The 144179-nt window shown below is 38.9% G+C and overlaps 5 protein-coding genes across 7 annotated transcripts; 2 read left to right on the forward strand and 3 right to left on the reverse strand.

Moving 5' to 3' along the window:
- Positions 1-6790: 6790 nt before the first annotated feature.
- C11H6orf141 (chromosome 11 C6orf141 homolog) lies at positions 6791-10031 on the reverse strand. Its single transcript, XM_052649531.1, has 2 exons — positions 9179-10031; positions 6791-6808 (listed from the first exon to the last, which is right to left on the reverse strand). The coding sequence occupies exon 1, from the start codon at positions 10021-10023 to the stop codon at positions 9460-9462; it is 564 nt and encodes a 187-aa protein (XP_052505491.1). The 5' UTR covers positions 10024-10031; the 3' UTR covers positions 6791-6808; positions 9179-9459.
- A 17920-nt stretch (positions 10032-27951) lies between these two features.
- On the reverse strand, positions 27952-43681 carry GLYATL3 (glycine-N-acyltransferase like 3). Its single transcript, XM_052649630.1, has 5 exons — positions 43604-43681; positions 39685-39792; positions 39146-39272; positions 35462-35585; positions 27952-28378 (listed from the first exon to the last, which is right to left on the reverse strand). The coding sequence occupies exons 1-5, from the start codon at positions 43679-43681 to the stop codon at positions 27952-27954; spliced, it is 864 nt and encodes a 287-aa protein (XP_052505590.1).
- Positions 43682-58240: 14559 nt separating this feature from the next.
- CENPQ (centromere protein Q) lies at positions 58241-72959 on the reverse strand. The gene is made up of 8 exons (XM_052649600.1): positions 72858-72959; positions 72018-72072; positions 70856-70982; positions 67470-67538; positions 62680-62809; positions 59667-59786; positions 59430-59504; positions 58241-58372 (listed from the first exon to the last, which is right to left on the reverse strand). The coding sequence occupies exons 1-8, from the start codon at positions 72957-72959 to the stop codon at positions 58241-58243; spliced, it is 810 nt and encodes a 269-aa protein (XP_052505560.1).
- A 4936-nt stretch (positions 72960-77895) lies between these two features.
- MMUT (methylmalonyl-CoA mutase) lies at positions 77896-119865 on the forward strand. Of its 3 annotated transcripts, none has more exons than XM_052648531.1 (13): positions 77896-78015; positions 85022-85446; positions 86287-86654; positions 89704-89861; positions 90337-90508; positions 92528-92776; positions 104366-104477; positions 105147-105262; positions 107589-107704; positions 109307-109438; positions 110817-110964; positions 113486-113653; positions 119435-119865. In XM_052648531.1, exons 2-13 carry the CDS (start codon positions 85062-85064, stop codon positions 119561-119563), a joined length of 2253 nt encoding a protein of 750 aa, XP_052504491.1. In that variant the 5' UTR covers positions 77896-78015; positions 85022-85061; the 3' UTR covers positions 119564-119865. The 3 variants fall into 3 exon arrangements, with proteins under 3 accessions (XP_052504491.1, XP_052504493.1, XP_052504492.1); XM_052648532.1 differs by having other exon boundaries at positions 77912-77991; XM_052648533.1 differs by lacking the exon at positions 113486-113653.
- On the forward strand, positions 94704-95243 carry LOC128055939 (glycine cleavage system H protein, mitochondrial). Its single transcript, XM_052648534.1, has one exon. The coding sequence runs from the start codon at positions 94704-94706 to the stop codon at positions 95223-95225; it is 522 nt and encodes a 173-aa protein (XP_052504494.1). The 3' UTR covers positions 95226-95243.
- Positions 119866-144179: the final 24314 nt, after the last annotated feature.

A 144179-nucleotide genomic window follows, 5' to 3' on the forward strand; every position in this document is an offset into this window, starting at 1 on the left:
AAAACTCTTGAGAGTCCCTTGGACTGAAAGATCACACCAGTTAATCCTAAAGGAAATCAGTCCTGAATATTCATGGAAGAACTGATGCTGAAGCTGAAGTTCCAATAATTTGGCCACCTGATGCGAAGAGCTGACTCATTGGAAAAGATCCTGATGCTGAGAAAGATTGAAGGCAGGAGGAGAAGGGCACGACAGAAGATGAGATGGCTGGATGGCATCACCAATTCAATGAGCTTGAGTTTGAGCAAGCTCCAGGAGTTGGTGATGGACAGAGAAGCCTGACATGATGCAATCCATGAGGTCGCAAAGAGTCAGATACAGCTGAGGGACTGAACTAAACTGTGAGCTAGTGGAGAAGTCCTGGAGTGCAGAGTGTGGTCAATGTGTCCTGCACACTGAATTATTCTTTCATTTGCAAATATTTTTCTCTGATTCTAGATCTGTGTTTGCTCATTTTTACCAACCGGAATTAGGCTCCTACTTGCCCTCAGAGCCCGGGTGATAGGGACACTAAGTTCCTTAAAGGTTATATTTCTACAGGATGTCTCCCATGTCCTTGAGACATCCCTGTATTGTAAAACTGGCAAGAGATTTTGAAAAACATTTACATCTTAAAGGGGCAGAGAAATAATTCATAATTAAAAATGTTCTCAAGTAAATTCTCTAAGGAAAAGGGAGGTCAAGGTCTAGAGTCAGAAACTAGCCTGCTTAAGGTTAATCAAGTAGAGAAAAGTACTAAGGCCTTGGTCATCCGCAATCCAGCATTCTCCACAAACCTTTTTTAGAATGAGTCAGATGGAGGGCTTCCCTGGTGGTTCAGTAGCTAAGAATCCACCTGCCAATGCAGGGGACACAGGTTTGATCCCTGGTCCGGGAAGATCTCACGTGCTGCACGGCAGCTAAGCCCGTGCACCACAACTACTGAGCCGTGTCCTAGGGCCCCTGTGCTCAGCCAAGAGAGAAGCCACCACAGTGAGAGGTCCACACACCATAACTAGACAGCAGCCTCCACTCACCGCAACTGGAGAAGGCCTGTGTGCAGCAACAAAGACCCAGAACAGCCAAAAATAAAATAAATAATAATTTAAAAAGAAAGAATGAGTCAGACTGGGGAATACTCAGGTACCTTGGCTTTCCAGGGGAACTAAATGATTAAAAAAAAAAAAATGGGGCTTGCTAATTGTAATTTGTTTAAGCATATTCAAGAGACAGCTGCATTTTCTGAATTCCCCATAATGCATAATTGGTGTTCAACAATATATAGTTAATTCTAAATCTAAAGTCAAAATTAATTCATGGACTGCTTTCTTTTACAGAGATCAACAGAAATAGCTTTGATTTAAAATCAGGAATTTGAGTTCTAATTCCAGTCCTTTCAGTTCCCCATTTTTATGACTTTATGACTACATATTGGCAGTGGGATACTTAATAAATGTGACACCAGAAGATTTTTAACATTAATATGAAAAATAATATTCAATAGTAATCATACAGTAAAGAATTTTGATCCTTTGGTGAGTCTGATATAATTATTATATATGAACAATGTCAAGCAGCTAATACACTTTAGTAAAACTGTCTAGTTTTTATATTTAGTAGAAATGTCTACAAAAGAAACAGAAACTACTAAATTATACCATTCAAGGAATGTTTTTCTTTATTCTTTAAAAAATCAATAAATAATTTCATGTTAATTATCCAAATTTAATAAAACCATCATGAGTGAACTAAATTTGCACTTATTGAGCAAAAAATATTACATATCACTGTTTCCTTATCCAAAGTTTTATACATAAGTCACAGATAATATCAGAACTGATTCTTAATCACTACAACTCCTGTGTTGCAAACTTATACTGACTCTACTGTTGAAATACTGGAGAAGGCAATGGCACCCCACTCCAATACCCTTGCCTGGAAAATCCCTGGTAGGCTGTAGTCCATGGAGTTGCTAAGAGTCAGACAAGACTGAGGGACTTCACTTTCACTTTTCACTTTCATGCATTGGAGAAGGAAATGGCAACCCACTCCAGTGTTCTTGCCTGGAGAATCCCAGAGATGGGGGAGCCTGGTGGGCTGCCGTCTATGGGGTCGCACAGAATCGGACACAACTGAAGCGACGTAACAGCAGCACAGGGGTTGGAGACACAAAGTGCATTCCAAGTGAGTAAGATTCTGAAGTCTTGGGAACTTACTGTCTAAATGAATGCATGTAGCTGATTCTGTGTGTGTGTGTGTGTGAGAGTATGTGTGTATATGTATATGTGTGGTTGAGAGAGGGAGGGAGAAAGAGGTTGATTAGGGGGACAACACTGAGAGTTCTTATATTATCTTCCACACAGAAAAAAACAATAAAGGAAAATAAAAATATGCTCACTGGAGGCTTACCTCTGAATTGTTAAACTCCAAACAGTAATCACAGGAATTATTTACAATTTAGATGAACAATAGGTTTCTTCAGAGACAAATATTTTATTACTAAGCCCATAGTGATACTAAAAAAGCCGATAGGCTTTTAGTCCAGCGTTGTCATTATTTTTAAATCTCTGAAGATGATGTACTGCTTACTTTTCACTCCTGGGGCAAACCCCGCTCATTGCCTGAAGATCTCTGTCACTGAATACAGGTCACAGAACCTCCTTCCTTCTACTCCTATATTTTAAGATTACTTTACTTGCTAAGTTTGTACATTTTCCCATCCAGCTGGGATGTTGGGATGGAAAGATTGTAAAGCCTGAGCCTATATAACCTCTGGAATCTTAGTCAATGTTGAGGCTGGCTTGGGAAGTCCATAGGCTGGCAGATGGCTTCTTTCTGAAATGTGGACATCAGTGGTCAGGGAATCCTTTTATACATGGTGGCTGTGTTCACAAGTCTTTCCTTAAAGTCTTTTGATTTAAAAATCATCTTGTGCCCTGTATACCTCCTTGTCTCTCTCCCAAGTAAGCTGAATTCAGGGTATTCATTTGTACCTACTTTTTCATGGACGCAGCAGGCTTTCAAAATAAACTCAAAGTCACAAAATTTTTTAGAAGTGAGACATGTGCCTAAAGATTATCCAACAGGCACGCAAATCAGCTTTAACACTCAGGGTTCTGAGCCTGGGGCAGATTTGTCCAACAAATCAGCCTTAGGATTAGGCTTGTTGTGCACTTAATAGCCTCAGTGATCAATGGATTGTGCCCTCTGCCTACATGGACACTGTGCAGTTCTTACTTTACTCTCAGTAAGGTGGCACTAATCCATCCTACAGCATTTTGGGTGTCAACAGTCAGGGCTGAACTATGCCAGAGTATAGTTCACTCCATAAAGAAACTCCTCGCAATGCTGCATTCTAAGAATTATAATGTGATTTTCTCCAAAAAAAGAATTCTGTGACTGGACCTTCCAGAATTCTGTAACTGGATCTTCTAGTTTCTGTCTTCAAGATGAGCGATGAACAGTATAAATAGACAATAGTCAGATCACATGTGATAATTAAAAAAAAAAGAAAGAAAAACAGTCTTAGTAAACACCACTGGTTTGAGAGACTGTCCTCAAGTCTTCTGAAACAAAAAGTGAGTTTTTAAGCGCTGAGGTTAGTTGGGCTCTGAAGTTATGAAGCTGGGTCCTGACTCCCTTGCAGAAACTAGGAGTTGGGGACCTCATCTTTCTAGATTATATTTCAAAGGAATTGCTTCTGGTCCTTGAGACAGACAGTCCTGTTCCTGGGTTGTAAAACTGGCAAGAGGTTAGGAGATTTATATCCCAAACGGGCAGAGAAAGAAATTTACAATTGCAAGTTTTCTCAAGTAATGCTGAAATGCAGCAAGATCCTATGGTCTTCCCGCCGACATCCTCCACCTGCCTTTTGTCTATGGAAAAACTTTAACCAAAGAACAAGTTTAATCAGAGAACTGAGAAAACACAGAAGCAAAGAAAAGCAGGACAAAACAATAATAGTTTAGCTATTAATACTAAGCAAAGTTAAGGACCTTTAGTTGCTTTCTGAGGTTATAGATAATATTCTGAGCCATATCCTGTGAGCGATGTTGCAGATACTGAAATCCCCACCAGGCAGAAGCTAACTACATGATGACTGGACTGTAGCCATGACTTAAGCTGCCACAGTTCTAAGTACTGGCCTCAAGGAAACCAAATGACTCTGGAACTGAAGATTAACTGTACTTAATCACAATGACACGAGTCAGACCACCGATGACCAATTTCAAGATGACTGTTAGAGCTGATGGTGCTGTTTCTACATGTAGCCACCACCCTCTGTCTATAAAAGCTCTAGCCCGCTGGAGTTGTCAGTGGGCCAGCATCTAAAATAAGGCAAACTGTCCTTTCCACCAACCTTGCTTCGGAATTGGCATTTGAGTGGCCAGCAGCCTGATCCCACTTTCTGTTACAATGATCTAAGGAAAAGGCGCTCAGAAGCTATAGTCAGGAAAAAAACTGAAGTTTAGCTTGAGCTGAGAATAAAATTAACATAATCTTGGTCACTATAATAGTTTCCCTCTACCATGCCTGCCTTTGCTCCCCTGTCTAGTACAGGTGGTATTAGCTGACTCCCTTTCTATAACCAAGCTCTGAATGAACAGCCTCTGTTTGTCGTATTTTTTAAGGCTGCAGCCAGCCTCCTGAAAGTACTCATTGGATCTTAGAAATCTAAGTTTGAATTTAAATTAATTCCTTGTTTTGAAACTAACTGAGTCTTATGTTTTGTTAACTATTACCTACATTGTGCCTAGTAACTGATTAAAATTCCTTACTCTTTCCAAAGTAAACTGGATTGTTTCTTTCCTTATCTTCATCTACAGAAACAAAGTTATAAAGATTTGCCCTCCCTAATTAAAGAGCAAAGTACTGACCACAGTTATAAGAATGTCAGGGTGTTCAAGAGTCACACTCTTTGTTTTCTTATCTGAATCAGTTGATTCAAATTCAGGCTCCACCTTCCCCCCACCCCCTCCCAATTCATTACTAGTGGCTGGCAAGTCCTGACTCAGCCTGTAAGTGTTGTAATTGGGCTTTCTTTAAAGACTTCCTGCCCACTTCCCTTCGGGAGATTTTTAAGTATTGTTTCACATTATTAGACAATAAAAGAATCACATTTCTGAAATAGTTTGACCTTCAATAACCAATCAGTCTTTCATTAGGAAAACTTTAGACTAATAAGGCTTAAAAAAAAAAAGACAAAACTTATTAGAGATCGCTTTGCCAATTCACACAGCAATACATATTTCACTCTTTTGTAATCTCTAAATGTTTTCATAATTCTACAGTGTTATTTCCACAACACTGTTAACAATTACTGAGGAATATATAAAAAATAATTTTTTTTCAGTTTTTGTAAGTGACAGAGTAGGATACAGCAGTAAATATAGCATATATGTCAATACCTGTCAAGCTTCAATGTGAATCACACAGGGATCTTGACAAAATGAGAAATCTTATTCAACGGACTTAAGAGCGGGGCCTAGAATTCTGCATTTCTTAAAAACCCATCCTTCATGATGCCCAAGTTGCTGGTTCACAGACCATACTTTGAATAGCATCCTAGTATGCATTAGTTTATATGAAGACAATACTCAGATTTTATATATTGTTTATGCTCAGAGAGTGAAAGTGAACCCACTCCAGTGTTCTTGCCTGGAGAATCTCAGGAACAGGAAGCCTAGTGGGCTGCCGTCTATGGGGTCGCACAGAGTTGGACACGACTGAAGTGACTTAGCAGCAGTAGCAGTATGCTCAGAAAAGTTGTATATTTATATGCACATATATACATACATTAAAAAACCAAATAAATAAAACCAGACTGGAAACATACCAGTTAAAAGAGATCTGGGGTCATGGGTGAGTTTTTGTTTTTCTTTTTCCTCACAAACTAACATTTCCTTAATTTTTTTTTTTGCAATGAATGTAACTTTTTCTGTTGATGGAGAGCTTTTTCTCTTTATCCTTTCTCTTTTTTTTTTAAGCAAAAAGGCACATCAAGTGCTAGTGATGACCAACAAGAATAAGATCAGCAAGTGGAATGTAATGACACTCAAAGTTGACGCAGACTGTGGACAAAGGTTAAAAGAGGCTGACACTTGCTTGATCCCTGGTGGTTATGTGGCTGTCCTATGTCTTTGGCCACTTGAGTGGTCAGCTGGCTTCCAAAGTCGTTGCTGTGATTCATCCACATAAGACAACTGTAGATGATCCATTTTTGGTGAGGTGGAAGTAAGACCAAAGATCCAAGACCCAGTCATTCTCAGAGACTTGGCTTTAAGTCAAGTTGGCATTGAGGATGCCCAAGCTTCCGTTTGGTTCACTCCCAGGACACCGTTAACTGGAAGATTCCTCAGCTTCTGTTCACGACAGGGTTCTGCTCAGGGATCAGGAACACCTGTGAAGCAAACCCAACAGGACTTCAACTTATGACTTTCTACATCAGGGAGACAGCTTTTAAAAGAAAATCTATAAGCATATTGTAGGCAGTTGGCAGGGAGGTTGATAAGTGCTTTAAAAATAATTTTGACTTAAAGGAAAGAAAATTAAACCAAACATTTGGATTAAAGGAATTTGGCTGACTAGAATAAATACATTTTTGAAAGACAGGAGATGAAATGAAAATTCTCTTATTCTGCTTTTCTGAGATGACAAGGGTGCCAGATTTCAAATCCCAGAGGGCAGATAGACTAACCTGACAGGTCCTAAAGAAAGTACTGCAAGCTCGTAGCTGCCAGAGAATCAAGCAGTCTGTGAATCTTCTTCAAAGGCTGTGAAGCGCAGCACAACTTAGGCCTCTTAGACTTAGGATCAATCTTATCACAAGCTGGGGAGAAGGGGGGCTATTACTAAGGAATTTAAGGAATGTATTTACTGATCTATTAAACATTGGGAAAAGCTAGAAATAAACCTCTTTGTCCAAGAATGTAGAAAAAGTCCATAAAAACCACTCATTTAGGATCTATAAGTTTTTTTGTGTTGTGTGCCTTCTGACGCTTTTTATTAAATAAGAGCCTAAAGTGAACTAAACGATAAAAACAATACTAATCGTTAACCTTGAGCATTTACTATATGTCAAGCACTGTTCAAAATATTTTTCATCTAACTTAATCCTAGGAAAAAACCCTGTAAGGTTGATACTATTTATTATTCTTATTTAACAATTAAGGACCCAGAGGCACAGAGATGGGAAGCACTTCCCCCAGTGCACACAGTTACTTAGAGGTGGAGTGGTTTCAAACCCAAGTAGTCCAGCTCCTCAGTTTGCTCCATAGAGAAGGCAAGGGAAAGACACTACTGTTTTGGGTCAACTTTAAAGAGGCTTTTCGAAAATTCCCTGGAGATCCAGTGGTTAGGACTCAGCGTTTTCACTGCTGAGGGCACAGGTTTGATTCCAGATTGGAGAACTAAGATCATGACAAAAAAAAACAAAAAAGCAACTTTTCTTGTCTATATTCAAAGCTCAACCATGTAGGGCACATGTTGACTCTCAACAACTTATTAAGTCAGATCTGAAATTTGTCTGCTAAGTTAAACCTCACATTGGAGCCAGGCAGGGTTGTTACGTAAAAAGATAATTCATTTCATTGAGTCTATATTACCTTTTTGACCTACCAAGCAATTTTGAGCACAGATGAGCTCTCGAGATACTTAGTTCCACTCAAGTGAGAGTCACACTGGCCTGAGAACTGCTAGTGGTGAGTCTCCAGGCTATAGGCCTGGCCAGACTCAGGAACACCAAGGTGATTTTAATGTTTTTCTAATCTAACACTTAGAAATCTTAGTGTGAGATTTCTCATAAACATGAGTCAGAAAACCCAGGCTGCCCTCACTTATCTCTGACTCCCTAGAACTAAGTCCTAAAGGCCATCCCCAAACTTTTACAAGAGAGATGGCCAGATCATATTATCTACTTAGTAAGCATATGCAATAACTAGCTGTGTGACCACTTGACCTCCAGGTTTAGGTTGACTCATCTGTGAAACAGGGATGTATCTTACCTGTCTTGTCTGGCAAGAGGTGGATCAGACCACATCTGAGAGTCTGTCAAGCTCTAAACTGAAAATAAGGGGAAAAGGAGGAGTCTGGGAGGGGGCCATGTTCAATAGTTTACTCCTTAAGAGTCAGAGTCCTCACTTGTTTCATTAACTCCTGCAGTAACCGGATACTCCTTCAGTTCATCAGATCATCTCTAGAGGGAGTGCTTTGCTCTCACACACCTTCAAACCAGGCCCCACTACTAGATAGTTAATAAAGATGGTGTTTAACAAAAAATTTTAAAAAATAATAATAATAATGAGTTGTTTCAATAGCATCAAAAGAAATTGTTTTCCCCAACACCATCAAGAGAGATGTATTTTTGATTTGGTCTTGACTACAAATCTTAATAAGAAACTCTGAATAAGATATAGTCATTTTATGGCAAATTATACATTTCTATCTACCTTTATCTGCAGTATTTCAAACATAAAAATAACTAAAATTTCATATTAATGGCATTTTTACTGAACTAAATTAGATACTTTGGGGTTAAGTCCTTTTAAACGGCATTTCACTTTCAAAGTTCTGCCTTGCGTTTTCCCCTTCTTTTCCTAGCGCCTTTTTTTTTCTCAACACTTGAGTTTGTCGCTCAGTCGTGTTTGACTGTTTGCGACCCCATGGACTGTAGCCCGCCAGGCTCCTCTTTCCTGGGATTCTCCAGGCAAGAATACTAGAGTGGGTTGCCATTTCCTTCTCCAAGGGATCGTCCGGACCCAGGGATCGACCTCTGGTCTCCTGCATAGAAGAAGCCCTAACAGTTAAATGTGAAAAAAAGAAAAGAAGAAAGATGTGCACATCAGAAGAGTAACAAAGAGAGATTTTGTTTACTGACTGATTGTTTTACATTTTATTTTCCCATTTCTTTTAACTTTCTATTTCAGTTTTAAAACAAGCCTCTCTCCCCAGGTATTCCTACCTCCACCCCCTTGGCAGAGAGCCAACTTCCCTTCAGCTTTCAGGTCTCGCAGAGAAAGGGGGCGGAGGCAGAAAAGTGACCAACTGAGAGGAATTGCAAAATAAGAATTAACAATAGATTTTCTTATTTCAAAATTCCCGCGTTCCACAAATTTGAAAATACATATATTTCCCTCTTCTAAGGTCCGCAGACCGTCACAGTATTTAAGCCACAGTATTTAAGGAGGTATTTGTTGCTTACAGTTCAGTCTTCATTGGGTGCCCTGTTCCCTCCTGGAGAGCACGGCCAGACTCTTAAAAGGTTCTTGTTGTTTTGTTAATCACAGGTTGGAGTTTCCGGAAGCGCATTTTCTTGATAAGCGCTGCTTCACCGTCCCCGAACATTCCTCGGGCTCCTCTAGCCCACTAAATCTTGTCCGGTTATCAGGTCCGTGACACGATCCTCTCTGCGTGGACACGGGTGTTTCTCTTTGTGCCGAAAGCGCGGGATTCTCCAGGGATCCTGGCGCTCCGCAACGCGTCTCACTCCCTGTTGGCGCGGAAAGTGACCGCGGTCATGGAGCGCTCCTCTGTCAGCGTGGTCATGCTGCCCTTCGCCCATGCGACCTCCAGGACTTCTTGTGTCACCTCATAATCCAAGACCCGCACGAGCAGGGGTTTGGGAGCTCGAGAGGGAGCGTCTACACGGCTGCCAGAAATTCGAATTTTCCGTGGAAAGAGAGAAGAGCAGTTGGGTTCCCGGTCTTGTCCTTGAGCTTTGAAAAGGTCCTCCTCATCGGCCACCTCTTCCCGCTCGGCGTCCCCCTGAGTCCCCAACCACCTCTCCGGGTGCAAAAGAAAGAGCACTTTATCTCGGACCCAGGAATCACAGTCCGCGTTCTCCCCCGCCCCGCGGTCCTCGTGGGTGCCGCCCTGCCTGCGGCTCCATTTCGCCGCCGAGGGGTTCGGGGCACCTGGGGCCGAGGGAGCCCCGCGCCCCTCCTCGCGCGCAAACAACCGGGAGCGTTGCTCGCTGCGGGGCGAGTCCGCGAGATCTGGAGCCCCGCGGGGACCAGGGGTCCCCATCCCAGTATGAGGGCCATTCATCCGGTGGTTCTTCCACGGAATTTTGCAGCGAACACCAAGCAGAGCTCCGGAAAGCGCGGTACAGACGGCCGTGGGCGTGGCCTCGCGCGCCCCGCCTCCCGGTCTCGGACTGGCCACGCCCGCTACGGTATGGCGCCCACGCTCTCCGGTATTCCGGACCTTTAAAGGCGAAAAGCCGCCCCTCCCAAACACCACCCCCGCGCCATCCCGCCCCTTCCACACCCAACACAGCCTCCCCTCCCCCGCCTCGGATCGCACTTCGTCTTCTTACCTGTCATCCTACCCCTGCAGCTGTGGTCTCAGTCTCTCCGCTTTTTTTTTGTCCGCTCTATACTTGCAGCCCATCTCCATTTGTCTCCAGATACGGTACACACTGCACACACACGCCCACTTCCTGATCGAAATGCCAAGCACAAAGTATGCCTTCTTTCCAAGGACTCTCCTTGGAGTGAAGGAACAAGGAAGTAAAAAAAAAAAAAAACTAATTTAATCAAGTTTTTCTGATAAAAGTTTCCGTGACTCCGAACCCACCCCACCAGGTTGCCAAGCTTATCGAACGTAGCCAGAAATGTGGACCCCTTTGAGGAATGGCTTTTGGCCATATTTGTTGTTCTTCCATTGGAATGCGGGAATCAGTAGGACAGTGGTCACACTGGTCTTCATTTTGGTTATGATCTTGCTTGTTCCAGGAAAGGGCATTAGTGCCTTTGATCAAATGGAAATAAATAAAACCAAACCGCTAAAAGAACTTCAGGATTTAAAATTTTGTGTTCATTTTTAAAGTTTCACATTTCACTACTCCCCTACCTCCTCCGCACCCCTCCACCCGCCCCGCGACACACACACACTTCTCTTTAACCTCCCAAATTAAAATACATGTATATGAATCTCTGGGTAGACTTTCAGAATCTAATTAGTAACAGGCCCTCTGAATCGTGACGCTGGAGAAGACTCTTGGCAGTCCCTTGGACAGCAAAGAGATCAAACCAGACAATCCTGAAGGAAATCAAGCCTGAATGTTCATTAGAAGGATGCTGAATCGCCAATACTTGCCACCTGATGTAAAGAGTGGACTCAACTGGAAAATACCCTGATGCTGGGAATGATTGAAGGCAAGAGCAGGGGCGGCAGAGAATGAGATGGTTAGATACCCTCACTGATTCAATGGACATGAATCTGAGCAAACTCTGAGAGATAGTGAGGGACAGGGGAACCTGGCTTGGTGAAGTCCATGGGGTCGCAAAGAGTCTGACATGACTTAGCCACTGAACAACCACAAGGTCCTCTGACACGGTTAACTTTGCTAATGGGAAAAGCTAGCTTTCATGCATTGGAAAAGGAAATGGCAACCCACTCCAGTGTTCTTGCCTGGAGAATCCCAGGGACCGGGGAGCCTAATGGGCTGCCGGCTATGGGGTCACACAGAGTCAGATAGGACTGAAGCGACTTAGCAGCAGCAGCACCAGCAGCAGCAGCTAACAGAAAAACAACAACAACAACAACAACAACAACTTAGTTTCTGATTTCCAGTTCGAACTTTGTTTCCAGGTCCTTTATTAGAAAGTGCTAACTGTTTTCCTGTCTGCTTTAGAAAAATGACTGCAATGGTGGAAATTCCTATCTGTATTTGAAGGACCAAGTAGTATGGTGAAAGAGATATTTTGGAAAGAGAGGACCTTCTGAGATCTGCCAAGTCATTAAAAAAAAAATGTATAAGGAGTAAGAAAACCTGGGTCATACCTGGCTGATTTGATGCCTGACCTGGGGCCAGTTACTGCTAAATTACAATTAACTAAAGTTTTTGAGTGTTTTAGACACTCTATATATTTAAACTCATTTATTCTTCACAACAAACTAAGGAAGTCGCACTATTCCCATAGTTTCCTTGAGCACTTTGAAGAATAAAGAGGTTAAAAATCAAGCACCAGTAAACAGTAGAGTCAGGATTCTCACAAGTTTAAAGGCTTGATCCCATTTTATTAATAAATTACTTTCCTGTTTTAAGCCTGTGACTTCATGTTCTTTTCCATTCATTTGCTTAATCAGCAGTCACTGAGCTTATACTACATGTCAGCCACTGTTCTAGGTGATGGGGACATGGAGGAAACAATTGCTTGCCCTCTTGGAGTTTTTATTCTTTACATGAGTTACGTACATCGAATCCTCTGTCCAAAAATAGGAAATATTTATTAAGTTAACTTTAATGTACATTAAAATCCACTGCAGGTTAATGCCTTCCCTACTCTCAAGGATTCTGTTTGGGGAAGGACTTAGAATGTGTACTCTTACCAAGACGCTCAGCAAGCCTCATGCTAGCGGTCCATGAACAACATTATAAGAAACCTTACCAAAGATAATACTCTAGACCAGAGATAAACTCTAGGACTTTTATTAATTTTCTGCTTTCAAGTGGCAATAAGAACACTGTGTTTTCCTTCCTCACAGGAGTATTGGGAGAATTCGAAGAAGGTGTCTGTATTCTGAGGGAAGTATAATGTAAACCACAAGATTTATAGATTTTAAATTTTCTTGCCAATGCGGATTGGATGAGGGATTACACTGGGGATGGGGAACAGGGAAAATCTATTTGCTGAGGAGTGAAGCTGACTCACCCAACACATAATACCTGAATTTCTAGATGTCAAGAAGTTGTATATTAACGCATTCAGTTCAGTTCAGTCACTCAGTTGTGTGCGACTCTTTGCGACCCCATGAATCGCAGCATGCCAGTTCATCACCAACTCCTGTTCATCACGAGCTCCTGGAGTTCACTCAGACTCGCGTCCATCGAGTCCATGATGCCATCCAGCCATCTCATCCTCGGTCGTCCCCTTCTCCTCCTGCTCCCAATCCCTGCTAGCATCAGAGTCTTCTCCAATGAGTCAACTCTTCTTCGCATGAGGTGGCCAAAGTACTGGAGTTTCAGCTTTAGCATCATTCCTTCCAAAGAAATCCCAGGGCTGATCTCCTTCAGAATGGACTGGTTGGATCTCCTTGCAGACCAAGGGACTCTCAAGAGTCTTCTCCAACACCACAGTTCAAAAGCATCAATTCTTCGGCGCTCAGCTTTCTTCACAGTCCAACTCTCACATCCATACATGACCACTGGAAAAACCATAGCCTTGACTAGACGGACCTTAGTCGGTGAAGTAACATCTCTGCTTTTGTATATACTATCTAGGTTGGTCATAACTTTTCTTCCAAGGAGTAAGCGTCTTTTAATTTCATGGCTGCAATCACCATCTGCAGTGATTTTGGAGCCCCCAAAAATAAAGTCTGACACTGTTTCCACTGTTTCTCCATCTATTTCCCAGGGAGTGATGGGACTAGATGCCATGATCTTTGTTTTCTGAATGTTGAGCTTTAAGCCAACCTTTTCACTCTCCTCTTTTACTTTCATCAAGAGGCTTTTTTAGTTCCTCTCCACTTTCTGCCATAAGGGTGATGTCATCTGCATATCTGAGGTTACTGATATTTTTCCCAGCAATCTTGATTCCAGCTTGTGTTTCTTCCAGTTCAGTGTTTCTCATGATGTACTATGCATATAACTTAAATAAGCAGGGTGATAATATACAGCCTTGACATACTCCTTTTCCTATTTGGAACCAGTCTGTTGTTCCATGTCCAGTTCTAACTGTTGCTTCCTGACCTGCATACAGATTTCTCAAGAGGCAGGTCAGGTGGTCTGGTATTCCCATCTCCTTCAGAATTTTCCACAGTTTATTGTGATCCACACAGTCAAAGGCTTTGGCATAGTCAATAAAGCAGAAATAGATGTTTTTCTGGAACTCTCTTGCTTTTTCCATGATCCAGCGGATATTGGCAATTTGATCTCCGGTACCTCTGCTTTTTTGAAAACCAACTTGAACATCAGGAAGTTCACGGTTCACGTATTGCTGAAGCCTGGTTTGGAGAATTTTGAGCATTACTTTACTAGCGTGTGAGATGAGTGCAATTGTGTGGTTTGAGCATTCTTTGGCATTGCCTTTCTTTGGGATTGGAATGAAAAACTGACCTTTCCCAGTCCTGTGGCCACTGCTGAGTTTTCCAAATTTGCTGGCATATTGAGTGCAGCACTTTCACAGCATCGAAGAATATTAAGAGGAAATGTCAAATAAATTAAACCTCAGTGAGAGAATGTCTAAAAAGATTGTAAAACAAAGAAATAGGCTGCTTGCCTTCAGGAGAGTGTGTCTGCTGTGTTTAGTATCTTAAAGTGCATATAAGCCTGATAAGGGGTGCTGACAAACTGAACCCATTTACTTCCCTTCTGAAGAGCCACCAGATGCAAAGGGCCAACTCATTCGAAAAGCCCCTGGTGCTAGGAAAGATTGAGTGCCGGGAGAGAAGGGGGCGACAGAGGATGAGATGGTCAGATGGCGTCGTTGACACTATGAACATGAGTTTGGGCAAACTCGTGGAGATACTGAAGGACTGGGAAGCCTGATGTGCCACAGTCCTAGGGGTCACAAACAGTCAGACATGACTTAGTGACTAAACAACAAACTCTAAGGAAAATAGACTTTGTCCTAAAGATATTAGGAGCTGACAGATTTGTTGGGAAAGTGAGGATACTAGACTTTAAAATGGGTAGAGATCAAAACTGTTGCCGGGGGAATAAGGAGTTGGTACAATAGGAACAGATTTCTTTGCTGGACTGCATGAACTCCAGCTCTCACACTTGCCCCTACGGCACTTTCTGAGGAGTCAAGTTCCCACTCAGAAATATCCACCTGGCTGAGTTTATGCAACCTGCCTATCCCATGACAACATGGGACCGTAAAAGAAAAGATGCAAAGAAGCCCTTGGCTTCTATAATGGAAAAGCAAACAACTGGATTTACCATGTAACAAAACTGTACCATAGAGATAGGTCAGCATTCCAGAAAAGAAGACAGGGTGTTGTTAAGAAGTTTATAAAAATTTTGCTAATTATAACTATAATTATCTATTATAACTATATATTTTTATGTAATTATAACTACATAACATAAATTATAACTATAATTTATAACTAACTGCTATAAACAGAATTTGGATATGGGAATGATAGACAGGGAGGGTATTCTGAATAAAACAACATTATGAGCAATGGTGCAATGGTGAATATGGAGGCAAATGTAGAGAATAGTTTTGTCTTTGACATTTCTCTCCTCTCAAGTCTAAAATACTTTCCATGATTTCATCCATTCCCATGGCTTCAGTTGCAACCTGTACTCTGATGATTTGCCAGTTTATATCTCTATTATAGACTATGATGCTTATTTCCAGACTTGAAGTAGTAGATTGTATTATTGTCTCAAATTATTTACTTCCTCATCTTGAAAGAGAGTCATACCAGCCGGCTTCTGTAGCATGTGACTTGCTATATTCCCTATGGGAATAGACTCCTCCACCCCACCAATGTTGACGTTACTTTGGCCGTGTGACTTGCTTCAGCTTAAACAGGTGTGACACTGGAGGCATCTGAGCAGAAAGGAAGAGTCACTGCAAGATTGACCCAGGGCATTTCCCCATCATAGGCGCCATCTTGGCTGTGATCTGGGAATGAACAAAGTACATGGCACAGATCTGAGTAGTCTCAAACAGAACTGCAGCAGCTGATACATATTCTAAGCAAGAAGCAAACTTTTGTTATAGTAAACCAATAAAATTTGGGAGTTGTTTCTTATCACAGCCTAACCTAGTGAAAAAATTATTCTGTTCTATTTATTATTTGACACTTCTTTTCATTGTCACTTGACAACTAAAATATTGCTTGCCATGTCAGTAAACAAAGGATATTGCAAACAATCACATTAGAGCCACCTGGATGGTAAGCCCTAAGGGGATTCAGGATAGATACAAAGGAGCTGCCCATTTCCAAGCTCATCTAGAAGTCAGCTGCTACAGCCACATCAGACTGTGTACCTGAGAAAATTCAGGATGAGAAAATACAAGATACTGGCCCTAGATAGCTGAGGAGCATATCAAAGGAATGACTGAAGTGAGCCCAGACTCTTACATCTTCCCAAACATAGAAAAGCACTAAATTCCTTAACTTGAGACATTCAGTTTTCTTTTATTAATGGTAATTTTTGATGTTTCAACTACCTGATTATGTTGCAGAAAACTCCTATCTGTCCTGGCTTCCCCCTTCCTCTTTAGGGCAGTCTTTCAATGTATTTGAGATGCTATCTCCCAGACTTGAAGTTCTAAGAATGTCCACTGAATAAAACATGACTCTCATCTTTTAGGTTCTGTGTGTGTGTGTGTTTTTTTTTCAGCCAACTCACTCGAAACCCCAAATGTCTAAACTTGAGCTCATCATTTATTCTCTTAAATCAGTCCCCTCTTTCAAGTGTTCCTTATCTCAAGGGTTAGGTTGACTGACAATTCTAATATCTTCCCTTTCCCAAAGAGGCTACACCCACTGTACATGTCTAATATTTAACCAAGTGTTGTTATATGTGTATGTGTGCATGTGTCTGTCCCTCCATCTCCAATCCTCACAGCCTCAAAAATAAAGTCAGACTCTTAGACATGACATAAAATATTTTCATAATCCTACTCCAGCCTGTCACTGTTTACAGTTGAATGAATAAATAAAAAAAGAGACAAGCCACCTAAATGAACACAGAGAGAGATTTGAGACCAAGATGAGGTTATTGTGTATAAATAAAACCCAGTCTGATTATGGATGGGCCTTGAAAACCACGAGCCTTTTAGAAGAGATTCTAACCATATTTCCTTTGACAACTAATATTCTCCTGACTCGGACAACTCAGACCATGCAAAGAAAATCTACACTGGACTGTCAGGAGACTTCGATGGGCCATGGTATCTTGAGCAAGTCTCCCAGTGTCGCCAAGCCTATGTTCTCATCTGTAACATGTCAATTACATCTGTCCTGTGTGCTTCCCAGGGTTGTGGTGGAGAACAGAGGAGACCATTCTTCTAGGAGCACTTGGAAAACTATGACACTTGCAAAATATTTTAAATTTATTTTTAAAAAGTAATTATTGACTTTTTAAGAACCGGGAACCCAAAGCATGCTTTTGTTTTCATTTGTTTGTTTATTTGTCTGTTCTGCTATTTTTGATCACTCTGTGTGACTTACAGGATCTCATTTCTCTGACCAGGGGTTGAACTCAGGCCCCTTGGCAGTGAAAGTATTGAATACTAATCACTCAGCCACCAGGGAACTCTTCAAACTGTTTTTTAATGAAGTCCTAAGGGAAAGGTGCAGAAGTCTAGAGCCAGAGAATAAGTACCAGATTTATAATTTTAGAATAAAGGAGCTAATGTTACTAGCTGTAAACTGAAGGGAAAAAGAGGAAGAGAGGGAACATGGCAATTTTGGGGATATCAAGCAGCTTTGCCCAGAGGTCTGAAATAAAACAGAAACTGAAGGCAATTTAAAAAAAAAAACCAATCTTTGTTTTTTTGTATTTTGTATTACCAAAAATTGTGTTCATAGGAGAAAAGAGACTTAGTTTACCTAACATGTGGCCCTGAGATTAATTTGCTATATATGCATGATATGTTTTGAATGAAATATTTAAGCACATTGTCTTTTCACTCCATAGAGAGGAGAAAGAAAGTGAAAGTTGCTTGGTCGTGTCCAGCTCTTTGCAACCCCGTAGACTATACAGTCCATGGAATTCTCCAGGCCAGGATACTGGAAGTGGGTAGCTGTTCCCTTCTCCCGGGGATCTTCTCAACCCAGGGATCGAACCCAGGTCTCCCACATTGCTGGTGGATTCTTTACCAGCTGAGTTGTCAAGGAAGCCCAATAGAGAGGTGGTGACCCTTAAAAGATGTCTGCTTGGCACTTTGAAAAGACAAAGGATGCTAGGTGTACCAGTTAGCTGCAGGAGATGATGCATGTAGCACTCTGAGTAGTAGCTGCTTAAAGGGGATTTTTAAACTATAATTCATTGTCAGCTGCCTACATTATCCAAAGTTTTAAAGTATATTCATCATCCTCTCCTGTCAGAGATTAGGATTTAAGACCAGGCTCTATTACTGAGTGTGAATAAGCAACTTATTAAACAGGAAATTGTGTCATTAGTAATTGAATTGGCATTTTATGATTATATTAAAGAACCAGTGTTCTATACCCTACATTCATCTTGAACGTAAACAAAATTTGACCTGTTCAACAGTGCATGCATGCTCAGTTGCTAAGTTGTGTCTGACTGCGATCCCATGGACTATAGCCCGCCAGTCTCCTCTGTCCATGGGATTCTCCAGGCAAGAATGCTGGAATGGGTTGCCATTCCCTTCTCCAGGTGATTTTCCCAGCCCCAAGGATCTCTTGTGTCTCTGGCACTGGTAGGTGGATTCTTTACTACCAAGCCACCTATGGTAGCCTGTAGTATTATTCCAGAGATAATTCAATCTTGATTCAATATGTGTGAATCAACATTTATGAAATATTTCAAATAAAATAATTACTTAGATTAGTAAAATAAAGGATATGATTTAATGTATCCAATCATGATTCATTTATAGTCGAACATTCTTAATGGGGCAAGGCAATTGTCATTTTATTAACCAATATGCATATAATCAGGTAAGGGGTATAACAGTTGTAGAAATCCTCAGTGGTATTTTACACCTGGAGAGATTTCATTCCCCAAATATCTATCTGTTATAATGTGCTACGTTATATCAAGAATGGATAGAAAACACTGAGTCTCTCATTAACCAAGTCTGAAACGAGTTGACCTGGAATGTCCAGGAACTCAAAGAAACTGTTAGTAATAATCCCTCATTATCCCTTATTCATACTTCACAATTCACCCCTCCAGGGCAAGGCTTGGGTAGAACGGTATAGTAAGTTGAGTTGATCAACTCAACTCAAATTCAATTTTTGACTCAATATGGGTGAATTAATGAGTTTCTTTTCTCTCCTACCCCTTCTTTCTCAACTTTTTTTATTAAGACCAATCATGTCATTTTCAATGCCATAAATTCACTAAGGAAGGCATAGGATTTAGCCCTCCTTCAGTTTAAAACTTCTGCTATGTCCCCTTTCCTGCTTTCCTCTGACCATGCTTTGTGTCTCTTTTACCTCTCCTCTGCCCTTTCTCCTCCTATTTTTTTTTTTTTGTCTTTTAAGCAGTTCCTTCCTTCCTTTCTACTGTGATATAGTGCAGAATTTGAGAGAGACTGATGGAGCTAAACTCCCTGGATATAATCCCTATCTCTGACATCTATTAGCTGCATAAATTAGTCTTGAGGATTTCATTTTTCCTTGCTCAAGGTATTCTTTCTTTTTCTCCTTTCCTTTTTCCTGTTCTTCAGCCTTTTTCTCTAAGAGTTCTAGTCTCCCTGAAAGATATTTACAAAGATCCAACAATCAGGGATTATCATTGAGTATGGTCACTTGTTGCCCTTTCAGTCAACAGAATTAAAAAAAAAAGATTGTATCTTTAATCTCAGTTTTATAGGGATTTTCCTGGTGACTCAGATGGTAAAGAATCTGCCTGCAATATAGGAGACCCAGGGTTCAATCCCTGCTTTGTGAAGATCTCCTGGAGAAGGGAATGACAACTCACTCCAGTATTCTTGTCTGGAGAATTCCATGGACAGAGGAACCTGGTGAGCTGCAGTGCATGGGGTTGAAAAGAGTCGGATACTACTGTGCAACTAACACACACACACACCCAGTTTCATATATTGTTCAAAAGTCAAAACAATATGAAAGGGATATATTCGGGAAGTCTTAGTCCCATCCTAAACTCCACTACTTGTGTTCAGTTGCGCAGTACTGTTTGACTCTGCAATGCCTTCCTCCACTGTTTACAAGTCATTTAAAAATTAGTTTCTGATTTAATTTTCCTGTATTTTTGTTAGCAAAAGTAAGAAAAATTATCAGAGATCTATTAGATATACACTAATTTTCTAATTCTTTCTTATAGACTCTTGTACATGTAGTTTTCTTTTTTCATTTAAAAACATATCATGGAAATTACCTCAGGTTATATCACAGAGAACTTCCTTATGATTACAAACACTTCATTGTGTAGATGTCTCATAATTCATTCAAAGTGACTTTGAAGGATGGAAATTTAGGTTATCTCTAAAAGCTTGATATTACAAAGAATAATATGGGAGTGAATAACCCAGTGCAAACACTGGCTTTAGATTTGTGGAGGAATCCTTAGTCTAAATTTCTGGAAGTTGAATCGTGGAAATGCCCATGTGTTTTATTAGATGTTACTGAATTCCCCTCAGTGGAGTTATAGCTTTCCTCCTCCAACTATCATTTTATGAATATGCCTATTTTTTTATAACTTCAAATTAGTGTTCTCAATATTTTTTTATTTTTGCCAATCTGATAGGTAGGAAAAGATATCACATGATAGTTTAATTGCATTTTTCATTTATGTGAAGTTACACATCTTTTTCGTATAGTCAAGGCTATGGTTTTTCCAGTAATACTGTATGGATATGAGAGCTGGACCATAAAGAAAGCTGAACATTGATGAATTGATGCTTTTGAACTGTGGTGCTGGAGAAGACTCTTGAGAGTCCCTTGGACAGAAAGGAGATCAAACCAGTTAACCCTAAAGTAAATCAAACCTGAATATTCATTGGAAGGACTGGTGCTAAAGCTGAAGCTCCAATCCTTTGGCTGCCTGATGCGAAGAGCCAACTCATTGGAAAAGACCCTGTTGCTGGGAAAGATCAGAGAAGGCAATGACACCCCACTCCAGTACTCTTGCCTGGAAAATCCCATGGACGGAGGAGCCTGGAAGGCTGCAGTCCATAGGGTCGCTGAGGGTCGGACACGACTGAGTGACTTCACTTTCACTTTTCACTTTCATGCACTGGAGAAGGAAATGGCAACCCACTCCAGTGTTCTTGCCTGGAGAATCCCAGGGACAGGGGAGCCTGGTGGGCTGCCGGCTATGGGGTCGCACAGAGTCGGACACGACTGAAGCGACTTAGCAGCAGCAGCAGCAGCTGGGAAAGATTGGGGGCATAAGGAGAAGGGAGCAACAGAGGATGAGATGGTTGGATGCTATCATAGACTCAATGGCCATGAGTTTAAGCAAATTCTGGGAGATAGTGAAGGACAGGGAAGCCTGGTGTGCTGCAGTTCATGGAGTCGCAAAGAGTTGGACATGACTGAGCAACTGAACAACAAAGCATTAGGACCATTTTGTTTTTCCGTGAATTAATCGTGCCTTTGGCTCATTTTTCTATTGGGTTTGAGTACTTTTTCCTCTCACTGTTAAGGGCTCTTTATATTTTACTGAAAATAATTTTCTATTTGTAATATAAATTGCAAATAGTTTCTCCTACTTTGTAATTTGTATTTTGACACTAGATTTGGTGTTTTGCCATTGAGGAGTCACACACACGCACACATACATATGTATTTTATTTATCCAACTTAATAGTTTTATTACTTCTGAATTTGGAAGGATTTTTCTTTTATCTGGATGATAAAGGAACCAACCAATGTTTTCTTCTAGTATTTTTATGACATTTATTTATTTATTTGTATCTTGGATCAATTTGGAATTTATTCTTGTATAGATACCAAGAATGGGTACAACTTTACTTTTTTTCAGATTGCTATCCATTTGTCTCACTGCCACTTACTTAAAATTCCATCTTTATCCGAGTGACCTGAGATGTCACTTTGATCTTATTTTAAGCTTTCCTATGTACTTGTTATTTCTGGGCATTCCCCTTCCCACCCCATTCATTGTTGTGCATAATCTTGTACCATTACTACACTTTGCATGAGTTTTATAGTATGTTTTAATATTAGTGGGGTTAATCTCCCCTTTTAACCTATTTTTTCAAAATTCGTATTGCTATTTTTGCATATTTATTTTCCATGTTCCTAGTCCCAGGTACCTGCTGAAAGGAAATAGTCCAGAATGTAAAAAATTCTAATGAAACAAACAGAAACAAGTGCTAGCTCTTTGAGAAATAATCTAGAGCTAAAATCTGACATCTGCTGTTCAGTGCAGTAACTGCATGGTGTTAACTAACATCTGACAGTCCTATTCAGTTCAGTTCAGTTGCTCAGTCGTTTCCGACTTTTGGCAACCCCATGAACCGCAGCACACCAGGCCTCCCTGTCCATCACCAACTGCTGGAGTCTATCCAAACCCATGTCCATTGAGTCAGTGATGCCATCCAACCATCTCATCCTATGTTATCCCCTTCTCCTGCCTTCAATCTTTCCCAGCATCAGACATCAGGGTCTTTTCAAATGAGCTCTCTGCATCAGGTGGCCAAAGTATTGGAGTTTCAGCTTCAACGTCAGTCTTCCCAATTACACCCAGGACCGATCTCCTTTTGGATGGACTGGTTGGATCTCCTTGCAGTCCAAGGGACTCTCGAGTCTTCTCCAACACCACAGTTCAAAAACATCAATTCTTTGGCTCTCAGCTTTCTTTATAGTCCAACTCTCACATCCATACATGACCACTGGAAAAACCATAGCCTTGACTAGATGGACCTTCGTTGACAAAGAAATGTCTGTGCTTTTTAATATGCTGTCTAGGTTAGTCATAACTTTCCTTCAAAGGAATAAGTGTCTTTTAATTTCATGCTGCAATCTCCATCTGCAGTGATTTTGGAGGCCAGAAAAATAAAGTCAGCCACTGTTGCCACGTCTATTTGCCATGAAGTGATGGGACTGGATGCCATGATCTTATTTTCTGAATGATGAGCTTTAAGCCGATTTTTTCACTCTCCTCTTTCACTTTCATCAAGAGGCTCTTTAGTTCTTCTTCACTTTCTGCCATAAGGGTGGTGTCATCTGCATATCTGAGGTCATTGGTAATTCTCCCAGCAATCGTGATTCCTGATTCCAGCTTGTGCTTCCTCCAGCCCAGTGTTTCTCATGATGTACTCTGCATATAACTTAAATAAGCAGGGTGACAATATACAGCCTTGACATACTCCTTTTCCTGTTTGGAACCAATCTGTTCCATGTCCAGTTCTAACCGTTGCTTCCTGACCTGCATACAGATTTCTCAAGAGGCAGGTCAGGTGGTCTGGTATTCCCATTTCTTGAAGAATTTTCCACAGTTTATTGTGATCCACACAGTCAAAGGCTTTGTCATAGTCAATAAAGCAGAAATAGATGTTTTTCTGGAACTCTCTTGCCTTTTCCATGATCCAGCAGATGTTGGCAATTTGATCTCCGGTACCTCTGCCTTTTCTAAAACCAGCTTGAACATCTAGTTCACAGTTCACATACTGCTGAAGCCTGGCTTGGAGAATTTTGAGCATTACTTTACTAGCATGGGAGATGAGTGCAATCGTGTGGTAGTTTGAGCATTCTTTGGCATTGCCTTTCTTTGGGACTGAATGAAAACTGACCTTTCCCAGTCCTGTGGGCACTGCTGAGTTTTCCAAATTTGCTGACATTGACTGCAGCACTTTCACAGGATCATCTTTTGGGATTTGAAATAGCTCCACTGGAATTCCATCACCTCTGCTAGCTTTGTTCGTAGTGATGCTTCCTAAGGCCCACTTGACATCACATTCCAGGATGTCTCGCTCTAGGTGACTGTGAGTGATCACACCATTGTGATTATCTGGGTCGTGAAGATCTTTTTTGTACAGTTCTGTGTATTCTTGCCACATCGTCTTAATATCTTCTGCTTCTCTTCAGTTCAGTTCAGTTCAGTCGCTCAGTTGCGTCCAACTCTTTGTGACCCCATGAATTGCAGCATGCCAGGCCTCCCTGTCCATCACCATCTCCCGGAGGTCACTCAAACTCACGCCCATTGGATTGGTGATGCCATCCAGCCATTTCATCCTCTGTTGTCCCCTTTTCCTCCTGCCCCCAATCCCTCCCAGCATCAGAGTCTTTTCCAATGAGTCAACTCTTCGCATGAGGTGGCCAAAGTACTGGAGTTTCAGCTTCAGCATCATTCCTTCCAAAGAACACCCAGGGCTGATCTCCTTTAGGCTGGACTGGTTGGATCTCAAGAGTCTTCTCCAACATCACAGTTCAAAAGCATCAATTCTTCTGCTTCTCTTAGGACAGTCCTATTATTGCATTATAAATTAATGCCTTATAACAGTTTTCAGTTGAGTACTGTATACTCAAGCAGCCTTGGAAATGCATAGATCTTTTGGAGAGAAAGCTCCACATCAATTAGTAATAAGGGTAACTCAATGTTAGGTATTCTTGTTTGTAACTTTAAAAATCACAAAAGCGTGAATAAGGGGGAGTGAGCAAAAGTTCACTCAAAAAGTGAACAAACTTGTAACAGGGTTGGAAACATACACGCCACGAGCACTGCTGAGGCTGGAGGGGCTAAAGGAAAAAAGGAGAGGCTGGGAGTGGCTTCTGTCTCCTTTTCCTTTCATTGCCAGGTACAGTAAGGTCAGAAAAAGCAAAGAGCTATTAGCAATTGGGTTTTATAGTTGGAGCCAGTATTTTTACCAGAGATTGAAAAACATGGGTGATTAGAAACCTGGGGAAAGGGAACTAGGCTGTTGATGCTGGCTAGACTGTATTTTTTTTTTCTTTTTTTAGGGCTTCCCTGGCAGCTCTGTCCGAAAGAATCCTGCGCTGCAGGGGACCTGGGCTTGATCCCTGGGTTGGGAAGATCCCCTGGGGAAGGGAATGGCTACCCACTCCAGTATTCTTGCCTGGAGAATCCCCATGGGCAGAGGAGCCTGGCAGGCTGCAGTTCATGGGGCCACGAAGAGTCGGACAAGACTAAGCACAGCACAGCAGAAAATAATTCCAATGCTAATTTCCCAGCTAGAAGAGAGAAATCATCTTTGAAGGTGGTGCGGTGTGATTCCATCAGTTGTGTTTTACTTTCAGTTTTAATTTTTCCCTGCTCCTAGTGAGACCAAACAAACTGACACGTGGGAGTTTGTAGGAGAGAAAGTCTTACTGCAAGGCTATGCAGGGTGGTTCATACCTTAAAAAAGTCCCAGCTTGCCGAAGTATTTCAGCAAAGCACTTTGAAAAGCCAGGTGAAGTGGGGTGGGTGGCAGGATCAGCTCGTGCACAATTCTCTGACTGGTTGATGGTGAGGGAACCGGTGGTATCACATGGGTTAACATCAGTCCTTAGGCTCCAGGAGGCCTGGAGCTGTGTGCTCACAGTTGTCTGTAGTTAACTTCTTCCATTTGGTGAGGGAGGGGAGTGGTTTCATATTTGCAAAACAACTCAGGAAATGTACAGCAAGTACTATTATCTAGGTACTTCCGAGAGGAGCTCTAGTAGAGGATGTGGGGAAAGCCCTGTTCCCCTCCCCCGAAAGGCCCCATGGGATCCTGCTCAGTTACATTAGAGTTTAATGCAATAAGGGAAAACTAGGTATTATCACAGACAACTGAAAGACAGGTAATTTATAGTTCTTTCATGTTTTTGTCAAAATTTAAATCACCAAACAAAAATTTGTGACAGAATTGCAAAGTGAGCAGAAACAAAGCTTGTGGTGTTGGATGAGATTCTCTTCTAGAGGACGTGTAAATGTCTTCCGAACTGCCCTGTCTTATCCTGCTCCCAAAGTCTGAGCAGACCGAATTCTCCGTTCCTCCTCTATATTTCTTCGCAGTGGGTCTGATGCAGAGAGAACGCTTGTCCTCACTCAGTGCAAAGACAATTGCAAAACCCAGTCAGCCTCCACCCTGAGCAGACAAACACACACCTCACTGTAGCTGAGGATGTTGTCTCTTCTGAGTCCCCAAAGAGTTCCAAGCTGCTCGAGAGGCCAATAATAATTGAAAGTACAGGCCTCAGGGGACTTCCCTGGTGGTCCAATGATTAAGACTCCGTGCTTCCAAAGCAAGGGGCAAGGGTTCAATTCCTGGTTGGGAAACTAGATCTCACATGCTGCTACTAAAACCTGCCATGGCCCCCCAAAAAAAGTACAGGCTTCAGAATCTGACAAACCAGGCTCTGATCATGACTTAATATCTGCATAATTCTTGATAAGTCATTAAACCCCTGAGCCAGATTCCCCATAATAAAATAAATACATATATTTATTACACATAAGTATGTATAAAATTTGGCACAATTATCAGCATGCAGTTACATGTTAAGTAAACAGTAGGCACATTATCATTAGGAAGAAATAAGGCACAAGGCTGTAATAATGAGACCATGTACCAGGTGGGAGTAACTCTCTGTTCATCAGGGCTATAGATACTGCATGTCCCTGGGGTAGAAATTAGACACATTCTCCTGAGAGACTTATGGACTCCAGTTCCTTATAACTCTCCCCTCTGGCCCCAAGGATAAGTCTCTAGGCAACCACTGGCTCAGGATGACCTAAGCATATATTCACTCCCAAGGAATTGTTTTCATTATAACTGAAGCTCTCCTTCAGCCAGTTTACTTTTCTCAGAAAAGTGAAAGTGAAGTTGCTCAGTCCTGTCCGACTCTTTGCAACCCCATGGACGGTAGCCTACCAGACTCCTCCGTCCATGGGATTTTCCAGGCAAGAGTACTGGATTGGGCTGCCATTTTCTTCTCCATTACTTTTCCCACAATAAACACCTAAAATTTAAATTTCCTCTTATCTTTGTAATTGACATTTGTGTGACCTCTGCACAATAAGAAACCATATAAGCCATATATTTTCTATACGGCTAAGTCAACTTTATCCAGACTAGACAAATCCAGCCATTGTTTGCATCAGCTTTTATTGCAGATGGAAGAACACAGCTTGTGATGTTTAGCTCCTCCTTTACTGTCCTTGAAAGATACACAGACAGAAGCAATTGGAACCCAAATTAAAAAAAAATACTGACAAGAATAAAAGATGAAGAAGATGTTGATTTTATTATTTAATCATTTAAATTTTTTTACATTTCCTAAAAAGATACATGGTCTAGTGAAAAGAAAACAGTTTAAAATCAACATAACACCATTCTGGCTCAACCTCTAGCACTGATTATCTATATAATCTTGAAGAAGTCATTTGTTTTCTTTTGTCCACAAATATTCATATGTAATGAGAATAAAGTTTGTTATCTTACCATGATTCTCTGAGTATGTACGTATGCACACAGAAGTAAGAAAGAAGTGAAAATATATGTATATGTATGTTTATATTTGCATACCAAATGCACACGTACATAAACAGGCTTCTTAGTTTTCCATGAGAAAGCTGATAATGAACAAGGGGGCTGGAATAGCTGATAGGCAGTGTCCAGTCTTACGCTGATAGCATCTGCTTCTAGCTTTTTAAAATGCTCCATCCAAGGCAACTGAGAAATGGAAACTTGCTGGAAGTACAAATTTTCAGGCCCGACCTCAGACCCATCCTCAAACTTATTGAATTAGGGGCTGCGCGGAGAGACTCAGCTATCTTTGTTGCAACCTGCCCGCCAGGTGATTCTGAAGTGCACTAAAATGTGAGAACCACTACATTTAAACATTCCCAGGGAAGAACTATAGGCTAGAGGAGAGACAGGAATTAAACGGGGGAGGGGGGAAGGCAGGATAGTCTACAGAGATCCTGAGTCACAGGTGGTAGGAAGAGATTTGGGGAGACAGAGCAGTGGCAGGCACAGGAGAGTGTTATTTATGGTTGTAGGACACCGGTGTGGTTGTAGAAAAGTGGGCATAAGCCCAAGGGAAATAATAATGCAGTTAGTCCCATGTTAGTCATTTGTTCTCATGCAGTCATTTCTGCTCCTGTGCTAAGACTGATGGCTTTAGAACCTTTTTCCTGCAGTGGATCCTAAAGGAAGATAGTTAGGATAACTATCCTGTTTCTAGTCACAGCTGTTTCTGACCTCTATCATCACTACCATAGAAATTTGAGACAGGGAGAGTTAGGGCTTCCCAGACTAAGCCTGTTTGTCTTCTGGTCTTTTTCAACAATTTAAAGTCCCCCTGATTCTAGTTTTAAGTGTCCCCTCATTGGCAGTCAAGGACTGTGTGTATATTCAGAAAAAGGAAGAGAACTCCTGGAGTTCCAATGGGCTAGAGGTGAACTTGCCTAGAGAAAGCTGGAGGGGTGAGAATCAGCCTATGGAACCGACAAGGCAAGAAGTCACTGTGGATGCTCTTCACGAGATTAATGGATGTAGTGTTGTCATCCACGATGTTGCCTTGACAGGGGAATCCCCGGCTTTGCAACTTTCTGGCCAACGTGAGGATCACCAGCCGATTATAACCTTTCCTGCGATGCTCAGGCATGGTGTAGCCATGGCACATGGTGGCAAACTGGTCCATCATAGACCAAGACACGGGGTTCCCCTTGTCATCACGGACACACACACTGGGGAAGCAGGAGATGAGGTTGGCGATGTACCGGCGACACTGTTCATTGCCACCCCGAGACCAAGTCTGGTTGAGTAAGTCAACATCAGCAACACTCAGGTAGGTTAGTTGTAGGGAAGAATTCATTCTTGAGGAAAATGACATGGGAAGAAATATGAACTCAGGATCATACGATGACAAACAAGTATTTATCTCTTTTTTATTCACTTCAAACCTTGGGGAATCTTAGTTCTCCCACCAGGGATCAAACCTGGCCCCAGCAGTGAAAGCACCCCGTCCCAACCACTGGACCTCCAGGGAATTCCCCAATTACTTCTCTTTTTACTTTGATTCAAACTGAGAAAGCATCCTGGAGATCAGTTCAGTCCAGTCGCTCAGTCGTGTCCGACTCTTTGTAACCCCATGAATCGCAGCATGCCAGGCCTCCCTGTCCATTGCCAACTCCCGGAGTTCACTCAGACTCACATCCATAGAGTCAGTGATGCCATCCAGCCATCTCATCCTCTGCAGTCCCCTTCTCCTCCTGCCCCAAATTCAGTCTTAAATTGAAGAAAGTAGGGAAAACTGCTAGACGATTCAGATATGACCTAAATCAAATCCCTTATGGTTATACAGTGGAAGTGAGAAATAGATTTAAGGGCCTAGATCTGATAGATAAGAGTGCCTGATGAACTATGGAATGAGGTTCGTGACATTGTACAGGAGACAGGGATCAAGACCATCCCCATGGAAAAGAAATGCAAAAAAGCAAAATGGCTGTCTGAGGATGGCTTACAAATAGCTGTGAAAAGAAGAGAAGTGTAAAGCAAAGGAGAAAAGGAAAGATATAAACATCTGAATGCAGAGTTCTAAAGAATAGCAAGAAGAGATAAGAAAGCCTTCTTCAGCAATCAATGCAAAGAAATAGAGGAAAAGAACAGAATGGGAAAGACTAAGACTAATTTTCTCTTCAAGAAAATTAGAGATACCAAGAGGACATTTCATGCAAAGATGGGCTCAATAAAGGACAGAAATTGTAGGGACCTAACAGAAGCAGAAGATATTAAGAAAAGGTGGCAAGAATACACAGAAAAACTGTACAAAAAAAATCTTCACAACCCAGATAATCACAATGGTGTGATCACTCATCCAGAGTCAGACATCCTGGAATGTGAAGTCAAGTGGGCCTTAGAAAGCATCACTATGAACAAAGCTAGTGGAGGTGATGGAATTCCTATTGAGCTATTTCAAATCCTGAAAGATGATGCTGTGAAAGTGCTGCACTCAATATGCCAGCAAATTTGGAAAACTCAGCAGTGGCCACAGGACTGGAAAAGGTCACTTTTCATTCCAATCCCAAAGAAAGGCAATGCCAAAGAATGCTCAAACTACCGCACACCTGCACTCATCTCATATGCTAGTAAAGTAATGCTCAAAATTCTCTAGGCCAGGCTTCAGCAATACGTGAACCGTGAACTTCCTGATGTTCAAGTTGGTTTTCGAAAAGGCAGAGGAACCAGAGATCAAATTGCCAACATCCACTGGATCATGGAAAAAGCAAGAGAGTTCCAGAAAAACATCTATTTCTGCTTTAGTGACTATGCCAAAGCCTTTGACTGTGTGGATCACAATAAACTGTGGAAAATTCTGAGAGAGATGGGAATATCAGACCACCTGACCTGCCTCTTGAGAAATCTGTATGCAGGTCAGGAAGCAACAGTTAGAACTGGACATGGAACAACAGACTGGTTCCAAATAGGAAAAGGAGTACGTCAAGGCTGTATATTGTCACCCATCCTGGAGATAAGTGCCTAGCAAATACTAGAATATTTTCAATAAATAAGAATCTATCACTTACCACTTACAAACATCTTTAGGATTTCATTTTTAATAGGACAAAACACTCATTATATTGAGTCTAAGTCTTTCCTTCAAATTTTATGCCCACTTGTTATTGTCCTCAGAATAGATGAAGGCAATTATTTCATTTTTCTGGAAAACAAACCTCAGACTTGTTCTTATTAAGTCCTGAGTCTGCTGACACCCTCTCAGAGGCCTTGAATAAGTCCAGATACTGGGGCCTCTAATCTTTTTCTTCATAATAATAAATGTTTTAGGATAGGACCCCTACATTTATGTAACCATGTCCACAAAAGAAATATAAACTGCTTAATGTTCTAGGCATTTGTAGGTGCTTAAGAAATGCTAGCTCTTTCAGACCTTTCCCTAAACATTCTGGAAAAAGATTTCAAAATCCATGGGTATTAAGATTAACAACAACAACAAAAAAAAGGACAGAAATTGTTGCAGTTTCTAAGAACTGAGACAGGTTACTTAGTTGCAAGTCTCTGGGGGCTGGTTGTGTTTGAATTTTCTTTCATGCTTGAAGTTATTAATATCCTAAGATCATCCCCAGTTAAGAGGCCACTGATGTCATTCTCACTATGTCTGTTTTTAAAATGATTGTTTGACTGCCCCAGGTCTTAGTTTCAGCATGTTGGATCTTTTACTTGCAGCTGGTGAGATATAGTTCCCGAGCAGGGATTGAACCTGGACACCCTGAACTGGGGGCGTGAAGTCTTAGCCACTGGACCACCAGGGAGGTCCTGTACCACCATGTCCTTCTTTATGAAGTAAAAGTTTGTGTTTTCTCATATATATGGAATTTAGAAAGATGGTAACGATAACCCTGTATGCGAGACAGCAAAAGAGACACAGATGTATAGAACAGTCTTTTGGACTCTGTGGGAGAGGGAGAGGGTGGGATGATTTGGGAGAATGGCATTGAAACATGTATAATATCATATAAGAAATGAATCACCAGTCTAGGTTCGATGCAGGATACAGGATGCTTGGGGCTTGTGCACTAGGATGACCTAGAGAGATGGTATGGGGAGGGAGGTGGGAGGGGGGTTCAGGATTGGGAACTCATGTACACCCATGGCAGATTCATATTGATGTATGGCAAAACCAATACAGTATTGTAAAGTAAAATAAAATTAAATTAAAATTTAAAAAAAAGAAAACAGGAAGATTCATTAGTTGGCACATAATAACAAAAAAAAAAGTTTGTGTTTTCTTTTATTAGTGGTTATGCAATGTTAGCTCATATTTCAGGTATTCTGTGGGACCTGGAGCTGGGCCATTCGCCTAACCACTAAGCAGGGGGAAAGAATATAAATAAATGCAAGCAATAACTGGCTTAACAGGATTTTTTCATTTAATTCTCGAAAATAAACTTTCGAACAAAGTCAAAGAAGCTTCAGGTAGTGATGTCACTACAAATGAAAACACTAAACCACGTGTTTCAGGAGGGACATTCGAGACAATGACCTTGTATGTGAAGGGCAGGTATCCAAAATAAAGTGTACAAATTTGGGTAATGATTTAGGTTTTAAAGATAAATTGTCTAACTTCCTATGCAGAAAGGAGCAATTCAAATAAAAATTTGATTTAAAAAAGTCTGACGGGGGATTGAAGAAAATTTTAAATAACATCTCAGGGATATGACAGCAAACAGACTTGTTGAGTAGCTCAGTCATGAGCAGCTCTTTGCAACCCCATGGACTGCAGCATGTCAGACCTCCTCGTCCTTCACTATCTCCTGGAATTTTCTCAAACTCATGTCTATTTAATTGGACAGACTGTAGGGAAACTCTAAAGGACAAATAGCGTGATTTTTTTTCAACCAAAAGTAACATGAGAAATAAAAAAAGATGAAAGGGGTATCTGTCTGTCAAAAGAAACTTAAGAGAGATATTAACCAGTTGCATATAATAACCAGGTGCTTATTCAAAACAAATAAAGTGCTAAAAGTTTTATGATAATTGGGAAAATGTGACTACTAACAGGTCATTTTATATTTAGGAAATAGTGTTCACAAAATTTTAAGGAAAGAGCTAACAAAGAAGGCTCAAGGCCACTGTTTTTAGAGAACCTGCTTGCCAAGCTGGCCTTTGGCTGCTGCTGCTGCTACTAAGTTGCTTCAGTCATGTCCGACTCTGTGCGACCCCACAGACAGCAGCCCACCAGGCTCCTCCACCCATGGGATTTTCCAGGCAACAGTACTGGAGTGGGGTGCCACTAGGTGTCAGGTAATTTTGATTGCTGGAGGAGTCCTGCCATTCCCAGAACTGGTAAGAGTGGTTAGCTTGGCATGTTTGTACAATCGATGTAATTTATGCTGAACACCTGTTTTCCTCCTGGGCGTCTAGGAAATTGGTCTAGTCAAGGCTATGGTTTTTCCTGTGGTCATGTATGGATGTGAGAGTTGGACTGTGAAGAAGGCTGAGCACCAAAGAATTGATGCTTTTGAACTGTGGTGTTGGAGAAGACTCTTGAGAGTCCCTTGGACTGCAAGGAGATCCAACCAGTCCATTCTGAAGGAGATCAGCCCTGGGATTTCTTTGGAAGGAATGATGCTAAAGCTGAAACTCCAGTACTTTGGCCACCTCATGCGAAGAGTTGACTCATTGGAAAAGACTCTGATGCTGGGAGGGATTGGGGGCAGGAGGAGAAGGGGACGACAGAGGATGAGATGGCAGGATGGCATCACGGACTCGATGAACGTGAGTCTGAGTGAACTCCGGGAAATGGTGATGGACAGGGAGGCCTGGCGTGCTGCGATTCATGGGGTCGCAGAGTCAGACACGACTGAGCGACTGAACTGAACTGAACTGGCAGAAGGTACCTCCAGTAAAAAAATCTTATTTGTGTTGTCACAACTCATTGCTGAAAATCAAACGCATACTGCGTGACTCTGCTCAGGGAGGCCTCTGGGAAGCTTGTGCCTGGTTTCCTCTGGACTTTGCCAAAGCACCTTTTTCCCCTTGTGCTGATTTTGCTTTATATCTTTTCATTATAATAAGTTATGCTGCTAAGTCACTTCAGTCATGTCCGATTCTGTATGACCCCATAGACAGCAGCCCACCAGGCTCCCCCGTCCCTGGGATTCTCCAGGCAAAAATATTGGAGTGGGTTGCCATTTCCTTCTCCAATGCATGAAAGTGAAAAGTGAAAGGGAAGTTGCTCAGTCATGTCCGACTCTTCACGACCCCATGGACTGTAGCCTACCAGGCTCCTCTGTCCTTGGGATTTTCCAGGCAAGAGTACTGGAGCGGGGTGCCATTGCCTCCTCCCATAATAAGTTATAGCCACGACTAAATATATTGAGTCCTGAGTCCTCTTAGCCAATCACTGAACTTGTGGGTAGTCTGGGGGACCCCTGACACAGAGGTGATGTTACTATAGCACTTAAAAAAAATTCTTGGGAATTCCCTGAGTGAATTCAATGTGTTCACTTTTGGGGACAGGGTTCGATGCCTGATGGGGGAGCTATTAATAAGATCCCACAAGCTATACTATGCTATGCTTAGTTGCTCAGTCATGTCTGATTCTTTGCAACCCCATGGACTGTAGCCCACCAGGCTCCTCTGTCCATGGGGACTCTCCAGGCAAGAATACTGGAGTGGGTTCCCATGCACTCTTCTAGGGGATTTTCCCAACCCAGGGATCGAACCCAGGTCTCCTGCATTGCAGGTGGATTATTTACCATCTGAACCACCAGGGATTAATAAGATGCCACAAGCCGTGAGGCCTGGCTAATAATAATAATAATTCTTTTTTTGGAGGTATAATATTTAAGTGGCTTCCCTGGTGGCTCAGACGGTAAAGTGTCGTATAATGGAATAATATATAAGATATTTCCTTCAGAATAAATCAGGGGGTGGGAAAGATAGAGATCTGGATAAAAGATTCCTAACATAATAAATCTTGTACTTTTTGTACATTTTTAAAATATGCATGTATATTTAATGAGCACAAGCTTGGTTATATTTTTAAAATTCAATTAATAGGAAAATGTATTGTTGAAAAGGTTACAGTTGGATTGAACAACAAACAAACAAAATTGAGAACTGCATTATTTTGTGATTGAAAGAGGCAGGTGTTTAAGATTTTTTTTTTAAAGTATATTGGTGTTGGAGGTTAATTACACTAGTTTCTCAACTCTTGTGTTTGAAAATTTTCATGACTGAAAAAGTAACAATAAAATCCAGTTGCTTTATGTGACTTAAAATGTCCCTTCTTTTCTAGGTTTAGTCTTGTTTTGCTTAATAATTACTTCAACATACACCACAGAAGTGGAGAAAAGTAACATTCAGTGAAGTGGTTAGTTTCATTTGCTTACAAGAAACATGCAAAGAAGGTATTATACATCAGTTTTTAGGAAGAATTGATCGAGGCTCAGAAAGGTAACCTGGAGAAGAAACTGGCAACTCTCTCTATTCTTGCTTGGAGAATCCCATGGACAGAGGAGGCTGGGAGGCTAGAGTCCATGGGGTTGCAAAGAGTCAGACACACTGAGCGACTAACACACACACACACACACACACACACACACACACACACACACACACAGAAAGGTAAGGCAAAATGGAAAGTAACTAGTGAATGACAGATCAGGGACCACAAAGTAAAAGAATGCAGATATAAACTAACACACCTTCTGAAGGGCACACTGAGCGACTAACACACACACACACACACACACACACACACACACACACACACAGAAAGGTAAGGCAAAATGGAAAGTAACTAGTGAATGACAGGCAAAATGGAAAGTAACTAGTGAATGACAGATCAGGGACCACAAAGTAAAAGAATGCAGATATAAACTAACACACGTTCTGAAGGGCTGGATCCTGGAATTAGGCTTCTTTTGGTTGTTTCTGGCTCTACAGTTTGCCCCTAGGTGTTATTTCAATTCTGTTCAAAAAGGGAATAATAATGGTACTGTTTTATAAGGTTGTAGAAAGGATTCAAGAGGCAATGTATTTAAAACTTTAAAACATTTAGTGCCTGGCATAAAAGACACGTAAGTCAGCTAAACACCTTCATCCCTGAAACAACGAAAAACAATTATAACCACCTTGGGCACAGACAACAGAAGTTATTTAGAATTATTTGGAGGAGGAGGATGCCCAGGAAATGATTTTTTTGTGTATTCTGTGAAAAAACTGTCCATAGTTAATTACTATGGAGAGAGACACAGATTTGATTTTGCAGGAAATTATGAGCAGTCAAGCACAGCAAAAAGGAAAAGAGTAAACACATACACACATTTAGATTCAGTCATCTAGATCCAATATTCCTTAATGGTATTCAGTATTCCAGGCAGTTTGTACTGCCATGGCATAAATTCTCCCCCAGAAGAAGCTTGTTTACGTACAAGAAACTGGTGTCTGCAGCTGAAATCGGAGGTAAGCAAGCGGACTTGAAGGAAGCTAGCTTTACATCCACCTGCTTTGAGTCAGCAACAGCTTTGGAAACATCGTATAATTCACTCTGCAGCCCTGCATGTGGAAACACACAATGAAAAAAAAAAATGTGGATGCTTTATCTGAAAATGCCAAAAGCAATTTGTTTTAGTATTTCCATACTTGGTATCATCAATACCACCAGCTTCCCACCTTGTATTATCCTAACCACTTTGTATTCATACATATATTATCAGAGCTACTCCTTTGTCTGATTTTCAAGTCTTGTATGAGATTTTCAAATTTCCATGTTGACCATGATCTTCCATGGGAATTTCTGATGGGACTATCCCTTAAGAATTTGTAATGCTTTATGGGAACTTTTTATTTTCTTGACTTCTCAGATTGATCTTAAGCCCCTGAGGGTAAGGGATGTTCTGGGAGTATGAAAGAGCTTCAATTTATTTGGCAGGGCAATCTTACTTTAAAGACTGTCTTTCAGTCTCCTGCCTAAATGCCCATCACGGCAATGTCAATATATAAATTTAGACTGGTGAGGTTTATTCTGAACTTAACTTACCCAGCACTCACTCATTTGTCGTAGCTATACTGTATTCTCTATAAACCCTTATTCAGTACTTCTTGTATGTAAAGTGCTGTGCTGGGCATAGCTTCAGAGTGGGACATAAGAATGGCATGGTCTCTGTTCTGATAGTAATTACAGCATGACAAGGGGCTTGTTTACTTAGAACTGACTGTCCACTTCTCCAAATCCTGATCTGCTCTGTCCTTTCCATTCTGGCTGCTATTGCTTGAATGCTCTGGAAATTGACTTTCCCACTTCCTTTCATTTCTAATTGCTTGCTTCCTTCTCCTAGGAAATCACTTCCTCTTGAAGAAAACATGAACAGCAGGTCCTGGTGAACACAGACTGTGCTCTGAGCCTCGGCTTCTCCATCATGGAATTAAGTCTAAGTAAAGATAAGCAAGTCTTCAAGTTAATGCTATTAAAATTATAGATGCTGTGGCTAGCACTCCATATTAAAACACTGAATTACATCTAAGTGGTAGTGAGCCATGCTGACTCAAGGTGTGGCTGGTAGAAATTAAAAATTCCAACAGAATTTTTTTCTTCTAAGCTAGACTGAGTCAATTCTTTCTAAAGGTCATCCTAACATTAAAACAAAACCTTTTAGACTTATAAGATGTAACAGGTAACAAAAACTGCATAAAAGGGATAGCTTAATTAGAAATAATTACATACATTTTGACTACTTCTAAAGCCACAGAATAGAATTTGATGAGCTCCCTTCTATGTATCACTCTCCCAATCTTTTAATCACAATTCTTCTCTCTCCTCCAAAAATAATCATTATAATAATTTTTAAGATACCCATTTTCTTGTTTTCTTTACAGTTTTATTATCCAAGTCTGCATCCTTAAACACTATAGTTTGATTTTGCCCACTTTTTGTCTTGTGAGTCTTTTCATCAACAGACCTTTCAGTTCCCACTAAAATCCTCTCTCCCCCCTTTAAAAACTTCTTTCGTTGGAGAATCCTGGTGGTTAGGGCCCTCTAATCACCAAACAACAGGATTTGTTGTTTAGATTTTGCCAATCATCTCTCCATGGTGCTGTGGATCATGTCCTTCTATCTGTTGACAGGGTATCATTTTTAACAAATGATATTCTCCTTTCTCAAGGAGAAAGGAATCTCCACTTCTCGTTCTGCTATTGGCCACTCCACCTCCTTAGAAGGGGAAGGGTTGCTAACTGAATAAGCCAGAACTTGGGACATTTTTTTGGTTCATAGTTACCAGTGAGCAGGCCTTTGAAACTTTCAGGCTGGTGCTCATGTAGACAAGCTCTCTCGTTCATGCAACTAGCAGTGAGCAACAAGCAGGGCCTGTCTGGGCAATTATGCATGTTTTTGTTTCCTGTGTACAGCAAACACAAGGAGTTTGGCTCCTCTGAGTCCATTAGAGGATTAACCCTGATTTAACATTGTTTATGGATGGTTTGTAGATTAAAAATGACAAAGGCATCCCTATGCAGGGTGTGTTCTTGCTCTAAATACCCAGTACTGAAGCAGCTTCACTGCCTAAATCCTGATCTATCCTCCGGCCCAACTAGTAGTTCTGACCTCGCCTGCAGAAAGTAAAAGGCTGTTTATATGTAGCTGATAGGCTTTTAGGGAGGCTCATGATTTAGAGATGTTATAGAAATGGCACCTTTTTAGGTTCTCTGAATAAGAATAGTAAAGACCCTGATGACTTCTTAGAAGCTATTCAGTGTCCTAAAGAGATTACAATTCTTACCACAGAACCCTACAGTTGAGACCACATCAGAAGTCAAGAGCCTGTATGGCTCTTCATGGTAAACGAGGGGTTTTACCATTCCAGCTCTACTAGGTGCTATAAATCACATCTCTCCCCACCAAACCCTCAGGAAAGATGACTATCAATTAAAATGAGTATAACTCACAACAAATAGCTCAGCCTTCTGAAAAAAAGTATTGGCAATTAGAGGGATGGTCTCTCCATAATGATGAATTCAGGGGATTTGAGGATATTAACCAATAATACCAAAATCCATCCAGTAACTGCCATGACTTTTCACATCAAGAAGGAGATATACTCATTTCCACATTAAAGTAATCCTGGTGAGATTTTCCTGAATTGTTAATTAGATAAGCAAGTGGTTGAATTACGCCTCACTTCTAACCAGCATAACAGGGGTAAATCTGTAAATGTGTGAGAGTTTAAAACTGCCTCTAGAAAGTCTTTTTGAGCATTTGCAAGGGGATTTTTTAATATATATATATATATATATACAACACCCCAAGTTTTTAGGTTATGAATTTACATAAATCATTATAGGTGGACAGAAACTTTTCATGTAGAGGGCTTCAGCTACTTCTGGCTGGTAAAAATTACCAGAATTCATTTATCTAACATGGCGGTTCCTACTTTCTTGTCAAATGATCAAGGAACTCATTTCACTAGAAGAGCTACACACAGTAACTTCATTGCCTATATCAACTCCCAATCATTATAAAAAGTTGAGAGAGCAAGTGATACACTGAAGTCAAAGCTATCCAGCCAAATAATCAAAAGTCTTAATCTGTTTCAGTCTTGGCCTAAAGTTCTTCTAGAAGCATTGATGGTTATGCAGTTATCTCCTTGGAGCCCACATATACTCTTTCCTTATAAAATCATTTCAGTTTATCCTATGCAGACCAGTTGATTATCTTTTTCAAGAATCATTTGCTTTAGAAAGAAGAAAGGCTTACCTATTGGCTTAGACTTAAATTAGATTTCCTTTAAAAGATTATGATAGGAAAGAGTTAGAAGTAATAAGGAGAAATATCCTATGATATTCACTGATACCATTTTTTGAAAGAAAAAAAAAATCAGTTAAAAACAGCCTAATTTAAATGGCCTCTGCCAACCCCAAAGGCCAAACCTCATAAAAAAAAAAAAGTATTGCTATAAGACTGTAATATATAAGCTGTTAATATATAAAATCTATGTAAGTGTATTTGTACATATGTGTGCTTATATGTGTGAAAAGTGTGTCATATTTATATATCTGAGAGATATGACGAAAAGAAGAAAGAAAAAAAATGCCTGTCTATTGTCTTGTACTTGACCCACCCTGTATTTGAAAAACTTGGTCCCAGTTGATAACACCATGTTCTTCCAACAGCTGTCGGTAAGCATTGACATCTTTGTAGAACACAGCATAGGCATTAGTATAATGGTCCAGGTTGTCTGTCTCAGCCTAGGATAGAAGACATAACCACAAACACATGAAACACACCACCTTTGATCATGTGAGCCTCTCCTTTGTCTCAGAGGCAGAATGGGGAGGATGCTGTCTTTTTCAATCTTCTTTCATGTGTATCCATATGACCAAAGTCAATGATCATAAGGAATCATCAACCCAGTGGGAAAACTAGTATGTACAAGTGTATCTGCTTCATGCTTCGAGGGGTTATCAAACACTAGAGAAATCATCCTAGTGAACACATTTAGACTGGAGGTTTCCATATGTCTGATACTCCAAAGCTAGTCAAATTAGAAGCTAATAGTGAAGTGGATAGCTTGTTAAGCTATGATGGTTACGATTTCCCCTTTAGTTCATCTTTTCATTTCAGTTGGTACCAATTCTTTTTTGCCTTTTAAAACTGTACCTCTTTCTGCCGCCGTGTGATGATGGCTTTGAAGTCAGGCCATGAATCCAACACCACTTCCTTTTGAAAGGGATTCCCACGATTTATGTTCATCACTGCTCCATAAACCTGAGGCAGAGAACCCAGAGGAATAGCTAGTCTTATTATTAACAGTTTGAGAGGCTTATTGCTCTTTTCATTTCTTGTACTAGTGCAAAGTTATGGCCATGAGGGGAAATTATAAATATACACACATATATTCACAACCCACACACATATAGACTTCTCCCTTGTTATTTCATCAATGCACATGGAAACTGTTAAAGTGTCTATGACAATCTATGAAAATGCTCCCAAAACTTAGTTTTCTTTTTTAGCACAATGGTGAGAGGTACCAAATCAATAGGCTTACCAGACAGGGTCTTGGAACATAGGTCAGTAATACTTAATGAATCAGCGTCTGATATCTAGATATAGAGTTCATATGCCTTTTAAAATTTCTATGGATAATTTTGATGTGCAGCTGCTTTTGAAGTTTACTACACTATCTTAACGGAGAAGGCAATGGCACCCCACTCCAGTACTCTTGCCTGGAAAATCCCATGGACGGAGGAGCCTGGTAGGCTGCAGTCCATGGGGTTGCTGAGAGTTGGACATGACTCAGTGACTTCACTTTCACTTTTCACTTTCATGCATTGGAGAAGGAAATGGCAACCCATTCCAGTGTTCTTGCCTGGAGAATCCCAGGGATGGCGGAGCCTGGTGGGCTGCCGTCTGTGGGGTCACACAGAGCCGGACACGACTGAAGCAACTTAGCAGCAGCACACTATCTTAAAATCATATGTGAAGTACAACTACTCTTTCAACCTTGAATTACAATTAAATATCACTTGAGACTGAGATACTATCCCCCAGAAAAAAGGCCAAAAAGCATATCCTGCATTTTAGATTTGATAGAGCAGGTCTGTATAAGCATTCCCTAAGGGTTGTAACTATGTCTTATTCACTGTTATATCCATGGAGTCTGATAGAGCTGACCAAATGCTTATTGACTAAGCAATACTGAAGTATCATTAGAATTCTGTTCTGTGACTTTTCACATTTTTTTTCCACTAAGAATCAAAGATTCTGTCCCACAAAGCAACTTCCATAGGTTATCTCTGTGCTTCTAGAGAAAACAAAGTTGTGGTGGTAAGGAGGAGAGCTAAGATATAAGCCAGTGTTCACAGCAGTGTTTTTATAATATGGTAGACAGAAACCAGAAACAATATCCAGCAACAGTGGAATAAGTCAATAAATTGTGGCATATTCCTACCATGGATTACAAAAAGAGCAACATGGTATTGAGCTTGTCCAGCCAAAGAAGCTGAGTTCAGAAAGATACTTACTGTGTGATTCAATTTATGTTACATTCAAAGACAAGCAGAATTAAATGATGACTTTAGAAGTTGATAGTGGTTACTACGGGAGAGCAGGGAAAGATATCGACAAGAAAAGAGTACGGAGTGGGGGAAGAACGGTGTTTGATGTACTGTTCTTTCTTGAATGGAATAGAAGTTACATAGATATTCACTTTGAGAAAATTCACTGAGCTATATCATTATGTTTTGTGCACTTTCTAGTGTTATGTGGGTGCGTGCCAAGTTGCTTCAGTCCTATCTGAATCTTTGTGACCCTCTGGACATAGCTGTCCAGGCTCATCTGTCCATGGGATTCTCCAGGAGTGAAGAAATCCTCCAGGGGATCTTCCCAACCCAGGGTCTCTTATGTCTCCTGCACTGGCAGGCAGTTTCTTTACCACTAGCACCACCTGGCAAACCCCTTCTAGCATTATAGTTCAATGAAAAAAGTTAAATTATAAGAGCTTAGGAGCCTACATTTTACCTCCTTTATCACTGTCTTAATTCAAATCACTCACCTCATCTCAATGCCTAGAAGATGATCCAACTCTCTCCTGTCTTACCCAAACTGGGACCTCACTCAGATTTTCGCATAGACAGTATCTTTCTAAATGTAGTCTAATACTAACGTGCAACATGGATCACGCTTAGTGAAAATCCACCAACTAAAGTGACCTGGAAGGGTCATGCTTGTTCTCTTCATGATTAAATCCTGGAATTGAAGATCTTACGTGTACAGAATAATACATTTATTAACATGGTTTCACATGAGGAAAGCATAATCTATATTCAAGAATGTAACTTAAACATGGTTGAAATGTTCACAAGATTAGAAGAAAAAAGAAACCTCTTTACAAATATTCAGATTCTGGAAAAATAATTAGTTTGTAAAAGATCAGAACCAACCGAAAGCTTTGGCATTGGTTGAAACCACAGGGGGAAGGAGAGGGTAGGATAAATTGAGAAACTAGCATTGACATATATATGTTATCATGTGTAAAACAGATAATTAATGGGAAGCTGCAATATAACACCGGGAGCCCAGACTGGTGCTCTGTGACAACCTAGAGGTATGGGATGGGATTGGGGAGGAAGGCTTTACAGGTAGGGCCCCTAAAGAATCAGTCTATATAATATAGAATCAGTCTATATTATCACTGGTTCGTGTTGTTGTATGGCAGACACCAACACAACATTGTAAAGCAATTGTCCTCCAATAAGAAAACAAACAAATCCTTTCAATAATTTATTTATCCAAAGAGTGAGTGTTGAGAGGAGATGCAAAGTGACTAGGAGGGAGTAAAAATGCTAGAGAAATGAGCAGGTAGAGCTTGTGAAGGAAATCTGGAAGGTTATTTAAACATTTAAGCCTTAAGATTTTCCTGGTGGCTCAGATAGTAAAGTGTCTGCCTACAGTGTGGGAGACCTGGGTTCGAAACCTGGGTCGGGAAGATCCTCTAGAGAAGGAAAGGGCAACCCACTCCAGTACTCTTGCCTGGAAAATCTGGTGGATAGAGGAGCCTGGTAGCCTACAATCCACAGGGTCGCAGAGTCAGACACAACTGAGCGACTAAACTAGATTTTAAGCCTAAAGTGAGATTATAAAAATGCAGCCATAAATTCCAGTGGGTGGAGGAAGAGGAAACAACTGAGACTACCTTTTCTTTATCTTTTTTATTCACTAAAGGACTTAGTGTTTACTGAAAGGGTATTTTGAAACCATGGTCAAAGAACAAAGCCAGGCATTATATAACAAAGAAATCATTAAAGGAGGATAAAGAGATTTAGGGATAAAAAGACTCAGGGTAGGAGAAATAAGAAATTAGGAGCAAAGAGCTAAGCAGCTATTAAAGAGGAGATTTCTCAGAAAGGCATCCATCTGTGCCTATACGGTTCATTTCCTTAATTCTTACTTCAGATGGTGCTGTGAGAGGCAAGCATTTCCAAAAAACACTCAATTTGAAACGTGATAATCTGGATTTAAGTCTGAATTCTAGCACCTGGAAATGGGGAAGTTATTTAGTAATATTACCTGTACAATTATAATATAAATATCTGCCTATTCAGAGATTTTAATATTACAGGGGAATTAATTTTAGAGAGGGATTGATTAGGTGTTTTTGAAGCTCAAATGAGATAATGTGAAAGATATTTCAAAAAAATTATACATACCATTCAGGCCAAGTCAACTAATCTGAATTTAGAAGTCTTTAAAAAATAAAATTTTAACAAGTAAGAAATTACCCTTCTGCCATTTAATAAAATTTAGAACTGAAATTTATTTCATAAATAGTCCAATCTAGCAGAGCCTGAATTTTCCTAGCAAGACTGTATCTAGCAAGACTGTCAAAAATATAACTAACTGCATTGTATCCCCAGTCCATTGAATCAGTTTCTAGAAGGAGAGGATTGGGAAACTGTATGTTTACCAAGTACTCCCGGAGTCTTACCATTAGGAAAATTTGGGAAACAGCTATAATAAGTCTGATATTATTTCACAGATTAATAAAATAAAGATAGAACTATTCAATGTTTCATACCTTGAGTGATTCAGGAAAGTGACTCTTCAGCATTTTTTCCAAGATCAGTAATTTGGTAGAACAGTTAAGAACCTGCATCTTCTCTGTAGAGTGGAGAGCTAGTAATTCCACCCCTATTTAAAAACATGAAAGGATGTATTTAATTTTTGTCTGTTAACATTTAAAGCTATCCTGAAAGACCCTTGAAACTTATTGTTTGTCTTTGTTTGTTTAAACTGGGCTTCATTCACTTTTTCTCATATAATGATATGGTGGCTACAACTGGACCCGAGGTCTTCTGCGGAGAAACTCTGGTGTGGGTCTTGAGATGATCGGTGAATTTCTAATATGAAGACTTGGTGAATACCATCTCTTTTAGGAGTGAGCTAGCTGTAGGTCTTGGAAATGGCATCAAAAGTTATTTAGTGGTTAGAACTCCCTGCTTTCACTGCCAAGGACATGGGTTCAATCTTTGGTAAAGTAAATATGATTCAGCAAGTGCATCCAAAAAAAGAAAAAAAGGGGAAAGTTGCCCATGGAGGCAGTACAGCCCCTGGCAGAGGTACAGAAAGTCACCAGTTCAAGATATTGTCAGTAACTTCTTAGACACAGGGGCTGGGATGATGCTAGTGCCACTGGGGACAGGGATGTGGTACTCAAGGACAAAGCCAGAGCAGCCAGTCACCTTGCAAGGGTTGGTACGGGGCTTGTCAGTCTTCCCAGTAGCCTCACTGCATAGGGATAAGGGTGCAATTCTTTTTAACTGGAGTGTAATTGCTTTACAATGTTGTGTTAGTTTCTGCCATATAATGAGTGAATTAACTATATGTATACATTATCGCCTCCCTCTTGGACCTCCTTCCCACCCCCTCAATCGCACCCATTTAGGTCGTCACACAGCACTGAGCTGAGCTCCCTGTACCCTACCACAGGTTCCCAGTAGCTATCTATTTACATATGGTAGTGTATATATGTTGGGCTTCCCTGGTAGCTCAGCTAGTAAAGAATCCGCCTGCAACACAGGAGACCTCAGTTCTATTCCTGGGTCAGGAAGATCTCCTGCAGAAGGGATAGGCTACCCACCCCAGTATTCTTGGGCTTCCTTGGTGGCTCAGATGTTAAAGCATTGGCCTGCAATGCAGGAGACCTGGATTCAATCCCTGGGCTGGGAAGATCCTCTGAAGGAGGGCATGGCAACCCACTCCAGTATTCTTGCCTGGAGAATCCCCATGGACAGAGGAGCCTAGAGGCCTACAGTCCATGGGGTCGCAAAGAGTTGGACACCACTGAGCAACTAAGCACGGCACAGTGTATATATGTCAGTCCTAATCTTCCGAATCATCTCATCCTTCTCTTCCCCCCACTGTGTCCCCATGTCTATTTTCTACCTTTGGGTCACTAGTCCTGCCCTGCAAACAGGTTCAACTGTACCATTGTTCTTTTTTAAGATTAATTCTGAATGCCACCTTCATCTGAAGAGGGAAGAAAGAGAGAGAGAAGGAGGCCCTGGGATATGTCAATCAGAAGCACTGGAAATGGAAAGTTCACAAAACTGGATCCTGGGGAGATGTGAGTGTCTGCACTGGGTTAAGCCTTCGATTATACATGTTCACTGTACTCTGAATTCTTCCTTCAGGACATGCCAGCAGTTATAACTTTACATTTATTTGTGCTTTCTTTGCTATAAGCCTGTCTTAAGTAGCCTGTGAGCTGCATGAAGAAAGACCCACGTCTGCTCTGTGCTCCACTGTATCCCCAGCACCTACCACAGGGGCTGGCATACAGTAAGGGTCGCTGAAAGTAGTTGTTGAATGCGTGATATGAAGCTCAGAGGAAAGTCTTAGGTTGAGTAGGGAAACTTCTTTTCACAATGTGGGGCAAAGACCAGAGAAAAACTTGAGTGGGTTAGGTGGCTAAGAGGAGAGAAATACCTAGCTTAAAGATGAATCAGACGTGAGCAAAGTCTGAGGCTCATTTTAATCCAATAAAATTAAGGGCCTAAATGTAATGTATGCAACTCCATGCATTCTTATATAATTGCATTTTGCAGATTTTGGGGGCTCTGTCCCATGGCTTTTTGTTTCCAAGAAATTTTTTTTTTCCCCCATATTTCCAATCAGGTCTTGACTGAATTAGAGAAAAAAAAATTTTTTTTAATTTTAATTTTTAAAATTTAAAAATAGTGTAATAGAGCTTATCCAACTTACTCTTGTTCTCTACCCTGAGTAGCCAGGCACTTGGATGCAAAGATAACTAAACGTTGAGAACTTGGGCTTCTGCTGGATTATTTATTTTTTTTTCTTTTTTTTTTTTTATGGATTATTTCTTTACAATACATTTTCCAGACAGAGAAAGCTACTTGACTTCTCTATGTGGCATCTCTGTGTGGCTATGAGACACTCAGAATGTATGACTGTAGATTTATTTAAAATCCATTGTCATAAAACTCTGTCATATAGTTTATGTGGGTCTGAACTTCTAAGAAGCATGTTTCTTATGATCCAGCCCCCCGGGCTCCAGTCCACTGAGTCGTATGTCTGAAGCGTTTGCATTCCCAGCAACAGTTGGAAGAGATATGAAGGATTAGACTTCCCTGGTGGCTCAGACGGTAAAGCGTCTGTCTACAATGCAGGAGACCAGGGTTTGATCCCTGGGTTGGGAAGATCCCCTGGAGAAGGAAATGGCAATCCAGTCCAGTACTATTGCCTGGAAAATCCCATGGACAGAGGAGCCTGGTAGGCTACAGTCCACAGGGTCGCAAAGAGTCAGACACGACTGAGCGACTTCACTTCACTTCAAGGCAGCCAGCAAATCAGGCTTCTGGGCCTTAATGCTCATAGTCTGAGCCAATATTACAAACTGAAACGAGGAAGTTTTCAGAGTTGAGGTTGAACAGAGAAAGAAGTATAGCCACTATCTCCTCATCCTTGTATCTGCTTGACTTTTCACTCACTCACCTCATCTCTAAATGCAGTCTTAACTTCTTAGTAAATCCTTAGGTTAAACTCATTCACTAATTCTAATCCAGCATCTTTTGAGAGAAAATGAAATGAAATGATTTTAAAGGGAAGTTGATCATATTTCTCTTACTAGGTTTGATGTTCAGAGATCTTTTTGTATACAAATACGTAGTAAGGTCGCCAGTGCAAAGAAGAGGAATTCTAAATACTTGTAGCTGATTTGCTTATTAATTGCGTGGTTTGTTCCCTGAAGGATTCAAAACCACTTATACACACAGGAAAAATACATAAAAAAATAAAATAAAAATTCAGGCTACCAGAAACACAAAGAAATATGGAGTTACGAGTGAAGCAGGCAGGCAAGGCATATAGAGTACAATCTTGCATGTACGGTTGATCCTCTTTATTCATGGATTTCATATTTGTGAATTCACCTACTTGTTAAAATTTATTTGTAACTTCAAATCCGTACTGATAGTGATCCTGAAGTCATTTGTGGACATGGACAGGACAGTGAAAAATTGGAGCCTCCCAATGCCACATTTTCAGTCAGTTGAAGCTGAAGAAGCTGACTTCTTGCTCAAGCTCTCCTATTGCAAACAAGTCCTTTACACGTCTAGTTAGTGTCAGTTTTTTTTTTCTTGGTTAGTCTTAGTTGGGATTTAGTTCCCGCACCAGGGATGGAACCTGTAACCCCCTGTATTGGAAGCATGGAATCTTAACCATTAGACCACCAGGGAAGTCCCAGTGCCATGTTCTTTTGCATTTTTTTGCTTTTTGTTGGCTATTTCACTGTATAAAGTGGCCCCCGAGCATAGTGCTTAAGTGCTATTTAGTGTTCCTAAGAGCAAAAAGGCTCTCCATGTGCCTTTCTAAAGAAAATACATATATTGGATAAGTTTCTTTTATGGGTTATAATGCTCTTGATTGTAAGTTCAGTGACAATCAACAAGATACATTAAGTAATTTGTCTTTAAATGAAAATACACATATAACAAGGTTATGTATTGATCTGCTGATAAAAACCTTGTGACCAGAGGCTTGCAGGAAACTAATCTTGAATTTTCCTTAGGAGCAATGGTTCAAAAATAATTAAGACAGGTGACTTTTTCAACCTTACCACGAACAATGAAAATCAACTATACTTGCAGGTAAGGGTCCATATTGTACTCTAAGCTTTCTAGCAGGTAACACAAAGAGAAATAAACACGATTAGTTACATGATTCAGACTGCCCATAAAATTATCCTTATACTTTTTACCAGAGCATTTGCTAAAATTTCACTTATTCATTTCTAAATTAAGTCCAGTTCTCTAACTTCTATATAATCAAAACCTACCTTGCTCTGGCTTCAGTTTATCTTTCTAGAATAAGCAGCTCTTTTGATTCACAAATTTTGCAGGGTCAAAAATTGGTGACATTAAAATCAGAGAGACAGTTCTCCCATGGGTTCACACAAAGAGGACACTGTAATTAATATACAACACTAGACAATATCCTTTAGTGAAAACAGTGATAAATTAAAGATCTTCCTTTTGTTTAAGATGAAGATATAAATTTTAAAGCTCACAAAAAAGAAAACAGAAATTCTCAGAGAATAAGAATGAAAAATTGTCTCATAAAGTATTTTTTAACATTTGGAATCCCATTAGAAAGTCGTAATGACAACTATTAACTCTGAAAACTGTAAGATCAGAATGTTATATCCTCATAACTCAATTATAAATTCCCTATAATAAGCAAATGTTCTTTAAAAAATTATTTTATTGAAGTATAGTTGATTTATAATTTGCTAAATTCTGCTGTACAGGAAAGTGATTAATAATACATACATGTACATTATTTTTCATTATGGTTTATCACAGGATATTGAATATAGTTCTCTGTGCTATACAGTAGGACCTTTGTTTATCCGTTCTATATACGATAGCTTGCATCTACTAATCCCCAACTCCCAATCCATCCCTCCCCACCGCCACCTCTTGGCAATCACAAGTCTGTTCTCTATGCTGTGAATTTGTTTCTGAATAAACACCTGTTCTTGAATAGGAGAGTAAAGGTTTGTGCCTTCTTTAGCCACAATTTTGTCACTAGCAGAGTCACTGTCTCAAGGAAAATAATTAAACTCACATAACTTTTAGGAACTGAGGTTTCTTGAGGCATTTGGGTGCCCATCAGGACACAGCAAGCAGCTAAAATATGTTATTAGTATTAATCAGACAAAGAAGGCATGACACGCTCCTAGAATTCATTCTTATAAATAAATAAAACATAAGGTCTCTGTTTTATGTAATATGCCATTTATGGGCTTCCCTGGTGGCTCAGATGGTAAAGAATCCGCCTGCAATGCGGGAGACTGGGTTCGATCCCTGGGTTTGGGAAGATCTCCTGGAGAAGGGAATGGCAACCCACTCTAGTATTCTTGCCTGGAGAATCCTATGCACAGAGGATCCTGGGATGCTACAGTCCATGGGGTCACAAAGAGTCGGAGATGACTGAGTGGCTAGCACAGCATACACCATTTATAATACAATAGTGAATGTTTGTTAAGGAGGAAATAAAGAACTTTTTACAGTACTTGTAATCCAATAATACTGATTATTTTTCAGATGATAGGTTTTCTGTTTAGAGAGATTCTTATCTGTTTCTCTAGTGTGCCCATGTCACAGTCTTACATTTTGTAAGACTTTTTTTTTCTCCATATCAAAACTTAAGAGAGCAAAGAAATAAAAGCACCCCCAAACCCCAAAACAACAGCAAGAAATTATCTTTTCCTGTAAACTTAAATATAGTTTGATCTTCCTATACAACGTTGAATTTCACCTCTCCTCTTTCTATGTCTCCCATTTCTGCTTGTAATTATAACCAATGCCTCGATACTTGCTCTTTTAATGAATAAATGCTTACCTAATGTTGAGAGTTCAGTCTGGAACTGAAGTCTTAAACTGTGTGGAAGTGCAGTATTTCCTTCTCTGTCCAAGTCTGGTTAATTCTTAAACCCTACCTTCCCTAATTAGTTCTACACGGAAAGAGGAGGGCAAGAGAAAGACAGGGTAACCACAACAGGAGGAAGGGAGGAGTTTATGACGTCAGGTGAAAAAAATCACCACGAGTATTTTCATTCCTCCTCTTTCTACCACATTTAGTCTTCTGGTGTAAAAGGCACTGAATACTCATCTTGATTGAGAGATGGACATTCTCTAGACACAAAACCTATCTTTCTGACAGGATACAATGGAAAAGAATAAAAAGGAATGGGACCCAGACAAACAGGATACAATAGGAAGACAGTACTGACTGTTTATATATTTTTATCTATTCTGAAGAAAATGATTTTGCTGCTCTAAACTTCCAAGTCTGAAAGAGAGTGATCTCTAAGGAGGCCCCTCATGGAACAGAGTGTTTTTTGAGAACTTTAATTCCTTTACCTTGGTCTTTCAAATGAAAATTCATTCAGAATTTACTTGGCTCCACTGGCTGCAATTTCAAGCACCAGGGGCATCTCAGTACACAATACCTGAGCCTTAGGATAATAAGCAATACGAATGTCTCAGTGGTATAGAGAGAGAACTTCAGCGTGGTCACTTGGGAGGATACTGTTTACCATGTTTAAATCTGACAAAGTCAAGATCAAACCTAGAGATGTTAGGGCATTCTTATTTGAAGACGTTGGTTTAAGTAATACAATGGGTAGTTGGTAGTTGAAAGTGACTGGAGGAAATTGTTTTAGAGGACAATTACTGGATATCAAAGTAAGAGCATTTTTGATTCTGGTATACTGATAATTTTAAAAAATTGATGTTACCCAGGGCAACCTATACCCATGCATGGTCATAAGGGACCTATATAAATTTAATCTTTCTTGTACATTATTCAAGAAAAATGGATTTTCAAAAATGAACACAAGCTGTTATTTATAGAACAGAAACTGTTTTAGGTATGAAGTATAGTATCAGAGAAAACCTTAAAAAGTCAGGGGCCGAGTTATTTATGGACTTGGAGGACATATACCTGTCAGGAAGCAACAGTTAGAACTGGACATGGAATAACAGACTGGTTCCAAATAGGAAAAGGAGTATGTCAAGGCTGTATATTGTCACCCTGCTTATTTAACTTCTATGCAGAGTACATCATGAGAAATGCTGGACTGGAAGAAACACAAGCTGGAATCAAGATTGCCAGGAGAAATATCAATAACCTCACATATGCAGATGACACCACCCTTATGGCAGAAAATGAAGAGGAACTAAAAAGCCTCTTGATGAAAGTGAAAGAGGTGAGTGAAAAAGTTGGCTTAAAGCTCAACATTCAGAAAACGAAGATCATGGCATCTGGTCCCATCACTTCATGGGAAATAGATGAGGAAACAGTGGAAACAGTGTCAGACTATTTTTTTGGGCTCCAAAATCACTGCAGATGGTGATAACAGACATGAAATTAAAAGACGCTTACTCCTTGGAAGAAAAGTTATGACCAACCTAGATAGCATATTCAAAAGTAGAGACATTACTTTGCCAACAAAGGTCTGTCTAGTCAAGGCTATGGTTTTTCCAGTGGTCATGTATGGATGTGAGAGTTGGACTGTGAAGAAAGCTGAGCGCCAAAGAATTGATGCTTTTGAACTGTGGTGTTGGAGAAGACTCTTGAGAGTCCCTTGGACTGCAAGGAGATCCAACCAGTCCATTTTGAAGATCAGCCCTGGGATTTCTTTGGAAGGACTGATGCTAAAGCTGAAGCTCCAGTACTTTGGCCACCTCATGCGAAGAGTTGACTCATTGGAAAAGACTCTGATGCTGGGAGGGATTGGGGGCAGGAGGAGAAGGGGATGACCAAGGATGAGATGGCTGGATGGCATCACTGACTCGATGGACATGAGTCTGAGTGAACTCCGGGTGTTGGTGATGGACAGGGAGGCCTGGCGTGCTGCGATTCATGGGGTCGCAAAGAGTTGGACACGATTGAGCGACTGAACTGAACTGAACTGATACCTGTCTTCCCAGGTTTAGAGTACATGTTCCAGAACAGAAACTTCTATACTTTTTACAAAGTTCTTTACGTACCTAGAATAGTAGCTTTTTGCCATAGGAAAAATAGCTAAAAAGGAAAAATATATCTTTCCAGGAAAACTGCATTGGATGAAGATAATTTAACTTGAAATAGGTTCATCAAGTTAACCTAAACTTTTTTTTTTACTTTATTTCTGTACAGTCATTAAGCAAGTAGAAAATTAAAGACAAATTTTAATGCAGGTTATCTGAAGCAGAAGCTAAGTGATGCAAAGAGAAATGAGAATGGGTAGAAGGAAAAAAAATGAAACATTGATCATAAAATCCCACAATATGCGAGAATTTGGGTATATATATATATATATATATATATATATATATATATATTTGGATGTAAAGAAAATTTTTTCAGATACATTTAATTCTACAGTGGAATGATTACCAAATATCCATTGCCAAGTGAAAGAAAATTTTTAAAATTAATTGGAGGATAATTACTTTACAATATTGTAATGGTTCTGGCCATACATTGACATGAATCAGTCATGGGTGCACGTGTCCCCCCATCCTGAAACCCCGACCTGCCTCTCTCCCCACCCTAACTGAAACTTTTGACTCTTGAAATTAAAAGGAACAAAAGAAAAAAAGGAGGGAGGAAGGTTTCTAATATAAATTAAAGATTTTCTTCTAGAAATCCAACTGAACAAATTCATAATACATATTATCAAATATTTGTACATTGCTGTATTCGGATTCACTCATTAGCTTCAGAACTACCTTTTATTTGTAGCTTATCAGCAAATTCCTAAGAAGTCAAAATTATAATTTTTTTTCACATTCTAGCTCTATCACTTACTATTTGAGTGATCTGTTACTTAGCTTCCTTTGCCTCAGATTATGCAGGATGTGAATAATGCTACTACAGGGTTTGATCCCCATAATTCGGATTAAATATTGGTATAAATACATGTATACATGTAATGGGCTTACAACAGTGCCTGGCATGTAGCACAGATCAATAAATATCAGCCACTTTATCACTGTTATTTTTGTTATATAGCTTTCATTCCATTTGAAAATCTGCCTTAATTTTAAAGAACTCCTTAGGGGTGGAAATGATTAAAACTGATTTTAAGGTACATTTGTTTCTATTAGTTAAGAAAAAGTTCATTAAAAAAAAAAAATAGTTTTATTTATTTATTTATTTTTTCTTTCTGTTTTTGGCCTCACCATGCAGCTTGTGGTAGCTTAAACCCCTGAGACTCGGGATGGAATCTGGGCCCTTGGCTGTGAAAGCACCAAGTCTTAACCACTGGACTACCAAGGAATTCCCACTTTGTTGTATTTGGAAAATGTCCGTCTATCTTCGTCTTTGTCCAATTTTAACAAATGTAACCAGTGTTTGGATATGGTTTCTACAAGCAGCAGCCACTTTAATGAAAGTGGTTGTGTGGCAGGGAATGGCAAGAAATACACTCAAGGACAGCAACTTCTTGATGTTTTAAATTAATTTTTATTGAGGTATAGTTGCTTTGCAATGTTGTGTTAGTTTTTCCTGCATGATAAACTGAATCAATCAGCTATATGTATACACATATCCCCTCTCTTTTGCATTTCCTTCCTGTTTCGGTCACCACAGAGCACACCCCAAAGTTCACTGCATTACTATTCCAATAGCCAGAACATGGAAGCAACCTAAACGTCCATCAACAGAAGAATGGGTAAAGAAGATGTCATACATATATACAAAGGACTATCACTCAGCCACGAAAAGGAACGAAATTGGGTCATTTGTAAAGACGTGGATGGACCCAGAGACTGTCCTGCAGAGTGAATTTAGTCTGAAAGAAAGCGCAGCAACTCTTAACAAGAAAACTAGTTAGGACAGAAAAATATATCAGTCATTTTAGAAAGAATAAAGTGCACACGGGAAACATGAATTTCCCTGTTTTTGCTTTCCTTCTTTCTTCCTTGAAGCTGAATATTTCTCGACAGTGAATGAAATCTGAGAGGATTTAGGAGACTTCTGTTTGGAAACTATGCCAATCTGAATGACTCAAGTATTAATTTTGACAGATGCACCTGTATTTATTTTCAGTAAACAATGCCAAGATATTCTATCCAACCAAATAAAAGAAAGCAAATCCTTTAATTTTAGGTCACTGAGCAGGTGTCTCATATTCAGGCAAAACCTGTTTGTTAAACATATGCCCAACTGAAAGTTGTGAGAATGGATGAATTAATATAAAATAATGACTTTAAATGACTGACAGTAAACCGTGCTTCTGTTAATGTATCTGTACAGGGTGCACTCCCCCCGGCCCCCGCCAAATGACATCATTTGCCCTCCTTCCTTCAGCAACATTACCAGGTACCCATTTTACTGTATGTTCAGCAACTTTCCTTTTCAGTCCTTTTCAATCTTTTTCAGCCCAATAATTGAAAAAGTTCTGTCTTCATTTGCATTTACATGATTTTTCAGGTTGAAAAATCTTCCAAGTATTGATACTTATTGACTACTTATTTCCTTTGACAATTGCCCATTTTCCTACTGGTATTTAACCTGTTACTGGATTTTACAGCTTTATGAATAAAAATACTATGTTTTATATATGTTGCAGATATTTTTCAGTCTGTGTTGTGCCTTTGGCTTATTTTTTTCAAAATTGTATCTTAAAAAGTTCAAAGTCTTATGTAGTGATCTACTGATTTTTTTTCCTTTATGGTTTTATCTTTGTTTATATGCATAATACAGGCATACCTCATAGATTCTGCAGGCTAACTTCCAGATCACTACAATAAAGCAAATCTCACCACAAAGTCACACCAATTTTTTTACTTTACAGCAAACATAAAAGTTTCATTTACATTATAAGTCTATTAACTGTACAACAGTATTATATCTTATGGAGAACAGTGTGGAGACTCCTTAAAATACTAGAAACAGAACTGCCTTATGACCCAGCAATCCCACTGCTGGGCATACACACCAAGGAAACCAGAATTGAAAGAGACATGTGTACCCCAATGTTCATCACAGCACTGTTTATAATAGCCAGGACATGGAAGCAACCTAGATGTCCATCAGCAGATGAATGGATAAGAAAGCTGTGGTACATATACACAATGGAGTATTACTCAGCCATTAAAAAGAATACATTTGAATCAGTTCTAATGAGGCGGATGAAACTGGAGCCGATTAGAGAGTGAAGTAAGCCAGAAAGAAAAACACCAATACAGTATACTAACGCATATATATGGAATTTAGAAAGATGGTAATGATAACCCTGTATGTGAGACAGCAAAAGAGACACAGATGTATAGAACAGTCTTTTGGACTCTGTGGGAGAGGGAGAGGGTGGGATGATTTGGGAGAATGGCATTGAAACATGTATAATATCATATATGAAACAAATTGCCAGTCCAGGTTCGATGCAGGATACAGGATGCTTGAGGCTGGTGCACTGGGATGACCCAGAGGGATGGTACAGGGAGGGAAGAGGGAGGGGGGTTCAGGATGGGGAACACGTGTATACCTGTGGTGGATTCATGTTGATGTATGGCAAAACCAATACAATACTGTAAAGTAATTAACCTCCAATTAAAATAAATAAACTTATATATATATAAAAGCAACGTAGACACCTTAATTTAAAAATAAGTGTTTGGAAAATGGCCACAAACGTTTGTAAAAAATGCAGTATCTGCAAAATGCAATAAAGTACTACAAGACGAGTATGTCTGTAGGGGTTTAGACACACTAACATCAGTTATTCATTCATAAATTCTTTTTAGTTTCTATTTTTTCATTTAATTTTATTTACTTTGAATCTATTCTGTCATAAACTAGGAATATTTACCACCACCACCCCTCTATCCCCTGGGCTTTCCAGGTGGTGCTAGTGGTAAAGAATCCCTGGCCCCACATCAATGCAGGAGAGGTAAAGAGACATGGGTTAGATCCCTGCGTCGAGAAGATTCCCTGAAGGAGGGCAAGGCAACCACTTCGGTATTCTTGCCTGAAGAATCCTTTGACAGAGGAGTCTGATGGGCTACAGTCCATATGTTGCACAGTCAGACACAACTCAAGTGACTTAGTACATATGCACCCATGCTCCAGCTCTCTCCCCAGTGGACTTAGCTAGTTTCTTCAAGATCATTTACTGAATAATATATTTTCTCTACATTTTATTTGATATGCTATCTTTATCACAGCCTATATTTTTACACCATATATCCTTTGTTCCAAAATATTTACCTTTTAGAATTTAAAGTTTCTGCCATTGGTACTCATCAATCACTGAAGAGAATGTGTATCATAGTTGGCATGGCCTTTGTATGTGAGAATTTAGACAGATAATATTTCAAGAGGATGATCATCTGCATTACTGGGACCTTGTGTAGTTGAATTTCAATTTTACTTGGGTCTGTTACTAACTCTTAAATTCTTCACAAAGAGTACACACCAAGTACACTTTGAAGAAAATATTGTATATTTTGCCTACCTGCCAGAAGATACTGTAGATATCTCAAAATTAGATCATGTACTTTTTTAAGCTATGCATGCTAAGTCGCTTCACTCATGTCCAGCCCTCTGTGACCCCATAGACAGCAGCCCACCACGCTCCTCTATCCCTGGGATTCTCCAGCAGAGAATACTGGAGTGGGTTGCCATTTACTTCTCCAATGCATGCATGCATGCTAAGTCGCTTCAGTGGTGTCCGACCCTGTCCGATACCATAGACGGCAGCCCACCAGGTTCCTCTGTCCACAGGATTCTCTCTAGGCAAGAATATTGGAGTGAGTTGCCATTTCCTTCTCCATTTCTAAGCTATAAGAGGGTAATCTAGTCAAGGCTATGGTTTTTCCAGTGGTCATGTACGGATGTGAGAGTTGGACTGTGAAGAAAGCTAAGTGCCGAAGAATTGTGGTGTTGGAGAAGACTCTTGAGAGTCTCTTGGACTGCAAGGAGATCCAACCAGTCCATTCTGAAGATCAGCCCTGGGATTTCTTTGGAACGATGCTGAAGCTGAAACTGCAGTACTTTGGCCACCTCATGCGAAGAGTTGACTCACTGGAAAAGACTCTGATGCTGGGAGGGATTGGGGGCAGGAGGAGAAGGGGACGACAGAGGATGAGATGGCTGGATGGCATCACTGACTCGATGGACGTGAGTTTGCGTGAACTCCAGGAGATGGTGATGGACAGGGAGGCCTGGCGTGCTGTGATTCATTGGGTCGCAAAGAGTCGGACATGACTGAGTGACTGAACTGAACTGACTGATGGCCAGTTTATGTGTGATAAAGAACTACCCCTTAGCAACAATGGCGAACTGAAATTCTTGTTGACTTTCAGTCACCTGTTAAACAGACGTTCTGACAGGACAGTAGACTTAGTAACTCCTTCATCCCACCAAAACTATTATAAACATCATGACTAATGACAGAAATCAGTGAGCTGGGGCTCTCCTAGCATTCTAAGAAACCCAAGATTATAAATTTCCCAGATTTTTGAAGTTTTAAGACATTTTGTAAAATCTTTTTCTTTTAGTTGCTTTTCCTAGCACATAGTAGACAGTCCAAAGTATATACAATCATGTTCTCTTTAAATGCTGCACTACAGATATCCTTTTTTTGAAGACTTTCCTTCCCTCAAAATCTATTAATGTCCTTCTTGACCATTATTTCCTAAGAGGATATTGCTTCTAACCCTTTTGTTGAGCTGTCCAAGGTTCCCAATGACTACAGTGAGCACTAAATCCAATTTGTTTAACCCAAGCTGTCTTCCTGGTGGTCTCAGTCTGGAGGGCATTACCAGAATTAGTGCACCTTCTAAATTAACTGACTAAGCATCCTAGGTTAGACAGAAAAGTAATTAAATGAGTTATTTTATTCCACAAATACTTAAAAGCAACCTAGATGATATCTTGTGATTGGTTAAAAATGATTTTTAATGTATTTAAGTGATAATTTCTTCACATGAATATGCATATTATCATGAGGAAAGGTTTAGAAAGAAGTGTTTTTTTTTTTTTGGCATTTGTTTTAAGGGAGTAAATGAGCTTGGGTTTCTTTTTAACAATTTTATGAAGTAAAGGTATGCTCTGATGAGAGTAGAAAATAAATATTCAGCATCTATTCACTAACCTAAAAAAAGAAACAAAACTTTCATGCTGCCTTTAAAGTTAAAGACACCTGGTTCGTCATAATGATGCCACATACAGTCTAGGGTGTTGTGTAAAAGAGCAAGGGCAATTGGGGATGTTGCAAGTTCCACGTGACCAGACAGAAAATGCAAGTCATCAGCTAAAGAACAATAAGGAGAGCAAACACTTATGTTTTTATGTGCTAGGCACTATAAACAATATACATACATTAAATCATAGTAGCACACTTGCTTTGCATTAAACAATAAACAAGCTCTATCAGCTATTATAAACCATCAGATTGTGGCTATTCTCACTTTAAGTTATGGGCACATAACTGGAGATACAGTAACATAAATGTGAGTTCCTAGACTTGTGAACTGATAAAAACAGTCTTTAAGGCCTACATTAGATGCTAATGGTAGACCTATAGAGGTTAAAGTGCGTATCTGAAGAAGCCTCAGCCTCTGCAACATCACATAGATTAACATTTTTCCAATTCATAAACATTAATATGGGACAATCTACAAAAAAAAAACCCAACTCTTTAAGAGGCATCCAGTCTTTTATAGACTTCTTCAATGAAGGTGAACATGTGCTTCATCTGGTTTGAATTATGGAGAACTTCCAAGTCCTTCAGAAGACTGTTCTGATTTGGAATTAGCGTCAGAATTTCTCTCTGTGGGCATGAGAGAATAACTCATTTTTAAAATTTTATTTTTTATTGATATGTAATTGACATGAACATTATATTAGCTTCAGGCATATAACATAATGATTTGATATGTGTATACACTGCAAAATGATCACCACAGTAAGTTTAGTTAACATCTATCACCAAACATGATACAAATTTTTTTTTTCCTTGTGATGAGAACTTTCAGATCTACTTTCTTAGCAACTTCCAAATACACAATACAGTATTAACTCTAGTCACCAGCTTATACATTACATCCCCATGACATATTTATAAGTAACTGGAAGTGTGTACCTTTTGACTTTACCCATGTAATTAGTTTTTAACCTTTCACTATGAAAAATGTTATATGTATTGATATGTTATTTAGAGAGAATGATATAATAATAATCTTATATAATCACTCAACTGTAATTATCTATCAACTAATTGCCATTCTTCTTTTAAATCTATATTATTCTGTTTCCTCTCTGCCCATTCCCATTCCTCAGCCTACGTAGATTTTAGATAGGAAAATTTTTGCTACTTTTTGAGAAAACATACAGACTTTCTACCAGGGTAAACAGTGACATTACAGTATCTATTGGGGTCGTTTGAAAAAAGATAAGTTACCAGTGTGCAGCCTACTACAAATAGGACATAGTATACTATTTTAGGAAAAGTTACATGCAATTATTAGAAGCATAAACAAAGCAACTGTCAGAATTTACTTCCAGGAATCTATCCTACAGCCATGAATATACAAATGTGTAATAATGCATATATAAAGGTGTACACAGCATTACCTGTACTAGAAAAATTATTTATTTCCAAAATCTCCACAAATTAAATTATGGCACATCTATATAATGGAATGTTATACAGCAACTGACAAGCATGAGATGTTCAAACTATACCATCATATGAGAAAAATAATTTTCCCTTACAGTTTATATCATAGATTTCATTTGTTTAAAAGAAGAAGTAGCATATAATTTTTTTACCTATATGAAATTTATAACTGGTGATACAGTTAATATGGTAAATTGTAAGTACTTACCTGAAGGATGGGTGCTCTGAGACTCTTTTGAGAAAGTTCAGGAAGACAGAGTACCCCACTATCTATATGAAACATCTAAAGTAGAAAAAGAAAGCTATAGATTATTTTGTAAAGCTTGACTGTTTCAAAAAGTTGACTTCTCTGATTATACTCAAAAGCTGTCTGGGTAAAATCTAATAATGAAAAATTATATCCAGATTATAGTAATAACTTTTTTTTTTGGTGGGGAACAATTACCTGTTTTATCTTCTTTTCTTCTTCTTCTACCTCACTTGTCAGAACACGAACTTTGTTCTTTAGGCTGTGAATATCCCCAGTCATTGACTCTATAGTCGCTACCATTTTATCTGTTTCTTCCTGCATCAGAAAGAGAAAGCTAATGTTTTAAATTAAATATACTATTAAGTGAAACCCAAACAGTTTTAAAAACATCTTACATATTGAAACACTTCTGGAAGAAACTGGTAATTTTCATTTTTCTTTCAAAAAAGTCTCCCTAGAGATTGATTTACCAGTGGAACAAAGATGTAAATGAACCTTTTGAAACTTTCCTCAAAAACTTACCAAAGCTGCTGGTATCAGAGATCCTGGAAGACCTATGTGAATTTAGCAGAACCCAAGGATTCACAGCAGCAGGTATAGCAGCATTCCTTAAGCAGCATGTAATAGCAGAGAAACTCTAATTTAGGAATATCTGAGTGCTATTTTCATTTGCCAAAAGAGAAAGTGCTGAACATTTGGGCAAAGATAATAACAGAAAATGAGTGGCAGTTTCTCACATAAAAAGAACATAAAACTTTCAGAGGAAAACAAAAGAGAAAATAAATGAATGAAATAAATATGGGAATACCAGGGGTGTACTGACTGCAGGCCACACATAGAGTTAGCCAACTTCTGGGTTTTTAAATGGTATTAAGTACTGCATTGCTTTCAAATCTAGTCCTAGCAACAGCAAAGGACAGCGTGGCCTCTGGGGATCAGGGAACAAGTAAATAAGCCATACAGAAGCCACACGAAAGTAATGAAGTAATAACTCTGAAATCCTGATGAGCAATATGGTTGGTATTTACATTTAACATCATTTTCCAAATACTGAAAGCAGAATTGTTACTGTTAATTATAGTAATCTTCCTTAACAAATATATTATGGCTTCTAGAAACCATTAGAAAGGGTACCTACAGAGGTCTGCAACTGCTCATAGGCTGTTTTTGATTGGTTCAAGAGCTATGAATGATTTTTACATTTCTAAAGAATGTTAAAAAAACGAAAAAGACTGTGCAATGAAAATCAATGCGACTCATAAAGAGCAAGATGTTTATCATCTGACCCTTACAGCAAGGTGCTGATTCCTGAGTACCCAAAACTCTAGGTCTGAGAGCTCCATTTACTAGGCCAAGGTCACAGGATCTAATACAAAACATGGAGAACTTGTTATATAACTGAAATTTGTATTATATAATTGAAAGTAGAACTTAAATGTCCTTACCAAGAAAAAAAAACAAGAGTGAGGTGACAGATGCAATAATGAATAAGATGGGGGGGGGAAATCCTTTCACAATGTATATATACATTAAATCACCATGATGTACACTTTAGATATCTTACCACTTTGCTACTTATATCTCAAACAAAGCTAAAAAAAAAAAAGCCATATTATGCTTCCCAACTGTTCATTAAGCAGGGGAGCTAGTGACAGTACTGAAAATATACTCTTGCAAAGCTACACTGTAATGAAAGTTAAATATAACCTCACGCAATGAAGAAAGTGAGAAAGCCACTAAAAACACCACTCTATAAATTTACAGTAGTCATGTATGGATGCGAAAGTGGGCAATAAAGAAGGCAGAGCTTTTCAACTGTGGTGTTGGAGAAGACTCTTGAGAGTCCCTTGGAAACCAAGGAGATCAAACCAGTCAATCTTACAGGAAATAACCCTGAACACTCTTTGGAAGGACTGATGCTGAAACTGAAGTTCTAGTATTTGGCCGCCTGATGCAAACAGCTGACTCACTGGAAAAGAATGTGGTGCTGGGAAAGGCTGAAGGCAGAAGGAGAGGAAGGTAACAGTGGATGAGATGCTTGGATGATATCACCGGGGAAATTCAGGGAGATGGTGAGGGACAGGGAAGCCTGGCGTGCTACAGTCCATGACGTCTCTAACAGTTGGACATGACTTGGTGACTGAACAACAACGTAAATTTACAATATATATAAATTTACAAAATATATTAAGTTTACAATATATTTACAATATATAAATTACAAATTTATAAATCTGTAATTTACAGAGCTACAAGTAGATCTGCTGCTTACAAATAAACTGTTCCATTTTTATTCTCAATCACATGGAAAAGCTGGAATGACCTATTTGTGAATGCTGACTCATTGGGGATGCAACCACTGTTTACCACCACCTTGTAACAGATTAACAGACTTATTACTTTAGAAAGTTGACCTGCTGACAAAGACCAGATCTACAAACTACTTCAAAACAGCAAAAGTATATACGGTCCAATCTGTTTTAGTTTTAATAATTATTTAATAAGCCCCTTAAGATTGATTTTCTTAACTGCTAAAGTATCCACTAATGAAAAGCCTGTTGTTTATCCTAACAGCAAATATTATCTCTCACTACCTTCCACAGGATAAAGATAAAAAATCACATGCCCTAAAGTTGGACTAATAGGACTGCATCACAACTGTGAGCAGTTTGTCTAAGGTTCAGCTAAAAATGCCAATATTTCTCTTTTTCACATTTGTAAAACATGAAATATAGCACAAGCCTCTGCAAGTCATTAAGGGCTATAACTGTAAAGTGCTTAGAACAGTGACTAGAAAAACATAGAAGGCTCTTGTTACAAGTTATCTATAATGATTATAAAAATAATGATGATGATTGTGTTCTTGTCAATAAAGTAGCACTGAAGGACAGAAAAACTAATGTTTTGAAATTCTACAGCATTTAGTGATGAATTCCTATAACTTGCTAATCAAAAATAAGACAGTTCATTATATTTGAAGTCTGATTAAAAAAATAAGGCTGCTACTTAATTACAAATATATTAGAAATAGTCAACTTCAGAGGACCAAAATTGAAAGGTTTTGCTTTGATTAAAAAAAAAAAAGTTAATAAAAAATCTTGCCCAAGATGTAGTACTAGTTACTAGAAGAATAACATAATTTAAAAAACTTAAAATTAAATCTCTTCCCCTTTCCCCTGATAATGAATTCCCTTTTCAAACTTCATACCTGCAAAGATGCCAGACCTTCCTCATTATCTCTGTGCTGTGCCCTTTCCGTTTTCAGCAGACTTGACACATGAGATAAATCTTGCAGCTTTTTGGGAGGGACTTTCAGGGTTTCACACAGTTGCAGCAATCTTTGGGACAGAATAACAACATAACTGCTTATTTTTGAGTACCATTAGTATTGTTTTTGATTTGAAATACTGTAGTCCCCTTTTCCTTTCCCTCATATTTCTAAAGGCTGAAATATTTTATTAACAGCGGCTAATCTTAGCAGTAAGCCTCCCCCCGACCAAAAGCCCTGACAAGTCCTCATTAAGTCTTTCGATTGATTAAGATTTACCACAAATCATGGGGTATCTAGGTTGCTTTTTAAAAGGAGAAGTTTCTCTTTTACACATTTAACGATTGATTATTTATACACAGTTTAAAATAAACTAAAAATTTCCTTGTATCTTCTGAATGTGTTTCCTGGACTACTACAGTACATAAGTCTATCATTTAATGTGAATTTCTGGTAAGAGGTGAAACATTATTCTGTTAGTCTTAACTAGCACTCTGAACTTTAAATCTCTGTTGTTTCACAGAATGTGACCAATAATAGAGAATGCCTGTATCAGTTACTCTAAGTTAATGATTTTTTTCCTAACTTAAAAAAAAATCCCCTTCAAATCTTATGACTAACCTCACTTCCAAGTAGACAGAAATACAGCTTTCCCAGGTTTGATTCTTGAGTTCCATGAGGAAGAAATCAAGAAGCAAAATCTAAATTTGGTTCCTTCTGTCTAACAGCAGTGTGTCTGGATCCTAAAAAATCCTACTACTTGAGATTTGCAGGCAATTAGAAGAACAGTGGAACCCAAGATTTGTCTTCCTGGGATCATACTCAAAATATTAATTTTTATAAAGAAAAAAGTAGGTTGTTTAAACTCTACCAATCATACTTTTCATTAAACTGTCAGGATAAACTTCAGCTATTCCCCATATCATCATTAGCCCATAAGCACAAAACCTGTCTGAATTTTTGGTTTAAGTAAAATAAAGATTCCCTTTATAAACATTTTCTAAACCTTTATCAAACCTGTTCTGCAGAAAGGTCATTCACCATTCCAAATGTTCTAAATTTGTAGGTTATTCTACAAAATCTTACTAAACTAAAAATATAACCAGTGTTTATCATGTTACAATATACGTATCATAATACTATGTCAACAACATCTAAGCACATTTACAACATTGTATATCTATAAGTCAGAATTCCCCAAAATATGTTCCTCTAGAAAGTGTAGTGGTTAATTTTTGTTGACTAGCAACTCTATTGTTTCATGACAAGGAAAAGCATATATGATTCAATCTATGTCAATCATAACAGCTCTTGCCACAAAATCAGTACAACAAGAGGCAAATCACCCAAACCAATCAGAATCAATCACCCAGAATATTCTAACTGAAGCTAAGAGGCTAAGAGCTTTCTTTTGCCTCTTTCTAAACAGGAAGCTATCTATATATACAGTTCTAATCTACTGAGGACAACTTGTCTAAAAGAATGAAGACAACATGAAGACAGAAGCAAAGACGAGACTAATTGTACAATAAAGAGTTCCTGTGGTAAACACTAACTTGGAAGATGCTGGGTTGGGAAGATCCTCTGGAGAAGGAAATGGCAACCCACTCCAGTATTCTTGTCTGGGAAATCCCATGGACAGAGAAGCCTGGTGGGCTATAGTGTATAGGGTCTCAAGAGTTGGACATGACTAAACCTCTACCACCAGGTTAAACAAAATGAAACAGATTTATTTACTGTAGGATTTTAATATGCTAATATACCAGGAAACATAATTCTCTATCACTTTTATTCACAAAGTATCTCTAAGCACAAGTGTTCCAACTGTATTTGGAGACATGCTGTGCTGTGCCTAGTTGCTCAGTTGTATCCGACTTTCTGTGACCTCATGGACTGTAGCCCCTGCCAGGCTCCTCTGTCCATGGAGATTCTCCGGGCAAGAATACTGGAGTGGGTTGTCATACCCTCCTCCAGGGGATCTTCCCAACCCAGGGCTAGAACTGGGGTCTCCTGCATTGCAGGTGGATTCTTTAGCAGCTGAGCTACCAGGGAAGGCCACAGAAATGGTACTAGAGGAAAATTTGCTGAGATTCTAATTAGAATCAATTTGCTAAGGCTATACTCTGTCACATCAGTAGAAGGGAAAGTATCTTGAGTATTGCTACTTTGGGAACTAAAAAGAGAGCTGCGAAAGCAAAAATGAGGAGACAATAAGCAGTCTTTGAAATATGTCTCTTCATGGCTGCTGTATTGTGAAAAAACAGGTTATCTGTTGAACAGAATTTAATCTTTTCTGATGAAGCAGTGTGATTGCTGTGAAGAAGAGTTATTACATACTAAAATATTCTCATTCATACACACCAAACATGGCTACCTGCCCCCTATTAAAAAGATCATATATAGCTATATTTTATTTATTTTTGCTACACTTTTAGTATGTATTAGTTTATCTATTAAATTTTTAGTCATTCCTTCTTAACTAACAGGTTGCCATTCCTGTAAACAGTTTACAAGTTCACTACTAGTTGTCTTTCTTTAATCTCTTCAACCTGTCTCCACAAACTCTCACACCCATCCACTTCATCCTATCTTCAGTTCAGGTCAGTTCAGTTCAGTCGCTCAGTCGTGTCCGACTCCCTGCGACCCCATGAACTGCAACACGCCAGGCCTCCCTGTCCATCACCAACTCCCGGAGTTCACTTAGACTCATGTCCATCGAGTTGGTGATGCCATCCAGCCATCTCATCCTCTGTCGTCCCCTTCTCCTCCTGCCCCCAATCCCTCCCAGCATCAGAGTCTTTTCCAATGAGTCAACTCTTCGCATCAGGTGGACAAAGTACTGGAGTTGCAGCTTTAGCATCAGTCCTTCCAAAGAAATCCCAGGGCTGATCTCCTTCAGAATGGACTGATTGGATCTCCTTGCAGTCCAAGGGACTCTCAAGTCTTTTCCAACACCACAGTTCAAAAGCATCAATTCTTTGGCACTTAGCTCTCTTCACAGTCCAACTCTCACATCCATACATGACCACTGGAAAAACCAGAGCCTTGACTCTATGGACCTTTGTTGGCAAAGTAATGTCTCTGCTTTTGAATATGCTATCTAGGTTGGTCATAACTTTTCTTCCAAGGAGTAAGTGTCTTTCAATTTCATGGCTGCGGTCACCATCTGCAGTGATTTTGGAGCCCCAAAAAATAAAGTCTGACACTGTTTCCACTGTTTCCCTACCTATTTCCCATGAAGTGATGGGACCAGATGCCACGATCTTAGTTTTCTGAATGTTGAGCTTTAAGCCAACTTTTTCACTCTACACATTCACTTTCATCAAGAGGCTTTTTAGTTCCTCTTCACTTTCTGCCATAAGGGTGGTGTCATCTGCATATCTGAGGTTATTGATATTTCTCCCGGCAATCTTGATTCCAGCTTGTGCTTCTTCCAGCCCAGCATTTCACATGATGTACTCTTCATATAAGTTAAATAAGCAGGGTGACAATATACAGCCTTGATGTACTCCTTTTCTTATTTTTCCATCCTATTTTACCCTTTCTATTTTTTTACTATTAATATCATTGAGAATTATGATTTAAAAAAGCAGTATTTGTGCTCATGCTTCCCAAGAATAAAGTACTAGGTCACAAATATTTCCAGGCAAACCTGAGGAAACTAAGATGCAGAACATTCTTCTATAAAAAGAAAGCTGGAAGTAGGTGATTTTGACTTTCAGATTCTGTCTAAATTCTCTTAAGTTTAACTTCAAAACTTCATGCAGCAGCAGATTAGGGCAGATAGTAGGAAAAAAGAAGTCACTGAAAATTATTGGCAGTGGTGACTTTAAAGAACACTTGGGGGCTTCGCTGGTGCCTCAGTGGTAAAGAATCTGCCTGACAATGCTGGAGATGCAGGTTTGACCCTGATGGGGAAGATCCCACATGTTTTAGAGCAACTCAGCTCCTGTGCCACAACTATTGAGAACGTGCTCTACAGCCTGGGAGCTGCAACTACTAAAGCCTGGGTGCCTTAGAGCTTGAGCTCTGCAACAAGAGAAGCCACCACAATGAGAAGCCCATGTCCTGCAGCTAGAGAGTAGCCCCCGCTTGCCACAGCTAGAGAAAAGACAACACAGCAACGAAGACCCAGTACAGCATATTTATTTATGTAAATAAATAAATAAAATTACTTAAACAAACAAACAAAAAAAAGATACTTGAAAAGAAACCTCTACCTGAGACCTGCCAGAAATAAAGAGCAATAGTATCCTGGAAAATTATACTTGTTACAAATAAGGTTATATAATATGAAGTGAAGAGAAAACAGGGCAATAGGGTTAAGTATCAAATGAGAGTGGTGAACTGTTAACTTGCAGTTGGTCAAAATGAAGTTGAAAGGAGTTAGAGTTGAAAATTTTTTTTTTCAAACCTCAACACAGAAAAGTGAACTTTGGAAGTAGGTGCTTTGATTTTCAGATTCTTTAGAAATTCTCTTAAATTTAACTTACTTCAGAATTCCATGCAGCATCAGTTTAGGGTAGAATACATAATCCCAAACCATTCATCTTCTTAAAACATCAACAAAACAAAACAAACAAACAAACAAAAATGACAACAATAAAAGAATAAAAACCCTAAATAAAAAACTTCTATATTCCATAAATATCTGTTCTGGTAACACAAGAACAGACTGGATTTTTACCAACTGTGTTTCAACTGTTTTTTTAATTGTGTAACTATATTACCTTTTCTTTAGGAAATTCAGATGATATTGAATTTGTTTATTTTCTCTAATACTGTCACTCAGAACTGATCTAGAAAAGAAAAAATAGGGATTGAATAAATATTGGGATTGGATATGTATTAGTTTCAAACATTACATTATATTTAATGTTTATTTTTTCTAATTTCTTTCAAGTGCCCCTTCTTACTAACCAGGCAGAATCAATCACTTTATTTTATGTCAAGGACTTTTAAAGCAGAGGAATAATCTAAGTGAACTAAGATGGACTGGAATGGATGAATTTAACTCAGATGACCATTATATCTACTATTGGGCAGGAATCCCTTAGAAGAAATGGAATAGCCATCATTGTCAACGAAAGAGTCCAAAATGCAGTACTTGGATGCAATCTCAAAAGTGACAGAATGATCTCTGTTCATTTCCAAGGCAAACATTCAATATCACGGTAATCCAAGTCTATGCCCTGACCGGTGACATTGAAGAAGCTGAAGCTGAACGGTTCTATGAAGACCTACAAGACCTTCTAGAACTAACACCCCCAAAAGATGTCCTTTTCATTATAGGAGACTGGAATGCAAAAGTAGGAAGTCAAGATACACCTGGAGTAATAGGCATATTTGGCCTGGGAGTACAGAATGAAGCAGGGCAAAGGCTAATAGAGTTCTGCCAAGAGAACGCACTGGTCATAGCAAACACCCTCTTCCAACAGCAGAAGAGAAGACACTACACATGGACATCACCAGATGGTCAACACTGAAATCAGACTGATTCTATTCTTTGCAGCCAAAGATGGAGAAGCTCTATACAGTCAGCAAAAACAAGACCAGGAGCTGACTGTGGCTCGGATCATGAATTCATAACCAGACTGAAATTGAAGAAAGTGGAGAAAACCACTAGACCATTCAGGTATGACCTAAATAAAATCCCTTATGATTATACAGTGGAAGTGAGAAATAAATTTAAGGGACTAGATCTGATAGAGTGCCTGATGAACTATTGATGGAGGTTCATGACATTGTACAGGAGACAGGAATCAAGACCATCCCCATGGAAAAGAAATGCAAAAAAGCAAAATGGCTGTCTGAGGAGGCCTTACAAATAGCTGTGAAAAGAAGGGAAGCAAAAAGCAAAGGAGAAGAGGAAAGATATACCCATTTGAATGCAGAGTTCTAAAGAATAGCAAGGAAAGATAAGAAAGCTTTCCTCAAGTGATCAATGCAAAGAAATAGAGGAAAATAATAGACTGGGAAAGACTGGAGATCTCTTCAAGAAAATTAGAGACACCAAGGAAACATTTCATGCAAAGATGGGCACAATAAAGGACAGAAATGGTAGGGACCTAACAGAAACAGAAGATACTAAGAAGAGATGGCAAGAATACACAGAAGAATTATACAAAAAAGATCTTCACGACTCAGATAATCATAATGGTGTGATCACTCGCCTAGAGCCAGAAATCCTGGAATGTGAAGTCAAGTGGGCCTTAGGAAGCATCACTACAAACAAAGCTAGTGGAGGTGATGGAATTCCAGCTGAGCTATTTCAAATCCTGTAAGATGATGCTGTGAAAGTGCTGCACTCAATATGTCAGCAAATTTGGAAAACTCAGCAGTGGTCACAGGACTGGAAAAATCAGTTTTCATTCCAATCCCAAAGAAAGCAATGCCAAAGAATGCTCAAACTACCACACACTTGCACTCATCTCACATGTGAGTAAAGTAATGCTCAAAATTCTCCAAGCCAGGCTTCAGCAATATGTGAACCGTGAACTTCCTGATGTTCAAGCTGGTTTTACAAAAGGCAGAGGAACCAGAGATCAAATCACCAACATCCACTGGATCATTGAAAAAGCAAGAGAGTTCCAGAAAAACATCTATTTCTGCTTTATTGACTATGCCAAAGCCTTTGACTGTGTGGATCACAATAAACTGTGGGAAATCTGAAAGAGATGGGAATACCAGACCACCTGCCCTGCCTCTTGAGAAATCTGTATGCAGGTCAGGAAGCAACAGTTAGAACTGGACATGGAACAACAGACTGGTTTCAAATAGGAGAAGGAGTACATCAAGGCTTTATATTGTCACCCTGCTTATTTAACTTATATGCAGAGTACATCATAAGAAACGCTGGGCTGGATGAAGCACAAGCTGGAATCAAGATTGCTGGGAGAATTATCAATAACCTCAGATATACAGATGATACAACCCTTATGGCAGAAAGTGAAGAACTAAAGAACCTCTTGATGAAAATGAAAGAGGAGAGGGAAAAGGTGGCTCAAGCCTCAACATTCAGTAAACTACGATCATGACATCTAGTTCCATCACTTCATGGCAAATAGTTGGGAAACAGTGGCTGACTTTACTTTTTTGGGCTCTAAAATCACTGCAGATGGTGATTGCAGCCATGAAATTAAAGGATGCTTATTCCTTGGAAGGAAAGTTATGACCAACCTAGACAGCATATTAAAAAGCAGAGACATTACTTTGCCAACAAAGGTCCATTTAGTCAAGGCTATGGTTTTCCAGTGATCATGTATGGATTTGAGAGTTGGACTATAAAGAAAGCTGAGCACCGAAGAATTGATGCTTTTGAACTGTGGCATTGGAGAAGCCGCTTCAGAGTCCCTTGGACTGCAAAGAGATCCAACCAGTCCATCCTAAAGGAGATCAGTCCTGGGTGTTCATTGGAAAGACTGATGCTGAAGCTAAAACTCCAATACTTTGACCACCTGCTGCGAAGAGCTGACTCATTTGAAAAGATCCTGATGCTGGGAAAGATTGAGAGCACGAGGAGAAGGGGATGACAGAGGATTAGATGGTTGGATGGCATCACCAACTCGATGGACTTGGGTTTGGGTGAACTTGAGGAGCTGGTGATGGACAGGGAGGCCTGTTGTGCTGCGGTTCATGGGGTTGCAAAAGTCATACACGACCGAGCGACTGAAATGAACTGAATGATCTAAGTTCTTTTTATCACATTATATCATTGTAACTAATTTATATGCCTCTTCTCATGGATTTCAGCGCCTTGATGGCCGAGTCCTATCTCTGTATTCCTGTTAGCACTGCTTCCATATAAAGTATCAATTTGAGCAAATTTCTTCCTAAAGTATCCCTCTTGACAGAAAAAAGTTTTAAGTTTACAGAGAGCAGATTAGGCCATGTAGATTTCATTTTTATTTCAGCAATAAAATTCCAAGTTTCTGATATTAATAAAGGCTTTTTTTAATTGAAGGCGTAGGCCATCAAAAGACATTAAAAAAACCTTCTTGCGAAAGAGAAAAACACCATATCACCATAAAATAGACAAGAATATTTAAAAGGATACTGTTTGTAGGAAACGTAAGTAGAAATGAAAATAGTGAAATGTAAAATATTTCATACTCACATTGCTACAGATTCCATCATATTTTGTAAATGTTCTCTGCTACTCTTCGAAAGAGGTTGCCAGGTTTTTCTCTTGTTGGATGCTATCTTTACCTGTTTTAGAGTACTATGCTTTGTTTGTCTTGTCACTGGTCAAAGAAGAGACTGTGGTTAATCTAGAAATGTGTATATTTTTATTTATAAATTCAAGGACAAGTTTATCTAAAAAGAGCCAATGGAATTCTCAGAACCACAATACCATAAAGCTGTATTAGCTGTTTAATTTCTTTTTTTATTGCACAGTCATAAAATGCCAGGTGTTGAATATGTTGTTATTGTGTTAACTTAAATACCATTAGCTGATATTGCAGACAGAAACGCAAGACAATTTTAAATGAAGAACCAATTATTGGGATTCAGCATAACAGTCTGGTTCTCAGAAATGACCTGAACTAAAGGACTTATTGAGAAGACTAGGAAAATGTTTTTTGCCATATGTTGGGTGGCAACTGGAACTAAGGCAATTAACCAAACCAAAAATAGATATTGAGTGTCTGGTAGGTTACTGACATTGTTCTGCTTATAATAAATAAACAAAGGATATACACTATTGGCTTACATGAAAATTCATTTGGAGAGAAGGGAGATTAAATAATTATAGTTACAGGTATGCAAAGCATTACAAAGGAAAAAGCACTGTTCATTATGTAAGTATAAAACCAGAGGACCTAACCTGTTCCTGGGTGAGGAGGTAGAAAATTCTTCCATGATGAAGTGATATTTAAGTAAAGATGATCACTCCAAACTACTTTACTCTAGACAAACTTAGCTCCAATTTAATCTAAACAGTGGTAGCAGAACAGGGTATTTGTCTCAAAGAGAAAACAGCAGGTGTGTCTCTATATCACAAGTCAGAATAAGTCAGACTGTTGTATACTTTGAATTTCTCTAGTTCCTTTCAGTTTAGAAACCCACACAGTATTTTGCTGGTGGTGGTAAGTAAAAGTTTAGCTGACCTAGGTATCCAACTAACCAGCACTACATATTCTTGCAAAAATGAGAATGCTACCATTTATTACTATGTTTTGCTTATGCAAAATTCATAAACAAGATGCTGAGAACTTTTTCATAAATAGATATAGCTTGAGAAAGATATGGTGAAACTAAACTTAGAAAAGAAATACCTTCAGAAGACAGATGTTTTGGATGATTTTTATTTTTTTTCACTGTGTTTCTAACCTAGAGAGAAAAACACACAAACATGCACACACAATTAGGCACTAGATAAAAAGATACTGCTTTTGCGATAGATTTGTCATGTATATTGGAGTGAATTCATATACCTTCTGGAAAGATGAAAAAAAAGTATATTGCTACTTCTACAGCAAAAGGTGTGTATTTATCACAAGTGGAGGATATAATAAAGCAACTCCTGAACAATGGTGATAATGTATAAAAGAATTTCATATGGTGCTAAAGAATGTTTTAAAGGAATCATTACTTATTTTGCCTGTGAAATAGTGTTAAATACTTTTCCTGCAAAACAAAAAATATAGGCATTACCTAATACAGAGAAAAAAATGCTGATTATTTCTTTTATAAGAGAGGCACAAAGTTATGGCAGGAAGAAGCTAATTTCTCTCCAACTAATTTTTCTCAATGTTAATAAAAATCTCTTCCACCAACTGATGGATTCTCTTGTCTTTTAATATATGAATGCCATATTCACTTTATTGTACTTTATTACCAGTATTCCCATTTGAACACCTTAGCAATGTCCCATAGCATCTTCCCCAAAGAATTCTCTGACTAATATTTTGGAAAAGAATAAAAAAATCTTTATCTGCAAGTTTTTATAAATCATGTTGCAGCAGCTCCCACATAACCATATATATGGAATATAAATTACTATAATTTGTAGTAAAGCTGACCTTTAGTCTTCACATACTCCTTTATACAGAACAGATGATATTTTTACCAGAGTCCTGAATGATAAACTCTTTGAATAAGTCCTGAATGATTACCTTTTTCTCTGGTAATTCTGCTTTTTCATCATCAATTTTTCTTTTTGGATTTCTTTTTAACTGTTGAGATTTTTTCTTGGAAGCATTTGCTTTGCTAGACATCTTGATTTAAACAGAACAATTTTAACAGTTTTTCAAATCTGTAAAGATGAAAAGGACACAGAAAAATGCTTAAGACTTGTTTTATTACAAATATTTTGTTAAAAGGACTACCTATAAATGTTCCAAGTTTGCCTTAAAAAAATCAGAATAAAAGTTTTGGGACAGTATTCTGTGTTTTTAAAGCATTTAAACATATTTTAAAATAAATAATGCTGGTTCTCATTAAAGATGTCTAATTCAACTTCATTAAAAAATTTCTGCCATTTGTATGGCCTTAAAAAGTCATATAAAACCACTTTCACATTTCTTACTTTATACTCCCCCATATAGTAATATTACCTCCATTCTTAAATCCAAGAAAAGGGAAATATAAAGTGCTGAATTGTTTTTTTCTGGTCACAGATAATGTCAACTCAGAGTAACATTCAGGTCTTCTTATTTTAGGCTTAATCGATTCATCATTCTATGTGACTTAGCACACACACAGACAGATTTATGCCAAAGATGGGAGGAGATAACTTTTAGGATTATACCATGAGTCTACACTGTAGAAATTTATGTGGTAAATTCCCTCTTAAGGATTTAGGCTATAATTCTTGCTAGGTTGCAAGAATTATAACAAAGATTCTTCACACCAAACTCATCTCTGCTAAAAGAAACAGAGGAATAAAATATTCATTTCTGCATTAGACCATAAGGAGCAGACAGTTTAGAGTCAGGCACAGTATGTTGACATGCACACACATACCCCCCTAAATATGTGTGTTATGTACATTACACACACACACACACACACACACACAATTAGATATAAAGATAAATCAGTCACCATTTCTTTTCTAAAAATTCAAAGTTAATTACATTAATACAGTTATATATGCAGATTTAGAGACAGACAGAGAAGGTACTCTGAATAAATCTATTCCCTCAAATTTTAAAAGGAAAAGTTCAAGCTTTCCCCCCCACCCCCAAAATGGTGGGAAAGAATCAACTGAAAGATCATGAACTATACTTAGGGACTACATGTCAAATCAATTACAAAATACAGTTGTTCAGTCGTGTCCGACTCTTTGGGACCCTGATGGACTGCAGAACGCCAGGCTTCCCTGTCCTTCACCATCTCCCAGAGCTTTATGAAACTCACGTCCATTGAGTCGGTGATGCCATCCAAGCATCTAGTCCTCTGTTGTGCCCTTCTCCTCCTGCCTTCAATCTTTCCCAGTATCAGGTCTTATACAATGAGTCAGCTCTTTGCATTAAGTGACCAAAGTATTAGAGCTTCAGACTCAGCATCAGTCTCTCCAATGAATATTCAGGATTGATTTCCTTTAGGATTGACTGGTTTGATCTCCCTGCAGTCCGAGGGACTCTCAAGAGTCTTCTCCAACACCACAGTTCAAAATCATCAACACTTCAGCGCTCAGCCTTCTTTACGGTCCAACTCTCACATTCACAAAACACAGTGGAAGCTAAAATACACTTTACTCTGCTCTTGAACAATGTGGTACCTTATACTATACCAGTCTCCTCTGCTTCATTCTTGAAATGTCTAATTCTCTTAACTGAACACTCATGTCCTTTACTTCCCCTACTTAGAAACCAATCCATATGGGAGCTGTGCTTGTGGACCTCTCCTGGAAGGGCTGCCATGTACAGTAGTTCAGGCTGTTCACTGGAGAAAAGCATCCAGGTGAAGGAACCATTGAGGGCTAAGATTTACTCCTCATTCCATACAGGAGACTAAAAATGGTACAAATTCCTTCTCACTCCTGTTGTTGAGAGGTGTAGTCTATGTCCCCTTGTCTTAAATCTCATAGACCCTGCAGCAGTTTAAGTGGTAGAATATGGTGCAAATGATTCTGTACCAGTTTCCTGGCCAAACATGAACAGATTAGTAGCTACCACTACCCCTTGCTTGGAATATTTGCTCTTGAAACCCAGCTAACACTCTATGATGAAAGTTAACATGGAGAGGAACTGAGGACCTAGCCAAAAGCCCCAGCTGAATTTCCAACCAATAGCTAGTATCAACTTGCCAGCCTCGTGCATGTACCTGAGCCAACAGGCTGCGGCTGATACTGCATGGAAAAGTCATCAATTAACCCTACTAGCTGTTTCCAATTCTAAATTCAGGAAGAAAATACGTGATTTTTTTAAAATTAAAAAATAAAAACCCTTAAATAATACCCACCTCATAATACCCAAACTCTTTACCATGACACTTGCAGTCCTCAACAATCTAGCCTTGCCAAGCTTTCCATACTTCTCTCCCACGACTCCTCAGATGAGTCTCCCTCTCCAGCTAGACTTGATTTTCTGAACACACTGTGAATAATGCACTAGTTCTACCTGAGCTTCACTCTCCTGTCTGTGCCCACCCTCCTCTCAGATTGTGAGCCATCTGCTTCTGAAAACCTTCCTAACCACTTTCCCTCATTGCTCTCTAAGTCTGTGGGCTCTTATGGTCTCTCTCATTTGGCACTTATTTACAGTTTGGTTTTGTTAATCATTTTTCTTGATATTCTTTATTCAATAACATGTAATTCAGTGCTACAGTCTTTTTAAGTACAGAAATTAAAAATATTCATTTAGAAACCTTTATAGCAACTTGACAACAATTTTAAGAATGTTAGGTCTGGTCAAAAAATAACTGGCTTTATTTTTTTAAAGTTCAATTTTTCTGGTAATTCATTTAAAAAGAGACTTTTTAAGGTAAGTTTTAGAGAAATTAAGCAGAATTTGAATATAAAATTTGAATATATCCACCTCACCTTCCCTACTATCAACATCCCTTACCAGAGCAGAGCATTTACTACAATCCATGAACCTACAGTGACACATCATATCACCCCAAATTTATGGCTTACACTGGGGTTCTTCCTTGTATATTTCATGGATTTGACTAGTAATTTTTTTTATTGTATTTTACAAAAGTAGCAGTTGTAGTGACTGATTAAAAATTAAAGCAACAATAACAAAAAAAATTGGCCCTTTACCACAGACCGTCTGAAAAGCTCTATTTTCATTGATACATACTTGAAGCAATAAGCCATACAGCAAAGAAACTAAAGAGCTTCCTGATGAGGATAAAAGAGGAGACTGAAAAAGTTGGTTTGAAACTCAACATACAAAAAACTAAGATCATGGCTTCCAGTCCCATCACTTTATGGCAAACAGAGGGGAAAAAAATGGAAGCAGTGATAGAGTTTATTTTCTTGGGCTCCAAAATCACTGAGGATGATGTCTCCAGCCACGACATTAAAAGATGCTTGCTCCTTGGAAGAAAAGCTATGATAAACCTACACAGCCTATTAAAAAGCAGAGACATCACTTTGCTGACAAAGGTCCGTACAGTCAAGCTATGGTTTTTCCAGTAGTCACATATGGATATGAGAGTTGGACCATAAAAAAGGTTGAGCACTGAAGAACTGATGTTTTTGAACTGTGGTGTTGGAGAAGACTTTTGAGAGTCCCTTGAACTGCAAGAAGATCAAACCAGTCAATGCTAAAGAAAATCAACCCTAATATTCATTGGAAAGACTGATGCTGAAGCTAAAGCTTCAGTACTTTGGCCACCTGATGTGAAGAGCTGATTCACTGGAAAAGACCCTGATGCAGGGCAAGACTGAAGGCAAAAGAAGGAGGAGGCAGAGGATGAGACGGCTGGATAGCATCACTGACTCAACAGACACGAATTTGAGCAAACTCCAGGAGACAGTGAAGGACAGGGGAGCCTGGTGTGCTGCAGTCCATGGGGTATCAAAGAATCAGATGGTCAGGACTTAGTGACTGAATAACAACCACAAGTGGTAGTAGGCAGAGACAGATATGAAAACAGTTTCCGTGTATAGTCAATTATACACAGTGCAACAAATGTTAGACGAGTGCATATCTCAAACTGGTGTGTGCATAGGGGGATATCGGGTACTCAGAGAAAAAAGTAGTATATGAATTACATTTTGAAATATTTAGCCAGAAGAAAGGGAAGTAAAGTATCTGAGAGGAAAAAAGGCCCATTGGCAGGACAGCTCAAAAGAAGTCAGTCTGTTCAGGGAAAATTCAGAGAGGCTTTGACATGGGCAGACGCAACGGACAGAAGAAAGACTCGAACTGTAGTTTGCGGCCAGACTACATACTGCAGTAAAGAATGTATTCTTCACCCTGTAGGAAACAGGGAAGCATTCTAGGTTGTCTTGTTTTTCTTTGTCAGCTTGCTGAAACTCGTGGAAACCACCAATCTAAATCTCTATGTGGGTACAATAGGTGAACACGACGTCTGCCAAAACTTACAAACACTCAATGTTTACTTTTTGCAGCTGATGCCTCGGGGTAGCGACGCTGCCAACCGCAGTTTCCTTAAGGCTCAAAGGCACTTATCACTAACGCTGCACTTCGCTCCACGACTGACTGCGGGAAAGAGTAAGGAAGCAGGACGAAGATGAGGATGATTCGGGGAAGGGAGGGAGGAAACATGCGTGGCTTCACTCCTTCTTTGCGAATCATACAGTACTTTGTTTATCCCCGGCTGCGAAAGGCAAACCTGTTCGGATCTCCCACTCTCCTTTTGGAAAACCACTTGAAACTCCTCAAACACAAGCCGCCAAGTTTGCCACAAACGTGTTGGCCGTAAAACTTATCCCCCAAACTGGAGCCACCGGCGGGCGAAGCGCTTTCATTACTCACCAAAAACTGACCCTTGAACCCTTTCAGGAGCTGTGCTCAGAGAATTTCGCGCCCAAACCATCCAAAGCTGAGGAAGCCCGGAAGTGAGCACATAGAAGCCGGAAACGCCTTTGGGGAGTGGCGGGCATCTATCCACGCCCCCTAACGTCATCAGGAGCGCGCCCACGAAAGCGTGACGGGATTGGTTGAAACTAGGGCGGTCGGCCGACGCCCCCATCCCGTCCTATCGTGTTGGCCTTTGCGCTTGCTTGGTCCCGGGCCCTGCTTTGGGGACTTCTGACTTGCAGAGCTCGGGGTTCCTAGGTCCAGCCGCCGTCTTCCAAGGCCTCGGTCTGAGACAGGCCGACTCGTGAGTAAGACCGTGCACCTTGAGGCACGTCTGCCTTTCAGATCCCTCCATTCTTCAGACTCCTCCCCACCCTTAGTTGTCCCCGGAGAAAGTTGTCCTTTCTCTCTTCCCAACTCCCAACTTCCTCCTTCTTTACTGCTGAGAAGGGATCCCACTCTGCTCTACCTTTTCTTAGGTTTAGATGCTCCACTGGCCTCTCTCTTTCAGTGAGGTCCATGAAAGTTCGGAGGTACTGCAGAAAAGAAGATGCTTTTAATGTCCCAGAGGCCATATTGCCATCTTCCCTGGTTACCCAGGAACCCCGAAGTTCCTCCGGGCAGAGAGCGATTGTAGGATTCCAGAGGGATATGCTCTCTCCAGAGCTGCCTCCTTCGAGGCCGCGGTGGTTGTGAGGGTTTTTTGTGAGAGGTGGAGAAATTGGAAGTTTCTTTCTGTGTACAGATGAAGGTGATGGTGAGAAGTGGAAAGACAGGTCTAAACGTACTTGAAAGTGTAAATTGCTCACTTGTTCTCGTTTTTATCTGGAAAGAGAGTAATCTTTTATACGCACCAAACTGAGTAATATATTTGTATGTGTCAAATTTTAAATCACTTGATGATTTTTCTCTCAGTATTTTATGTTTAAAGACTTATTTATGCTGATACTAAATTTAATTTGCATGCTCTGTGTTGTCCTCTCTCACCTAAATTGGACGAACATTGGAGGCGGCTAGCTTTTAAAGTAGAATCACGTGTAAACAAATTTAAAAGGGATTTGATTCAGAACTGTATGTAGATGTTTTACCCGTATTTTTTTGAGGGTGTGGCAGATGTTGCTTCATCATTAGGGCAAATGTTGCTTCATTGTTGCTCTTTCACACATTTTAATCACTCATAACTTATTATATTTGCTTTGCATATTATTTCTTTGGTTGTTGAAAGTGTCTCTTGATGTATCTTTTGAGAAAAGTTCAGAAATCCTGTTTCCATCAGCCGAAGTTGTGTTCTTATCTAAAAAAGATGTCTATTTCCAGTCTTTACCAATTTGTCATGCGATTTTCAGGAAGTCACCTCTTTCCAATCATTTATCCAGGTTTAGGAAAGCCCTACCTGCATTTTGTAAAGCCCTACCTGCAACATTGTAAAGAGCAATATTGCATAGAAACCTGGAATGTTAGGTCCATGAATCAAGGTAAATTCAGCTCAGTTCAGTTCAGTCACTCAGTCGTGTCTGACTCCTTGCGACCCCATGAATTGCAGCACGCCAGGCTTCCTTGTCCATCAACAACTCCTGGAGTTTACTTAAACTCATGTCCTTCAAGTTGGTGATGCCATCCAGCCATCTTATCCTCTGTTGTCCCCTTCTCCTCCCACCTTCAATCTTTCCCAGCACCAGGGTCTTTTCCAATGAGTCAACTCTTCCCATGAGGTGGCCAAAGTATTGGAGTTTCAGCTTTAGTATTAGTCCTTCCAGTGAACACCCAGGACTGATCTTGTTTAGGATGGACTGGTTGTAAATTGGAAGTGGTCAAAAAGGAGATGGCAAGAGTGAGCATCGACGTTTTAGGAATCAGTGAACTAAAATGGACTGGAATGGGTGAATTTAACTCAGATGACCATTGTATCTACTACTGTGGGCAAGAATCCCTTGGAAGAAATGGAGTAGTCATCATCGCCAACAAAAGAGTCTGAAATGCGGTACTTGGATGCAATCTCAAAAATGACAGAATGATCTCTATTTGTTTCCAAGGCAAACCATTCAGTATCACAGTAATCCAAGTCTATGCCCCAACCATTAGGCTGAAGAAGCTGAAGCTGAACAGTTCTATGAAGACCTACAAGACCTTTTAGAACTAACACCCCCAAAATATGTCATTTTCATTATAGGCAACTGGAATGCAAAAGTAAGAAGTCAAGGAATACCTGGAGTAATGGGCAAATTTGGCCCTGGAGTACAGAATGAAGCAGGGCAAAGGCTAACAGAGTTTTGCCAAGAGAACACACTGGTCATAGCAAACACCCTCTTCTAACAATACGAGGGAAGACTCTACACATGGACATCACCAGATGGTCAACACTGAAATCAGATTGATTATATTCTTTGCAGCCAAAGATGGAGAAGCTCTGTACAGTCAGCAAAAACAAGACCAGGAGCTGACTGTGGCTCAAATCATGAACTCCTTATTGCCAAATTCAGGCTTAAATTGAAGAAAGTAGGGAAAACCATTAGACCATTCAGGTATGACCTAATTCAAATCCCTTACAATGAAAGTGACAAATAGATTCAAGGGATTAGATCTGATAGACAAAGAGTTGCCTGAAGGACTATGGATGGAGGTTCGGAGGTTCGTGACATTGTACAGGAGGCAGTGATCAAGACCATCCCCATGGAAAAGAAATGCAAAAAGGCAAAATGGTTGTCTGAGGAGGCCTTACAAACAGCTATGAAAAGAAGAGAAGCTAAAGGCAAAGGAAAAAAGGAAAGATATACCCATTTGAATGCAGAGTTCCAAAGAATAGCAAGGAGAGATAAGAAAGCCTTCCTCAAGTGATCAATGCAAAGAAATAGAGGAAAACAATAGAATGGGAAAGACTAGAGATCTCTTCAAGAAAATTAGAGATAACAAGGGAACATTTCATGCTAAGATGGGCACAATAAAGGACAGAAATGGTAGGGACCTAACAGAATCAGAAGATATTAAGAAGAGGTGGCAAGAATACACAGAACAACTATGCAAAAAAGATCTTGACCCAGATAACCACAATGGTGTGATCACTCACCTAGAGGCAGACATCCTGGAATGTGAAGTCAAGTGGGCCTTAGGAAGCATCACTACGAACAAAGCTAGTGGAGGTGATGGAATTCCAGTTGAGCCATTTAAAATCCTAAAAAATAATGCTAGTGCTGCCCTCAATATGCCAGCAAATTTGGAAAACACAGTAGTGGCCACAGGACTGGAGAAGGTCAGTTTTCATTCCAATCCCAAAGAAAGGGAATGCCAAAGAATGCTCAAACTACCATGCAATTGCACTCATCTCACACACATGCAAAGTAATGCTCTAAATTCTCCAAGCCAGGCTTCAACAGTATGTGAGCTATGAACTTCCATGTGTTCAAGCTGGATTGAGAAAAGGCAGAGGAGCCAGGTATCAAATTGCCAACATCTACTGGATCATCAAAAAAGCAAGAGAGTTCCAGAGTAACATCTGCCTCTGCTTTATTGACTATGCCAAAGCCTTTGACTGTGTGGATCACAACAAACGGTGGAAAATTCTTCAAGAGATGGGAATAGCAGACCAGCTGACCTGCCTCCTGAGGACAGAAATGAGTACGTCAGGAAAGGAGTATGTCAAGGATGTATATTGTCACCCTGCTTATTTAACTTATATGCAGAGTACATCATGAGAAACACTGGACTGGATGAAGCACAAGCTGGAATCAAGATTGCTGGGAGAAATATCAATAACATCAGATATGCAGATGATACCACCCTTATGGCAGAAAGTGAAGAAGAACTAAAGAGCCTCTTGATGAAAGTGGAAGAGGAGAGTGAAAAAGTTGGCTTAAAGCTCAACATTCAGAAAACTAAGATTATGGCATCCAGTCCCATCACTTCATGGGAAATAGATGGGGCAACAGTGGAAACAGTGTCAGACTTTATTTTTGGGGGGCTCCAAAATCACTGCAGATGGTGACTTCAGCCATGAAATTAAGAGATGCTTGCTCCTTGGAAGAAAAGTTAAGACCAAACTAGACAGCTTTTAAAAAGCAGGACATTACTTTGCCAACAAAGGTTCATCTAGTCAAAGCAATGGTTTTTCCAGTAGTCATGTATGGATGTGAGAATTGGACTATAAAGAAAGCTGAGCATCGAAGAATTGATGCTTTAGAACTGTGGTGTTGGAGAAGACTCTTGAGAGTTCCTTGGACTTCAAGGAGATCCAACCAGTCCATCCTAGGGGAAATCAGTCCTGAATATTTATTGGAAGGACTGATGTTGAAGCTGAAATTTCAATACTTTGGCCACCTGATGCGAAGAAGTGACTCATTTGAAAATACCCTGATGCTGGGAAAGATTGAAGGCAGGAGAAGAAGGAGACGACAGAGGATGAGATGATTGGATGGCATCACTGACTCAATGGACATGAATTTGAGTAAACTCTGGGAGTTGGTGATTGACAGGGAGGCCTGCTGTGCTGCAGTCCATGGGGTCGCAAAGAGTCAGACACGATTAAGCGACTGAACTGAACCTGCATTTTGCATGAAATGATTGTGATATTATCTTCTGCAACGTAGTCTCAGGCAGTTTTCAGATTAATTTTTTAAAAGTGTATTTTTTATTGAAGTATAGTTGAATTACAATGTTATGTTAATTACTGTGTACTCTGCATGCGTGCTCAGTCATATCCTACTATTTTGGATGCCATGGACTGTTGTCCACCAGGCTCTTCTGTCCATGGGATTTTCCAGGCAAGAATACTGGAGTGAGTGCCATTTCCTTTTCCAGGGATCAAACCCACATTTCTGTGTCTCCCGAATTGGCAGGCAGATTTTTTACCACTAGAGTTAACCTGAGTGTTTATTACTGCTGTACAGTGAAGCCTCTCAGTTACACATACATGTACATTTTTTCATGTTCTTTTCATTATGGTTTATCACAGAATATTGAATATAGTCCCACATGCTATACAGTAGGAGCTTGTTTTCTATCCATTCTATTAGATTACTTTTTATAACATTACTACCCTAGTAGTTCAGTTATAAATTTTTTTCTTCTCATCTGCCTTTTAAGCTAGTACATGCAGTTTATGGCTCAGAAGATGGATGTCTAGGACCCCATGAGTTTAATAGAATATAAGGCATACTAGTTTAAAGAAATAGGAATTGTTTTTGTTGTATTTCTGTTTAGACTTTGTTCTATGCAATTTTTACCTAGGACACTTTTTAGGACACTTTTTTTTTTTAAATCTTTTAATGCTTCTTGAGCCTATCTCCTTTTTTTAAAGACACTGTGCATAACATTTTAAATTTTAACTTATGTATAATATGTTATGTATGATATAGGTAAGTGCATGTATTATATTTGTAAAATTTGATGACTTTCCACAAACTGACCACATCTATATAATAGGAATTCAGATCAAGACCATCACCCTAGAGCTCCTTTCTTTCTTCCTTTCTCAACTAGTCACCACACAACCACTCTTCTGACTTCTGACATCAAAGATTAGTTTTGCCTAATTCCTAAACATATTTTTACAGCTACATAAAATTCTATAATTTTTAAATACTGAACTTATTTATTTCTTCTTCATTGATGATGTTTCTGAGTTTTCCTAACTATAAGTAAAACTACTAGGGAATGTGTATTTTGTCTAATAATTTTTCCAGGAGTAATGGTCCTCAGTGGAATGGCATGATCATTTCAGAGATTGTTTGTGCATGTTACCAATTTGCTTTTTTAAATAGTTAATCTCAGTTAATACTCCCACCAATTGAATTCCTTTTTGTTTTATAATTCCCTAACAAATGTTGTGTATTCTTAATTTTGTTTAAAATTCACTAAATTGATAGATGAGAAATGGTATGGAAAATTGAATTTAGAACTCACTTTACTTCTCTTATGTATTGTAGGGAATCATGAATATATTAATGAAAATTTCCACTCAGAATCCTTTTAAATACTAGGCTCTACATGTTGAGACTGTATGACTCTGATAAGCATTAAATAATGCAGAACTTTCAGTACTGCTTTTCTGTGTGGAATTTTGATAAGCTGCTGTATATCTGTATTTCTTTGGACTTTAATTTCTACATCTGTAAAATGATGAAATTGGACTTAGTTATGTAGTATAAGACTCTGGGTAATTATCAGGAATATATAGCTCTGGTATTAGATCAGTTTATGGAATAGGAGAGAATATATATATATATATGAAATTTTATATGCATATATTTTGTATAAGCAAAACATAAAGAAATATATCTTATATGAAATAAAAAACAGTGTTCTAATCTATTGAAGTATGGGAGACGATAGATTTATAAAGAGGGAAACAGAGCTCTGTGGTATAGAATACTGAAGAGGCCATTTAATCCAGCTTGTAGTTTCAGGGACAGGGTGTGAATGTATTCGTTAAATGCTTTGCTTTCCAGGATTAAATACTAGCTCTTCTGTGCCTGAGTTTCCTCATCTGTAAAATGGGGATAATATTAGTATAAATTCCTATTTCTTGGTGTTGTTTTGAGGTTTAAAATTGCTGCTCTACATAAAGTCCTTAAACAGTACCTGTCACATAGAAAGCCCTGCATACCAGAGGTATGCCTTAGCCAAAGTAGTGCATTCTAGGTCAATGGAAGAGCAAGGGCAAGTCATGGAACTTTGACACATGCAGGGCACTGTAGGTGATCCAGAATTTCTAGAATACAAAATGTGTAGAGGTCAAAGAAGTGAAGTGAAGTCACTCAGTCGTGTCTGACTCTTTGCGACCCCATGGACTGTAGCCCGCCAGGCTTGTCCACCCATGGAATTTTCTAGGCAAGAGTACCGGAGTGGGTCAAAGGCAGAGGTAATTCTGAGATATAAGCAGGATCAGGGCATAGGGGGCTTAAATGTCTGTTTGATTCACCCCTTTTTTCTCCAGCATCCAGTACAATGCCTGTCATAATATAGATGTTAAATAAAAACCTTCTGAGTGAAAAATTAATTAGGAGGCTATGCTGCATCCTCTACGTGATGCATCGCCTTTGAAAAATCTTCACAGTGTGACATGATCATCTCTGCATTGGTGTCAGTGTGCAGAATGGATGACAGGGGGCTGAAGACTGGTCAGCACAACCAACTGAGAGGCTCTTGAGGAAGAGGACTAGACTAGAACAATGATAGTAGTTGTGGACACAAGGAACCAAAGTTATAAAATATTATGTGTAGGGAACAGAAAAGGAGAAGAAATCATACTTATATACTGTTTTTTCTCTTTTTCTTTCTCACCAGTAAGCTCCTGTTTTGCCAGTCTTGCAAATGCATATGCACTGTGCTTCTTTTTCTAGGTCAGTTCTTGTTCTTGTTTGGCGTGTTCCATGTTCCATCATGTTGAGGGCTAAGACTCGGCTTTTTTTGCTTTCACCGCATCACCTGAGGCAGCTGAAAGGGTCCTCAGGCTCCAGGCTTATCTGGCAACGACTTCTGCATCAGCAACAGCCCCTTCATCCAGAATGGGCTGCCCTGGCTAAAAAGCAGTTGAAAGGCAAAAACCCAGAGGAACTAATATGGCACACCCCAGAGGGGATCTCCATAAAGCCCTTATATTCCAGCCGGGATACCAAGGACTTCCCTGAAGAACTTCCAGGCATGAAGCCATTCACGCGCGGACCGTATCCCACCATGTACACTTTCAGGCCCTGGACCATCCGCCAGTATGCTGGTTTCAGTACTGTGGAAGAGAGCAATAAGTTCTATAAGGACAATATTAAGGGTGAGATTTTAATGTGAGACATAGTATTTATGATCAAATATAACACTTCCTCATCTTGGCGTTTTGAAGGGAGGCTAGTTAATCTCAATAGAGCTAATAGTCACTTTATAATCTAGTAGTCAAGGCTATACTCTCAAAAAAAAAAAAAAAAAGAATGTTTTTCAATTTACATGGTCAAAAAAATAGATAACCCAGAATAAAGTGCTCAATTCTTGAAAGAAAACAATACCTAAATGCACATTGTATAAAAGAAATTAGGTGAAGTTATATGAAGAAAATTCTGAGACATTGGCTTTGCCTTTGAAAAGCTTTTAATTAAAACTGTCAGGATAGGAATGGGAGGGGAAAATGGTTTATGAGACGACCAAAGAAAGGAATAAACAAAAATGTGGTACAGATTTTAGTTTTTTGAGTGTTTTTTATAATTCTATTTCCCATTAAATTTAAATGGCCAAGACAAGAGCAAAAATAAATGAGCATACAAGTACTAAATAATGTTAACTGAATATCAACAGCCATATCTTCCCATGAATCTTAAAAATATTTCTATCAAAAATTGTTAAGATAAAAAAATCCTCAGATGGACATGAGGTCAATATGTTTTATTTCTTCTAGTCTTTATTATAGTGAAGTCTGGAATTCACTTTGTGCGTTTTTTAGTACATGGGAAACGGCAGACTCTTAGGAACTAAAGTCTCTTTATGTAAGTTTGTTTTGAGCATAAAGATTATTATCAAAGTAGACTGTGATGAGATGAATCAGTACTTTTAGTAGTGTTAAAATCAGTTTACTTTGATGCCAGACTGTTTAATCCTACCTTATTTTTCTTTATATATTTAGCTGGTCAACAAGGATTATCAGTTGCCTTTGATCTGGCAACACATCGTGGCTATGATTCAGACAACCCTCGAGTTCGTGGTGATGTTGGAATGGCTGGAGTTGCTATTGACACTGTGGAAGATACCAAAATTCTTTTTGATGGAATTCCTTTAGAAAAAATGTCAGTTTCCATGACCATGAATGGAGCAGTTATTCCAGTTCTTGCAACTTTTATAGTAACTGGAGAAGAGCAAGGCGTACCTAAAGAGAAACTTACTGGTACAATCCAAAATGATATACTAAAGGAATTTATGGTCAGAAATACTTATATTTTTCCTCCAGAACCATCCATGAAAATTATTGCTGACATCTTCCAATATACAGCAAAGGTATCCTTTGTTATTATAGGTTTTACTATTGTTCTTAGAATGTAGGAATTTTAATAAAATGCCATAACCTAATTTGAATTTGGTAATTGAGTCTGAGTAGTAGTTATAGTATAGTCAGGATGTGGGATTTGTGTTTGTATGTATATTGTTTTTATTTTTTAGTCTTTAATGTACTAGTTTTATGGTCTGTCATTACCTATAGGAGTCTGAACAGTAGGCCTTTATTGTATTTTCTTTATTGCTAAAATTTTTATTCTCTGATAATTGTTAGAATCAGGGAGGGCTCATTATTTACACTTCTTTATTTCTCTCCAGATTTCAGAATCAATTGTGAATAGACACTGGTGTCAGATAGATGAGAATCAAAATAGCAACTTTGTTTCTGCAAGAAAACTGGATTAGAAGATATCACTTGTATCTGCAACTACAATAAGATCCTTAATATTTCACCCCTGAAGTAGGTTCATTTTCCCCAGAGTGGTAGGAAAAGAAGGTTCTTATAGTATTTCTATATTAGCAGCAAACCTTCAACAGGGAAACATAAAGCTTCTTCATTTCCTCTAAGTAATTCATTTATACTTTGCCCTGTCATTCACACTTTACTTTTTGCTGACAATGCTCTTTTCTTATCTACCTTAAAATTAGACCATTATTTCACAGTAAAGGGCAGTCATTCTGTAATCAAAACTTTTTTTTTTTTAATCTCTTTACCTCTTATAATTGCCATTCTCTCAGTACCCTTGCTAGTATTGCCTACTCTCCTCATTTGATATTTAACCTTTACACTTTTCCATTTTATTTTTTTTCATAGATTCCATTTGCCCATGTGAATTGTTTAGAATTATACATTCCTATCAGCTTTTTCAATTTCACAAACATGCATAGGAGGATTAGTTGAGCAGTATATGACAAACACACACACAAATAGCAGTATCTTTAAGTAAATGAAGATTCTAAGAGAAGTTCTCTTTCATCTAAGAGAAGTTGGAAGGTAGGCTGTCAAGGTCTTGGTTATATGGAAGCTCCACAGCCATAAGGATTCCTGGGTCCTTTCATTTAGCTTTCTCCTCTATTTTTAGTGTGCCAACTCATGATTAAGGAAGTAGGGAGGCGGACTTTGTTTGGGGAGAGGGACTCCACCCCTCTGGTTAAAGGTGAACTTCCAGAAGGAAAAAACCAAATTTTCACTTATATCTCAGTGGACACACAGAGAGGAGGTTGGAAATGTAGAACACATTGGCACTCTGACTGCATGGTTCATATACAAGAGGAGAATGGAGAATGGTTCTTGGGGTAGATAGTAGCAATCTGCTATTATGGACTTGGACTTTTAACCTTGTGAAAGACTAATGTCACCTGCAAGTTCAAAATTGCTTTATATAATTCTTCATGTAAGTGATAAATGTGCTAGTTTCATATATTGATGAAATATGTTATATTGAAGTACTTTGTAAACTTTTATGTTATTCCTTTAAAAAAATTTACTTGTGGCAAAACACATATAACATAAAATTTACCATCTGAGTCATTTCCAAATAAACCATTCAGTGGTTTTAAGTCCATTCACTTTGTTGTGTAACCATCACCATCATCCATCTCCAGGATTGTTTTCATCTTGCAGAAGTGAATCTCTGTGTCTGTTAAATACTTTAGATTCTCCCCTCCCTTCGGCCCCTGGCAAACACCATTCTACTTTCTGTTTGTACATATACGTGGAATCATAGAGTATTTATCTTTTTGTGTCTGGCTTATTTCACTTAGCATACTGTCCTCCAGGTTCATCTACATTGTAGCTTGTGTCAGAATTTGCTTCCTTTTTAAGACTGAATAATATTCCAGTATTCTAGTATTTCTGTTATTCTTAAAGAAATTCTATTAAACTGCTCTCAGTAGGGAAGCACCTGTTTGCTTCCTTGCTGCTTTCTTTGTAACTGTAAGTATACTCAAGTAGTCTGTCAATGCCATGTAATTCAGTCCCCTTATTACTTTGTAATGAACGTTTTTCAAGAGCTGTTGGTTATAAAAAGTATTTGCAAGTGTAGAATACAGATAATCCATACCATACCAACAACTAACTTTTTTGAATACTTTATATATAGGCATAATACTAAGTGGCTTTGGTGAGTCATTTCTGTTAATCCTACAACTCCATGAGGAAGGTAGAATTATGGTATCTATTTTATACTTTAGGAAGCCAAGGGATAACACGGTTGAGAAAATTGCCTACAGTCCTCTGGCTAGTTAAGTGATATGACTGTAATTTGAGCACTCTGACTTGAGTTCACATTCTGAACCCACTGTAATGAGTGTCTTGTGATTTAGTATATATTATTTATTTTTTATTCTTGGAAGGATAATAGTGTTTTTTTTCTTGGTTCTGCGGGTTCTGTGTGATATGTACCCTACCTAACATGACATTTTAGGGGAATAGTGGATTAGTGATTGTGGGAGAAGGAACCTGTCTGAGATATCCTAAGCATTAAATGTCATAGTAAATCAAACTGAAATCTTTGAATTTTAAGTCATGCGTTTTTCCTGTTTAGTTTTCATATACAGTACTAGCACTGAATCATTTTCTTTTTTTCCCCCACTGTGTACTTACTCATGTTCAGATAAGATAATTAATAACTAGTTAACAATAGTTAAATTTATATATCTTTAGCACATATGCCCAAAGACTTGAGGTCTTAGGACCTCTTATGAGGTCAGAGGCATCAATTTCTAATTAAAGATGTTATCATTCAGTTCTTGGGCCAGAGGTTACATTCCTAATCTCAGCCAGCTAATTCAGTGTTTAACTTTTGATGCTGATCAATGGTTGATGATTCCTTTTCACTAGGAAATAAAACAGGTACATGTAGTCCTTTGTGGTTCATTGGATGAGCCATTTAAATTGAAAAATGAATGTAACTAAACATTAAATATTTTCAGTTAATGTTATATCTGAATTGAACATCATTTTCAAGTAGTATTATTTCATAGAAAATAAATTTAATAGAACCTTTTTAATATTTTTATTTAAAGTTGTGGTTTTTATTATTTTATATAGCACATGCCAAAATTTAATTCAATTTCAATTAGTGGATACCATATGCAGGAAGCAGGGGCTGATGCCATTCTGGAACTGGCCTATACTATAGCAGATGGTTTGGAGTACTGTAGAACTGGACTCCAAGCTGGCCTGACCATTGATGAATTTGCACCAAGGTGAGTAAATTAAACTCAAATATTACCTCAACATTAAAAAGTTTATAGGACTATTTTATGATTGTACAGCAAAATATATTGATACAGTGAATCTGTGTATATAAATATACCAGATTCTTTTAGGGAATAAGCCAGTACTCTTTATAATTATTAATAAAATTCAGAGTTAAGTTTGACCATACTTCTTTGTAAATTAGAGGAATTTTGTTCTCTGCTATTCTGAAAATAATTAACTGACACATTTTGAAAAATAATTTAAAAATGTAAATATAATTTTCAAGACAGATTTGTTTTTGTTCTTTTAAAAGACAAGTCCTCTATTGTAGGTTTAAGGTTATTGAAGTACATATGCTTTGATTTTAATTCAAATTAAGTTATTTGAAATTAAATTCTGAGCTTTTGTGTGTGTGTGTGATGCGTTTAGTTTTATTTTCCATTTTATAATTAGATTTTGGACTTAACATTACTATTTTAGGTTGTCTTTCTTCTGGGGAATTGGAATGAACTTTTATATGGAAATAGCAAAAATGAGAGCTGGGAGAAGACTCTGGGCTCACTTAATAGAGAAAATGTTTCAGCCTAAAAACTCTAAATCTCTTCTCCTAAGAGCACACTGTCAGACATCAGGATGGTCACTTACTGAGCAAGTATGTATGAATTTTAAGAAGTCATTTATTTTCTTCTAAGCAACTTGGCCTAGGCAAGAAATGTATTTAAGAACTTTTCTGCTACTATTTGAAAATCACAATTGTTCTGACGTGAAAGTGAAGTTGCTCAGTCGTGCCTGACTCTTAGCGACCCCATGAACTGCAGCCCATTGGACTCCTCTGTCCAAGGGATTTTCCAGGCAAGAGTACTGGAGTGGGGTGCCATTGCCTTCTCCATAAGACCCAGCACAGCTAGCTAAATAAATAAAAAAAGTGCAGTAACTAAAAACTGGTCACAATTTGTTAAGTGTCTGACTAAAGTTGAGAAGGTGACAGATACCTCCCTGTGCAGACATCATGCTGCTGCTGCTGCTGCTAAGTGGCTTCAGTCGTGTCCAACTCTGTGCGACCCCATAGACGGCAGCCCACCAGGCTCCCCCGTCCCTGGGATTCTCTAGGCAAGAACACTGGAGTGGGTTGCCATTTCCTTCTCCAATGCATGAACATGAAAAGTGAAAGTGAAGTCTCAGTCGTGTCCGACTCTTCGCCATCCCATGGACTGCAGCCTTCCAGGCTCCTCCGTCCATGGGATTTTCCAGGCAGGAGTACTGGAGTGGGGTGCCATTGCCTTCTCCGAATTGTTCTGAAGCATAATGCATATTTAATGTTTGTTTTTACACAAATTATAATAAAATTTGCTCCCTCTAGTGGTTAACAATATAAAATCATTTAAATCTTAGCCTACTTGTATGGCTGTGTGTTTTACTTTTTAACAGTAAAAAATAAGTGATGATGAAGAAAAAGTACAGTTATAATTTAATGTCATCTTAAGTAATTTTAATGATTAAAATTCTTAACACAAAACTTCCTCACTAAAGTTGGTGTTATACATACTTTTTATGTACATGTTATATGTTTAAGTACGCATCTATGCAATAAACCACTTAAAAACTATTGTCACTTGGATAATCTATTTTCATTTCATTTAATTAAAAAATTATATAGTGGTGATCTTTTTAACATGCATTTTCTTAATGTATTGAATTATTTTGATATATTAAAAATAGGTTATAACTTTAAAGTTACATTTCTTTTATACATTTAAAAGCAAATAAAAACTAGAAGTATCCATATTACATATGACTTCAGGTACTTATAAATGGAAAAATACAGATTTCAGTGTTGGAAGGAATTTCAGTAATCGTTTTTGTCTTAATCCCCTCATTTTTACAGCTAAGTAAACTAAAGTTCCAGAGAAGGCAATGACAACCCACTCCAGTACTCTTGCCTGGAAAATCCCATGGGTGGGGGAGCCTGGTAGGCTGCAGTCCATGGGGTTGCCAAGAGTCAGACACGACTGAGCGACATCACTTTTCATGCATTGGAGAAGGAAATGGCAACCCACTCCAGTGTTCTTGCCTGGAGAATCTCAGGGATGGGGGAGCCTGGTGGGCTGCCGTCTATGGGGTCACACAGAGTCGGATACAACTGAAGTGACTTAGCAGCAGCAGCAGCAAACTAAAGTTCAGAAAGGTCTAGTGACTTGCCCAGATCACAGTTAGGAACAGAACAAACTAGAAGACATATTTCCTTTCTCATAGTCCATTCCTTTATCTGTTTTATTAATAAATCATCGCCAGTTTTGGCCACCTCATTAGAGTAGATACTTAAGGTATACAGTAATTAGGAAATAGTGAATTATGAGATGAAGCATAATGTATTACCTTCATGATGCTCATATAGAAGATTATTTAGGCGATAAAAAATAAGCACAACAAATATTTAGTATTTCAAATGATTATAAGAGGCAATGTTTTATTGCTTAAGCACAGACTAGGCACCTGGGCTCTTAATTCTAAGTCTAGTTTGTTTCCTAATTTGTTTAAATTTATTTGATATTCTGAAGACTAAGGCAGATTTTGGCAAAGAAAGTATACATCAGGCACTCCTAATTGTATTATCATTTACAGCTGCAGTATATATCAATTGGCTTGTTTTGCTTTTTACTAATTGTTTTAGGATCCTTACAATAACATCATTCGTACCACAGTAGAAGCAATGGCAGCGGTGTTTGGAGGTACTCAGTCTTTGCACACAAATTCTTTTGATGAAGCCCTGGGTTTGCCAACTGTGAAAAGTGCTCGAATTGCCAGGAACACACAAATCATTATTCAAGAAGAATCTGGGATTCCCAAAGTGGCCGATCCTTGGGGAGGTTCATATATGATGGAATCTCTCACAAATGATATTTATGATGCTGCCTTGAAGGTGAGTTTCTCCTCTTTGAAACTTTGCTTTCAAGATTTATAGATTTATGAAGATTTATAGATTTTTGATTTATAAATGAGATCATTTATAGATTTGTATCAGGATTTATAAAGTGAGAGAAAAGGGGAATTTTAGATTTGACTTTAAAACTGAAATCTAATTTAAAAGTATATTTTTATTTATATTATTTTATTCAAAGAGTTAAAAAGACGACTAAGGTTAAAAGGCTATAGTAAAATAAGCAATCCTTTGTCCTCCACTTGCTTGTTTTCATGCTTCCTTGAATTAGCTACATTTTTTGTTGGTTTTTGTCTCCATATTTTAAAATTACATGTGTTACTGTTTGTCCTGACTCAGTCAGTTTTAGACCTTATCTATTGTTTTGCTAGTATGGTGGTGTGGTATTTTAGCTGGATCTTGCCCCTTCTTTCCCATCATACCATAATACTCATGTATTATAATTATATCTCAGTGTAAAACCTTCCTGAAGCCCTCTAAATTTTCATTTGATTTAGACTGGTTTCTCTCTGGACCATTACTATCCTTAGACTTCCCTTTGTTGTTACTCTGGGAATTCTTTTCACCTCTGCTATGTTGAATCTGTATCCTGAATCCCGTCTGTTTGTTAATTATCCCTTGTTGTTCTGAAGCACATCTTATGAGAACCTCCTAAAAATGGTTCATGGGAAATGAATTATTTGAAACTTTGGATGCTTGAAAATGTCTTTATTCTACTTTCATATTTGATAGCCTGGGTTTGGAATTTTTCATTTGGTAGTTTGTAGGCAAATATGTAAGTTTTCACTTGCTTTTTATTCCAGCTTCCAATATTTCTGTTCAGAAATCTGATGCCATTCTCACCGAGGCTCTTTCTTTCTGAAAGCTTTAGAATCTCTTATTTATTTTTGTATTGATATATCTTTGGTATGTGTATTTTTCCCTACATTGTCCTTGACCTTTGGTGGACATTTTTTCACCTGGCCACTTTTTCATGTTTTCATGGCTCTGGGAAATAATCATATATTATTTCTTTGGTAATTTCTTTCTTGTCATTTTTCTGTGATTTCTCTTTTTTAGAACTTTAGAAATCTTGTTCTGAAATTCTTATAATGCATCTTTGAGGGTTTGTTTTCCTGTTTTTTTTGAAGAGTCCTCAGCTTTATCTTTCTACTTAAATACTTTAAAATTCACATATCATGTTTTTAATTTCTAAGAGGTCACTTTTATATTCTGCTTTTTCTGCTTGCATGTCATACTATTTGTTTCATTAATACAGAATCTCTTCTTCCTTTTCTGAGGATAATTATATCTTTTGAAGTTTGCTTGTATATCTTATGTTGTCACTGTTTCCTCTGTGCACCTTTTTGTTTGTAGTTTTATTCAGAATGCAGGGTTTTGTTTCATACACATCTTATTCTTGCCTCTTCCGGTCCTTGATGTTTCATAGGCCATTGCTTCTCTAGTCTAAAGTTTTAGTTTTCCTGACAGAAAGGGAAAAGGTAGTTACAAACTCAAGTAGTTTCCATCTTTTTAGCTTCTTAAAAGATTCTCGGCTTCTGTTGAATCTAGTATAGGTTTCTCTTTCTTAAATTCGTCAGGGGAAAGCCAGTTTGACCTTGCTCCTTTCTGAGAAGTCATATCCCATTCCACCACCCATTTTCCACTATCTCATGTATATATGAGGCTGTGATTGAAGGTTTAGATGTTTCTTGATGTCAGTAATAGAGTTATATCGTTACTCTATACCTCAAATCAAAAATAAAATGGCATTTTGAAATTGTTTTTTAGAGTCTTTATTTATGTAACCAAGGAAACTTTATTTATATAACTAAAATTAAAGACTAGCCGGGGCCGCCCAGTCCCGCCCCGTCCCCGCCGGCCGGGGTGCTCTAGGTGCCGCGCGGAGACCCTCTGCACCCGTGCGAACATGGCGCTGCGCGCGGTGCGGAGCGTGCGGGCCGCGGTCGGCAGCCTGCGCGCCATCTCGGCACCCAGCGCGCCCTGCTCGCTGCGGCCCTGGGGACTGCGAGCGGGTGCCGTCCGGGTGCTGCGCACCGGCCCTGCTCTGCTGTCGGTGCGGAAATTCACAGAAAAACACGAATGGGTAACAACAGAAAATGGTGTTGGAACAGTGGGAATCAGCAATTTTGCACAGGAAGCTTTGGGAGATGTTGTTTACTGTAGTCTGCCTGAAGTTGGGACAAAGTTGAACAAACAAAAGGAGTTTGGTGCTTTGGAAAGTGTGAAAGCTGCTAGTGAACTCTATTCTCCTCTATCAGGAGAAGTAACTGAAATTAATAAAGCTCTAGCAGAAAATCCAGGACTTGTCAACAAGTCGTGTTATGAAGATGGTTGGCTGATCAAGATGACATTCAGTAACCCTTCAGAACTAGATGAACTAATGAGTGAAGAAGCATATGAGAAATACATAAAATCTATTGAGGAGTGAAAATGGAACCCCTAAATAAACTACTTTGAAACAACTTAATCTAGCATAATTGTCTTAAATTAGTGGTGGACAGATATTTAAAAAGCAACTTTTAGCAAAAGAAACTACTTGTAACAATGTTTCCTGAAGAAAATACCGCTTAACTTTCTAATGACTTCAGATAAACACTGTGCATCTTTTCCACAGCATCCTGTGATTTTTAGGCTAGGCTCCAGTTATAATATTCAGAATTCCTGAAATTATCTCTGGTAAAACTAATTACAAAAATTATGTAATTCAAGGATAACATGGTTATCTTAAACCTTATATGACACTGTAACTTGCTTACAGCTATCCTTGGATTTGGGTCAAAATTATCTTCCCACTAGAAATAACTGCTAGTGGAGAAAAGTTTGTTAGTTGTATAGTGTCCAGTGAAGGATATTACTATCTTAATTTTGCAATATACTGTGTTTGCTGGTGCTATTTTTATACAGTGAAGTAACAGCCTTGCAGGAGAATAAACAATTTAATAATAAAATATTCAACTTCTTAATCATGAAAAAAAAAAAAAAGACTACACAGTTAGTGTTATCTTTAGTTGGCTTCTCAAACAAGTGAGAGCTGTTGTGTTTTCCAAAATGGACTTGTTAGTTCTGTTGTCTCTTTTGTTTTTTTTTTTTCTTGTTTTTGTTTTTAAAATTAATTAATTAATTTTAATTGGAGGCTAATTACAATATTGTGGTGGTTTTTGCCATACATTGACATGAATCAGCCACGGGTGTACATGTGTCCCCCATCCAGAACCCCCCTCCCACCTCCCTCCCCATCCCATCCCTCTGGGTTGTCCCAGTGCACTGTCTTTGAGTACCCTGTTTCACGCATCAAACTTGGACTGGTCATCTATTTCACATATGGTAATACACATGTTTCAATGCTATTCTCTCAAATTATCCCACCCTCTCCTTCTCCCAAAAGGTCCAAAAGTCTGTTCTTTATATCTGTGTCTCTTTTGCTATCTCACATATAGGATCATCATTACCATCTTTCTAAATATCATATATATATGCATTAATATACTGTATTGGTGTTTTTCTTTCTGACTTACTTCAGTCTGTATAATAGGCTCCAGTTTCATCCATCTCATTAAAACTGATTCAAATGCATTCTTTTTTAATAGCTGCGTAATATTCCATTGTGTATACGTACCGCAGATTTCTTACCCATTTGGCTGCCGATGGACATCTAGGTTGCTTCCGTGTCCTAGCTATTGTAAACATTGCTGCGATGAACATTGGGGTACATGTGTCTCTTTCAATTCTGGTTTCTTCGATGTGTATACCCAGCAGTGGGATTGCTGGGTTGTATGGCAGTTCTGTTTCCAGTTTTTTAAGAAATCTCCATGCTGTTCTCCATAGTGGCTGTACTAGTTTGCATTTTTACCAACAGTATAAGAGGGTTCCCCTTTTCTCCACACCCTCTCCAGTGTTTATAGACTTTGATAGCCATTGCTGACTGGCATGAGATGGTACCTCATTTTGGCTTTGATTTGCATTTCTGTGAAAATGAGTGATATTGAGCATCTTTTCATGTGTTTGTTAGCCATCTATATGTCTTCTTTGGAAAAATATCTTTAGTTTTTTGACCCATATTTTGATTGAGTCATTTATTTTTCTGGCATTGAGCTGCATGAGCTGCTTGTGTATTTTTACAATTAGTTCTTTGTCAGTTGCTTCATTTGCTATTATTTTCTCCCATTTAGAAGGCTGTCTTTTCACCTTGCTTATAGTTTCCTTCATTTTTCTTCAGTTTTCCTTCAAAAGTGCAAAAGCTTTTAAGTTTAATTAGGTCTCATTTGTTTATTTTTGCTTTTATTTCCATTACTCTGGGGCATGCGTCATAGAGGATCTTCCTGTGATTTATGTCAGAGAGTGTTTTGCCTGTTTTCCTCTAGGAGTTTTATAGTTTCTGGTCTTACATTTAGGTCTTTAATCCATTTTGAGTTAATTTTTGTGTATGGTGTTAGAAAGTGTTCTAGTTTCATTCTTTTACAGGTGGTTGACCAGTTTTCCCAGCACCACTTGTTAAAGAGATTATCTTTTCTCCATTGTATGTCTTTGCCTCCTTTGTCAAAGATAAGGTGTCCATCCTGCTAAGTCACTTCAGTCGTGTCCGACTCTGTGCGACCCCATAGACGGCAGCTTACCATGCTCCCCTGTCCCTGGGATTCTCCAGGCAAGAACACTGGAGTGGGTTGCCATTTCCTTCTCCATAGAGCATGGATTTATCTCTGGGCTTTCTATTTTGTTCCATGGGTCTATATTTCTGTCTTTGTGCCAGTACCATACTGTCTTGATGACTGTTGCTTTGTAGTATAGCCTGAAGTCAGGCAGGTTGATTCCTCCAGTTTCATTCTTCTTTCTCAAGATTGCTTTGGCTATTTGAGATTTTTTTTGTATTTCCTTACAAATTGTGAAATTATTTGTTCTAGCTCTGTGAAAAATACCATTGGTAGTTTGACAGGGATTGCACTAATCTATAGATTGCTTTGGGTAGTATACTCATTTTCATTATGTTGATTCTTCTGATCCATAAACATGGTATATTTCTCCATCTATTTGTGTCATCTTTGATTTCTTTCACCAGCGTTTTATAGTTTTTTATATATAGGTCGTTTGTTTCTTTAGGTAGGTTTATTCCTAAGTATTTTATTCTTTTTATTGCAATGGTGAATGGGATTGTTTCCTTAATTTCTCTTTCGGTTTTCTCATTGTTAGTGTATAGGAGTGCAAGGGATTTCTGTGTATTAATTTCGTGTTCTGAAACTTTACTGTATTCATTGATTATCTCTAGTAATTTTCTGGTGGTGCCTTTAGGGTTTTCTATGTAGAGGATCATGTCATCTGCAAACAGTGAGAGTTTTACTTCTTTTTTTTTTTTTCCATCTGGATTCCTTTTATTTCTTTTTCTTCTCTGATTGCTGTAGCTAGGACTTCCAAAACTATGTTGAATAGTAGTGAGAGTGGGCACCCTTGTCTTGTTCCTGACTTTAGGGGAAATGCCATTTCAATTTTTTGCCATTGAGGATAATATTTGCTGTGGTTTTATCATATATGGCTTTTATTATGTTGAGGCATGTTCCTTCTGTGCCTTTCTGAAGAGTTTTTATCATAAATGGGTGTTGAATTTTGTCAAAGACTTTCTCTGCATCTATTGAGATAATCATATGGTTTTTACCTTTCAATTTGTTAATGTGGTATATCACATTGATTGATTTGCAAATATTGAAGAAACCTCGCATCCCTGGGATAAAGCCTACTTGGTCATAATGCATGATCTTTTAAATATGTTGTTGGATTCTGTTTGCTAGAATTTTGTTGAGGATTTTTGCATCTATCAGTGATATTGGCCTGTAGTTTTCTTTTTTTGTGGCATCTTTTCTGGTTTTGGAACTAGGGTGATCGTGGCCTCACAGAATGAGTTTGGGAGTTTATCTTTCTCTGCAATTTTCTGGAAGAGTTTGAGTAGGATGGGTGTTAGCACTTCTCTAAATTTTTGGTAGAATTCACCTGTGAAGCCATCTGGTTCTGGGCTTTTGTTTGTTGGAAGATTTTTGATTAGTTTCAATTTCCATGCTTGTGATGGATCTGTTAAGATTTTCTATTTCTTCCTAGTTCAGTTTTGGAAAGTTACACTTTTCTAAGAATTCGTCCATTTCTTCCAAGTTGTCCATTTTGTTGGCATTTAGTTGCTGATAGTAGTCTCTTAGGGTCCTTTGTATTTCTGTGTTGTCTGTTGTGATTTCTCCATTTTCATTTCCAATTTTGTTGATTTGATTCTTCTCCCTTTTATTCTTGATGAGTCTGGCTAATGGTTTGTCATTTTATTTATCTTCTCAAAGAACCAGCTTTTAGTTTTGTTGATTTTTGCTAAAGCCTCCTTTGTTTCTTTTTCATTTATTGCTGCTCTAATTTTTATTATTTCTTTCCTTCTACTAACCCTGGGGTTCTTCATTTCTTCTTTTTCTAGAAGGTGTAAGTTTAGGTTATTTATTTGATTTTTCTCTTGTTTCCTGAAGTAAGCTTGTATTGCTACAGACCTTTCTCTTAGCATTGCTTTTACTGAATCCCATAGGTTTTGGGTTGCTGTGTTTTCATTTTTGTTTGTTTCTATGCATATTTTGATTTCCTTTGTGATTTCTTCCGTGATTTGTTGGTTATTCAGAAGCATGTTGTTTAGCTTCCATATGTTTGTATTTTTAATAGTTTTTTTTTTTTCCTGTAGTTGACATCTAATCTTACCACATTGTGATCAGAAAAGATGCTTGAAATGATTTCAATTTTTTTGAATTTACCAAGGCTAGATTTATAGGCCAGGATGTGATCTATACTGGAGAATGTTTTGTGTGTGCTAGAGAAAAAGGTGAAATTCATTGTTTTGAGGTGAAATGTCCCATAAATATCAATTAGGTCTAACTGGCCCATTGTATCATTTAAAGTTTATGTTTCCTTGCTAATTTTATGTTTGGTTGATCTATCCTTAGGTGTGAGTGGGATATTGTCTCCCATTATTATTGTGTTACTGTTAATTTCCCCTTTCATACTTGTTAACATTTGCCTTACATATTGAGTTGCTCTTACGTTGGATGCATATATATTTATAATTGTTATGTCTTCTTGGATTGATCCTTTGATCATTATGTAGTGTCCTTCTTTTCATGGCCTTTATTTCAAAGGCTGTTTTATCTGATATGAGTATTGCTACTCCTGCTTTCTTTTGGTCTCCATTTGCATGAAATATCTTTTTCCAGCCCTTCCCTTTCAATCTGTATGTGTCCGTTGGTTTCAGGTGGGTCTCTTGTAGACAGCATATATAGGGGTTTTGTTTTTGTATCCATTCAGCCAGTCTTTGTCTTTTGGTTGGGGCATTAAAGCCATTTACATTAAAGGTAATTATTGATAAGTAGATCCCATTGCCATTTACTTTGTTGTTTTGGGTTTGAGTTTATAAACCTTTTCTGTGTTTTCTGTCTAGAGAAGGTCCTTTAGCATTTGTTGAAGAGCTGGTTTGGTGGTGCTGAATTCTCTCAGCTTTTGCTTGTCTGTAAAGCTTTTGATTTCTCCTTTATATTTGAATGAGATCCTTGCTGGGTATAGTAATCTGGGTCGTAGGTTTTGCTCTTTCATCACTTTAAATATGTCCTGCCATTCCCTTATGGCCTGAAGACTTTCTATTGAGAGGTCAGCTGTTATCCTTATGGGATCCCCTTGTGAGTTATTGTGCTCTTCCTTTGCTGCTTTTAATATTTGCTCTTTCTGTTTGATCTTTGTTAGTTTGATTAATGTATGTCTTGGGGTGTTTCACCTTGGGTTTATCCTTTTTGGGACTCTATGGGTTTCTTGAACTTAGGTGGCTATTTCCTTCACCATTTTAGGGACATTTTCAACTATTATCTCCTCAAGTATTTTCTCATACCCTTTCTTTTTGTCTATTTCTTCTGGGACTCCTATGGTTCGAATATTGGGGCATTTAATATTGTCCCAGAGGTCTCTGAGGTTGTCCTCACTTCTTTTAATTCTTTTTTCTTTTTTCCTCTCTCCTTCATTTATTTCCAACATTGTATCTTCCACCTCACTTATCCTATCTTCTGCCTCCGTTATTCTACTGTTAGTTCCCTCCAGACTGCTTTTGATCTCAGTTACTGCATTATTCCTAATCAATCGACTCTTCTTTTATTTCTTCTAGGTCCTTGTTAAACATTTCTTGCATCTTCTCAATCCTTGTTTCTAGTCTATTTCTCTTTAACTCCATTTTCTTTTCAAGATTTTGCATCATCTTTACTATCATTATTCTGAATTATTTTTAAGGTAGACTCCCTGTCTTTTCTTTGGTTTGGTTTGGTGGGCATTTATCATGTTCCTTTACCTGCTGAATATTTCTCTGCCTTTTCATTTCGTTTAGATTGCTGTGTTTGTGGTGCCCTTTCTGTAGGCTGGAAGTGTGTGGTTCCTTTTTATTGTGGAGCCTGCTCCCTGTGGGTGGGGTTGAACCAATGGCTTGTCAAGGTTTCTTGGTTAGGGGAGCTTGTGTCTGTGTTCTGGTGGGTGGAGCTAGATCTCTTCTCTCTGAAGTGAAATGAAGTGTCCAGTAGTGAGTTTTGGAGTGTCTATGGGTTTGGTGTGACTTTGGGCAGCCTGTATATTAATGCTCAGGGCTATGTTCCTGCATTGTTGGAGAATTAGTGTGGTATGTCTTGCTCTGGAATTGTTGGCTCTTGGGTGGAGTTTGGTTTCAGTGTAGGTATGGAGGTTTTTGGGTGAGTTCTTGTCTATTAGTATTCCCTGGAGTCAGGAGTTCTCTGATGTTCTTAGTTTTGGATTTAAGCCTCCTGCCTCTGGCTTTCAGTCTTATTCTTACAGTAGCCTCAAGATGTCTCTATCCATACAGCACATGATAAAACTTCCTCGATCATAAAACATCTATGTTGATGGTGAAACAATTCTCTACAGTGAGGGACACCCAGAGAGATTCACAGAGTTACATGGAGAAGAGAAGAGGGAGGAAGGAGATAGAGGTGACCAGGAGGAGAAGAGGGGGAGTCAAATGGAGAGAGACCAGTCTAGCCAGTAAGCAGTTCCCTAAGTGTTCTCCATAGCCCAGAACACCCAGAGAGATTCACGGAGTTAAGTAGAGAAGAGAAGGGGAAGGGAGGAGATGGAGGTGACCTGGGGGAGAAAAGATAGAGTTAAAAGGGGAGAGAGCAATCAAGCCAGTAATCACACCCCTAAATGAAAGTGGGTACTGAAGATTAGATTCTTAAAGGTACAAAATTGATAACAAATACCAAAAAGCAAAGATTAAAAATCTAGAGTAGAGGTTAGATTCTCAAAAATACATATTAAAGATAACAAAACAAAACCAGTCATAAAAATTATAAAATATATATATATATATGAAACTTGCTTTAAAAATAGAGTCTATTTTTTTGCAAGGTAATTATAGTTTATAAGAATGAAAATTAAAGGAGTAATAATTTAAAAAATTAAAAAGTGATCATAGTAAAATATATATCTAGGGATTTCTTTGGAGCTGTTGTGAGCAGTGTGGGGTCAGTTCAGTTTCAGATAGTTCCTTGTTCCAGCTTGTACTTGTTCTCAAGTTCTATAGGCCCCCTCCAATGCTTAGTCAGTGTTAACTACAGGGTTTTAATCTGTTTTACCTGTCACTTCCAGAATGGTTCCCTCTTGCTTATTTTGGCTTCCTCTGTTTGCAAGTTTCTTCAGTGTCTAAATTCCATCCTGACACAAGGGTGCAAAGGTGGTCACTTGTTTAGGCTCACTTGTTCAGTTGTGTTATGGGGAAGGAGGGATACTGCAAACAAACATTGCTGGCATGTGTGGGGAGTGCTTGGTGTGTATGGACCACACTGGGTTTGCTCCAGCTCAAGGCAGTGTGTGCTTCCCAGGTCTAAATCGCTCAGGTTCTGGGGTACTCTGCAAGTGCACAGACTTTGTTGGGCATGCGTTTTGTGCCCTTCCCAGGTCTCAGCAGCTCAGGCAACCAGGTGCTTAGCGAGTGCACTGTCCCAGGTGGGCCGTGCATCTTAATCATCTCCCTGGTCTTGGCTGCTTGGTTTCCTGGGTGTGCCACGAGAGCATTATCTCAGGTGTGCTGTGTGTCTCCCTTGGGGAGCTGATCTCAGGCTGTGTCCCTCCTGGCAGATGTCAACTGTCCAGGATCCCAGGAAGACGTGGTTAGCAGCTGGGAACCTGCTCACAGTTTGGTGGAGGATGCCGGTCTCTGGGGCAAGATTGCAGCAGCCCCTTGCCTTCTGGTTCAGGCTGTCACATGCCTTTCTGCCTCCGGTGGGGGCTAGGGGCCTGTATGCAGCCGACTAGCTATCCTTTGGTATTCGCTCAATCCTTTGCTGTGTGAATGGGCCAGTCTTCACATTAGAGCCTTTTGCAGTAAAGTTCTCCTTTTTTTTCCTTTCTGGGGATCCCACAGTTTGGGTTGCTATCTCATGTTAGCTCCCTCAGATTGTCCTCAGGGCATTCATGCCCGGTCCTTAACCTAAGCACCAATTATGCAGCCCATGCCTCCCTGTCCAGCCCCTGCTTGCTGGTGGCAGATCCAAGTGTCTGGGCTACTTCTCTACTGGCAGTTGTGGTTAGGTGTGTATTCTGTGGGTTTTTTGTTTTTTTTTTCTTCTCCCTGTTATGTTGCCCTCTGAGACTCCAAAACTCCCCACGGACCTGCCTGTGAGAGAGTTTCTTACTGTTTGGAAATTTCTCCTTCACGCCACCTCCCCAGGATAGGTCTCCGTCCCTAACTCTTGTCTCACTTTTTGTCCTTTATATTTTGTCCTACCTCCTTTAGAAGAGAATGGGCTGCCTTTCTGGGTGCCTGGTGTCCTCCGCCAGCATTCAGAAGTTGTTTTGTGGAAGTTGTTCAGCATTCAGGTGATCTTTTGATGAATTTGTGGGGGAGCAAGTGGCCTCCCCGTCCTATTCCTCCGCCATCTTGGGTCCTCTCTCCCCTTCTGTTGTCTTTTTAAATGATTTTAAACACAGAAGGTCCTTTCTAATTGATGTAATTTGCATATTTACATTGTGTTAAAGTGTACAGTGTAAGGATTTAATATTTGCATATATTGTTAAAGAATTATCTGAATAAGTTTGGTTAACATCCATTACTACACGTAGTTACAGATAGTTTTGCTTGTGATGAGAGATTTTAAGATCTACGCTCTTGTGAAGTGAAGTTGCTCAGTCATGTCCGACTCTTTGAGACACCATGGACGGAGTAGCCTGCACCAGGCTACTCCATCCATGGGATTTTCTAGGCAAGAGTGCTGGAGTGGATTGCCATTTCCTTCTCCAGGGAATCTTCCTGACCCCAGGATTGAACCCAGGCCTCCCACATTGTAGACAGACTCTCTGCCGTCTGAGCCACCTATCAAACAGTATTGTTATCTCTGCAGAATTTCTAATCAATGCCCTTGTTAACTTCTTTTCTCAAGAAACATTAAATTTATCACTAAAATAATTTATAATTTTATTAACTTTAGTATTTACATAGCATAACATGTTTGTACTATTTATTAAAATATTTTCACATTTTCTTCTAGTTTTCTTCTAGTAATGTATTTTTCTTATTAGCTCATTAATGAAATTGAAGAGATGGGTGGAATGGCCAAAGCTGTAGCAGAGGGAATACCTAAGCTTCGAATTGAAGAATGTGCTGCGCGAAGACAAGCTAGAATAGATTCTGGTAAGACAAAGTAGAAAAGTGAAATGAAGTATTTAAAAACAAATATTAATTTATATTTGAAGATAGCACATAGAGTTAATAGAACAAAAGTTATGGATAAGTGAAACTTAGATAAAATGTTTCTCATGAATCTGTATGTATCTATCTCTGTGTTGTATTTTTGCATGCCTGGATACACATGGGAAAACATGTATAAAGTATATTTGGAGGCATTATAAAGCAGAGTTTGTAATTCTAGTTTATTGTTTATAAATTTTAAAGGTTTTTTGTTGTTGTTGTTGTTGTTGAAAAGTGGTTGGCTGTAAGGGAATTAAACTACTAGAAAAGCTCTTGCACATTTATCTTCTACCCTAATAAATCTTAGATGGTAGCTGCTACTACTGTCTTAATTTTGTAGTGTTAGAAGAGAGTTTATCAGAAGCTCTGGGAAAGTTTGAGAGAATAATAAAAGCCCTCCCTTACAGATATTCTGATATATACTTGTCTTTTCCCCTTCTACCCCTAATCCATATTGGTATTTGCTATTCTTTATTGATGTCTATTAAGAGTTAAAAATACTACTTAAAAATATCAAACTTATAAGAAAAGTATGTGGTGATCAGAGCATTACTGTTAGACAATTATTTGTGAATAGAATCTACATATTATTTTCCTCTGGGAAATTGACAGGTTCTGAAGTAATTGTTGGAGTAAATAAGTACCAGTTGGAAAAAGAAGAATCTGTGGATGTTTTGGCAATTGATAATACTTCCGTGCGTAATAAGCAGATTGAAAAACTTAAGAAGGTAATACCAGCTGTCGTATTTTGAGTGGTTTGTTTGGTATGCGGGGCACTGTCCAAGCCCTCAGATGTCCTGCTCTGTTGTTACAACCACCATGTGAGGTGTGTGTTATTTCCCAACATTTTAGAGATAAAGAAACTAAAGATAAGGGAGATTGAGAAACTTGATCAGGATAAATAATTAAGCAAGACTCAGATCTAAGTCTGTTGATATTAAACATTCACCTTTTTAATCATAATATCTGCCTCTGTAAAACTTGTATGTTCTTATTAAAAACTGCTCCATAATAATAATAAATCAATAATTTATTGATTTGAAGTAAGGCTTAGATGGTTATACAGCTCAAAGTTAAAAACAAGATTAAATTCAGAGTCCATATTTAAACCCAGGTCTTGTCACTGTAATTTATTTTTGTGTTCCTGATACTACTATGAAAGAATTATTTGCTTTCATTTTTTTAAAAAACATTCAAATATATTTGAATAGTGTTTCAGTAAGATATAATTTAGAAAGAAAGATATTTATTTTGATTGGAACTAGAGTACTGGTATAATTTTTTATTTCCAGTTTCTTACTGAGATGAACCAAAGTATACAAAGTACTAAAATAAAATAGATAAAACATATTAATTCTTATTGTTGTAACCTATATATTTCTATTATATGAAGCTACTTTGTCTCATAATCTCTGGCTTTAGTAATTACTGCTATTTCTAAGGCAGGAAAGTTGAAGTTCCTTGATTATTTTCTCTGTTTACTATCCTTGTGATTAAGATAGGACTTTCCTCCCCTCAGTTTAAGTATTCTTTTAATAATCTAATAGACTTTGTCCAGTTAGACTATATGCACAACATTCATCTTCCATTTGTTTTTCTATTAGAGTTAATGGCAGATGTTTAATGATATTATTTCTTTTTACACCCTCATTCAGGAGTTAATTGTTCCTCTCCCACATTTTGCCTTTTTTAAAAAGAGTTTTATTTAGGATGTAGAATTATATTTGCAGTGACTACAAAAGTCTCAATATTTATTATATTTGGAAAACTCCTTGTTTCCTCTCTTATAATTAAACTTTCTTAAACTTATAGCTTAAGGGCATGCAGTTAACATAAATGATAATATAACTTATTTTTAGATAAGAGTGAGAAATTCAGTAATGATAATGGATGTGGTTTGTTCTTTGCCTTTAATATAAATTTCCTAATCCCCCTCTGCTTATAAATATGATAAAATTTTAGTGGCATTTAAGCAGTATCATATTTTAGACTCATACAGAGGTGAAAACTTGTAAAAAGTTGAACTTTAGGTAGCTTTGTTTAGGTATGTATTTGGGTCCAGAGCTAATAAAGTATTATATAACTAATAAAGTATTATATAACTAATAAAGTATTATATAACTAAGATATTTCCAAGTTTGATCTCTTAAGTACTTGGGAGGGTCAGCACTATTATTTATTATTGCCTTGCTTATTTCTGAATGATCAGTGTTATATAGAATTTGGCATTACTTTCAGTTCAGTTCAGTTCAGTCACTCAGTCGTTTCTGACTCTTTGTGACCCCATGAATTGCAGCACGCCAGGCCTCCCTGTCCATCACCAACTCCCGGAGTTCACTCAGACTCATGTCCATCGAGTCAGTGATGCCATCCAGCCATCTCATCCTCTGTTGTCCCCTTCTCCTCCTGTCCCCAACCCCTCCCAGCCTCAGAGTCTTTTCCAATGAGTCAACTCTTCACATGAGGTGGCCAAAGTACTGGAGTTTCAGCTTCAGCATCATTCCTTCCAAAGAAATCCCAGGGCTGATCTTCAAAATGGACTGGTTGGATCTCCTTGCAGTCCAAGGGACTCTCAAGAGTCTTCAACATCACAGTTCAAAAGCATCAATTCTTCGGCGCTCAGCCTTCTTCACAATCCAACTCTCACATCCATACGTGACCACAGGAAAAACCATAGCCTTGACTAGACAGACCTTAGTCAGCAAAGTAATGTCTCTGCTTTTGAATATGCTGTCTAGGTTGGTCATAACTTTTCTTCTAAGGAGTAAGTGTCTTTTAATTTCATGGCTGCAATCACCATTTTTAGGAAGTTTTTAAATGTTGAGGGAGTGAATAAATGAACAAAATACCAAATGTAGGATATATGTTGTCTCTCTCTCTTTTTTTTTTCTTTTGCTTTTAAAGTTAGGATTTTGGAACAGTTTCCATACAAAACGTGTGTGTATATATATGTGTATCTATGTGTGTGTGTATTTATATATGTATGCATAATCTGATCTCTATTTTTATTTTCTAATCACACAAACTGTCCCTTTCCTTACCTGTTTCTGTAAGGTCAAATCCACTAGGGATCAGGCTTTGGCTGAACGGTGTCTCGATGCTCTGACTGCATGTGCTGCCAGTGGAGATGGGAATATTCTCGCTCTTGCTGTAGATGCAACTCGAGCAAGGTAAAGGATATGTAAGTTTGAAGTTTTCAAATTCTAAAAGTTGACCAGTTGAGCTTTTCAGAATCAGTCTTAAATAAGCGATTGATTCTATAAACCATGTGAACCTAAAAGAAAATAATTGGAAACCAAAATAAAATTGATTCTTTTTTTTTTTTTTTAAATATCTGTGCTTTAAAAACATTCATCCATTTTGCATGGAGTGTATTAATAGCTGTATTTCCCTATGGCTCAGGACATTTGAAGCTCTTGTAATGTCACTGATTTACGGGTTCAAATTTGATGTTCTTTCAAGTATAGGAAGACATTATTATGCTCACAGTAAGCAAACCTGCCTTTTGTCAAAGGTGGACAGTATCTCTTTCTTCCTGAGCTGTGTACTACGTAGACATCTTTGAAAAAATAGTCTAGAATAAAGGCAGTTAGTCCTTTGCCTTACAGAACATGCAGAAAAGCAAGTAACCCGCAAAATCTTTTCTCCCAATATATGATAATGTCACTAAAGAAATTGGTTTTGCTTTTATTGTTTATTGCTTAATATAATTAATATAATGAACTTTTAAGTTGTTTCAGCTGCTTAAGGGATAGAATGAATAGTATGTTACTTTTTTGTTTGTTTTCCAGTTTTAATTTCTTAAAAGAAATAAGATGACTTATCTGCTTAAAATCCTTCAGTGGTCTCCCATTTCTTTTAAATTAAAACCTAATCTTACTATGGCTTGTAAGACAGCTGAATGTAACTCTTGCCTACTTCTCTGACCTTGTCTTATCCTGCTTCCTTTGTTAATGTCCCCAATTTCCTTCTTTCTATTTTTAGCACATAAAATATGTTTTCCTACTTCTCAGAGTCATTGCATTTGGCATTTCCTTTTTTAAACACTTTTCTCTCTTAAGTTCCCTTGAGTTTCTCTTTCTCATCATTTCGATCTTAGTTCAAAAGCTGTATCTTCATGTCTTCAGCTGCTTTAAAACAGCTTTCCCAAGCACCTCATTCTGTTTTGCCTATTTTAATGTCTTCATAGTACTTATTACCATATGAAATTAATTTGTTTGTTAGTGTACTGTGTATACTCTGACTAGATGATATGCTCTGCAAGAGTAGGTTTTTTGGTTTGTTTGTTTTTTTGTTTTGGTTTTATTTATCACTATATCTCTAGCACTTACCAGTTCTTGCCCCATATTAGGTACTCAGTACATGTTGAATGAATTAATAAACAAAAATGTAATATGCTATTAATAAAAGATTTACTTTTTATCAAAAAAATCTTACTGGGAATATTGCTGTTTGCCCATTTATATTGCTAAGCAGTGAATTGCTCAGTAATCTTTAGATACTTGTCTTAGTAGTTTTTAGGTTATTCAGTCATTTTTCAGTCGACAAATGGTAAAAAGAGATCACATTGTATAAAGGCATCCAGAGTATTTTTTTTCATAATTATTCTGAGGAAAGATGCAGTCGTGAATACAGTAAAGAACATTCAGATTTAGGTTTTTGACAGCCTATTTTTGACAGAGGTAATAAAATATGTCTAAGTATATTGACTATTAAGATAAATATTATATCCAAAATAGTGATATTATCAGAACCTCCATTTAATATTTTAGATGTACGGTTGGAGAAATCACAGATGCCATGAAAAAGGTATTTGGTGAACATAAAGCTAATGATCGTATGGTGAGTGGAGCCTACCGCCAGGAATTTGGAGAAAGTAAAGAGATAGCATTTGCTATCAAAAGGTAATGTGTAAGATTTCTTAAACCAGAATGTCATCTTTTCTGTTAACACAATCCTTATGTATCTGCTATGGGCTTAATTTTCTCACATACAACTGGAAAATATTGATATTTGACTTAAACTTTCCTCCTTAATCTGTAGTTTCACTATAATAATATTTTGAACTTTGACCATAGTCCCCTTTAGGAGTTTCTCATTTAAAGCAAATGTTTGTTTAACTAATGTTGATATTGCTTCACATCCTCCAGGGACTTAGATTTCAATCTCCTTAAATGGTACACTTTTATATTAGCTTAAATTTTATTTACATTGTTTAATCACTCACACAATTATAAAATCTTTTTTTCCTATTTGAAAGTAAACATTTGGTTGCCATCTATGAATAAGTTAAAAGCAGTCATTACTGAACTGATAGTAAGTGACACTGATAGTAAGTGATAGTAAGTGAAATATGAATTAATATAAATTGATCATGTTTCTGTAGTGTGAGTAGTACCTTCCTGATGATTGGTTTTCTCAACCTCTGTAATAAATTTTCCACAATTATATCACTACTCATATATGAGATAAATATCAAAACAACCAAGGTGAAAGTCATCAAAATGGCACATGTTTTTTTCTTTTAACAAAAGCAAATTTGTTTCTCAGTGCTTTTTCATTTGGGGCGTACATTTATTGACTTAAGCAAGAAACTATTTTGATTATACATTATCATAAGATATCACATTGAGGCCACTTGGAGGAGTTCACACTTGTGAATGGTAAGTGAGATACGGACAGTCCAGAACAGCTAGTGAGTCAAGTATATATACAAATAATTCTGAAGGCATTTTTTAGTTAATATTTTACTATTTCTGCATATTGTACTATGGAGACTGTCTTAAGAAGTTGTAAAGTTGTTGTTTTCTCATCTTGCTTCACTGTGATGTTCTCAGTGTTACAGGCTTACAGTCTTTCAAATTTTCTTCCAGGGTAGGAGATGGTAAACATATTCAGGCTTTAATTGAGTTCTTGATGTAAAACAAAGATACTAATAAAATATGAATAAACAGATTAGGTGTTTTTATATAAATTTGAAAGATTTGCTGCAAGTAAATTATAGTTTTATATCTTAACTTTGGGCAATTATTATATAACTGTTATATTTTATTTTGTTTTATTTTTGGTATCTAATGCCTTTATTCTCATTTTTATTTGCTAGCCCCTTAAATATAACTCTTCTACAACATCATAATCTTGAAGGTCTGTGATGTTATTTCTTTACTGACTTCCTGTCCTGAAGGTTTATTTCTAGATTTATTTCACCTGCTAACACTAAACTGTCTTTTCTTTTTTTTTAGGACTCTTAAGCCTTAAAATATATTTTAAAATGTTCCTTAGGGTTGAGAAGTTCATGGAACGTGAAGGTCGCAGGCCTCGTCTTCTTGTGGCAAAAATGGGACAAGATGGACATGACAGAGGAGCAAAAGTTATTGCTACAGGATTTGCTGATCTTGGTTTTGATGTGGATATTGGTCCTCTTTTTCAGGTATTGAAAACTGTTGGGAGGAATTTCAAGTCCTGTTGTTATATGCTGCAGATAGGTCAACTGAAATGAAGACTAAAGAGTATTCATTGAATTTTTACTGGGAAAGAAGTACACCTTACTCAAGAGGCCCAGCCTTTATAGAGTCTCCCATTAGAGTTTTCCCATTTGGGATTTTAAGATATTGCTCAGAAAAGCTAGAGAAAATTCTTATGATAAAGAGTTAGCCCAGACTTCTGGGTATGTGTTCTTAAACTGTATTGGTAGATAAATATGTAAATGTGTTTAGAGTCTCATACGTTTAAGGTGAGTTTTATTAAGAATCTCAAATATATTTAAGATTAAATAAATTGTATACAATGTATTTAGTTTGCTTTCAGTCTTCTAAGTTGAATACTTTTCCATTCTACTTTCTTACTCACACTTTGCTATCCCTTTGCTTTAGTTTGTTTGCTTATTTTAAATAGTGATCAAATATAATGCAAATATTTAGTGGTTAGCTTTTGGGAAACATTTTTTTCATAAAATAAAAAGAATTTTAAAAAATTGTTCGAAAAATTAAAAAAAATTGGAACCTAAAGGAATCTTAGCAATAACTGAAAGTTAATTTGCCCATTAAATACCATCTCTAAAAGTTTAATATGTCTTTTAGTAGCATCAGCTTTGTTACCATAATTCTGCATCATTAAAAAAAATAGTTATCTGTGGCTGAAGGTACAATCATGTAGTACTCTGATGACTGATTTAATAAAAATAATCAATTTAATGTTTTTAAAATCGCAACATTTGATAATTTCCACTTTGACTTATATAAACATAAGGCATGGAACTGAATTATTCAACTGGAGTTTTAATCTAATAAATTTTGGTAGCATGGATGATATGAATAACAAATCATGCTTAAATTAAATGCCTTTAAGAAATCAATAGCAAGAATATGCACAATTTTAAACGGTTTTAATTTCATGTTAATATTTTTTGCAGACTCAAGGTTTTACCAATATGTTATATGACTTTCCTCAGGATCTTCTTAAATGTAGTTCCATTAATGACTATGAATCCTTTGTTTTTGCACTAAAATTATGAGTCTTAAAATCTTGCCAAACTCCAAGAAAATTCACAAATTTATAGTATTTTTTCTGCTTATAATTACGCAGTGGTTTCTCAGATGGCCTTATCCTTCCCAATTGTCTTGATTTACATTATATGTACCATTAGAGACGTGTAGGTACTATTTTTTAATATGAAATGATTTAAATTCATGTATATTATCTAAGCAGTGTCATGAACTCATAACAGAGGAGATATGATCTTTGTTAATTCATAATTGAATGTTTGAAAACATCCTTTATAATTTTATATCCCAGTAGTAAACTAACATTGGAGAAGGCAATGGCACCCCTCTCCAGCACTCTTGCCTGGAAAATCCCATGGATGGAGGAGCCTGGTAGGCTGCCGTCCATGGGGTCACGAAGAGTCAGACACAACTGAGCAACTTCCCTTTCACGTTTCACTTTCATGCATTGGAGAAGGAAATGGCAACCCACTCCAGTGTTCTTGCCTGGAGAATCCTGGGGACGGGGGAGCCTGGTGGGCTGCCGTCTATGGGGTCGCACAGAGTTGGACACGACTGAAGCGACTTAGCAGCAGCAGCAGTAAACTCAGATAATAAATGAGAGACATGGCCTCACCTGAATCATTCCTTCTCTGTTTATGCACTTCCCTGGATGCTATAGCCCCTTAACTACTTTCTACAGTTTTCCTGTTATTTTGCTCCATGAAGTGAAAGTGAGACTGTCAGTCGCTCAGATGTGTCTGACTCTTTTTGACCCCATGGACTGTAGCTTGCCTGGCTCCTCTGTCCATGGAATTCTCCAGGCAACAATACTAGAGTGAGTAGCCATTCCCTTCTCCAAGAGATCTTTCTGACCCAGGGATTGAATGTGCATCTCCTGCATTGCAGGCAGATTCTTTTACTCTCTGAGCCACCAGGGAAGCCCTATTTTGCGCCATGTATTACTGTTAATTTCATATTTCCATGGGAGAACAAGGTCCTAGTTCTTCGTAGTCCACACCATCTTCTGTCTTCTCATTCAATTTTTAATCCTAAAATTCACTTTTTTAATGTTGCATTTTAAATTCAGTCTTTAATTCTTTAGATCCTATCACATGTTACCTCTCAGTTAATGTTGGTAATGAAAACAACAGATGTATTTTTTAAAAAATTATAATGAAGAGATAATATATTTTGCCTATATCTCCCCTTTATCTTAAAGATTTTGCAGGGAACTTCATCTTGATATAACTTAATTGATAAATGCTAGAGCTAGAAGCAGACATAGCACTGGTGTTTATTACAACAGTTGGATGAGATGGTATTTGAGAATGGTAAAATATTAAGTTACATTCACATCAAGATTTTTAATGAGGACAATTTTGGAATGTCCACTGAAGTAGTTGTAACACTTTAGAAACACTTTTTGGGATTAATAATGATTTGCGTCTTTAATTTATAACTGTTCAGACTCCCCGGGAGGTGGCCCAGCAGGCTGTGGATGCAGATGTGCACACTGTGGGTGTGAGCACTCTGGCTGCTGGGCACAAGACCCTCGTTCCTGAGCTCATCAAGGAACTCAACGCCCTTGGACGGCCAGATATTCTTGTCATGTGTGGGGGAGTGATACCGCCACAGGTATTTTCATCTCCTACATTTTCTAGTACTGTACTGGGACTGCTGAGTAACAGTAGTTTGTATGTAATTATTTAATTTACTGTATATTTTCTCTAAAAATGTGTTGCAGAGTTAGAGCCAAATTAGAACCAAATTATTTCTTAGTGCTTCTACTAAGTAAATTCTACAAAAGTGGTCAATGTTGTTTTCTCTTTAGACTGTATTGTAATTCAGTATGCATGCATGCATGCTAAGTTGCTTCAGTTGTGTCCAACTCTTTGCGACCCCATGGACTGTAGTCCGTCCTCTGTCTATGGGATTCTCTAGGCAAGAACACTGGAGTGGTTGCCATTACCTCCTTCAGGGAATCTTTCCGACCTAGGTATTGAACCTGTGTCTTAGGTCTACCTGCGTTGGCAGGCGTGTTCTTCACCACTAGCATCACCTGGGAAGCCCTCAGTATGCATAATTTAATACTATATAACGCTTCTATGAGAGAGTTGCCTCCCTAAAATTAGTCACCTAGAGATCTGTCTTTGTCATATTCAGTAAGCACTGATGGAAAAGGAACAGGCTGAAAGTAATACAGTCTCACAACTAGAATAGAGAAGAATGGTGAACACACAGTGAGGATATCAGCCCTCCCCAGGGAAAGAGTGAACACCCCTCATCCTGGCAGTGGAGTCAGTCCTTTAGTTGCTCAGTCCTCTCAGCACTTGCTTCTGTTGTTTCAGAGTTGCTACCTTGTTCATTTCCTCCATATCCCCATCCCTGAATGCTGCCCTAACTTAGCACTGTATCAGTTACATGGTCCTATAAAACCCCCATTTTCATGAAGCTAATTCAATTGGGATATAGTTTTCTGAGAGCCCAAAACACCTAATTCAGACATAAATGGAATCAGCCTGTCCTGAAAATTATGGCTGAATGGAGAATATGTGGATTCTAGAACAAGAATGTGGATCCTCTTAGGAAAAGATAAATGGATGCTAGATAACAGTAATATTAATTAATTTATTAAGGAGACAGGGACGCTGTCTGTATGTGACCTTGTGCTGTGTGTGCTTAGTTGCTTAGTCATGTCCGACTCTTTGTGACCCTATGGACTGTAGCCCACCAGACTCCTCTGTCCATGGGGGTTCTCCAGGCAAGAATACTGGAGTGAGTTGTCATGCCCTCCTTCCCAGGATCTTCCCAACCCAGGGATCAAACCCAGGTCTCCCGCATTGCAGGTAGATTTCTTCACCATCTGAGTCACCAGGGAAGCCTGTGAATACTGGAGTGGGTAGCCTATCCCTTTTCCAGGGAATGTTCCCGACCCAATATATGACCTTACCAATCAGTTAAAATAGTTAAGGTATAACCTGGGTCTATTTCCAATCCAGTTTTTAATAATATCAAATTGTGTTTTTACTGAGAATGTAAAAAATATTGAGTTACAAGAACTGTATATGAGATTGCTCCTGAGTAAATGACCGTATGTAGTACAAAGACCCCCACCACTATATAGCAGGAATCTGTCAGTGAAATGTGACCTTGTGCCCATGTTTTCAGTTTTTCTCCTTCTGTTACAACTCAGAATATAAAATAATGAATGTGTACACTACTTATGAAATGAGAAGATACATATGTATGAGCTTGTGAGGTTGGTTATAATGGACTGGCAACCAAGTTGTATATTACTTCTTTCTAACAATGCAATGCTTAATGTGGTATAGTCAACACAAAAGTGGTTTTGTTCCCTGGTGGCTCAGATGGTAAAGAATCTGCCTGCAGTGCAGGAGACCCAGGTTTAGTCCCTGGGTGGGGAAGATCCCCTGGAAAATAGAATGCCTATCCACTCTAGTATTTCTGGAGAAGAGAATGCCTACCCACTCTAGTATTCTTGGCTGGAGAATTCCATGGACAGACGAGCCTGGTGGGCACAGTCCATGGGGTCACAGAGTCAGATATGACTGAGTGACTATTTAATTTTTATTTATTAGTCAACACAAAACTATTTTTATTAGCACCTTTGCCTCTTATTTTGATAAGTATAGTTTATTATTTGAGAATATAAAGGGCTTTAATTCTTTATTACTGTCTGACTATGGAACACTTCTATCTGTATTGCAGTTTTAGAGCCCATAATATTAATACCTAAGCTCTTAGGCATGATATTAAAATGTAAGACTCAAAATAATTAGGCAGTACAAGGTAGTGGCATTGAAATACAAACTGATGCCAGCCTGGATGGTAGGGGGTTTGGGAGAGAATGGATATATGTATATGCATGGCTGAATCCCTTTGCTCTTCATCTGAAACTACCACAACATTCCTAATTGGTTATACCCCAATACAAAATGTTTTTGGTGTTAAAAAAAAAAAATTGAGAAGAAATGCAGGCCTGTAATACAAGGGGCTGACATTTTCAAGCTGTATATATCATAGAAGTCTCTGGATATTTAAATTACCTAGAACATCTGTGGAGAAGGCAATGGTACCCCACTCCAGTACTCTTGCCTGGAAAATCCCATGGACAGAAGAGCCTGGTAGGCTGCAGTCCATGGGGTCGCTAAGAGTCGGGCATGACTGAGCGACTTCCCTTTCACTTTTCACTTTCATGCATTAGAGAAGGAAATGGCAACCCACTCCAGTATTCTTGACTGGAGAATCCCATGGACAGAGGAGCCTAGTGGGCTGCCGTCTATGGGGTCACACAGAGTTGGACACAACTGAAGTGACTTAGCAGCAGCAGCAGCAGAACATCTGTAGGTGTTTGCCGTGCTTTTTCCTCTTGAGTTTAAAGACAAAGGATCATTTTTTATAATGACACATTTGTGTGTTAATATTGGCATCTTTTTTTAATATAATGATATCAGTTAACACCCATGCATTTTTCTCATTACTTGTTTTCAGTAAATATATAAAATGTTATTATTCAGCTGAAAGTCTCTTAGCTTTTAAATTAGAGAGCACTAATGTATGGCTGTTAATCAAAATGATTTAACCATTGCCATTGTGGAGCTTATAGCAATAAGACATGTAAAGTCCCACTGCAGAATTATGGTATTATAAGAATATTACAAGGAAATAACAGAGACAGAAAAGAAGTAGTTGGGGGATAATTAGCATGACCATGTGATTTATCATCTCATGATCAATTTTGAGAATGAAAAATGGATACTACTAAAAAGGGTGTTGCAAAAACAAACAATTCAGTTAAGAACTGGGCAGAGGATCTGAATAGACATTTTTTCAAAGAAGACAAATGGTCAACAGGTACATGAAAAGATGCTCAACATTACCCATTAATAAGGATGTGCAAATCAAAACCACAATGAGATATCACCTCATATCTGTTAGAATAGCTGTCATCAAAAAGACAAGAAATAACAGGTGTTGTCGAGGATATGTAGAAAAGGGAGCTTTCATGCACTGTTGGTGGGAATGTAAATTGCTGCAGCCACTATGGTGAACAGTACAGAGATTTTTCAAAAAGTTAAAAATAGAGCTACATATGATCCAGCAATCCTAATGCTGGATATTTATCTGAAGAAAACAAAAACACTAGCTTGATATATGTTCACCCCCTCCCATGTTCATAGCAGCATTATTTACAGTAGCCAAGACATGGAAATAACCTAAATGTCCATCAGTGGGTGAATGAATAAAGGAAATGTGACACACACACATACACAGAGGAATATTATTCAGCCATAAAAAAATTTTTGCCATTTATGACAACATGGGTGGACCTTGAGGGCTTTATACTAAGTGAAATAAGTCAGACAGAGAAATACAAATAGGGCATGATCTTACTTATATGTGAAAGAACAGATTGGTGGTTGCTAGAAGCAGCGGGTAGAGGGTGGGTGAAACGAGCAAAGGGAGCCGAAAGGTACAGACTTTCAGTTATAAAATAAATAAGTTCTGGGAATATATGTACAGTGTGGTGACCATGGGTAATAGTACTGTACTGCATATTTGAAAGTTACTAAGAGTAGTATGTAACTAAGTAACTAGGTAGTAACTTAGAGACCAAGGACTAAGGACATTGTTGTTGTTTGGTTGCTAGGTAATGTCTGATTCTTTTGCAACCCCTTGACTGTAGACTTCCAGGCTCCTCCGTCCATGAGATTTCTCAGGCAGGAATACTGGAGTGGGTTGCCATTTCCTCTTCCAGGAGATCTTCCCAACCCAGGGACTGAACCCACGTCTCCTGCATTGGCAGAGGGATTCTTTACCACTGAGCCACCAGGGAAACCCTCAAGGACATAGTACTAAGAAACTAAGAGAGTTACCAAGAGCTCACAGTGTTGCACAGTTTTCAGGATATCTTAAAAGTTCTAAACTCATATGTGAACGTGAACGTGAAGTCGCTCAGTCGTGTCCAACTCTTTGCGACCCCATGGACTGTAGCCTACCAGGCTCCTCTGTCCATGGGATTTTCCAGGCAATAGTACTGGAGTAGATTGCCATTTCCTTCTCCAAGAAATCTTCACAACCCAGGGATCAAACCCGAGTCTCCCACATCGTAGACAGACGCTTTACTGTCTGCAATCTCAGCCAAAAGGCCGAGAAGCAAAAGTCATATGTGCACACACAAAATTTTTTTACTTACTTATGGTAATAGATGTTAACTAGATCTACCATGGTGATCATCTTACAGTGTATACACATATTGAATCATTAGGTTATATACCTGAAACTAATGTCAATTAAAGCTAAAAAAAAAAAAAAAAAAAAAAAAAAAACCTCATGGAAAAAAAGGTGTTGCAATAGAAAGCACAAGCCAGGATGTCCTGGAAATATGATCACTCTAGTGAATGGAAAAGACCCTGATGCTGGGAGGGATTGGGGGCAGGAGGAGAAGGGGATGACAGAGGATGAGGTGGCTGGATGGCATCACCGCCTCGATGGACATGAGTTTGAGTAGACTCCGGGAGCTGGTGATGGACAGGGAGGCCTGGCGTGCTGCGATTCATGGGATCTCAAAGAGTTGGACATGACCGAGTGACTGAACTGAACTGACTGACTGAGTGAATGAGGATTAGAGCTTTAAAGCATCTCCTAAACTTGATATTATAGCTCCAAATACTCTAATGTTAAAACAGTCTAAAGCCTGGAACAGTATTTGTGCCCTGGGAATCTTTTCACTTAAACTTTCTTTAAAACAAACTAATAAATAGCAGCAACAACAACAGAGAATTTTTTTCAAATGAGTTAACATGAATTTGAACAAACTCTAGGAGATAGTGAAGGATAGGGAAGCCTGACGTGCTGCAGCCCATGGGGTCACAAAGAGTTGGACACAGCTGAGTGAACAACAACAACAATTTTCATTTATAGAAAATCTAATTCCAGCATGAAGCCAAATTCAAAGTACTGCCATTCACTAGCGGCAGGCAAAGCACCTTGAAGGAAATAAATAGCCTTGTAAATCTGAACCTATAATGTGATACTAAATTTAACACAAATAATGGCAAATAGTAAAAATTTAGGTAAGGTAATATGGTGTAGGGTCCAGAAGTTCTCAGCTGGTGGACCATACAGCTTCCCACCAAAAACAATACACTAAGGCATTTGGAAAATTGGCAGAATGTCTTTTATTCTTTTAATATCTTGGAGTGTAAAGGTTAGGGTTAGGGCAGCTCCAGTCATAGAGGATTTTTTTCAGCCTCAAATGCCAGTAGTGTATCAGATGAGAAAGTTTGCGGCACTGAGGATAAAGAAGAAGGGACAGCATTCATTGTCCTTTTGTTTCACTTTCTTGAAATATAAATTTGTCTCTTCTATTAATAAAATAAATTCTTTCAACAGGATTATGAATTTCTGTTTGAAGTTGGTGTTTCCAGTGTGTTTGGTCCTGGGACTCGAATTCCAAAAGCTGCCGTTCAAGTGCTTGATGATATTGAAAAGTGTTTGGAAAAGAAGCAACAGTCTGTATAACTTTCTGTTTTGGGGTTAGCTTTTTTCTAATCTATTCATTCAGTAGTGATCAAAGAGGCCATGTCTTCAAATTATTCAGCACCTAATATGTGCTTTCCTCAAAGCTTTACGTTAAAATACCTGACTTATGAGAATGCTGTCATGCTATGTGTGTGTGTATAGTTTCACTTTAATTTTAATTTTAAAAATTAAAATTATCCTTAAAAACTCTCTAGAATACATGCTGAGTACTTTGTCAGAAACTGGAGAGAAAGGTATTATTTTTAACAATTGTGATATTTCTTTGAAATATTTCTTATAAATCTGCTTACTTTCTATTTTAAGAATTAAACAATACCTAAAGCAATCTGACTAAGCCTGTTCTTTCAGTTTAGTACAGTTTAGTTGCTCAGTCGTGTCTGACTCTTTGCGACACCGTGAACCCGCATGCAACATGCCAGGCCTCCCTGTCCATCACCAACTCCTGGAGTCCACCGAAACTCGTGTCCATTGAGTCGATGATGCCATCCAACCATCTTATCCTCTGTCGTCCCCTTCTCCCACCTTCAATCTTTCCCAGCATCAGGGTCTTTTCCAATGAGTCAGCTCTTCGCAGCAAGTGGCCAAAGTATTGGAGTTTCAACTTCAACATCAGTCCTTCCAGTGAACACCCAGGACTGATCTCCTTTAGGATGGACTGGTTGGATCTCCTTGCAGTCCAAGGGACTCTCAAGAGTCTTCTCCAGCACCACAGTTCAAAAACATCAATTCTTCAGGACCTAGCTTTCTTTATAGTCCAACTCTCACATCCATACATGACTACTGGAAAAACCATGGCCTTAACTAGTCCTATTCTTTAATTTAGTTTTAATTGACTTAAACACCAGAAGATATAATCCACAGGTAAATAAAATAATTATACCTATATTGGAAAAAATAGTAGGAATATTTATGAAAGGAATATATTGTGATTGTGGTCCTCAGCCAAATTCTACCAGAATTACTTTGATGCAAGTATTAAGTCACACCTGAAGTTGGAATGGGGAGGCAGGAAAGAAATGGCAGAAATTCTTCAAGTGACTTTGCTTTCATCTTAGACATGGACATGTGACCCTGTTATTTCTGGGCTTGGGTTAAGACCCAGGAGAGTGGATCTTCATGAGTAGTCCCTAAAATGAAAGTCCTTAGGCTCTTAGCATGGCTTAGAATGATGATATGAGCTAGGAGTGTAGAAGGGCCACTGTGTATGTATCTGAAAAGACAGTGATATGATTCAGTCTGAGTCTGAAGGCTTGAGAACCAAGGGAGCGCATGGTTTAAATCTCAGTCCAAGGGCCAGAGAAGATGCAATATCTCAGCTCAAATTAGTGAGATGGGAAAAAAGTGGTGAATTCCTTCTTTCTCTACCTTTTGTTTTTTTCAGGCCCTCAGCAGATTTCATGGTGCTAACTCACATTGGGGAGGGCAGTCTACGTTGCCAAGTCCACTAATTCAAATGCTAATCTTATCTAGAAACACACTCACAGACACATCTAGAAATAATGGTTAATCTGGGTACCCCATTGAGTTAACATGTAAAATTAACTATCACAGAGTCCTTTGACACTGCTGGTAGAGATGCACAATTATGCAGCTACTATGGAGGAGAAAATGGCAAATCACTTCAGTATTTTTGCCTGGAGAATCCCATGGACAGAGAAGCCTGTTGGGCCACAGTCCATGGGGTTGCTAAGAGTTAGACACAACTTAGCAACTAACCACCACCATCGAAGATGACAGTGCTCAAAAAAATTAAACAATTACCATATCACCCAGCAATTCTACTGGGTATATATCCAAAAAAATTCAGAGCAGGGACTCAAATAGATACTTGTACATTAATATGTGTATTAATGTTCATGGCAGCATTATTTACCATAGCCAAAGGGTGGAAGCAACCCAAGTGACCACTGACAGATGAATGAATAAGCAAAATGTAATAAACACATAGAATACTATTCAGCGCCCATGGATGGAGGAGCCTGGTGGGCTGCGGTCCATGGGTTCTCGAAGAGTCGGACACGACTGAATGACTTCACTTTCACTTTTCATTTTTATGCATTGGAGAAGAAAATGGCAACCTGCTCCAGTGTTCTTGCCTGGAGAATCCCAGGGACAGGGGAGCCTGGTGGGCTGCCGTCTATGGGGTCACACAGAGTCGGATATGACTGAAGTGATTTAGCAGCATTCAGCCTTAAAAAGGAAATTCTGACACATAACAGATGAATCTTGAAAACATTATGCTAAATACTTCAGTCACAAAAGGTCAAATATTGAATGATTTGTGTTCATGCATGCTAAATCACTTCAGTCATGTCCAAATCTTTGCGACTCTATGGACTATAGCCTGCCAGGCTCCCCTGTCTGTGGGATTCTCCAGGCAGGGATACTGGAGTGGGTTGCCATTCCCTCTTTCAAGGGATCTCCCGACCCAGGGATTGAACCTGTGTCTCTTTTATCTCCTGCATTGGCAGGCAGGCTCTTTACCACTAGCGCCACCTGGGAAGCCCAATTTCACTTACATGAGGTATACCTAGAATAGTCAAATATATAAAGCCAGAAAGTAGAATGGTGCTTGCTAGGGCCTGGAGAGAACAGGGAATGGGGAATTAATATTTAATGGGTATAGAGGTTCAGTTAGGGAAGATAAGTTCCAGAGATGAATTATGGTGATAACTGCACAATATAAATGTATTTAAAGCCACAGAAATATATGCTTAACAATGGTTAACATGGTAAACTTTATATTGGGTATGTGTGCTGCATGCTAAGTCGCTTCAGTCATGTCCAGCTCTTTGTGACCCCATGGACTGTAGCCCACCAGGCTCCTCTCTCCATGGGATTCTCCAGGCAGGAATACTGGAGTGGGTTGCCATGCCCTCCTTCAGGGGATCTTCCCAGCCCAGGGATCAAACCCACATTGACAGGTGGGATCTTTACCACTAGTGCCACCTGGAAAGTGCTTATGTGGTATGTTTTTACCACCATTAAAAATATTTAGGACAGCCCTGGCATATGGCATCTGTTTTATAAATGTTTGGGTTATTATTTTAAAAGGAATGAATGCTAAGGCATGAAACTGGGAAGGTAGGTAGGCAGGGGCTGATCTCATACAGAGGCTTGTACAGTTAAGGGATTCAGACTTTATCCTGAAGATAAAGATAATCATATAAGGATTTTTACCAGGGAAATAATCTGATGAGATTTGAGTTTTAGCATAGCAGCTGTGTGAAAGATGTCTTTTAATGGAGGCAAGACTGGAGATAAGAATTAAGAGACTGTTACAATAATATACCAGAGAAATTCTAAGTATCTAAGCTTATCTGCTTAGGTGCTGTTCAGAGATGGAAAAGATGGAGAGGCTATGATCTTATATTGGAATATTGAATTGACAGAATCTGACTTTTATCTAAAAAAAAGTAGGCTCTTGATCCTTAGGTATTTGCTGTGTGGAATCTGCTGTTCCATCACTCATTTTAGTTGTTCTTTTGTGAACTCTTTTTTAATGTGCAGTGATTTCACAACTGGATACACAGACCTAGTGTCAACATTAGGAAAAGGTTGAATTATAGGATTTGTTTTCTAATGATTATTTGGGTCAATATCAGAGCTTTAGGAGCTTTTCTTTCTTTGGAAGTGTGTTGGGCTTTAGAATGATGTCTAAATTCTTTCCCTGAAATTTAATGGAAATTTGTGTTATATAAATATTATAATAGTAATATCAGAAGTGGAGGAGAGGTTTGAAGAAGCATACTTTCTGAGCAAAACCTGCATGGAAGCAGGAGAGATAAAGTAACATGAAAAAAGGATGAATTCCCCTTCTAATTTCTGTTTCAGGGAGTTTTGTAATGGAGGTAGGGGGGAGGGTTGTTAACAGTTCTATATTCACAGACAAGATTATGTCAGATGTAACTGCCACCCTCCGCTAGTATTTGCAAATTCCTATTCACTTTATACTGTTAAGCAATCCTTTTTTAAAAACAGATCCTGGTGGCTGGTGGTTTAGCTGGTAAGTCATATCCGACTGCGATCCCATGAACTGTTGCCCACCAGACTCCTCTCCATGGGATTTCCCAGGCAAGAATACTGGAGTGGGTTGCCTTTTCATTCTCCAGAGAATTTTCCCAACCCAGGGACTGAACCCGTGTCTCCTGCATTGCAGGTGGATTCTTTACTGACTGAGCCACCAGGGAAGCCTACGTTAAGGCATAAATGTGCCAGCATAGACCATGTTTGTTCTACCAGAATTATTTTTATTTTAAATAAGGGGAAAAAACTTACCAAAGTGATGAATACCTAAATAAACTTGTTGCTATTTGATAGACACTCAGTAAAAATGATGATGATGATGAATGACAGCAACTAATGTTATTTCTACCAATCAATAAATCCTGACCCATTTCCAACAATTATGGATCATGCTTTAGACCATTTGACAAAGTTTGATTTTTATAACTAGCCTGAAGTTGAAAAATAATATATATATATACATTTGTTACTAAGATATTCTTGTCTAATTTGTGCTTATAAAAAGTTCTCAGCATTCAAAAGTATTTTCAGAGAAGATTATTTCAGTTTTCCTGATTAAATATTGTTTTCTGACTCTTGGATCCTCCTTTTATTTTATCAACTGTGCCTGTAGGTGTCTCCCTAAGTTCAGGATTATTCTGTTTCTCTGAAACAATATTTGAAATGATGCCCATTCTGGCAACCCATAGGTGCTATAAACACTCTCAGAAAATCTCTTTGACAATCTATTTAGGTACACCTAATGTCATCTTTGGTAATTGAGATCTGTGATAAAACTAAATGTTGGTGATCGTTCATGAACTGTGCTGCATTTGTGCTAACGTGATTCGTTCATTAGTAGAAGCTAGAATCTGACCTTGAATATGAGATTATTATTGAATTCTATTCAGTAAATCCATCCCTAATTCACACTAACTCATTTTAAGTTACTAATTCTTCATGACCTGTTTCCTCCCTCTGCATTCAAACCTCTTATTGTTATATTGACCTTCTCTTACTATTTACCATGAGATAGGAGAGTGATGATAATAACAGCATTCACACACAACAGAGTATACAAATTCCTTTAAAAAAGAGAAATGCAGACTTTAATAACTTCTCTCAGGATTATTCAAATATCCTTTTGATTCTGAGATCATGGACAAAATATCAATTTGGATAAATGCTGTGAATTTATGTAATATATGGTTCTATTGGTTGACTCTCAATTGTTAAGTTCTAATATGGTATTACTTTTAGAAAATAAAAACATGCAAGATTTTCTGTGAAATAATCAAGCACTAAAACAGCCTCGAGCTTGTAGTAGAGTAACAGTGATGATATTCTCGGATTTTCTGGTCTATCTTTACTTCAAACAGCCTGTCCTATTAGTCTCCTTTAGTTTTCTCATTCTCATTAGACCATATGGTCATCAGAGCAATGCTAGTGACAGTTTTCTGTCAGATTAAATGGTTACCTGGACAATAAATTTTGAAGGACACTAAGCAGATGGCTGTCTTTGCCTATAACATGTTCTTTGGTTCAAGGCACCAAGACCTCTAAAAATATTCTTCAAAATTGCCAATACATCTGATAAAAGCCTACTATTCATTTTATCGTGACTGCACCCCTCCTATTGTCTTGTGGCTTCTTCTTCGTCTTCGGATGTAGGGTATCTTTTTTGGTAGGTTCCAGCAAGTTTTTGTTGTTGTTGATGGTTGTTCAGCAGTTAGTTGTGATTTTGGTGTTTTTGTAAGGAGTCAGCTCACGTCTTTCTATTCTGCCATCTTGTGTTCAATCCTCAAAAGCCTAATATTCAGTTGAACATTATATTTGTTTCTGAAAGCATTGACTGAGAAGACCCCACTAATTCTGCATGGGTTGTGGCACTGCCCAACTCCAGGGAGAGGCTTCTACTTTGTAGCCTAGAGTTTTCATAGCCCTGCGTACTTGGTATTGCTGCTTTCCACCTTGAAGGGGTGATAATGGCAGAGCCCATGTCAAATGTTTGTCTTAAGGATTAAATGGGAAAATGCATGTAACGTGGTTTGAACTGTGCAGCTTACAGTGAAAGACCAATGAGTGTTTTTCTATAGTAATTATTATACTTTATGCTAGCCTCACTTCTAGCTCTTGGAAATAAAAATAATGTATACATATGACGTGGCTCTTCTCAAGGAGCTGGTAGCCAGTTTGCAGGAGACAAACTCAAAGGAAGATTGTAACTGCATGATGTCAAGGAGGTCTCACATCATTTGTCTGAGAACACAAAATTTCTGACTCTCATCAAAGTCACTATTCAGTTGGATAATTACTTTGTAGACCAAGAGAAGAAATAATCAACTAGTATGATTTCACAGATGCCACTCCCAAATACACTTTCTTGCATGCTTAGTAGTACTAAAAATGCTTATAAAAGTAGGCCACATCTTTAATTCTAGTTAGAACTGAGAATAACTGTAAATAACTCTGGGAGACATGTTGACAATTCATATTAGATGTTTTTACACACATGCATTTTGATCTGGGAGAGATTATAAACAAACTAAGAGAGTAAAATGAGAATTTGTGTGAGTAGTAGAATGCAGGGGCTGGACAGAGAAGAAGGGAAAATTGAGGCACATCCTTTTTTTTTTTCTTTTTTTTCAAATTCAGTCTCAGTTTCCACCAGAGAACAAACTCAGGCTTGGAGCAGTGAAAGCACGGTCTTAATCACTGGACCACCAGGTCCAATTCCCAAGCCACATTCTTGCAATTGGTTCCCCTAAACAATGGGAAACTGGCAAAAAAGTTTTTTGTTTTGTTTTTTCAGTTACCTGTGTATAACTTATGCTCTCATCCACTCTGCTATCCCACTATTCCCAATGGGTTTGCTGAGGCCAAATTTGATTCAAGAACCAGGAGACCCCAACATATATATGTCCAAAAGGACACTTTCCTAAAGAGAATGTCAACAAGAAATGTGTGCTCCATAGAGAACCAAGGATGGAAAGAAAATATGTATGCTAGAGAATGCTGTATGTACATCTCCTCTATATAGACACAGTTCCTCTGTCAAACTCTTTATTTGCATTAACTAGTTTATTTGTAACATGTATGTGGTCGTACATGTGTGTGTGTGTGTGCGCACACAAAGTGAAAAAAACCTCTTTTACTTCTTATCTTTGCTGAGGGTCCACTAAATGGTATTGAAGACTTACGTGCAGGTGATGTGGAAGCAAACTAACTTTGGGTACTGATGGGTATAAAGTTTTCTATTTAAAAATTTTAAAAAAAATTCAGTAGTACACATTTATTGAGCAGCTGGGTGTGCCTGCAGCCTCTTCAGGGTCCCTGGGAAATGGATGATGATGAGAGAACAGAATCTAAGCTCCCTTGGCCTGTGTGTCCCGGGACGTTAGGTCAGGGCCATTTGGGTCCCCGCTGGGCCCTTAAGTAGGGCTCTCCAAGTGGTTCTAGAAAAAACACGGGATTCGAAGTGCCACACCCCGCCAGGTGGAAACAGACCCGGCGTGGCCAAGGCGTCTCAGGGCTTCCGGGATCCCCACCTGCGGCGCAGGAGGCCTGGTGGAGACTAAAACAGGCTGTACCCATGTCCTGGTGTTCTCCCCGGGGCCATCGCAGCTCAAAAGACTGATTGAGCAGAGTGAGCCGGGTTGGGGTCCCTGCCACTAGCCCCGAAGCTCTCTCACCCCGCCCCTGCGCCTTCCACGCTTTTGGCTCCGACTTCTGGCACCTTCCATATTCCACCTGCCTGCCGGGTCTCCCCTCTTCTCCATTTTCGATTCCCGCTGCCTTTTGGAACCTTTAGCTCGCCTTCCCATATCTGGGCGCTCCGTCCCAGGCGGGCGCTCCGTCCCAGGCGGGCCGGCGGGAACTTCTGAATCCTTGTAGTCTATCCCGCGAACCTGGAGCATCCCTCCCTGTGTTGCCCAAACCTTTCCAGATTCCTGGACGGTAGAAATGAGTATCTTCCACAAGACTCTTATACAAGCACAGAATTTTATTAGAAGAGATAGCCTATGCACAAGGGAGAAGAAAGCAGGGGAAAGAAAAGTGCCAGCTCCTTGGGGCAAGTTGCTTTTATAACCCATGGAAGGATTTGTCTCATAGTCACTGGTAATTTCCAGAAATCGTCGTACTTCTTTGATCAGCCTCAGGGGGCTCCAGGGTGGCTATCAGGAATGGGGAGTGCTTCTGTGAGGGGAAAGAAATGCAGGAGAATTTTCTGCAAGAAAGCACAGGAAGAGATAAGGTTAAAATCTATAGTTGAGCTTTTTGTCTTGGGGCAGCTAGGTATACTCATTAGTGTAACAGAGATAACGTTAATCTTTTCAGCCTGTTTTTCCCTCCTCTGCGATTCAAGCCCCCCAGGGTCTTTATTCTTTAGCTTACAAGGCCTGTTTGCCCAGGATCTTTTCTGGTGCTTTCCCCAAATATCTGCTTTTGTCTTCCTGTCTCAGATGCAGTCAGTAACTCCACTAGAGCCTGGGAAAGCACTCGCGAACCCCACTCTGGGGACTTGGGCTGGGGAGGGGTGGCACCAGGGCAGAGGTCACCCTCTGGGGTCCTCTGTTTCTAAGATTCAAATTCCAACATGAAAATGCATTTCTTTTTTTCTTTTCCTTCTGTTGACCAAAAGGCTTCTCTAGATGTGTGGCATTTAAAAAAAAAAATGATTTACTTTTTTTTGAACTGTAGTTGACAGATAATGTTGTGTTAGTTTCTGGTGTACAGTAAATTGATTATATATACATATATATATGTGCATATATTCTTTTTCAGATTTTTTTCTATTATAGGTTACTGAAAGAAACTGAAAGTGAAAGTTGTTCAGTTGTGTCCGACTTTTTGCAACCCCATGGACTATACAGTCCATGGAATTCTCTAGGCCAGATTACTGGAATGGGTAGCCTTTTCCTTCTCTAGGGGATCTTCCCAACCCAGAGATCAAACCCAGGTTTCCCGCATTGCAGGCAGATTCTTTACCAGCTGAGCCACAAGGGAAGCCCTAGAATACTGGAGTGGGTAGCCTATCCCTTCTCCAGCAGATCTGTCCAACCCAGGAATCAAACCAGGGTCTCCTGCATTGCAGGCAGATTCTTTACCAACTGAGTTATCAGGGAAGCCCTTATAAGTTACTATAAGATATTGAATATAGTCCCTGTGTTACACAGTAGGTCCTTAATAGTTTATTTACTTTATATATAGTAGTGCTTGTGCTTAGTCACTCAGTTGTGTCCGATTCTTTGTGATCTCATGAACAGTAGCCCACTAGGCTCCGCTGTCTGTGGGATTCTTCAGGCAAGAATACTGGAATGGGTTGCCATTTCCTTCTCTAATATATAGTAGTATGTGTATATTAATCCCAAATTCCTAATTTATCCCTCCCCTCATCCCCTTTGGTAATCACAAGTTAATTTTCTATGTCTGTTAGTCTATTTCTGTTTCGTAAATAAGTTCATTTGTATAATTTTTTTAGATTCCACATATAAGTGGTATCATATGATATTTGTATTTCTCTGTCTGACTTACTGCACTTCATATGGTCACCTTTAGATCCATCCATGTTGCAGCAAATGGCATTATTTCATTCCTTTTTAAATGACTGAGTAATATTCCATCACATACATACACACACACACACACACACACGCACACACACACACACACACACACAGACTCTTGAGGCTTTTATGATTGTGTACCCAGGAGGTAGAGTCTCAGATCACCCTCAGTTAATCATGTCCAGCTGTGGAAAGAACATGGACTGGCATTAGACTGACCCAGGTTCTAGATTATTGTCTTTCCAGACGTTGAGTGGTAGGTAACTTCATCTACTTGTCCTGCTGAGCCTCAGTTTTCTGTATACCTTAATGCCCTTTTTGAATGTTTTGTATATGAACACAGGTCTCAGAGTAAACACTGAAGAATGTCAGTTTTACTTTCTTCAGGGAGAGGGAGAAAACACAGTGTGAGTTGTCCAAGAAGACAATGGAAGCAATTTTTCATTCATTAAGACTGGAAGGAAAAAAATCAGATTTTCTACTTCACCTTGACTACTAAAGATATCAAAGGACACTGGTACATAAGATATGATATTTATTTAGTTTGCTTCCAAGCTGTGGATTTGTGATATATAGAAATCTACAGCAACTAAACTGAAGTAGGTTCTAAAATTGGATTTGATTTGTCACCTTGTCAGTTTAGAAACAATATTATGAATATAAGTGACAAAGTTTGAAGGAAAGGCAACAACATGCCACGATGCCAGCTTTCACAAAACCTAATTTTCCATGCAATCTCTAGTGCATTAAAAAATGAAATGTAACATCAGTGTTGAAGGGTGTCTCCAGATGGCCTTTTAGTAGCTTCTGAGAAGGCTGCTTTTATTCTTCATGAACTGTACGTGTTGCTCAACAATTCTCACCTTTATATACAATAAGCCATCACTGTTGTACAAAATACTAAATGCCAGTTGGAGGGCTGGTCCCTGAAATATTTTTTGAAAGGCCATGTGCAAGATAGAGTTTGCATGATCCCAAATCTGGATTTGCTTTATTTATTTGAAGGTCAGATAATGTTGGTTTGCAACCTTGGGAACTTGGTGAGTAAAATCTGAAATTGGCTCTTATACACATAGGACAAAGAGAGAATGCAGAAAGAGGTAGATCACTTCAGATTGGTAGGTGGCAGTTTTAATAAGTTAAGGAACTTACATATGAGACTTGTCTTGGAAGAATACAAGATAAGTAGATCTTCACACGCATCCATCAGAGTCTTCCAAATTTATAGAGGCCTTGATTAAGGAGGAGAGTGAAAAAGTTGGCTTAAACTCAACATTCAGAAAACTAAGATCATGGCATCTGGTCCAATCACTTCATGGGAAATAGATGGGGAGAAGTGGAAATAGTGTCAGACTTTATTTTTGGGGGCTCCAAAATCACTGCAGATGGTGATTGCAGCCATGAAATTAAAAGATGCTTACTCCTTGGAAGGAAAGTTATGACCAACCTAGATAGCATATTGAAAACAGAGATATTACTTTGCCAATAAAGGTCTGACTAGTCAAGGCTATGGTTTTTCCAGTGGTCATGTATGGATGTGAGAGTTGGACTGTGAAGAAAGCTGAGTGCCGAAGAACTGATGCTTTTGAACTGTGGTGTTGGAGAAGACTCTTGAGAGTCCCTTGGACTGCAAGGAGATCCAACCAGTTCATTCTAAAGGAGATCAACCCTGGGATTTCTTTGGAAGGAATGATGCTGAAGCTGAAACTCCAATACTTTGGCCACCTGATGCGAAGAGTTGACTCATTGGAAAAGACCCTAATGCTGGGAGGGACTGAGGGCAGGAGGAGAAGGGGACGACCGAGGATGAGATGGCTGGATGGCATCACCGACTTGATGGACATGGGTTTGGGTAGTTGGTAATGGACAGGGAGGTCTGGCATGCTGCGATTCATGGGGACGCAAAGAGTCAGACACGACTGAGCGACTGAACTGAACTGAACTGAACTGAACTGATTGGGTTCAGTCATGTATTCAGTCCAGATGATCTCAATAACACAGTGCTCTCTCAAGAAATGTCCTTGAAATATCTCCTGAGCACATCACAACAGCTTAGGAGTAGAAGTTCCTTTGTGAGGGCAAGTCAATTTTTAAAGAACACTGAAGGTAGAAAAAATGTTTAACTTCACTTTATATTAGTTTATAGAAAATCTTGTCCACTTTTCATAAGCTTTCCAGCACATTTTCTCAGCACTTTGCAGCACTTTCCATGTTTCTAATTGTATCACTTCCATAAGGATCTGCAGAGAGCAAATATATTCAGGGTTTCCTAGTGGTACAGATTTAAGGAAAAAACAAAACAAAATAAAACTAGAAAGATGTTGAAAACTTAGGGCTAAATAACTATATTTTAGGTCAAATTTTGGATAGAACCTAGATCTTGACAATGTGTTGATTTACATGGTTATTAAGGATTTGACAGCCAGGTCCATAAGCACTTGATCTCAGTAGGAGAAATTGAGGATCACTAAGAACAAAATATGTAATGAAATGGAGACCAAGGACTCTTCTGACCAGCTCATTACAGTCCTCCAAGGGGGTCTGCGTGAACCATGGGATATGTCTCTCCACTCATACTCGGATCAAATGTGCACAGGTCTTTAAGAATATGGCACCTTGGCCCATATCCATCCTGGCTGGTTGGTGTTCATGTCAAATGATCTGGGAACAAAAATTTATTCTGTAGGAAGAAAAGGAATTCTCATTAACAATGAATGTCTCATGTGGAGGGAGAAGAGAGCTAAATAAGAGATTGTGGTGTCTTACTCTGTAAAATCTGCCTACTTTTCTTTTATCTTCCCTCAAATGTGCATGAGATATTGAGCTTCATGTTTCTAGCAGAGCATTTACTAATTGGTGCTCCATTAGACTCTGCTCTCAGATCACAGAGACTAAGTCTAATTCACATTGATTTTCTCCACAGTCTAACTTTACACGAACAGTAAGTGCCCAACAAATATGTAGAATTAAACTTCTCCATTGGTGTTGCCTTCATGATCCCTGTCTGAAAATAAACCCTTTCACTGGCTACTCACTTTTGCGTGTCTGCTCATTCCCTCTCCTAGACTATTTGCTAATTTTTGGGGGTGATATGCCTACATGGTCCTGATTTCCCTGCCTCAGTCTCTGGCTTTCATATCTTCATTCCAATTCTGTATAAATCCCCATGATTTATAACTTTGTATACTAATAGACTTAAAAGGTTGAAGGAGGCTTAATTTGTACTATATTGCTAACCTTTTTCCATATTGAGATTCAGTTTCCTCCTTAAAAATATGGAAAGTGTAATTTAATCTATTTTGCAGGGTCATGTGATGATTAAATGAGGTAATTTATTCTAAAGGGTTTTTTGAACTGTCAATCACCATACAAAATGGTATTATTGTTAACAGTCAGTTGTAAGCTCTTTGAGAGTGAAATGCTCCTGGTCTTGTGTGGCAGGTTGTGTGGACTGCTCACGTGTATTGTGGGCTTTCTGTTTCTTTGCTGTCAGAATCCTTCTCCTGCTGTCAAGACTGAAAATTCCTAAATACTCTCTTCGATGCATCTCTGGCAGCTAGAACTTGGTCAGGGGGCCTAATTCTAGTCTGTAATACCTGAGTGGAGATCAGCTCTGTGGTTCCTGGGCAATATTTAACTCTCTGATTGCAAGAAATTCATGGAAATAAAATTTCCGGTTTTCTGCCTGGAGCTCTGACGGTCATCCTGCCACTCCAAGGAGAAATGCCAAAAATGAGAGCCAGTAATTTAAGGGTGGCAGAGTGGAAAGCTGTATGGAACACAGATCTCTTATACTGTCGAGTGGCCACACCGACCCTGGAACTTCCTGGCCTCCAGGACTTTCATTATGGGGAGAAATAACTGTTCTGACCTGTTAAACCGGTTTTAGCTGCATATTCTGTTTCTTGCACCCAACACATTCCACGGAAGATATATTTCTCTTGTATCTTTGATGGTGCCAAGACCAAGTTTAGGTTCTTTTTCAAAAACTTTTTTATTGAGGTATAATTGATGTATAATGTTATATAAATTTCAAGTGTATAACATTGTGATTCACAATTTTTGAAGATTATATTCCATTTATAGTTATTATAAAGTATTGGCGATAATCCTTGTACTGTACAATATATCCTTGGTGGCTTATTTTATTTAAAAAAAAATATTTATTAATTTGGCTGCAACGGGTCTTAGTGCAGCACTTGAGATCTAGTTTCTGCCCTAGGGATTAAATCCACACCCCTGTCTCTGCCACTGAACCACCAGGGAAGTCTCCTCGGCGGCTTATTTATACATAATTGTACTTCTGAATTCTCTATCTTGTATTGCCCCTCCTGCTCCCCACTGGTAACCACTAGTTTATTCTCTATATCTGTGAAAGTTTAGGTTCTTAAATACTTCCTGTTTGATTATAATTATATTTCTCTTTATCGCATGTTTTTGCATAATGGGTACTTGTGTTCCCAGACTCCTTGCAAAGGCAAAGAAATTGCACCCCAGGAAAACAAAGATTGTTCAGATTATACAACCCTGTCATTAGCAGGACTCCACAGGCCCGAGGCCTGAAATAAACTAGACTTAAATTGAAAGCAGACATGCTGTAGGCAAGATACAAAGATTCAGTGGAAATGGAAACCATGATTGAGGACAGTGCTTCCGACTGTGACTCTGCAGACTGGAAACACAAAGCTTCGCAGCTTCTTGCTTGAACAGCCCCGCACTTGCTTCGTTATGGTGATGGCTGTTTCTTCTCCACTTCTCCCTTCTCCCCTTTCTCACTCCTGGGGTGAAGTGTTTGTCGTTTAATGGGCTCTATCACAATTTAAATTCAGAAAGACTGGCCATAAATTTACTCAGGAATGCTCAAAAATTGTGTACACGCTTTCTAAGGAAGCGACCCTTAGAAAATCCCAAGGCGATCACGGAATATCTGTGCTACCTAAAATAATCCATCCAAAATTGTTTGTCAGGCTATGACCGTAATATAAATGGCATCAGATGCATTTTACCAGTTGGATAGTTTTCACTGTTAAAGCTTTGCTTTCTAATTCTATCTTAGCCGGCTATTAACTCTCAGCATGAAGAGAAAATATTGCTGGTCTGACTGACAAATGCCCTCATCAAGTGATTGTATTGGCCTGGTTGTGTTGCTGGCAAGAAAGCTGGCTGGCCATTAGTGGCTACAATAGTGTTATGACCCATGGAATTGCTTAGTAGTGGAGTGATGTCCATCAGGACTGACCAAAGCAAGGTTCTGTTTCCCACCACAGCTGGAGACCTTTGGAGCCTCCTTTTAGATGTTACGACACAGCCCCCTTACACTGAGAGCTCCCTGGAGTGACAGATGGAATTTCAGTCATCCAAGGGCCCAGCCTTCCTTCTCTCATAACTGATATTGCTGCCAAATTCATCTGGTGTGGAGACTCAATAATGATCAAAGCCAGTTGTGTTGTTCAATTAGGCGGAAAGGGGACACAGATGAGAACAGAAAGGCACAAAACCAGGGAACACAAATGAGAGTGAGAAAATTCAACTCAGTAATGGAAACCCTGTCTTGAAAAAAACTCCCTGAGTGTAAAAATGTCCACAGCGGAGAAGTCTCTAGTGCCCACAGCTAGGTGATGAACGAGCTCTTGAGAATGCCCGTGCATGGTGAACTTGGGTTTGTACAGTGGCAAGACTGACACTAAGGACATTGAGGATTATTGGTAGTGGGTCTCTAGCAGCGTTAGCCTCTCAGGCACCTCTGGTCGTCTCAGTTCATCTGCATCATGTGAAGAGACAACAAGTTGATTGATTGCTGTCTCAACGAAAAAGTGTCTCCATTGGAAGAGCTGCAATATCAGAAATGGCCAGAAGAGGTCAGCATTCAGGAAGCTATAGGAGGATCTGGCTATTTGGAGAAGCCAGAGGCAATTCAAAAGCGATGGGAATCTCTGACCCAGAAAGGAAAGGTTTGGCTTTCTCAGGGACTTGAGCACACAATAGATTTTTGGTAAGTATTGCACGATAGCACTGCATGGCTCCAGGAGTTTCAAGGCCCAAGACTGGAGCTATCTATTGCCTTTACAGTTGCCTACCTCCTGCTTCTCCTATTTCTTCTCAAAATGTGTACTCTTTTCCCTCCTTATCTTTCTGCTATTAATGTTTAGCACTTTATATCTGTCTAATACATAACACACATATAAAGACACACATACATGTCTATATGTTGCACAAATGGATTTGTTTCTGACAGTGTTTATTCTGAAATTTTCAATTAATATTGTCATGTCATTAAATACTTTTGAAAACATAGCTGTTAATGACTGCTTCCTGTTCCACTGACTGCATGTAAGTAGTTCATGTAACTATTTCTTTAACTATTGAGTTTTTATGTTGTTTAGTGTGGGTTCTACTTGACCTCAGTGCCATTCTCCTTAGGGAGAGGCAAGCTGACACACTTCCTGTGCTTTGAGGACAGAAAATCAAGGAAACAGCTTATTATAGTAGAACTTACTCAGGATCCATGCTAAGCAGATCTAGATTTCCATCTGAGGTCTATCCTCTCTTAGACAATCATTTAACTTCTTTGAACTCAGATGGTAAAGAATCTGCCTGTAACGCAGGACGCCCAGGTTTGATTCCTGGGTCAGGAAGATGCTATGGAAAAGGGAAAGGCTGCCCACTCCAGTATTCTTGCCTGGAGAATTCCATGGACAGAGGAGCCTAGTGGGCTACAGTTCATGAGTTTGCACAGAATCAGACATGGCTGAGTGACTAACACTTTTATCACATATAAAAATGGGATTAATAATATGTGCCTTCTAAAGTTATTATTAAGTTACATGGTTAAATTGTGAAGATGAATTAAACACTGGGAGAGCAATAGCACTTAGGAACGGTTAAAAATATGTATATATTTTAGGAATTATAAAGGCTTTTCCTTTCCTAAGCAAAAATCATTAGGAGAGGAGGAAAACTAAGCAGCAATAATACCAGTACAGCAATAATACCAATGCAGTCAGGATTCTTGGTTTTCAAAAATAAACACCAATTCCACTTAAATGGGATTTACTGAGAGGGTAATAAAGATCACTGGATTTAAGGGAGGGCTGAGGAAATAGACTGAGAAACTGGACCAAAATTTGAAGCTATGCCAAAACCAAAATTTCATCCTGCGCATAGGAGCATCTTTTGTTCTGTTGTCACTGGACTGACCTCTAGGATGTCAATAACCTCAGATATGCAGATGACATCACCCTTATGGCAGAAAGTGAAGAAGAACTAAAAAGCCTTTGGATGAAAGTGAAAGAGGAGAGTGAAAAAGCTGGCTTAAAACTCAACATTCCAAAATCTAAGATCTGGTACCATTGCTTCATGGCAAATAGGAGAAAAGTGGAAGCAGTGACAGATTTTCTTTTCTTGGGCTCCAAAATCTTTGGGATTGGTGACTACAGTCATGAGATTAAAAGATGCTTGCTCCTTGGAAGGAAAGCTATGACAAACCTGGACAACACATTAAAAAACAAAGACATCGATTTGCTGACAAAGATCTGCACAGACAAAGCTATGGTTGTTCCGGTAGTTATATGTGGATGTGAGAGCTGAACCATAAAGAATGCTGAGTGCTGAAGAACTGATGCTTTCAAATTGTGATGCTGGAGAGTCCCTTGGACTGCAAGGAGGTCAAGCCAGTCAGTCCTAAAGGAAATCAACCCTGAGTATTCACTGAAAGGACTGATGCTGAAGCTGAAGCTTCAATACTTTGGCCACATGATGGGAAGAGCTGACTCATTAGAAAAGACCCTGATGCTGGGAAAGATAGAAAAGGAGAAGAGGCGGCAGAGGATGAGATGGTTAGATAGCATCACCAACTTAATGGGCATGTGTTTGAGCAAACTCTGGGAGATAGTGGAGAACAGAGGAGCCCAGTGGGCTGCAATCCACAGGGTTGCAAAGAGTTAGACCCTGCTTAGCCGCTGAACAACATATGCAATATCATGTTATTTGAAAGGGGGACAGTTTTGCTTGTTTTTTTTTTTCCCAATCTTGTTCCCCTTTATTTAATTTTTCTTGCCTACTTACCATGGCTACAATCTCAGTATGATGTTGAACAGAAGAGGCAAGAGTGCACATTTTCATCTTATTCCTGATCCTTAGGGGAAAGGAATTAAGTCTTTCAAGGTTAGGTCCATTTTTTCCATTCCATTTATCAGCTTGATATAGTTTCCTTCCATTCCTAGTTTGTAAGTTGTTTTTTTTTTAATGAGGTGATATTGGATTTTGTGAAATACTCCTATTATGCAACTGTTGGGATGATCATGTGGCTTTTGTCCTTTATTGTACTGATATGGTGTATTACACTGATTGATTTTCAGATGTTAGGCTAGTTGGTCATGGTGTACAATTCTTCTCATATATTGTAGATTCTCTTTTCCAGTGTCTTATTGAGATCTTAATTTCCTCTGAAGTTTTTTGTATTACTTTCTCAAGGTTCAAAAATTCAGTTGGGACTTGTACTGCCTAAGTTTATGTCTGACACCCATGCCCAAATTCCAGAGGGCTGGGAAGGACAGTGTTTTCCTTTTTTTTAGATAATTAGAGATGGAATCCCACCTCTACTTTGAGATCCCCCTCAAACAGAAAAAAAGTTTGCATATTAGATATCTCCAAAATGACAAACATTCTTTTTAACATTCCATAAAACAACCACATTTTGGAAGTCATTATTCTGTGCTGTGTATTCACATTTATAAGTGTATATAGAATTATACTATGAAAGAGGAAAGGTTTTTGATTTCATAAGGTGAACTGAATCACACCCTCTCTTGCATTTTCACTTTGACGTACAGCCTCTTCAGTGCCTTTGGACTAATGATGTAGGCACGAAGACAGGTTTACGGCCTAAATTATGGGATGCCAATGTTAGCACTGAGGGTGACTTTTGGTGGCATGAATATATTTCTAGTGCTAAAGAGCTTCTCTTCTCTTTTCTACTTTTCTTTTCAAAGCCATTGCCTACTGCTGGGTGAGGATAGTTAGAATCCATCTCAGAAAAGTCAGAGGTCACCCTTTTATCCCCACTGAGTTTCCATGCTTCTGTATTAATTCTTCCTCTTTACAGTATCTTTCCACTCTCAATCCACATACCCACGTGGAGTGGGGAAGGGAGTGTGGAAACCCTCATTAGCTCCAGTGAGAGATTTGGAAGGCAAGTCAGAGGGAGGTACAAACTTAAGCTCTTCCAGCACAAGGAGAAATCAGCAATCGAGGTGTCAGTGTATGCCTGTGAATGGATTGCCTTTAAGCATCATGATTTAACACAGTGAAGCCTTCCGGGAGCAATAGCAAGAAAGCTGGACATCTTATATTGGGCTGAGCAGAATTTGCTTTTGAGTTTTAGGTCACAAAACCCTGGCCCTGGAGCTAAGGAGCTCTCGTCTGTTACCTTTCAGTTTATACTCTACTAAGGGCGAGGCGCCACTCATAATTGGACACATTCATCTTTTGGTGACAGGATAATGCTATTTAACATCCAGCCTGACTCCTGGTGTGCTGTTCAGAGTGAATGAGCTCATTCTCTGATTACAGAGGAATGTAGGATAATCGTGTCTCATATTTTAAACCAAGTCCTGCATTTGTTTTTCTTGGAAATTTAAAATGATTGAATATGTGTTCATTTAATAGAGGAAATGTGTCTGATTCTTGCTGGAAAAGAATTGAATGAGGACTCCATTATTAAGATGGAACAGGGGGATCTTGAACTGGTCCAGGAAGCTGCTAGTGAGAGCTGGGAGATGTTGATCAAAACACCCTCAGAGGACAAATGCCAGCATTTATGGGTACCATCACATTTTGACGTGAAGAATAGGGAAGCAGGAGACTGTGACAAAAATCTCCTAAGGTCATTTACAGTTTTTTTTTTTTTTCTTTTACAAAGAGAGCCATTTATGTTCAGGCCAATAGGAGGAGCCTGTTTATGGAATGGAATTTGAAAAAAGATAAAAGTGGTTTGTGAACTCTGTGAAACCGCATTAGCGTATCAGGCATAACTCTTCAGTGATACTCTTTTCAGTTCAAATATTCCTGGGAAAGGAAACATGTGAAAGCTTAGTTAGCTGTTCTCCACTTCACTTGAGACACTTTCCTTTTTCCCTCCTCGTTTATTTAAGACATCAACTGCATAGGATTTCTTGGTGTGTGTGTGTGTGTGTGTGTGTGTGTGTGTGTGTGTGTGTGTGAGGGTACACAAAAAAATGTAGAAGTTTTCCTCTTTAGTGTATAAAGTCTAGTTACACAATAACACATATGATAAATAACTTTCATATAACCACGTGGTGACATATACCTTGAACAAAGTAAAGGTAAATTTTAGAAAGGAGACAATTTCCTTTATTCTTATATGCATTTTTTAAATTTAAAACTTCATTCAGTTGATATGTATTAAGCTGTATTATGTACCAGGCTGTGGAAACTGGTGAGACAATGCTAGAACACTCTTAACACCTGTATGTGCTTTGCACGTCATCTCCTGTCACCCATGGGGTAAGAAAAAGAATGGTGAAATTGATTCAATAAAACCTCAGGAAGCTTCAATATCAGGTATGGTGCAGAGGGACTGCTGCTCTGATTCTGTAAGAAAAAAATGCACATACAAGTTACCATATGCTACAGCCAAGGTTACTGGAGTGAAAGTCTTCTCTAGGTTACATATGCAAGCATTCCTGAGGTGACTGAAAATATTTTCAGAGTGAAAACCCTGTTTGTCAGCAGGTGGACCTGGGTAGTTCTCCCTGAGGGCACCAGGGGTAGTGCAATCTGGGGCAGAAGCGTGGGAGTTCACCAGATACACTCTGTGGTTGATCATTTCCATACTTCAGAGCATTCGGTCTCTAGAGAGGAAAGACAGTGCCTCCTCAGGGTTGAAATGTCACTTTCGATCAATGTCAGGAGTGCTCTTTGGAGATGTTCAATTTGTAAGTCTGTCAAGGGATTGGGTATTTATTTGAGCCTGCTGTTGTTGCCAGTTTGCAAGTCAGGAACTTGAGTTTTATGTTGGGTTCTGCCTTTAATTAGCTGGTCATCTGGACTCCCTGGGTCTTCCTTCATCACTAACTAGTTACAGTTACTTGGATAAATTTTGAAACTTCTTTGGTTTACTTTTTGTGAAAAAATATAATAAAAATGTATCACAGAGATGTTGTGAGGATTGAATGAGTAGTATATTTAGGACAGTGCGTGGAATACACACAAAAAATCTCAAGTGAGTCTACACAGTACCCCCTTAAGGTATGATTTGGGGGTAAGAAAAATATAGGTGAACATTTCTTATTATGAGACTTCTTACTAGTGAAGAATGCAAAATCTAATGATCGTCAGCCTCTGTGATATCACCCCCAAGGATGAAGCAGGTGCCATTGTGAAGTAAGATTTAATTGGATTATCTTCCTAAAAAGGAGGTAGCAGTCAGTATTCACAGCACCAGAGTCTAGGCTGAGCAGTGGGAGATTGGGACATCTGTGGGAAGAATATTTGAATATAGGAATGGTGCATTTCATCATATATGACTTTGATTTATCTGTATTTTATGTGTGCATTGTGGTGTCTTCGGAGCTTTCTGTATCTTGTAACTGAATGCAAGTGTGAGATGTCTGGAGGGATGAAAGAATGCTACAAATGTAATAAAATCATTATTTCTTAAAAAAGCTAGAGAACAAGAGCAAATGTCAAGTCATGATGATTACCCCTGAAACTAACATGATATTGTACATGAACTATATTTCAATATAAATAAATAAGTAAATAAAAGAAATTCAGGTTTGGTAATACCACTTTGGCTTCTCAGGGGGTGCTAGTGGTAAAGAACCTGCCTGCCAAGACAGGTAGGTATCAGAGACACAGGTTTGATCCCTGGGTGAGGAAGATCCCCTGGAGGAGGTGATGGCAACCCATACCAGTATTCTTGCCTGGAGAATCCCATGGACAGAGGAGCCTGGTGGGCTGTAGTCCATAGGTTTGCATAGACTTAGACACAACTGAAGTGACTTAGCATGCACAGTACCACTTGATTGCTTTAAACCTTTCAGCAACTCCCCAAGGATTTGAAATTAAAATATGCTTGCTCCTTGGAAGAAAAACTATGACAAACCTAAATAGCATATTAAAAAGTGGAGACATTACTTTGCCAACAAAGGTCTATATAGTCAAAGCTAAGGTTTTTCCAGTAGTCATGTATGGATATGAGAGTTGGACCATAAAGAAGGCTGAGCACTAAAGAACTGATGCTTTTGAACTGTGGTCTTGGAGAAGATTCTTGAGAGTCCCTTGGACTGCAAGGAGATCAAACCAGTCAGTCCTAAAGGAAATCAATCGTGAATATTCTTTGGAAGAACTGATGCTAAAGCTGAATCTCCAGTATTTTGGCCACCTGATACAAAGAGCTGATTCATTAGAAAAAACCCTAATGCTGGGAAAGATTGAAGGCAAGAGGAGAAGGGGACTACAGAATATGAGATTGTTGAATGGTATCTCTGACTCAATGGACATGAGTTTGAGCAAGCTCTGAAAGATGGTGATGGACAGGGAGGCCTGGTGTGCTGCAGTCCCTAGGGTCTCAAAGAGTCAGACATTACTGAGTGACTGAATAACAACAACTCCCCAAGGATTAACTCATTCATGTACCAATATTCTCTTCTATTGTCTACCCACTGCCTGACTGTATCCTCTTCATATCTCCTTTCTCTGCTCTATAATTTATTGTCTGTCATTTTAAAGTTTTTCATAGTTTTTCATAGTTCACCACTGCATTTTCTCATTGTTTTGTTTTCATTCATATAACCCCTTCTTTCCAGCATGTATTTCCCGCCTCTCTACACCCACCCCTTTGCTTCATTAAAACCTATAGAACTTGATCTCAGCTCCAGTAGATACTCAGGAAGCCCTTCCAGTACCCCAGTATCCTGAGTTAACAGTCACCTCCTGCTGAACATAGAATACATGTGCATATCTACATCAGCATACCTATCTCAAAATTTTATTTTTGTCTGTTATGGTTTGCATTCTCCATAGACAATAGGTTCCTCTGAGAAGAAGCTATTTATTATCTTTGATACCCGGAGCCCAGCAGAGTGCTTAGAATATCAGTTTAGTTTGTGCTTTATTACTGTCTTACAAAAAAAGATTTCTTAGGAGAAATCACCTCTCTTTGTCTCATTCTGGTAGACCTTTTTGATCTTGTGTGTTTTCTCAGAAGCTCAGTCAATGTCATGTCTCAAGCTCAGTCAATGTCTGACTCTTTATGACCCTATGGACTGTAGCCTGCCAGGTTCCTCTGTCCTTGGGATTCTCCAGGCAAGACTACTGGAGTGGGGTCCCATTTCCTTCTCCAGGGGATCTTCCTGACCCAGGGATAGAACTTGATATTTATCAAGTTCTACCAGACACATTTATTTTGTGCTGTTGTAAGGATTAAAGCTTTTGAAGATATAGATAAGAAATGAGAGATTTGGTAAAAAATAAAAGAAGTGAAAAGGTGTACTCTTTTGTGTAGGTACATATCATAAGAATCCAAGATATTTGTTTCTGGAATGTCTGTTGTGACATCATGCCATTTCCATAAGGCAGAGGAACCAGAGATCAAATTGCCAACATCCGCTGGATCATGGAAAAAGCAAGAGAGTTCCAGAAAAACATCTATTTCTGCTTTATTGACTATGCCAAAGCCTTTGACTGTGTGGATCACAATAAACTGTGGAAAATTCTGAAAGAGATGGGAATACCAGACCACCTGACCTGCCTCTTGAGAAATTTGTATGCAGGTCAGAAAGCGACACTTAGAACTGTACATGGAACAACAGACTGGTTCCAAATAGGAAAAGGAATACGTCAAGGCTGTATATTGTCACCCTGCTTATTTAACTTATATGCAGAGTACATCATGAGAAACGCTGGGCTGGAGGAAGCACAAGCTGGAATCAAGCTTACCAGGAGAAATATCAATAACCTCAGATATGCAGATGACACCACCCTTATGGCAGAAAGTGAAGAGGAACTCAAAAGCCTCTTGATGAAAGTGAAAGAGGAGAGTGAAAAAGTTGGCTTAAAGCTCCACATTCAGAAAACGAAGATCATGGCATCTGGTCCCATCACTCCATGGGAAATAGTTGGGGAAACAGTGGAAACAGTGTCAGATTTTATTTTTTTGTTTTCCAAAATCACTGCAGATGGTGATAACAGACATGAAATTAAAAGACGCTTACTCCTTGGAAGAAAAGTTATGACCAACCTAGATAGCATATTCAAAAGCAGAGACATTACTTTGACGACTAAGGTCCGTCTAGTCAAGGCTATGGTTTTTCCAGTAGTCATGTATGGATGTGAGAGTTGGACTGTGAAGAAAGCTGAGCACCGAAGAACTGATGCTTTTGAACTGTGGTGTTGGAGAAGACTCTTGAGAGTCCCTTGGACTGCAAGGAGATCCAACCAGTCCATTCTGAAGGAGATCAGCCCTGGAATTTCTTTGGAGGGAATGATGCTAAAGCTGAAACTCCAGTACTTTGGCCACCTCATGCGAAGAGTTGACTCATTGGCAAAGACTCTGATGCTGGGAGGGATTGGGGGCAGGAGGAGAAGGGGACGACCGAGGATGAGATGGCTGGATGGCATCACTGACTCGATGGACGTGAGTCTGAGTGAACTCCGGGAGTTTGTGATGGACAGGGAGGCCTGGCGTGCTGCGATTCATGGGGTCGCAAAGAGTTGGACATGACTGAGCGACTGAACTGAACTGAACTGAATAGGTGGTACTTCTAATGTCACTGTCCATGCAATTCATGATGTAGGAAAAAATTTCAAGTTCCTTTCTTTGAATGGAACAGTTTTTTTTACCCTGTACTCAAAAAACATTCAGGGAATGAATAACCTGGATTCTCTCACTTTTCATCCCAACCTTCATAATTTATGACTTATTTCAAAGTCAGTGCAGGGACTCCCCTGGTGGTCCAATGGTTAGACTCCAAGCTTCCACTGCAGAGGGCATGGGTTCA

Source organism: Budorcas taxicolor, chromosome 11, assembly GCF_023091745.1.
Source record: "Budorcas taxicolor isolate Tak-1 chromosome 11, Takin1.1, whole genome shotgun sequence".
Taxonomy (NCBI): Eukaryota; Metazoa; Chordata; class Mammalia; order Artiodactyla; family Bovidae; genus Budorcas; species Budorcas taxicolor.

Bases quoted from the DNA above. Each gene is read 5' to 3' on its own strand.
- C11H6orf141 (XM_052649531.1), bottom strand. From the start codon at position 10,023: ATGAATGGCCCTCATACTGGGATGGGGACCCCTGGTCCCCGCGGGGCT.
- GLYATL3 (XM_052649630.1), bottom strand. From the start codon at position 43,681: ATGCAGGTTCTTAACTGTTCTACCAAATTACTGATCTTGGAAAAAATG. The intron at 35,586-39,145 runs GTGGGTCAAGTA...TTCCACATGCAG, and splicing joins CCAAGTTTTTCAAATACAGG to GGCTGCAGAGTGAATTATAC. The intron at 28,379-35,461 runs GTACGTAAACAA...ATTTTCCTCAAG, and splicing joins GCTGCAGACACCAGTTTCTT to AATGAATTCTTCCCTACAAC.
- CENPQ (XM_052649600.1), bottom strand. From the start codon at position 72,959: ATGTCTAGCAAAGCAAATGCTTCCAAGAAAAAATCTCAACAGTTAAAA. The intron at 72,073-72,857 runs GTAATCATTCAG...TTTTCTCTCTAG, and splicing joins CAGAATTACCAGAGAAAAAG to GTTAGAAACACAGTGAAAAA. The intron at 58,373-59,429 runs GTAAGTACTTAC...TCATGCCCACAG, and splicing joins TCAGAGCACCCATCCTTCAG to AGAGAAATTCTGACGCTAAT.
- MMUT (XM_052648531.1), top strand. From the start codon at position 85,062: ATGTTGAGGGCTAAGACTCGGCTTTTTTTGCTTTCACCGCATCACCTG. The intron at 85,447-86,286 runs GTGAGATTTTAA...TTATATATTTAG, and splicing joins CTATAAGGACAATATTAAGG to CTGGTCAACAAGGATTATCA. The intron at 113,654-119,434 runs GTATTTTCATCT...TTCTTTCAACAG, and splicing joins GGGGAGTGATACCGCCACAG to GATTATGAATTTCTGTTTGA.
- LOC128055939 (XM_052648534.1), top strand. From the start codon at position 94,704: ATGGCGCTGCGCGCGGTGCGGAGCGTGCGGGCCGCGGTCGGCAGCCTG.